At 38.9% G+C, this 125,528-nt stretch overlaps 1 protein-coding gene, 1 long non-coding RNA gene and 1 pseudogene across 4 annotated transcripts; 2 read left to right on the top strand and 1 right to left on the bottom strand.

Moving 5' to 3' along the window:
• Positions 1 to 9,508: 9,508 nt before the first annotated feature.
• Positions 9,509 to 106,616, bottom strand: LOC145507793 (uncharacterized). 3 transcript variants are annotated; one of them, XM_081495207.1, is made up of 5 exons: positions 96,518 to 96,680; positions 96,109 to 96,231; positions 65,750 to 65,792; positions 12,088 to 12,247; positions 9,509 to 9,687 (listed from the first exon to the last, which is right to left on the bottom strand). In XM_081495207.1, the coding sequence occupies exons 1-5, from the start codon at positions 96,593 to 96,595 to the stop codon at positions 9,684 to 9,686; spliced, it is 408 nt and encodes a 135-aa protein (XP_081351333.1). In that variant the 5' UTR covers positions 96,596 to 96,680; the 3' UTR covers positions 9,509 to 9,683. The 3 variants fall into 3 exon arrangements, 1 of the variants encoding a protein (XP_081351333.1); XR_014055128.1 differs by lacking the exons at positions 9,509 to 9,687; positions 12,088 to 12,247 and adding exons at positions 56,468 to 57,017; positions 59,903 to 60,007; XR_014055127.1 differs by lacking the exons at positions 9,509 to 9,687; positions 12,088 to 12,247; positions 65,750 to 65,792; positions 96,518 to 96,680 and adding exons at positions 56,468 to 57,017; positions 59,903 to 60,007; positions 103,827 to 106,616.
• Positions 73,520 to 75,255, top strand: LOC145507473 (small ribosomal subunit protein eS4-like; annotated as a pseudogene).
• Positions 75,999 to 79,557, top strand: LOC145507797 (uncharacterized). The gene is made up of 2 exons (XR_014055132.1): positions 75,999 to 76,126; positions 78,540 to 79,557. It is a non-coding gene; the product is annotated as an uncharacterized LOC145507797 (long non-coding RNA).
• Positions 106,617 to 125,528: the final 18,912 nt, after the last annotated feature.

Genomic DNA, 125,528 nt, shown 5'->3' with positions numbered 1-125,528 from the left:
CTGACTCTTCGCGAGCCCATGGACTGAAGCCTACCAGGCTCCTCCGTCCATGGGATTTTCCAGGCAAGAGTACTGGAGTGGGATGCCATTGCCTTCTCCGAAGATTAACTTAATCCTCTGTAATTTTACAGAATTTTTTTTCTAGTTTTCTATGGACTATACATCTTTTTTAAAAATGTAGAGTCAATTTCTTTATTTGTTTTACTTATTTAGTTGGCTATGTGGGCCTTAGTTGTGGCACATAGGATCTTTCCCTCACTGCAGTGTATGGACTTCTCTCTAGTTGTAGCCTGCAGGCTTAGTTGCCTGATGGTTTGTGGGATCTTATTAATAGTTCCCCAACCAGAGATCAAATCCATATTCCCTCCATTGGAATGTGGATTCTTAACCACTGGACCACCAGGGAAGTCTTGCCAATTTCAAATTTTTGAATGAGATAATATTGCCATAAAGGAAGACATCACACTTTAAAGTGAAGTGAAGTCGCTAAGTCGTGTCCGACTCTTTGCGACCCCATGGACTGTAGCCTACCAGGCTTCTCTGTCCATGGGATTTTCCAGGCAATAATACTAGAGTGGGTTGCCATTTCTTTCTCCATCACACGTTAAGGCAATCTTAAAATATATGCAAGTCAGAGATATTTTATTTTTCAAAAGCTTATTTCTAAGTTGTGTGTTTAGAAATTGGACATATAGTAACCATCTGAAATATTAAAGATAGCTTAATCCATTCAATAAGTCTATATAAGATATAGGTAATGGGCATATATTTGCCATAATAGTTGTCCTTTTTAAACAACCACAAAATATGTCAATATTTCTGTGAGAAATTTCATCTTGAGCACTAACTTAAGTGATCCCTTTACATTGAACAAATGTGTATGAAGCTCCAACTTTGTTTCAGAAATGGTTTTAGATGACTTGTTCTAATTTAATCTTCATAATAACTGTGTAAGATGTAAGTGGGATATTATTATCCTCATTTTACATATGAGAAAATGGAAGTTCAGAAAATTTAAGTAACTTTCCCACGGTTACTCAGATTATAGCAAAGCCAAGATTCAAACCAAAACCCCAGTTTTTTTCCATGATAGTTTGTGGTTTCTTTTTCCTGAAAACACACATACACACAGTCCTGGCAGTTGGACAAAGAACTTCTTTTTGCTTCAGACTCATGAATTTCTATAGAATCACATATATTCTTCTAGCTGCACCCCTTACTATGATTGTGTTTTGTGAGCCCATCTCTCCCAGTAGAGCAGGAGCACCTTCAAAGCAAATTCTATGTTTTGGTCATCTTCATGAACTCCATGGCAAACATTGACAGTCACATATACACGTTTTTCTGTTTTGATTTTTTTATTGGAGTACTATTGATTTACAATATTGTGCTAGTTTCTGCTGTACAATGAAGTGTACTATACTCTCTCTCTTGAGCCTCCCTCCCACCATCCTCCATTCCACCCACCTAGATCATTACAGAGCACCAACCTGAGCTCTCTCTGCTACAGATAGATGTTTTATAATGTTTTATAAAGGTCTACTATACTCAACTCTTAGAAAGTTTTTGTTGTTTCCTTGATAGAGTTTTTTTTAAAAGTGTGTCTCCTCGGTTTATCTTCCCTCTCTACTTTCACTTTTTGAAATCTAGTAGGGAAAGATAAAGTTCTATATTTGTTTTAGGGGGAGACTTTTAGTGTGTGAAGAATAAAGGAAGATTGAACTTAGGTTTCAAAGAAATGCATTGGGAGAAATGGGCCCAAGACCAGAGAGTGTACCTGAGAAACCAGTCTCCAGGCTGAGTGATAAGAAGAATGAGCTCATGTGCATGTTCCCTCTATTTCTTTCCATTTTTTCCACTCTACCAATGTTGTTATTGAAAATCACATCCTAGTGAACCAAGAAAGAATGTGTGTGTGTGTGTGTGATTGGAGGCAAGTCTACAAAACAAGAGTAAATAAAATAGAGAAAGAGAAAAATCTGAAGTTGGATCATCTAATAAAGCTTGTGGCAGGAGTTGTTCCCAGAAATCTTTTTTTTTTTTTGCAGGTACCATCATGATGAAGAAAAGATATGAAGGGCCAACATCTGGTTCATTAGTGTGGACAGTAATACTTAATTTCAGAAGGAACTTGAGAGTTGATTACACCAAGAAGGCTTAGACAGGTTGGGATGTGGGGGCCATGAAGGACGATACTCCCTGGCTGATCCTGATAGCCAAGCCAATATAGGATCCCCAATCCCCACTCTCATAGTAGTTCTTAAAGATGTTACTTTATAAAGAAATGGAGGAATTGCCAACATAGTAGCCAAGAGCTCAATTTCAGAGATGAGGACAGGTATTGAATGGAGAGAAAGGCGGGATGATACACTTGAGCATCCAGAGGGTCAAGAAAAAAAGGCAGGAGCAGCAGGCATGGCTCCCTCGGTTACCCTACTGCCTTCTGAAGATATGCCCACTTCCCTGATATAGTTCCAGGTAGCTCTTCCACCAGAATTAAGGCTTGAAAAGTGAAAGTGTTAGTTGCTCAGTCATGTCCAATGTTTTGTGACGCTATGCACTGTAGCCTGCCAGGCTCCTCTGTCCATGGAATTCTCCAGGCAAGAATACTTGAATGGGTAGCCATTCCCTTCTCCAGAGGATATTCCCAACCCAGGGATGGAACCCAAGTCTCCTACAATGCAGGAAGATTCTCTACCATCTGAGCTACCAATTGGTCCTAATTAACCTAGATTCCCTACAAGCATTAAACAAATTCACAGTTACAAATTCAACAGTTACAATGGTATTAAATTAACTCTGCACTTTTTTTTAACAGCCTGACAGTTAGCCGTGTACATTAACACAATGTGATATACTTAAGAATAAACACCAAAGAGTATCTTTTATTTTAAGGATAGTTCAGTTCAGTTCAGTTCAGTCGCTCAGTCGTGTCCGACTCTCTGCAACCCCATGAATTGCAGCACGCCAGGCCTCCCTGTCCATCACCAACTCCCAGAGTCTAACCAAACCCATGTTCATCGAGTCGGTGATGCCATCCAACCATCTCATCCTCTGTCGTCCCCTTCTCCTCCCGCCCCCAATCCTACCCAGGATCAGGGTCTTTTCCAATGAGTCAACCCTTCGCATGAGGTGCCCAAAGTATTGGAGTTTCAGCTTCAACATCAGACCTTCCAATGAACACCCAGGACTGATCTCTTTTAGGATGGATTGATTGGATCTCCTTGCAGTCCAAGGGACTCTCAAGAGTCTTCTCCAACACCACAGTTCAAAAGCATCAATTCTGTGGCGCTCAGCTTTCTTCACCATCCAACTCTCACATCCATACATGACTACTGGAAAAACCATAGCCTTGACTAGATGGACTTTTGTGGGCAAAGTAATGTCTCTGCTTTTAAATATGCTATCTAGGTTGGCCATAACCTTCCTTCCAAGGAGTAAGCGTCTTTTAATTTCATGGCTGCAATCACCATCAACAGTGATTTTGGAACCCCAAACAATAAAGTCTGACACTGTTTCCACTGTTTCCCCATCTATTTCCCATGGAGTGATGGGACCAGATGCCATGATCTTAGTTTTCTGAATGTTGAGCTTTAAGCCAACTTTTTCACTCTCCTCCTTCACCTTCATCAAGAGGCTCTTCAGTTCTTCTTCACTCTCTGCCATAAGGGTGATGTCATCCGCATATCTGAGGTTATTGATATTTCTCCCAGCAATCTTGACTCCAGCTTGTGTTTCTTCCAGCCCAGCATCTCTCACGATGTACTCTGCATATAAGTCATATAAGTTAAATAAGCAGGGTGACAATATACAGCCTTGATGGACTCCTTTTCCTATTTGGAACCAGTCTGTTGTTCCATGTCCAGTTCTAACTGTTGCTTCCTGACCTGCATACAGGTTTCTCAAGAGACAGGTCAGATGGTCTGGTATTCCCATCTCTTTCAGTATTTTCCACAGTTTATTGTGATCCACACAGGCAAAGGCTTTGGCATAGTCAATAAAGCAGAAATAGATGTTTTTCTGGAACTCTCTTGCTTTTTCGATGATCCAGCGGATGTTGGCAATTTGATCTCTGGTTCCTCTGGCTTTTCTAAAACCAGTTTGAACATCTGGAAGTCCACGGTTCACGTATTGCTGAAGCCTGGCTTGGAGAATTTTGAGCATTACTTTACTAGCATGTGAGATGAGTGCAATTGTGTGGTAGTTTGAGCATTCTTTGGCATTGCCTTTCTTTGGGATTGGAACAAAAACTGACCTTTTCCAGTCCTGTCGCCACTGCTGAGTTTTCCAAATTTGCTGGCATATCAAGTGCAGCACTTTCACAGTATCACCTTTGAGGATTTGAAATAGCTCAACTGGAAGTCCATCACCTCCACTAGCTTTGTTCTTAGTGATGCTTTCTAAGGCCCACTTGACTTCAGATTCCAGGATGTCTGGCTCTAGGTGAGTGATCACACCATCATGATTATCTGGGTCGTGAAGATCTTTTTTGTACCGTTCTTCTGTGTATTCTTGCCACCTCTTCTTAATATCTTCTGCTTCTGTTAGGTCCATACCATTTTTGTCCTTTATCGAGCCTATCTTTGCATGAAATGTTCCTTTGGTATCTCTAATTTTCTTGAAGAGATCTCTAGTCTTTCCCAATCTGTTGTTTTCCTCTATTTCTTTGCACTGATTGTTGAGGAAGGCTTTCTTATCTCTCCTTGCTATTCTTTGGAACTGTGCATTCAGATGGGAATATCTTTCCTTTTCTCCTTTGTTTTTCACTTCTCTTCTCTTCCCAGCTATCTGTATTATTTTAAGGATAATATGACCCTAAACATACACCACTGGAAGTCTAAATAAGTCCATTCCTAGCTTATTTCTTATACATGCACAAAAATTCAAAATAGTTGTGGGTGTATGGATATGATTATTACTTTTAGCATATCTATGGGTGTGCTTTTTAATGCTGATATATCTCACTCTCCTAAGAAATGAATTTTCCTTATAGAGTGGGGGAATATGCTCTCTTGGCAAAATATAGGCATATAAATCATTAAAGAAAATAGTGAACTTTCTAAAAATCCAATCACTCAAAATAAATGGCAAAATTAGAATCCTCAGTAATTGCTTTTATAGCTGAGGCAACAAAGTCCAAGGTGTAAATAATAATTTTATGTCAGACATCCACAAAAATGACAAGTCCTTAAACTTCATCTGCCCTCCACAACTGCACTTGCCTTTAGGTTAATATGCTGCTTTCTGAACTGCTCAAGTTTTCCTCCTAGAGTCATATGTAAGTTGTGATTTTCTAGAAAGAAAATCTATCTTCAACCTGAATGATGTAAAACTTAAGGACAGAATAGCTAGCTTGATTCAAAATGCATGGCAACCTAAATGTTCTTTGATGGATGAATGGATAAAGAAGATGTGGTATATACTAGAATGGAATACTACTCAGCCATATAAAAGAATGAAATAATTCCATTTGCAGTGACATGGAGAGACTTAAAGATTATCATACTAGCAAAATAGGTCAGAAAGAGAAAGACAAATACCATATAATATCACTTAAATGTGGAATCTAAAAAAAATGATATGAATGAACTTATTTACAAAACAGAAATAGGGTCAAAAATGCAGAAGACAAACATATGGTCACCAAGAGGGGAAGGGGGGAGAGAGAAATTGGGAAATTGTGATTGACATATAAACACTACCATATATATAAAAGAGATAATTAATAATGACCTTCTGTATATCACAGGGAACTCTACTCAATATGCTGTAATGACCTATAGGTAAAAAGAATGGATATATGTATGTGTATAACTGATCTACTTTGCTGTACAGCAGAAACTAACACAACATAGTAAATTGACTATACTCAGATAAAAATTAATTTTTATAAAAAGCATAATCATAACCTAAAACATAAAGATTCATGAGTCCATACTGGAATAAATGATTGAAACAATAAATAGGACACATAGAAAAATCTCTTATGCAAAATAATTGCAAATAATTTATATAGATACTTGGCTATCAAGGACGTGGATCATAAATCCCTATTATTTAATTGTGGGCTGCACATAGTGACTTCCTCCCAAAGAAGACAGTATGAGAAGAAGGGGAAAATAACTTTACTCAAAGAAATCTGACAAACTCTACCTCAGCTAGGTGCTCAAGCGATATCAACAGTGTTAAGTCATGTCGATAGGATGTGTTCTTGATATGATGTGATGAAACTGGAACTTTTCCTTTCCAGTTTAATCCCAGTCTAATCATGAGAAAAATATCAGACAAATCCCAGTTGGGGACATTCTACAAAACCCCTGGCCAGGACTCCTCAAAACTGTCAAGTTCATCAAAAACAACTCAGAGAAACTATCACAGCTAAGAGGAGCCTAAGGAGACATAATGACTAAAAGTAATGTTGTGCCCTGGATGGGATCCTGAAACAGCTAGAGGACACTGAGTAAAAACTAAGGAATGTTGAATCAAATATGGACTTTGGTTAAGAATAATGAAAGTGAAAGTGAAGTCGCTTAGTCACGTCTGACTGTTTGCAACCCCATGGACTTGTAGCCCACCAGGCTCCTCCATCCATGGAATTTTCTAGGCAAGAGTACTGGAGTGGGTTGCTATTTCCTTCTCCAGGGGATCTTCCCCACCTGGGGATCGAACCCGGGTCTCCCGCATTGTGGGCAGACACTTTACCATCTGAGCCACCAGTCTTTGAATCAAATATGGACTTTGGTAAAGAATAATTGGCCACTCAAAATTCATCAGCTGTGACAAATGGACCATGGTAATGTTGCTGCTGTTGTTGTTGTTGCTTAGTCACTCAGTCATGTCCAATTCTTTGAGACCCCATGGACTGTAGCACCCCAGGCATCCCTCTCCTTCATCAACTCCCGAAGCTTGCTCAAACTCACGTCCATTGAGACAGTGATGCCATCCAATCATCTCATCCTCTGTCTGTCATCCCCTTCTCTTCCTGCCTTCAATCTTCAAAAGGCCCAGCATCAGGGTCTTTTCTAATGAGTCAGTTCTTCACATCAGGTGGCCAAAGTATTGGAGTTTCAGCTTCAGCATCAGTCCTTCCAACGAATATTCAGGATTAATTTCCTTTAGGATGGACTGTTTTGATCTCCTTGCAGTCCAAGGGACTCTCAAGAGTCTTCTCCAACACCATAGTTTAAAAGCATCAGTTCTTTGGCTCTCAGACTTTTTTATGGTCCAACTCTCACATCCATACATGACTGCTGGAAAAACCATAGCTTTGACTAGACGTACATTTGTCAGCAAAGTAATGCCTTTGCTTTTTAATACACCATCTGGGTTTGTCATAGCTTTTCTTTCAAGGAGCAAGCATCTTTTAATTTCATGGCTGCAGTGATTTTTGAGCCCAAGAAAATAAAATCTGTCACTGTTTCCATTGTCTCCCCATTTATTTGCCATGAAGTGATGGGACTGGATCCCATGATCTTAGTTTTTTGAATGTTGAGTTTTAAGGCAACTTTTTCACTCTCCTCTTTCACTTTCATCAAGAGGCTCTTTAGTTCCTCTTTGCTTTCTCCCATAAGGATAGTGTCATGTGCATATCTGAGGTTATTGATATTTCTCCCAGTAATCTGGATTTCAACTTGTGCTTCTTCCAGCCCAGTATTTTGCATAATGTACTCTGCAGATAAATTAAATAAGCAGGGTGACAATATACAGCCTTGATGTACTCCTTTCCCAATTTGGAACCAGTCCGTTGTTCCATGTTCGGTTCTAACTGTTGCTTCTTGACCTGCATACAGGTTTCTCAGGAGGAAGGTAAGGTGGTCTGGTATTCCCATCTCTTGAAGAATTTTCCACAGTTTGTTCTGATCCACATAAAGGCTTTAGCATAGTCAATGAAGCAGAAGTAGATGTTTTTCTGGAATTCTCTTGCTTTTTCTATGATCCAACAGATGTTGGCAATTTGATCTCTGGTTCCTCTGCCTTTTCTAAATCCAGGTTGAACATCTGGAAGTTCTCGGCTCATGTATTGCTGAAGCCTAGCTTGGAGAATGCTAATAGTAGATTCTAGTAATAAGTGAACCTGGGTGTGTGGGCTCTATGAGAACTCTTTATATTTTCATTATTTTCTATAAATATAAAACAACTTTAAAATGAAAAAGTTAACTTAAAATATGTAGAGAATGATTAGGGGAAAATGCACAGCAACAGAATATAAATGATCCTATGAAATAATAGAAAATATATTGGCTCAATGGTAAAGAATCTGCCTGTCAATGCAGGTGATGCAGGAGATGTCAGTTCAATCCCTGGGCTGGATGGCGCTTAGCTACCAGAAAGACCAAGCCATTATTAGCAGCTTGGAACTTTCAACTCTGAACCCCAGGGCTGAGAAGAGGGCCTGGAAATGGAATTCATGATCGCTCATGCCTACGTGAGGAAGCCTCCAGCAAATGCTCACAAGCATGGAACGTGGTGTACTTGGAGGGGGTGTGGAACTCCTCACCTTTCCTATGTACCTTGCCCTGTGAATCTGATTCGTCTGTCTGTTCATCTGTATCCTTTATCATATCTTGTTTTTTTTTTAATAAATTTTTACTTGGAGTATAGTTGCTTTACAATGTTGTGTTACTTTCTGCTGCACAGCAAAACTATGATGTTATGCATATATCCCCCTCCTTTTGGATTTCCTTCTCATTTAGGTCACTACAAAGCACTGACTAGAGTTCCCTGTGCTTTACAGTTGATTCTCATTAGTTATCTGGTTTATACATAGTAAGGTATATATGTCAATCTTCATCTCCCAATTCCTCCCACACCTCCCCTCTTTCCCTCTTGGTGTTCATACATCTGTTCTTTACATCTGTGTCTAGAGACTGCCATACAGAATAAAGTAAGTCAGAAGGGGAAAATCAAATGTAGTATATTAACACATATATGTGGAATCTGGATTGAAAGAAGTGAAGGAGAGACAGAAAAAGGAAAGTTTAAGTCTATTCTGCATCCATTTCTGATCTTTGATGCTGGCTATCCATCATTTCTAGCACTGAAATAAAGGCCAGGAAGGTAGTGGCCTGATAATGCAGTATTCCCAAGTACTTATGATCCAATATTCCAGTCTAGTAATTGCCTCCTAAATGCAAAGATGGAGAATTTACACTTTGCTTTCTCCCTCAAGCAAGCTATAAGTATATTTTGTGAGCAAGTAAACATCAAAGATGGCTTTTTATTCTTATCTGTATTTTACAGTCACCTTCAGTCTCCTCTTCACACACAGCAATGGTATCACATTGCTGAATGAATGAAAGGGGATAGGTTTTATCTGGATGCTGTGAAACCACTAGTTTGTTACCTTGATAGATACCCAATTTCCTTTTTGTGTATTTTTAATTTTTTTTCACAAACAATATAATCTGCCAGATCATTAAAAAATTTCTCTTAAATCTTACATTCTGCCACCGAGACATTCTCTCCTCCTATGTGTCTTATTTTCTTATAAAAATAAACAGTAATTGAATACCTAGGTGCCCGGCTCTTTATTCCCAAATGTTCGCATCTCCTATTCACTTCTCAACCTCTGCTGATTTAGATTCCATTCCTTGAACCATTCCTTGGTTCAAGTTTCAGATTTTTAAAGAATTTCTTCTCCCTCTTTCATGTTGATTAATGTTCTTTCTTCAATTCTTTCTTCTTCAGCTTTTTTTGTTATTTTATGAAATGAAAATACATGGCATTAACTCTTAAAAAATCAAAAATTTGTAGTATTTTATCAAAATTATATTTATATATAGGTTAAGAAAAGAAAAATAGTTTTATAAGTCTCATAATGTAAAACAGTGTTTTTCTCTATCCCTCCGGTTTCTGGAAATTTACTGCTCATCAGAAGCAATCACTTATATTAAGTTTAGATGTTTCTTTTGGCATTTTTCTTTATCTTTCCAAAGTATTTGCAAAGTAGGGCTTCCCTGGTGGCTCAACTGGTAAAGAATCTGCCTGCAATGCAGGAGACCTGGGTTCCATCCCTGGGTTGGGAAGATCCCCTGGAGAAGGGAAGAGCTACCCACTCCACTATTTCAAGGGGCTTCCCTGACGGGTTTCCCTGAAGGGCTTCCCTGAGGGGCTTCCCTGATAGCTCAGTTGGTAAAGAATCCACCTGCAATGCAGGAGCCCCTGGTTTGATTCCTGGGGGGGTAGGGGAAGATCCCCTGGAGAAGGGATAGGCTACCCACTCCAGTATTCCTGGACTTCCCTTGTGGCTCAGCTGGTAAAGAATCCACCTGCAATGTGGGAGACCTGGGTTTGATCGCTGGGTTGGGAAGATCCCCTGCAGAAGGGAAAGGCTACCCACTCCAGTATTCGGGCCTGGAGAATTCCATGGACTGTATAGCCCATGAGGTAGCAAAAGAGTCAGACACAACGGAGTGACTTTCACTTCACTTTGCAAAGTATACAATATTTGTTTATATGGCCATTTAATTTAAACTTTTTGCTATCATCTGTTGGATATCCATGGTGAAAAATGAGACATTACTCTCTTACCCCATGCACACTCATATTCCCTCACTAATCTTCCTAACAATTACAAATTTTATTGACAATTTACAAAACAATGACAAATTTTATTCTATAAATACTTGTGTTTACATTGAGCACCTAAATATTATTTACAGCTGATTCAAGAGATTTATTCTAATTATATACACTTGGCAAAGTATCTTTATTTTTGGAATTAATAACTGACTCTCTTTTTTGGCTTGCTTACTCTGCTATGTTCTACTCACTAATTTAATACCAAACTTCCTGCCAGAAATTTAAATCTTCTGGTTTGTTTTCTAGGCTGACTGGGAAGGAAAGTGTTAACAGCCAGTCTATAACTTTTATTTCCCCCCTCAGGGCCACCTGAGGCAAGCCTGACCTTTGTAGAAAGACCTTGAAATAATGCCTGAAATATAAATGTAGCTAAAAGATATATGAGTGTTCTTCAAGAACCACCAGATTATCAATCTAGGAATGCTTTCACAGGATACACCTAGCATTCTTACTGTAAATAAACCTGCAATTCATTGATTAATGGGCTACAGCTGCATGGAGGAATGAAAATTAATGTAATCATGTAATCAAAATATGACTTTGTGATAAACAAGGTTTATAAACTGAGAGACCCTAAAACTTGGCAGCTTGCCTGTGTTCGCAGGATCCTTGTTACTCTAAAACCAAAATGGAAAAGGAGTATAGGAATTTGAGTCTCAAAAATCTGGGACTCCCAGATAGTGATATGATAAACCCTATGAGTCCCTTCTTGGTGTTCCTTGCCAATCATTACTAATGCTTGTTGCTAGGTAGCGTTGCCTTTCCTCTGAGTTTGATCATCCATTCAGGGTCTCTTTGATCCACATGGCTATACAGCCATTACCCTGTTAATTCTGTAAATGGGAATTCTCCTCATCTTTCTGCTGTACTGAATTCCAGCTTTCTGATTCTTCCTGCTACTTAGTCTCTCACTGCAGAAGTAGATTTCTTGGACTTGAGTCCAACTATTTTCACTTGATAGGTGTTTGATCTTGGCGATATTTCTCAGTTTCTCCAGTCTCAAATACCCTCCTCTATAAAATGGGGATAATAATATTTTCTATCATAATAGACATGTTATAAATGAATGAAATATATGAATATATATAATTCATTATTCATAAATAAATGAAATATATATAAAGCATTGAGAAAACTGTATGGAAAAATTGACCTGCACAAGATTGGTTATTGCTTATTATTATTATTGATGGAGCATATCCTCTAGCAGTTTCTTGTAACTACTTTGTGTGCTGGAGGGACTTTTTTAAAACCATCATACTGAAAACTTCTTTCTCACATCCTACTTGACATGATGGTTTAGTGGAGTAGGGAATTTCAAGCTGGAAAACATTTTCCCTCAGGTTTTGAAAGGTGTTTCTCCATGGTTTCTAATGTTTGTTGTTTTTGAGAAGACTAAACCCATCCTGATCCTAAAATTCTTAATGAAGACTTTAAAAAATTTTTCTCTAGACACATTAAAGTTTCTTTGTATACAGTGTTGATAAATTTTGCAATGGTATGTACCTTACTGTGAATTCTTTTCTTTGGTCTTTTGAGCATTTGATCAGATTTTCAAAATCTAGAACTTCAGGGACTTCTCTGGCTGTCCAGTGGTTGAGAATCCACGTTTGCTTTGCAGGCAGCATGGGTTCGATCCTTGGTCTGGGAACTAAGATCCTGCCTGCTGCAAGATATGGCCAAAATACATATACACATAAATAAACAAATCTAGTCATGTTCTTCAGTTTTAGAAAGATTTCTTGACTTATTCTTGCTTATTTTTTGAATATTTTTTAAATTTGAGTGAGTCATACCCTGGCTTTCTAAACTGAGCTCATTTTCTTCTGTCTTTCATATTTTTTATCTGTTGTTTTCCCTTCTTAGAGTTCTTTTAGTTTAATTTATAGCATTTTTTTTTACAATTTTTATTTATCCTAATATATTTTTATTTTCCAAGGGCTCCTTTTTAATTCTCCAAATGTTCCTTTTTATTGCAACCTGTTCTTGCGTCACAGTTGCACAAAAACTATATGCTTGTATGCGTGTGCGTGTGTGTGTATGTACTTAGTCACTCAGTTGTGTTGCACTCGTTGTGACCCTTTGGACTGTAGCCTGTTAGGCTCTGCTATCCAGGGGGATTTTCAGGCAAGAATACTGGAGATCCTTCTCCAGGGGATCTTCCAGATCCAGGGAGTAAACCTGTGTCTCCTGTATCTCCTGCACTGCAGGTGGATTCTTGACCTGCTAAGCCATCATATGTGCATTTGTGTATATATAAAATAACCTAAATAACATAAAAAATATAATATGTATATAAACATATATACATATAGTTTTTCAGGTTAAACGTTTTCTCAAATGTTTAATAATCTTTGGCCATCCATTTACATTTAAGAATTGGGTGTTAAAAAAACAATTGGAATTTGGAGTAATGAACCAATTGTGAAGATTATGGCAACTCTGGGAAGAGTGTAACTACAGTAGTTGGAAGAGGAAATGCAGGAGCTTCTCAGATGCTGTTAATGCTTTATTATTTTTTAAGAGGTTTTTTTTTATGTGTATTATATTTCAATATTAAAAAACAAAACAAAAAAAACTTTCTACTTGTTCTGGGTTTTGAACCCACACTTTTCCCAGACTTCCTTGATTACATTCACAATATTAGCTCCAGATTCCAGTCCTTTGGCCTTGACCTCTCCAGAATTTCTAATTTGATATTTCAACTTCCCTCGGCAGGGTTCCACATAAGTGAACCACGGGAGCTTCAAGTTCATCTTGACCAAAATAGAACCTATTATTTTACTTTTCCACTGCAAAAGATTAACAGACATTTGACTTTTTCAACTCCCACATTACTCCCAATTTTAATCCATTACCAATCCCTATTAATTTTGCTTTCATGATTTCTGGAAACTTTGACTTCTTTCTTTCCATTTCTATCATTCTTTCTTAGATCTGGGCAATCAAAATGGCCTCCTAAAGTTCCAGACTATTCTAAAAATATCTATCATGTTTTGATTACTTTGCCATTATGGGTGGAATCAAATTCAAACTTAACTTGACAAATTGAGATCCTTTAGGATTTCACCCTAGTATAATTTTCACATCTTATATTTTATGATACCTCTCTTAACTGACCCACAAGCTAGCTGCCACCACAGAATGTCTGTCTCCACTGTATTGGGTATAACATTTAATCTCTGTTTCCCTAGTTGACTTTCATTTTTCCTTCAGAGTGTACCTCAGTTGTCTTAGTCAGATGTTTCTGTTTGTGTGTTCCTGTGCTATGATTTGTTTTGGTTGTTTGTTGACACAGGTTCTCCTAGAGATGGCTATTTCCCTTCCTTGAGAATACCTGTCTTCCTGTATCTTTTTAATACTCTAATTACTCTGTCAGGGGTGAGGACTGAAGAGACTGTGTTTACTGTTAAGTTATGGTAACATTCTTCGAGCAGTATATCTTTCTTTAAAGAAATAAGATTCAATGAACAATGAGGAGATATCTTACACTTCAGATTTATAAGTATCAGGGTTTAAAAAAGAGTGATTGAAGAGAAGGCAAGTAATTAGTAAATGCTGTGATTATAAATTCCCAGCTGGTCATAGCCTTTCAAAGTCATGTGAGAAACTCAGCATCTAAATCATATGGCGATGAAATTACCATGAATGATCTTCTGACATCAAATCAAAAATACTCATACCTGAGTGGGATGAAAATTTCTGAAAGAATAATCAAAATAAGACTAGGAAATACCATACCACAAACTTGGTGTCATGTTGCCTTTACAATTCTTTATAAATATAAACCATTTAAGGTTCTTCAGTAAAAGTTCAGAAAAGGCTGAATAGCTTGCAATTTTCTTTGGCAAAAAAAAAAAAAGCCTGCTTTAAACACAGTGAAAAGGTTTGTATGAGTTCAAAAGGGGTGACAAAGACACTGTTTTTTGCTATCATTGGCCTGCTATCAACTTTTGTGTCCAAAACAAATGAATCTGTATGGAAGTAGTTAAAAGACTAAAGTGGAACTAGTCCAATTCTTTTTAAGATATTATTGCTACACTATCCTCCCCCATTTGAAATCTGTGTTGGGAGATAGAGACCACTTCAACTCAATGAGTCACTTCTCCTTCCTAGCCAGAACAATTAAACTTCTTGTATAAAACATGACCTGAAGCCTGCTCTTCACCACATCATCCCACCTCAAAAACTCCCAGGGGTCATCTCTGACATTTAACAGCTCGCAAATTCAATTTCTTAGCTGATGAGGCCAACTTCATGCTTTTTACAAATGAATATTAGGTTATTGAATGAATATTAAGAAATTTTCTTCTTTAACATTTTAGGTAATATATAAAATGTGTTGTCAATTTGACTGCCAGCCTGAATAACATTACAAATGCCTCTTTATCATGATGGAGATAGCACTTGTAAGTCAACTGCATGGAAAATGAGAAAAATCTTCCATCCTCCATGCCTCTATCTACACCCATTGACCCCCAAGAGAAGAAAGGAAAAAAGGAAGAAAGACATACCCCAGTAAGTACAGTTGTATTGTCAATCTAGCCAGTATTCCTGCACTATCCTACTAGTTGCTGAAATAGATGATGCATTTTGCAAATTTGTTGCTTCTTTATTGTTAGCAGCTGGACAGCTTTTTCCCTCCTTCTCTCAGTTATAATTGATCCTTTGCCATAGTTTGCCTATAATCCGTTAACAGAATTAGTTCATTTTTACTCCAGTTTTGCAGATTAGCTCATCTAGGTTATGTTCTTTGGTGCGTTGGTGTTGAGTGTTGAAAACATCTTAATTTTTCATTCATAAAAGCATTCTCAACCGTAACAGCTATTGAGTGAGTTTGATCTTCTTTTACATAATGTGTTTGACCTTTTTTCACATTATGTGTTTGGCCTTTATACAAGAAGGGACCCCCAGATTTTCATTTATTCATTTGTTGTTATCTATAGCAGGTGGATTTACATGGAAAAGGAGAGGGGGCTTTAGATTACTTTCTTTTATTGCTCAACTGTTTCTGAGGCCCACAGTCTTCCTGGAAAGTATAGATGACATTACTGTAATGAAGTTTCCATATCCATCCAGTTTAATATGACAATTGATATAGTAATGATGTGGCAGATATCTCTGCCACTTCATTTGAAAAGAGCTTTTCCCCTCTTTAAGACAACTCACTTCTGTTTACCCTTTATTCAAGTGCATTTTATATTTCCTACTCAGGACTCAAAAATCAATTTTAAAGACAACTTAATTTAATCAGTATTTCCTTGATTGGTAAACAATATTCAGTTGGTAAAGAATCTGCCTGTGAGGCAGGAGACCCTGGTTTGATTCCTGGGTTGGGAAGATCCCCTGGAGAAGAAATAGCCTACCCACTCCAGTATTCTTGGGCTTCCCTGGTGGTTCAGCTGGTAAACAATCTGCCTGCAATGTGGGGAGACCTGGGTTCAATCCCTGGGTTGGGAAGATCCCCTGCAGAAGGGAATGGCTACCCACTCCAGTATTCTGGTCAGGAGAATTGCATGGACTGTATAGTCCATGGGGTAGCAAAGAGTTGGACATGACTGAGTCACTTGCACTTTCACTTTCTTGCTAATTTAATCAAAGACATTAACCATAAGTTCATGAAAACATTGCAGCTTCCTACCCCCAACCCTTACCAATGTAAACAGTGTTTATGCAGTCTAATTGCAAGTTTAGTTACCACTCTTTTATCCCTCTTATCTCAATTTCAGATCTCAGAGTAAATAAAAGGTCTAGTGCTATCCTGTTTCTGAGTTTTTTCTTTTAGATACTTGAAGCATCATCACTAGATTTCTATCACTATTTCTATCCGTGTATTTGTCTTTATATCTTTATCTCCATCTGTGTCCATACCTGCATCACCATTTATTTATCTACCTGCAGTATGGGTGTACAAGTCTTTCTGGTTTACTAGCCACCTGGAAGGGACAGGGCAAAAAAGTGGAGCAGGACTCAGATTCTTCCCTCAATAAAGGTTGAGAGGAAAAGGTTGTTTAAAAAAGACACATTTCGATCAAATGGGGTAGGAGTGGGAATAAACAAAGTGATATGAGTGCTAATAAGAAAGACTGATTAGCTCTGCTTATGAACTGGGGAAGTTTTCAGAGTGGGCAAAACTTCCTGACTAATGAGTAGGAGTTTACAAAAGAGAAATGGGGGGGGGGGGGTATTAAATGAAGAAAATAATGTGCAAAGGCCCACTTAGTTAAATGTTTGGTGGGGAGTTAAATGCTTCAGCAAGGGAGCTGGGGTGGTTGGCGTTGTTTGGGTTGTGTGGGATAGAATGGCACCGGCCCAGGCTACAGGATGGAAAAGACCTATGAGCTCATAGTCCCTTTTCTCCATCTCTTCTTTCTCTATCTCAAAGCCAAAGTGTCCATGGTGTTCTCATCCACGGCTGGCCCAGGAAAATGGATTTAATCTCTTTGAACTAAAAGAAAGGAGGTCAAGAATGGAGACAGGCTAGAAGCCAGGTCACAACCTTTCTTCTCAATAGCCAAAAACACTGGTTTTACATGTGAAGGCCTGTGTGCTTTTTAAATTTGAGTTACTCAACGTTTAGGTAATGTGCTATTTTTAATCTGTTTGCTAAAGTCTGCCATTCCTCATCCTTAACTCCATTTCTCTAGATCTAAAAAAGGATAAAATGTCATTTGATGTACCTTCATGAAATTGCACTTGACTTATTATTTGAAATTCAGTTCTGGCATTAAAATGAGTGATGAAAACAAATTATTTATTGAGTCTTTCCTCTTTCCCCATGCACAGTCAAAACATTTTTCCCTCCCCAAGACCAATCAAACAAGCTCTATTATACCTCGACTAGGGGACAATTTAATTTCTTATTCCATTTTGCCCAAGCATGACTACATGCCTTTTAATTATAAAAGGTATTCCATTGCAGTGATGGCAGTGGAAATTACATAATTGTAATCCCAGATAATAGTCACTAGATTTCTTATTTAGGAAAACTCTAAAAATTGTGCTTCAAGAGATACCAAGAGTTTAGTTCATGTTACCAAGAGTCCTAGGAAATTTAAAGAGACAAACACATTTTTTCTCCATTTGTAAATACGAAGTTAATTATTAAATAGATATTATGCTTTGTGAGATATAAAAATGAATGCTAAATTACCAATAAGAATTAAGTGAAAAGCCATAGTTAGATTTCAAAAGTATGACAATAGTGTCGCCAGAATAACCTAGTAATATGTATTGAAATAAAAAATCCAATAGGAAAACTGGCTATTTGTTCCATTTTATAAACTTTTATAATGGGTAGACCAGTTGAAATGTGAAAAACCAGATCAAAATATACTAATGAGTCTTGAGTGTATAGCATTAAACAAAATTCATATTATAAAGTATATTTTGCCATATATGATAATATGTGTTGCAGAAAATTAGAAATATGAAGCAGAAAATAGTTTTTTAAGTATAAATTTTAAAGTGTTCTCCATCATCTCATATGACATGATACTGAATTTATTTTTCACATCAAGTTAAAGATACAAATCTCAAAAGTATTTTTCATGATATAAAATTGCCTATGGGGTTGCAAAGAGTCAGACATGACTGAAGCGACTGAGCAGCAGCAACACTTAAAAATATTCTAACATGCACAGTGTAATTCATCATTATTAGTGCTGATAACACTCTACTAAGGAATGATGTTTTGCTTATCCTGTGTTCATTTTCTGTTAGAGATTTTGTGTAATTACATAAAGAGAAAAAGAGGAAAAAATGAAATATAATAAACATAGATTCATTCATTGTTAGCCCGTCATAGTGTGAGGTTTAATAAACATACACATACATGTGTGTGAGTGTGTAATAATTTATGATTTATGTAACAATCATTTACTGAGTTACTACTTTGTGCCAGGCACTTTGTTAACTGTATACAATCATACATTCAATATTTATTTTCTTGGGCTCCAAAATCACTGCAGACAGTGACTGCAGCCATGAAATTAAAAGATGCTTGCTCCTTGAAAGAAAAGCTATGACAAACCTAGACAGCATTTTAAAAAGCAGAAACATTACTTTGCCGACAAAGGTCCATCTAGTCAAAGCTATGGTTTTTCCAGTAGTTATGTCTGAATGTGAGAGTTGGGCCATAAAGAAAGTTGAGCACCAAAGAATTGATGCTTTTGAACTCTGGTGTTAGAGAAGACTCTTGAGAGTCCCTTGGACTGCAAGGAGATCAAACCAGTCCATCCTAAAGGAGATCAGTCCTGAATATTCATTGGAAGGACTGATGCTGAAGCTGAAGCTCCAATAGTTTGGCCACCTGATGCGAAGAACTGACTCATTGGAAAAGACCCTGATGCTGGAAAAGATAGAAGGCGGGAGAAGAAGGGGACGACAGAGGACGAGATGGTTGGATGGCATCATCGACTCAATGGGCATGAGTTTGAGCAAACTCCAGGAGATGGTGATGGACAGGGAAGCCTGGCATGCTGCAGTCCATGGGGTCGCAAAGAGTCACACACAACTGAGCGAGTGAACAACAAACAACAGCAATACATTCAATACAAGCTTTAAAACAGCACCAGGAGACAGGGAACATTAACTCTGCTTCACAAAGAGAGGAGAAAATCAGCCACAGAAAGTTTTAAGTAATCAGCTGAAGTTCAAAGCAGGAAATCTTGAATCTAAGCATGTCTGTTAAGGCTTATTTATGCCCAAACTCTTAATCACTGCTGTGTATTACCTTGCTGCCATCAAAGGGGTTGGCACTTAATCCTTAGTTGACACACAGAGTAGTCTTCAGTTTTTTTATTTTAAAATAAAAATAGGCAATATTAAATGGGTTATCAGAAGTAGAAACCAGTGTAGTAAGAAACAGAAAAAAATCAAATTAATGGCTTAAAAATATAGCAATTTACTATTCTTAATTATTTCCTTAGATAAAGAGAAAATAATATATGGTCTTCATTGCATGTTCTAGGAAATTGCCAATCTAAAAGTTGTCTTTACCTTTATGTACCTAATCAAAGTCACTCTTGTTATCAATTTAATTAATTTAAAACAAATTTCCTTTACCCTGCATGATTTTGGGAAGGAAATCAGTAATAATTGCTATCTACTCTCTATTCTATATGGTTTCATTTTAATTCTGGGATCATTACTATTAGTTGTGAACTTCTGAGTCACAATATCATTTTTGAAAAGAAGAGATGATGAACTATAGAGATGTAAAGCTCTTCAAACCATAATATAACGATGAGGTGTTTCAGCTGGTTAGCCATCTGTTTCATACATCCAGACCGAAAAATAGTAACTATTTTGTTGAAAACCTTAAGTGGGTTACATATTTCCCCATCTTCAGAAGGATAATATTTTGAACATAATTGAATGCTTTTTTGATTTGGAGCCACTGCAATAATATTGTGATGATGTCATCAGAAATAAGACTATTTTGCTTTATCTGATAGTCCTAGATTTTTGTACTTTTAAATTTTTAATGTTTCCTTTTCACTGTGTTTCTCTATTCCTATCTTGCCATGGCCATGAACATTGTCTTGCTGTCATTGAGTATGAGATGAACTGTCCCACCCCACTTCCAAAAGCCCTGTAATCTATTTTATCTACATATGCATCAACAGATTATTAGAAAAGAAAAGAACTAACCCTCAGTAAGTACCCCAGAGGTGCTGTATACCATGATGTGTAACATATGTTATTCCATAGAAACCTAATTACCTACCTAGGAAGTCGGGGTAATAAGCACTAATTTTCAGATGAGCAGAGCCTGAAGTGTCTCAGGTTCCTCTGTCCATGGGATTCTCCAGATAAGAATACTGGAATGGGTTGCCATGCCCTCCTCCAGTGGTACTTCCCAACCCAAGAATCCAGCCTCAGTCTCATTATGAATCCAGCCTCAGTCTCCTGCACTGGTAGGTGGGTTCTTTATTCCTAAGGTAACCTGAGCCTGAAGTGTCTCAGGTTCCTCTGTCCATGGGATTCTCCAGATAAGAATACTGGAGTGGGTTGCCATGCCCTCCTCCAGTGGTTCTTCCCAACCCAAGAATCCAGCCTCAGTCTCATTATGTCTCCTGCATTGGCAGGCGGGTTCTTTATTCCTAAGGTCACCTGGGAAATACCACTAATTTTCTCAAGACCAGTATTTTGCATTCTTCATGCTTCTCCTGCTATGACCTAGATTGTTGATGTTGCTGGATGCACAAATATTTCTCCCATAAATATTGCGTAGATATTGCAGAACACACCCTCTTGTTTTACAAAACTGCTTCTTTTTGAGAGACTAGGGATGGGCAGTGAAAACCTAGGTACCTTTTGTAAAAGATTACTAACAAAACTAATAATTATATTAATAAAAATATAAGCAGAGTGTAAAAATAAGTGTTTATTAAATAAATGTCATGGAAAATACTGAACTTACAAATCGGATAAAAAAGGAGCTTGAAGGAGGGAATACTAAGAAAAAATTGTAAAGAAGAAGGGTGCTGGATTATAGAGACTGGTAAAATGCATAAAAATCAAGGGAAACCATGCAGTGAACACTTCTTAGAGAGAGCACAGCCAAACTGAGATGGGGAAAAATAAATGGGAAGACTGGACACTAAGGATCACGCTCTATTTCTTCATGCTTTGCTGCTTTCAGCTGGGTTGGTGTGCTTTGCATTCATTGCTGTGACTATATGGCATGAAATATTAACACAGTGGGGAAAACAATTGTACATGGTAAGCAAAACTTCCACAGTCTGACATCATTTCCTTACTTCGTCACACTCGGTCATGAAATTGTGTATCAGAAACATTTATTGTACTAGAGCTGAATGTGTTTCTTAAGAGAGTGACATGGTATTGCCTTCTTTACTGTCTTTTTTTTAATATCAAATATCTGGTAGTATGTCTGTGTGGCCACCAAGAATATAAAAAAGGCAATTCATTGGGAGAATAAATTGGAAAGTCCCATGATTTGACAAAATATACACAACTTTCACACAATCATATTGATATTGTTTTGCCTCAATGCTTTGATTTGTTAAAGGATTCCTGGGATGCTAAAAACAAAAATCCTTTGTATTCCCCATGCTGATTCCTTGGGCTTCTTTTTTTAATATTTATTTATTTGGTTGGTTGCATCAGGTCTTAGTTGTGGCACATGGGGTCTCTTATTTCAGACTGTCTAGCTGTGGCACCTGGGCTTAGCTGCTCTGTGGCATGTGGGATCTTAGTTCCCTGACCAGGGATCGAATCCACATGCCCTGAACTGCAGGGTGAATTCTTAATCAGTGGACCAGCAGAAAATTTCTCCCTTAAGATTTTAAGAGCGTGTAGGGATCAGTGCATGGCTGCATCTTTCGGAAGAGGATTTCATTCACTGCCTGCCATTAGTGATGAAACTCCATGTGATGCTTGCTGCATCATTTAATAAGCCTTTACTGCACATTCATTGCATTGAAGGTCTTTCTTGCTGCTACCCCATGCACTAATCATGCTGGCACCAAATTTTAGTGGCGATCAGATGCACTGAATAGAGTAGAACACATTTCTGTCCTCCATTGTGGATGATAAGAGTATGGCCAGGTTTTCCAAAACCATGTGATTTTAGGCAGGTTAATTTATATCTCTAAGCCTTATTTTCCTCAACTGCAATATGGGAACAAATAATTCCCTGTAATCTCTCACAGTTATTTCAAAGTTAATTTGTAAAAATGAAAATGAAGTGCTTATTTGAAAAAATCCACAACTACAGCTTAATAAAAGGTGATGGTGGGCCTTCCCTGGTGGTCCAGTGGTTGAGAATCTCCCTTGCTATGAGGGACATGGGTTTAATCCTTGGTCAGGGAACTAAGATCCCACATACCTCGGAGTAACTGAGCTCATGTGCTGCAGCTACTGAGACCTTATGTGCTAGAGCCTATGAGCCAAAACTGTTAATACTAAGCCTGTGTTCCACAACTATAGAGTCCATGAGTGACAGAGAAAGATCTCACAAATCACAATGAAGATTCCACTCGCCGCAACTAGGACTCAAGGCAGTGAAATAAAGACATTAATTGATTTAAGAAAAAAAACTTTGAAAAGGTGATGGTGGTGATTAGAGTTACCGATTATTGCATGGATTTTGATATGTCAGCTGTCAAATGATGTACCCTTTATCAAAGCTAACATTCCCAGCCCTACAACATCCTCTTTAGCTAAAGCAGAATTGTTCGACTGGCTTACAACTCCAAGGTCATGAACTTCAGTTCAGTTCAGTCGCTCAGTCCGGTCCGACTCTTTGTGACCCCATGGACTGCAGCACACCAGGCTACCCTGTCCATCACCAATTCCCAGAGCCTTCTCAAACTCATGTCGATTGAGTCGGTGATGCCATCCAACAATCTCATCCTCTGTCGTCCCCTTCTCTTCGTGCCTTCAATCTTTCCCAGCATCAGGGTATTTTCAAATTAATCAGTTCTTCCCATCAAGTGGCCAAAGTATTGGAGCTTCAGCTTCAGCATCAGTCCTTCCAATGAATATTCAGGACTGATTTCCTTTAGGACTGACTGGCTTGATCTCCTTGCAGTCCAAGGGACTCTCAAGAGTCTTCTCCAAAACCACAGTTCAAAAGCATCAATTCTTCGGCGCTCAGCTTACTTTATGGTCCAACTCTCACATCCAGACATGACTACTGGAAAAACCAGAGTTTGACTAGATGGCCTTTGTCGGCAAAGTAATGTCTCTGCTTTTTAATATACTATCTAGGTTCGTCATAGCTTTTCTTCCAAGGAGGAAAAGTCTTTTAATTTCATGGCTGAAGTCACCATCTTCAGTGATTTTGGAGCCCCCAAAGATAAAATCTCTCACTGTTTCCATTGTTTCCCCATCTATTTGGCATGAATTAATGGGACTGGATGTCATAAACTTATCTCAACACATTTACCGAATATCAACTAGGTGCTATACGTTTTTGCTAACTGCTACATAGAGGATGATCCAGCAGATGGATCATCGAAAAAGCAAGAGTTCCAGAAAAACATCTACATTTTCTTTATTAACTATGCGAAAGCCTTTGACTGTGTGGATCACAGCAAACTGTGGAAAATTTTTGAAGAGATGAGAATACCAGACCACCTGACCTGCCACCTGAGAAATCTGTATGCTGGTCAAGAAGCAACAGTTAAAACTGGACATGGAAAAACAGAGTGATTCCAAATCAGGAAAGGAGTACATCAAGGCTGTATATTGTCACTCTGCTTATTTAACTTATATGCAGAGTACATCATGTGAAATTCTGGGCTGGATGAAGCAGAAGCTGGAACAAAGATTGCCAGGAGAAATATCAATAACCTCAGATATGCACACAGGTCTTCCCTCATGGCTCAATCAGTAAAGACTCTGCTTGCAATGCAGGAGACCCGGGTTTGATTCCTGGGTCGGGAGGATCCCCTGGAGAAGGAAATGGCAACCCACTCCAGTATTCTTGCCTGGAGAATCCCATGGACAGAGAGACCTGGCAGGCTACAGTCCGTGGAGTCACAAGGGTCAGACAGGACTTAGCAACTACACCACCACCACAGATACACAAATGGCACTATCCTTATGGCAGAAAGTGAAGAAGAACTAAAGAGCCTCTTGATGAAGGTGAAAGAGGAGAGTGAAAAAGTCGGCGTAAAACTCAACATTCAGAAAACTAAGATCATGGCATCTGGTCTTATCACTTCATGGCAAATAGAAACAATGGAAGTAGTGAGAGACTTTATCTTTTTGGGCTCCAAAATCACTGCAGATGGTGACTGCAGCCATGAAATTAAAGACGCTTGCTCCTTGGAAGCAAAGCTATGACCAACACATACAGCATATTAAAAAGCAGAGACATTACTTTGCCAACAAAGGTCCGTCTACTCAAAGCTATGGTTTTTCGAGTAGTCATGTACGGATGTGAGAGTTGGGCCATAAAGAAAGCTGAGTGCCGAAGAATTGATGCTTTTGAATTGTGGTGTTGGAGAAGATTCTTGAGAGTCTCTTGGACTGCAAGGGACTGCAAGGAGATCCAACCAGCCCATCCTAAAAGAAATCAGCCCTGAATATTCATTGGAAGGACTGATGCTGAAGCTGAAACTCCAGTACTTTGGCCACCTGATGTGAAGAACCGACTCATTTGAAAATACCCTGATGCTGGGAAAGATTGAAGGTGGGAGGAGAACGAGATGACAGAGGATGAGATCACTGGATGGCATCACCAATGCGATGGACATGAGTATGAGCAGGCTCTGGGAGTTGGTGATGGACAGGGAAGCCTGGCATGCTGCACCCCATGGGGTCACAAAGAGTGGGACGTGACTTAGTGACTGAGCTGAACGGAACATAGGGGATAATAAACCTTGTTTTTTATTCTGAACTAACCAAGTTAAAAACACTGTGCAGAAATTCATGCTAGAGAACTCCAAAGGTGAATATGGTAGAGAAAACTTGGATTATAGAAGTTGACAAATCTGCACTCAAAAATCTGCTCTATCATTGACCCCTGAGGAAGCTGACTAAACTTTAGGCCTTGTTAGGCCTTGCTTAGGCCCTGTTACACCTCAGGTAACAGGGACCTACCTTTGGAGAATTGAGTAAAGTATCTAAAATCTAGGCACTTTAGCCAGGCCTGATATGTAGTGTCATTCAAACAATGTAACAATTCCATAAGATGAAGCAGGTCATTTTGATGGGAGGAGATTAAGAAAGGCATCTTGTGCAGAAGATGGGAGTTGAACTTGGTCTCTAGGTGAAGGACCCATTCTAGTGTCAGCTGCCTGGTATATATTAATATTTTGCTTGCTTTATTTATTTATTTTTAATTCCATGATTAGTTTTAAGTAATTTAAGATTATTTAAGAAGTTGAAAGTAAGTTCATTCAAATTCCAAACGTTCAGTGACTTCCTTGGTTGTCCAATGGCTAATGAGTTCATGCTCCTAACACAGAGGGCTCGAGTTCAATCCCTGGTCAAGAAACTAGATCCTACATGCAACTAAGAGTTCCCATGCTGCAGCTAAGACCAGAAACAGCCAAATTTATAAATAAATATATATATTTTTAATTCTTAAAAAGCAAAACAGCAACAACAAATAAATTCAAAACATTCAGATCCAAAAACTCAAAGTGGACTTCAAAAAAAAAAAGAGTCAAGTAAATCAGAGATGAATAGGGTCAAATGAGATCCTTGTAGTCCTAAATGTATTTAGGAGACCTTAGTTCCTACCTGGGGTAGCTCCTTGCTCGGTTCACTGGGAACCACATGTCTGCCCGGCTCTCTCTGGCTGTTAAGAGTACTTGGCCCTGGTCAGACCACAGCTCTGCACTCTGGGGCAGAGAGACAGCAGGACAGGAGTTACAAGATTTCTGTGATTGATTTCTCTGTCTTCTTTTTTTTTTTTCTTAAAAGGAGAAAAAAAGTGTTCTAAGAGAGACACAAGGCTCGACAAGTTGAGTTTGGGATTTATTCCCGGTATTACTTGGATTTTCAAGAATTTTTCGAAATCTTGCCTTTCGGCCACAGCGCTCCTCAGCAGTGTGCACTATTTGCCAAATTCGTTTCAAGCTCTTGAATTCACAGTTAAAAGAGAAATAAAAAAGCCTTTCATTTGTTCCTAAGCTGTTTATTTTGCTTGTAAAACCAATCATAATGTCTACCCAATAAAAAGAGAAATGCATGAAAGTTAGAACTCCAGAAAAGTTAACTGTTGAAGCCTGAAATTCCCCCCAGGCAAAGCCAGAAGTCATTTCACCAAATTTTCTCTTTGAACTTGGAAGGGCACGAGCAACAGGAGAAAATTCTCCTTTATCCTTCTTTAGACTTCTCCTCTTTAAGAAAGAGTGTGACTAAGCTTGGGATTGGAATGGCCATCTCTTAAGTCCTGAGCCACAGAAAACTGGTAGCAACCTCCTATTACTTTTTAGCACCAGGAAAAGGCTTCGAGCCTAGTGTGCTGTGATGCTCTGTGATGTGGCCCAGTCAGGGTGGTGGCTTGTGTCCTACTGTGACTGTGGGTGTGCTCTGGGTACCCCTCTACCCCCTCTCATTTCCCACGATCACCACCTCTCAGGATGGCTCATACACACACTCCTGCATGGCAGGCTGGCCAGCTATGAGTCTGGAACCACAGATACTGAAAGTGTTACAAAATGAGCTTCTTTCTCTTCCTAAATGCCCAGAGCAAGGCTGACAGACACACAGAAAAGCACAATCCTAACAAAAATGAAGTGAAACACAAAAGCCAAACCTAAAAACTGCAACATCCTTTCGTTTCAGACCTACTAAGACCAGCATTGGCCATTTGGGATCCTGTTTTGCACAAAATTTGAACACCAATCAAGGGTTTTGTTTCTTTGGGTTTAAAAACTTTTCATCACTTTTTCCTTCTAGCATGAAAATACAACACTAACTACTTTACCAGGAGAAGCAAAAGTGTTGGAAAAATAATTCCACCCCTGCCAGCGCCTGCTATTGAGATCAGTGCCCGTTCCAATTTGTTCCTGACTCTCCAAATATATACTTTTTTTCTCACTGGGAATTTTCTCCTTATGTGAATACTAAGGCAGAGCATCTGTGACAGAAACAAATCAGGAGATAAATGAACCATACACGTGGAAGCTCTGTTCTTGAGGACTGCTTTCCTTCCCTACTTTCTAGTACCCTGTTTCATTGGGGTGAGGCATTTCACTGGCAGGGATATTTCACTTTTGGGGAGCCACTCTGGAAGGGTCTGGCAGCTCAGGGTTGGCTCTCTCTACGCCCTCCCTCAGATGGGGCCCAGCCCATATGCTTGGCTTTATCATGACATAACATGCATTAAACACATGCTTTTTATCTTCAAAACACACCTTTAAGTCTTCATTCCCTATTTCTTCTTGTGGACTGGGTCACTGTTATTACTGCTCCAACCTCCCCTGCCCTCCACCACGTACCTCTTTTTACTACCCACCCTTCATTTGTCTCACCTCTCCTTTTACTGAAACTGAGGCATCAACTTGCATAAAAACAAAAACAAAACACAACAAAAACTAAGAGTCAAAAGGAAAATGCTCTTAATACTGTCAGGTTCCTCTTGACTTTCTGTGTGGTGGGGGTCTCTGGAGGCCCTCAGCTTCTTTGAATGTGATGCTCACAGTACAGCAGAGGCATCAGAATGGAAATAGGCCCCTGGAATGTGGAGGATGTATGTCTCCAGATAAGAATTTGGTGAAATATTTAAGGGAAGGACTGTGACACAAGAAGGATGGATGTCATATAACAGCAGAGTGCCTCCAAGTCCAGACCTTGGTGCTTTTCAGGACTGACTCAAGTGTGTCCTTGAGAAAGTTACTTAACTGCTCCAAGTTATAGTTTCCTTGTGCGCAAAATAAGTATAATAAACCCCGCTACTTCATGGGTTTGTTGAGAAGATTTAGGGAGATCAAAGATGTAGAATGCTGGGAACTTCCTGTCAATCCAGTGGTTGACTTCACTTTCCAATGCAAGAGTTGTGGATTCAATAACTGGTCAGGGAACTAAGATCCCACATGTCTTGTGGCCAAAAAAACCAAAACATAAGACAGAAGCAGTATTGTAACAAATTCAATCAAGAGTTTAAAAAAGATGGTCCACATTTAAAAAAAAAAAGGATGTAGATAAAAAAAAAAGGCACCATGCCTGGCACATAGATTCCAACAGACGTGAGAGCTGAAGTTGGATTATGTTGCTGAATTCACACACTGGTTGGTGTCTTTTTGCAAGATAACCCTGGGATTCTTGAAGATCTATTCACACTTTAATCCCAAGGTGGTGGGATAGAGCATGCATTTCACAGAAACTGATTTAATATCATTTCCTCATGTGTAGTAGGTCTACCTCCATGAAGCAATATAGCTTCTTTGAACTCTATCCCTCCCAGGGTTATTTGGGGACTGAATGAGTAATATAACTGAATTGTTCAGCTGAGAGTTCAGTTCAGTTCAGTCGCTCAGTCGTGTCCGACTCTTTGTGACCCCATGAATTGCAGCACGCCAGGCCTCTCTGTCCATCACCAACTCCCGGAGTCTACCCAAACCCATATCCATCGAGTCGGTGATGCCATCCAACCATCTCATCTTCTGTTGTCCCCTTCTCCTCCCACCCCCAATCCTATCCAACATTAGGGTCTTTTCCAAGGAGTCAACCCTTCGCAAGAGGTGGCCAAGTATTGGAGTTTCAGCTTCAACATCAGACCTTCCAATGAACACCCAGGATTGATCTCTTTTAGGATGGATTGATTGGATCTCCTTGCAGTCCAAGGGACTCTCAAGAGTCTTCCCCAACACCACAGTTCAAAAGCATCAATTCTGCGGTGCTCACCTTTCTTCACCGTCCAACTCTCACATCCATACATGACCACTGGAAAAACCATAGCCTTGACTAGATGGACTTTTGTTGGCAAAGTAATGTCTCTGCTTTTAAATATGCTATCTAGGTTGGCCATAACCATCCTTCCAAGGAGTAAGCGTCTTTTAATTTCATGGCTGCAATCACCATCAGCAGTGATTTTGGAGCCCAAAAAAATAAAGTCTGACACTGTTTCCACTGTTTCCCCAACTATTTCCCATGAAGCGATGGGACCAGGTGCCATGATCTTAGTTTTCTGAATGTTGAGCTTTAAGCCAACTTTTTCACTCTCCTCTTTCACCTTCATCAAGAGGCTCTTTAGTTCTTCTTCACTCTCCGCCATAAGGGTGGTGTCATCCGCATATCTGAGGTTATTGATATTTCTCCCGGCAATCTTGATTCCAACTTGTGTTTCTTCCAGCCCAGCGTTTCTCATGATGTACTCTGCATAGAAGTTAAATAAGCAGGGGGACAATATACAGCCTTGACATACTCCTTTTCCTATTTGGAACCAGTCTGTTGTTCCATGTCCAGTTCTAACTGTTGCTTCCTGACCTGCATACAGGTTTCTCAAGAGACAGGTCAGATGGTCTGGTATTCCCATCTCTTTCAGAACTTTCCACAGTTTATTATGATCCACACAGTCAAAGGCTTTGGCATAGTCAATAAAGCAGAAATAGATGTTTTTCTGGAACTCTCTTGCTTTTTCGATGATCCAGCAGATATTGGCAATTTGATCTCTGGTTCCTCTGCCTTTTCTAAAACCAGCTTACATCTGGAAGTTCACGGTTCACATATTGCTGAAGCCTGGCTTGGAGAATTTTGAGCATTACTTTACTAGCGTGTCAGATGAGTGCAATTGTGCAGTAGTTTGAGCATTCTTTGGCATTGCCTTTCTTTGGGATTGGAACGAAGACTGACATCTTCCAGTCCTGTGGCCACTGCTGAGTTTTCCAAATTTGCTGGCATATTGAGTGCAGCACTTTCACAGCATCATCTTTGAGGATTTGAAATAGCTCAACTGGAATTCCATCACCTCCACTAGCTTTGTTCGTAGTGATGCTTTCTAAGGCCCACTTGACTTCACATTCCAGGATGTCTGGCTCTAGGTGAGTGATCACACCATCGTGATTATCTGGTTGGTGAAGATCTTTTTTGTACAGTTCTTCTGTGTATTCTTGCCACCTCTTCTTAATATCTTCTGCTTCTGTTAGGTCCATACCATTTCTGTCCTTTATCAAGCCTATCTTTGCATGAAATGTTCCTTTGGTATCTCTAATTTTCTTGAAGAGATCTCTAGTCTTTCTCAATCTGTTGTTTTCCTCTATTTCTTTGCACTGATCGCTGAGGAAGGCTTTCTTATCTCTCCTTGCTATTCTCTGGAACTCTGCATTCAGATGGGAATATCTTTCCTTTTCTCCTTTGCTTTCGCTTCTCTTCTCTTCCCAGCTATCTGTAAGGCCTCCTCAGACAGCCATTTTGCTTTTTTGCATTTCTTTTCCATGGGGATTTTCTTGATCCCTGTCTCCTGTACAATGTCACGAACCTCTGTCCATAGTTCATCAGGCACTCTGTCTATCAGGTCTAGACCCTTAAATCTATTTGTGCCTCCTCAGACAGCCATTTTGCTTTTTTGCATTTCTTTTCCATGGGGATTTTCTTGATCCCTGTCTCCTGTACAATGTCACGAACCTCTGTCCATAGTTCATCAGGCACTCTGTCTATCAGGTCTAGACCCTTAAATCTATTTGTCACTTCCACGGTATACTCATAAGGGATTTGATCTAGGTCATACCTGAATGGTCTAGTGGTTTTCCCTACTTTCTTCAATTTAAGTAGGCTCTAGTAAATGTGACTTTCTATCTTACACTTTTTATTCTTGTATGCAGGGATAGTTTAGAAAATTCCATGACTGAAGAAGTTCTCTTCTGTATTTGCTTCATGTCATCTTTCTAAAATAAAAGCCTTTTAATAAACCAGAGCATCAAAGACAGAAATCAATCATTTGGTCAGTAACAGTGATGCATAAGCACTCCAGTCAATGGGATTTTCAAGGTGGGGAGGACAAGATTTACACAATCACATTATTGTGAGAACTGAATAGGATAATATGTGGCAGATGCATAGAACAGTGCTTGATACACAGTAAATCATAAGTGCTATTACTTTCATTTTTATGATTAAACTATAATATTATTAAAAATTTAAAAAACATTTTTCATCACTTTTTCAACCATAATATTCTTCTGTAATGTATTTTAGCACTTATTAGATATAGTTTCTGATACATAATTGTGTGATTTCTCTGTCTACATTTGTTTTACCATGTATGCTGTGACAATTTTATGTGTTACCTTGGCTAGGATACAGTACTCAGATGTTTGGCCAAACACTAGTCTGGATGTTGATGTGAAGGTAATTTTTAGATGTGATTAACATTCACCATCAACTGACTTTAAGCAGATTATCCCCCACAATGGGTGAGCATCATCCAATGCATTAAAGACCTTAAGAGCAAAAACTGAGGTTTCCCAGAGTAGAAGAAATTCTGCCTCAAGACCGTAGCATCACTTAACACTGGAGTTTTCAGCTTGCTGACTTGCTGTTTGAATTTTGGACTCAAGACTGAGACACTAACTATTACCTGAACCTGAACTTCCAGCTTGCCAGACAGCTAATACATATCAGATCCTATTGTCACATGAGCCAGCTTTTTAAAATCTCTCTGTATTTCTACAACTACCTCTCTGTCTTTTATTGGTTCTGCTTCTCTGGAGAACTCTGACTAATACACACACACACACACACACACACACACACACACACACACACTGTTTCCTTATTTTCTCAGTTACAGCAGGGTTGGCAAACTATGGTCCATTCGCCAAATTCTTTTTGACACCTATATTTCTACATAAGGTTTTATAGGAACAGAACCATGTCTGTTCATTTATGTATTGTCTGTGGATGATTTTGCACTATAATTCAATAGCAGAATTCAGGAGTTGCAACAAGTAATAATGACCCACAAAGCTCTGCACCTTTACAGAAAAAGTTTACTGATATCCAAATTAGAGAATAAAAGAGTAAAAACTATATGACATCAGGGGGTATGTTAACTTTTTTTGTAAGGAAAACTTCGTAGGCCTCAGATATTAGTAAGTTGCTGCTAGAACAACTAAGAAAGTTATGAGGTCTTATTTCTGGAGAGAAAATGATGAAAATGTTGATTTTTTAAAAATGCTGATCAAAATGTTTACAAAATGTTTGTGGACAAGTCAGCTAAACAAAATATTCTATTGAATAGGTAATCCTATTATTTTTCTTGTCATATATCTCCCCCATAAAACTACAGCAATATCCTGTGCTATTAAACATGTAATTTCCATTTAACCTTGTATTGTTTGCCTTCTAGGAAATAATCTTAAGACAATAAGCCTAATCTTAATATTTCCAATCAATACAGTAGGCTGAGTTGATCTAAGAATTCTCTTTTTTGAGTAAATTCATACAAAAATGTTATACAACATATAACAAAATCATGTATATCTTTAAGCTTTAAAGCCAGAAAGAAAAATCACCCAGATTTTATACACAAAAATCTTTAAAATCAGAACATTGAATGGGAGTTAAAACTGAATGACTCTCAGGATCTCAAAACCTAGGGTGAATTTCAATGTCCACTTGCAGGAAAGTGCAGCATTACATCTGTGGAACTTTGCTCCTTGAAGAACTAGAACTGAGGCTTCCTCCCTAAGGCTACGAGTATGGAATATCTCCACAGAAAAACTCTAAGAGGTATTTGAGAAGTCACCATCTACCTTTGACTATGGACTAGAAAAGAATTACCCCCCAAAGAAGTCAGAATTTTAACTTTAAAATGGGCATATGTCTCATATCCTACTAATCAAATGAGGATGGACATGGCCTGACCTGAGAAATTAACCTGAATATTCTTTATAACAGAAGAAATCTGTAGGTTCCAGGTTGAAGTAAATCTTCTCAAATACTTTTTTCAGTGATAATTTCATAAGGATTGAAGTATAAAAGTGAAAGCACTGAAATTCCGATTGCAAATCCTCTTCTCTTCTTAGGAAAGATTATTTCTCCTTCAAGGTGGTCCAATTCAAAGGTCATTCTATGACTTTCTGTCATATAAAAACCATCTCCCCACTCCCAATTTTCTTTACCTACATAAGCTTTTACTCTCACAATCCTCTGTTCATCCCTTTCGACTAGAATTTTCAATTGACACATAAAGGATTTTGTATTCTTTCATCTCTCTTCTATAAGTGCACTGTTAGAGGTCAGAAATCATGTCTTATTTACATTTGTGTCCTCTGTAGGGAACTTTAAAATATCTCTTGAAAGTAACAGAAACAATCATTTCTATTAACCTTTGTAAAGGATACAAGGAAGTAAACAACGTTGACACTGATTATTTTATGAATAGCAAAGTTTAATGAAGAACACTTAAGGTGTTTGGGTATCTAGCAAAAGAAATTAGGTTAACAACTGGTCTCTGAAAACTATGTTTGATTAATGATAGGAAAAATTAAGAGAGACTGTAAGTTCTGCAGGAGTTCAGAAAATCAGTTTAGCTAGCTCACAGTGAGGAAGTGTTAGAAGGTAAGGTCAGAAAGTTTGGATGATTGAGTGGGGCCAGATTATGAATAATTCAGGAATTTGGAGTTTAATCTGTAGCTAGTTGATGGGAAACCATGAATGTTTTCTGTGCAGTGGAAGTAACAGGATCAAAGATCTGGTTTAGGATTATTAATCAGGCAGCAATGTGTAGGATGAATTGGATATGGGAAAGCACCCCAAGGCAGAAGAACAGCTTGAAGGACTATTGCAATGATTTAGGAATGAGTGATAATAGCTTAGACTGGGCAGTGAGGTTGTAAAAAAAATGCAAGGAGGTGGGGGGACAATTACAAACTTTTAATTATTATGGGAAATCATGATAAAATATGCAAAATCTTCACAGGGCAAGAATACTATCAGAGATCAAACATATTAAGAAATTTATGGGAGATGATGAAATTATAATTTTCCTTAACACTCCACATTCTTTAATAAGTGACAAAATAGATGTGCACACAGACCAAGTCAACATTTTTCATAGATATCAATGTAACATCCATGTAACATGATTTACTTGATAATTCTTAGCCATCTTTTGTAAAATAATTATTTTAGTAGGATAAGGTTCTGAAGATGGGGAAATATGGAGGTCACATATGGTTCCATTTGATAAATTCTAGGTTATAGGAAGTTCACATATTGCAAAGCAAAGATTTAGAAGTTCTAAACAGAGCAACTAAATTGATTTGTGATGTTATTGTCATTGATGCCAGATTAGCAACTGCCATAGTTAGGCAGAACCATTATATCATTTTGAAAGAATGCAAAAATCTTGATTCTATGTAAGAAATATGACATGCACTCTGTAGAAGAAACTTGGGCTTAGCCAAATTGATGTGGTTTAAGTCAACATTTAACTTCGTTAGTTTCTTTCTTCCTTTAGTTCATTGCAAAGCTTTATCTGTATCAAATACTGTTAAAGTAATGCTCAAAATTCTCCAAGCCAGGCTTCAGCAATACGTGAACCGTGAACTTCCAGATGTTCAAGCGGGTTTTAGAAAAGGCAGAGGAACCAGAGATCAAATTGCCAACATCCGCTGGATCATCGAAAAAGCAAGAGAGTTCCAGAAAAACATCTATTTCTGCTTTATTGACTATGCCAAAGCCTTTGACTGTGTGGATCACAATAAACTGTGGAAAGTTCTGAAAGAGATGGGAATACCAGACCATCTGACCTGTCTCTTGAGAAACCTGTATGCAGGTCAGGAAGCGACAGTTAGAACTGGACATGGAACAACAGACTGGTTCCAAATAGGAAAAGGAGTCCGTCAAGGCTGTATATTGTCACCCTGCTTATTTAACTTATATGCAGAGTACATCATGAGAAACGCTGGGCTGGGAGAAACACAAGCTGGAATCAAGATTGCTGGGAGAAATATCAATAACCTCAGATATGCGGATGACACCACCCTTATGGCAGAAAGTGAAGAAGAACTAAAGAGCCTCTTGATGAAGGTGAAGGAGGAGAGTGAAAAAGTTGGCTTAAAGCTCAACGTTCAGAAAACCAAGATCATGGCATGTGATCCCATCACTCCATGGGAAATAGATGGGGAAACAGTGGAAACAGTGTCAGGCTTTACTTTTTTAGGCTCCAAAATCACTGCTGATGGTGACTGCAGCCATGAAATTAAAAGACGCTTACTCCTTGGAAGGAAGGTTATGACCAACCTAGATAGCATATTTAAAAGCAGAGACATTACTTTGCCAACAAAAGTCCGTCTAGTCAAGGCTATGGTTTTTCCAGTGGTCATGTATGGATGTGAGAGTTGGACGGTGAAGAAAGCTGAGCGCCGCAGAATTGATGCTTTTGAACTGTGGTGTTGGAGAAGACTCTTGAGAGTCCCTTGGACTGCAAGGAGATCCAATCAATCCATCCTAAAAGAGATCAATCCTGGGTGTTCATTGGAAGGTTTGATGTTGAAGCTGAAGCTCCAATACTTTGGCCACCTCATGCAAAGGGTTGACTCATTGGAAAAGACCCTAATGCTTGGTAGGATTGGGGGCGGGAGGAGAAGGGGATGACAGAGGATGAGATGGTTGGATGGCATCACCGACTCGATGAACATGGGTTTGGGTAGACTCTGGGAGTTGGTGATGGACAGAGAGGCCTGGCGTGCTGCAATTCATGGGGTCGCAGAGAGTCGGACACGACTGAGTGACTGAACTGAACTTTCTTCTTTATCAGTTGGGTAATCCACAAATACCATTCTTAGCCTTGAGTAAGTTCCCAGTCATATACAGAAGCTAGGGTTCAAAAGCTTTGGTACATTGTCATGAAAGTCTATTTTTCTTCCCCTAATATAGTATAACAATTTAAAACCTTTCTGCTCTAATCATTATCATAATAAATTAAGAGATCATATTAGTCTAGAGCAGCAGGTCATCTACTGGGGTTAGTTCTTGGCATGACGCACTCCTTAGTTAGAGTGAGAGCTATGATGATTCAGCCCATAGTTATTCTCCTCCTGGGGTATGTGGTGAAGAGAGGCCCAGGTAAAGCACAGATTTTGAAGTCAGACTGGCCAAAGTCCCAATCCAGTCTAGATTATCTATGAGTCGTGTATTATATGCATTTACTAGGGTTGTCATAACAAAGCACTATAGTTTGAGTGGCTTAAACAACAGAAATTTATTTTCTCACAGTCCCAGAGATTAGAGGTACAAGGACAAGGTGGTCAGAGATGGTTTCTCTGAGGCCTTTCTCATTGGCTTATAGATGGTCATCTTCCCGTGTCTTCACACAGTGTCCCTTTGTAACTATCTATGTTCAACTTTCTCTAACAAGGATCCCAGTCATATTGGGTCACACTCACACCTTCATTTTAATTTGGTAATCATTTTAAAGGTCTTATCTCCAAATGCAGTCACACGCTGAGGTCCTAAGAGTTAAAATTTTAACACATGAATTTAGAATAATACAATTCATCAAGGGAATTCCAGAAAAACCATCTACTTCTGCTTTATCTACTATGCTAAAGACAATGTGTAGATCAAAACAAACTGTGGAAAATTCTTAAACAGATGAGAATACCAGACCACTTTACTTGCCTCCTGAGAAACCTGTGTGCAGGTCAAGAAGTAACAATTAGAACAAGAGAAGGAGCAACGGACTGGTTGAAAATTGGGAAAGGAGTACATCAAGCCTGTATATTGTCACCCTGTTTATTCAACTTATATGCAGGGTATATCATATGAAATGCCCAGCTGGATGAATCACAAACAGGAATCAAGATTGCTGGTAGAAATATCAATAACCTCAGATATGCAGATGATGCCACCCTAATGGTAGAAAATAAAGAACTAAAGAGTCTCTAGATGAGAGTGAAAGAGGAGAGTGAAAAAGCTGGCTTAAAACCCAACAGTAAAAAAACCAAGATCATGACATCTAGTCCCATCTGCTGCTACTGCTAAGTCGCTTCAGTCGTGTCCGACTCTGTGCGACCCCATAGACAGTAGCCCACCAGGCTCCCCCGTCCCTGGGATTCTCCAGGCAAGAATACTGGAGTGGGTTGCCATTTCCTTCTCCAGTGTATAAAAGGGAAAAGTGAAAGTGAAGTCGCTCAGTCGTGTCCGACTCTTAGCGGCCCCATGGACTGCAGCCTACCAGGCTCCTCCGTCCATGGGATTCTCCAGGCAAGAGTACTGGAGTGGGGTGCCATTGCCTTCTCCTTCTAGTCCCATCACTTCATAGCAAATAGAAGAGGTTAAAGTGAAAACAGTGACAGATTTTATTTTCTTGGGCTCCAAAATCACTGTGGATGGTAACTGCAGCCGTGAAATTAAGAGACACTTGCTCCTTGGAAGAAAAGCTATGACAAACCTAGATGGTGTCTTAAAAAACAGAGACATCATGTTGTCATCAAAGGTCCATTTAGTCAAAGCTATGATTTTTCTAGTAGTCATGTATGGAGGTGAGAGCTGGACTATAAGGAAGGCTCAGTGCCAAAGAATTGATGTTTTTGAGCTGTGGTGATTAAGAAGACTCTTCAGAGTCCCTTGGACATCAAGGAGCTCAAATCAGTCAATCCTAGAGGAAATAAATCCTGAATATTCATTGGAAGGACTGATGCTGAAGCTGAAGCTCCAATACTTTGGCCACCTGATGCAAAGGGCTGATTCACTGGAAAGACCCTGATGCTGGGAAAGATTGAAGACAAAAGGAAAAGGGGATGGTAGAGATTAGATGCTTGGATGGCATTACCGACTGAATGGACATGAGTTTGAGCAAGCTCCAGGAGATGGCGAAGGACAGGGAAGCCTGACGTGTTGCAGTCTATGGGGTCACAAATAGTCGGACACGACATATAACTGAACAGAACAGAACAGTTCAGCTCATTACATATACCCTCAGGCAAATCACTTAGCGATTCATGTCCTGTTTATTTGGAATAAATTTTGGATGCAGTCAAGTCTGAAGAACTCCAGATACTGACTGTGAGGTAAAGACCACGCCTGACATACTCAAAACAGAGATCACTGTTCCAGTATATGCACATTCAGAGCAATAAATATGCTATGCTTTTCACCTTTAAGGCTAAGTTGTTGTTGTTTTAATCATGCTGGCTTATTTGACATATTGATATTCAAGGTATATGATTTTTTTTTAAATCTGTGTTTCTCAGAGGCACTGCCAAATCTAGCTTATTATGAAAAATGGGATTTTTATCTATGCTGAATTATAAGGATGTGAGATTTATTTAGAATTCATGTACTTGGAAGTTGCTGCATACCAAGATGGTACTGTGTCACATTTGTTCCTGTATAATGATATTTACGGGTTATTTCATTCCTTCATTACTCTCAACTTCCACATCAAAAAGATCACTAGATCATTTACCATCAACTTGCTAAATATCCTGGTATCCTTTCCTCTCCATCTTCATTGCATCCAACATAGTTAAGTCCCCAGCAATTTTCTGGTAGCTGGAGTATGGAGTCTGGACTGTTGCAAGAGGCTTCTCAGTGTTTTTTTGTGGTCTTTTTTTTCCTTCACCCAGTCTTACTCTGTAAAACATCTAAACACTACTGTCAAGCTACTCTTTAAAACTGCAAATGAGACTACATCTCCAATGTATTTGTAATCTATCAATTGTTTGGTACTATACATAGCAGTTTAGCAGAAATTTTTCTTAGTCTGTAACAAAAATTGAGGATATAAAGTTCAATATGTGAAGCAATAAAAATGCTATCAGAAGCTGTTTCATAACTAACATTGGCATGGTTTCTCTGTCACTCTTTGTCATCTGTGTGTGTGTTATGAATCATCTTTTTACTCATGAGAAAAATGAGGCTCAGAAAAGATAATTAATGTACCTAAGGTCACATAACTAAGTGGATGCACCAGGATTTGAACCAAGTCCCCCTGACACCCCTGAATGACACTGAATGGGGATTAAAGCCAGGAAAGGTGACATGATAAATTCATAATCTTCTTTATTTGAAGGACAGTTGATTTATAATATCATGTTAGTTTCAGGTGTACAGCACAGTGATTCAGTTTTATATATATATATATATATATATATATATATATATATATATATATATATATATATATATATTCCTTTTCATATTCTTTTCCCTTATGGCTTGTTATAAAATATTGAATAGAGTTCCCTGTGCTATACAGTAGTCCTTGTTGGTTATCTATTTTATATAGTAGTGTGTATACATTAATCCTAATCTATCACCCTCCCCACCTTTCCTCTTTGATACCCAAAAGTTTGTTTTAAGTCTGTGAGTCTATTTCTGTTTTATAAATAAATTAATCTGTATCATTTTTAGACTTAGATTCCACATATGAGCCATATCATCTGTTATTTGTCTTTCTCTGTTCGGCTTATTGCCATTCTGTCCCATTATCTCAGAGTAATACCCAAGCAGTCTAGGCCAGCACTGGCCCAGAGAGTCAAGTCCAAGATCCTTGTCAGGACCTTCAACCACAGTGAGTGAGATTCGTCCAGCCAGGCTCTGCCTGCCCTCCGATGGTTTGGAAATCTCTGGCGTTCCCCTTGTTCCCTGTTGGAATTTCCTTCCTCTACTTGTTCCTGGAAACATTCCATGAGCAGACAACTGTCTTCCTGTCTTGCCATAGCATTTCAGAAGTACCTTTCACACCATGGATCACAGCAAGCTCTAATGATATGCTTGCTGTCAGTCTCCCTCCTAGCCTAGGACTTCCTCCACGGTGTTTGCTCCACCCTTATGTCTCTAGTGCATTCAACAATGTTGAGGCGATAACCACTTCAGATGAAAAACTCAGTGAGGAAGTCAGAGATACTTTCTGTACCTAAATATTTTTCATTTTCACCCTGTTTATGGAGAGCTCCTTTTATAAAAAAAAAAAATTAGGGTTTTTTTGATGTGGACCATTTTTGAAGTCTTTGTTGAATTTTTTAGCACACTGCTTCTGTTTTATGTTTTGTGTTTTTGGCCATGGGGCATGTGGCATCTCAGCTCCCTCCCTGGTCAGGGATCAAACCTGCACCCCCTACATTGGAAGGCAAAGTCTTAACCACTTGACTGCCAGCTGTGTCCCTCTGGATAGTTTCTTGAAGGAAACAGAATAAAGAAATCAAAGGAAAAAAAACTAATTGAAAGAGAGAAAGCAAGAAACAAACTTGGCAATGGAAAGAGGAGGAGGAGGGAGGGGAGAGGAGCACTCCCTGGAAGCCTATCCCAAGTTTCACCCACTTGCCCGCCACCAGGACTGCACCTCAAAAAGCTGATGTAGGCATCTCAATTCCACTCATAATGGATTGCTGAGTTACTCTATGTTCCTCATGTCTTGTTCTATTTCAGAAAGCACCCAGCTCCAGATCTCTTCCTTTTTTCCTTCCTATTTTTGTCTTGATTCTGAACCTTGCCTAATTGAGCTCAGTCACTGAGAATCATTACCTGCTATGGCAGCTCAACCATCAATCCAGAGATGCCTTTGCTAGAAGCTCCAAGAGAGAAGTTGGAAAAGAGGGAGTGAGGGAGAGAAAAGAGAAGTGGATTACATGAAGGGAAAGGGAGTACAAAGTCAAGGAAAAAGGGGAAAAAAAGCAAGGGAAAAATGAAAAAGAAGGAGAGATGAAAAAAGGAGAAGAGGAAGAAAAAGGGGAATTAAACCATTTCATGGGTGGATTGCCAGTCCTCTTCTCTTGCAAATTATAGTATTTCATGTTCTCCTATTTCTATTTGGATTATTTGCTTAAATCTCATTCAGCATAAAAGCTGAAAAACTATTCCTTAAATGTCCCATAAGAATGGCTTTGATTCTGCACTTTTTGGAGAAATCACAACATTGTGACTCAAACGAACTTGACTAAAATTGTTCCAAACAAGAATTATTATTACAAAGCTCTTGGCTGTGAAAATGACAAAGTGAATTTAGTCCAAAGAAGGATTTGCTGGGAAAACCACACCCTTCTAATGCCTCCGAATTGAAGGAACACAGAAACTATGATGATAAGATAGGCCACACAAATTTTCATGGAACATAGTGGCCCAAAAGCTTAACAAATAAGAACTGTCTAGAACAGCCAATCACATTTGTTTTTCTCATATGCAAAAACAGAAAACAAAAAAAGATTTTAAGCACATTTTGCCAGTTCTTCAGCCCTGGGTCAGAGTATTGAGATAATCACATGGTGAATAAAGTTCATATTTTCTGGGTAAAATTCTGAAGAAGATGTCAGAAGAAATTTTTCTTAATGATCCAGACAAACATTTAGCTTCCTCAATACATCTCCCACTAAATAAAGTTATTATCCCCTCACAGCTACATTTCACATAGAATTGGCTGAGCAGGTCTTTACTTATAAGGAGAACGGTCTAACCTTAACACTCCAATAAATCAATTTTTTTTTCTATTCCAAAGATGGCTTTTTCAAAATTACAGACATAGAAAGCAGATTTATGATTACTAAAGGGGAAGGGGGAGGGGAGGGATAAATTAGGAGTTAGGGATTTGCATATAGAAATTATATAAATTAGATAAGCAATAAGGTCTTACTGTATGGCATAGGGAACTCTACTCAATATTCTGTAATAACCTATATGGGAAAAGAATCTGAAAAAGAATGAATACATATATACGTGTAGTTGAATCAGGGCTTGCCTGCTTGCTCAGCGGTAAAGAACTTGCCTGCAATGCAGGAGACCCGGGCTGGATTCCTGAATTGGGAAGATTCCTCTGGAGGAGGGCATGGCAACCCACTCTAGTACTCTTGCCTGGGGAATCCCATGGACAGAGGAGCCTGGCAGACTGTAGTCCTTAGGGTCACACAGAGTGGGACATAACTGAAGCAACTAAACAATAGCAGCAGCATAGGTGAATAATTTTGTTGCACACTTGAAACTAATACAACATTGTAAATCAATGATACTTCAGAAAAAATAAAAAAAGACAGAGATGGTTCTTTAATCCCAGTTTCAGCAAATGTGTATTAAGCACAAACCATGTAATAAACCCTATGCTAGGAAGCAGGGAGACAATCCTTTCAGAGATAAGTAGAATAAAGTTAAAGTATTGTCATTATTCCTTTCATTCCAATAGGGAATCTATCTTTTTAAGAATCTTAAGTTGTTTTAATCAAGATCAATTTTGCATGTAAGGTTGAACAAACACTCTTGAACGCTTAGAAAAATATTCCTTTTTTTTTAATTGGAGGAAAATTGCTTTACACTGTTGCATTGGTTTCCGCCATACAACAATGCAAATCAGCCATAATTATACATATATCACCTCTCTTGAGCCTCCCTCCGGTCCCTGCATCCCACCCTTCTAGGTCATCAGAGCACAAGGCTGAGCTCCCAGGGTTATATAGCAACTTCTCACCAGCAATAGAAAAACATTCTCTTTAGCCTCCTGCCAAAGTCAAACCCATGACCACCCAGTTGAAATGGACTTCCCATCTTCAGTTCTGGCAAACATTCTGCATACAACTTGATAACCATTTGAGGAGTCTACAGGTTTGCTACAGGAAGTACAAGATACTTCCAGTCACAGGTAAACACGCTTTGAGTACAGCTTGTTTTTTGCCTATTATTACAAGAGTTCTCTTAACTGAGCTCTATTTACAAACCCATCAGATTAGTGATCTTTCTCCACCCTCTTTGTAAATCATGAAGACAGATGGCCATAGTTCACAGCTCTTGGCTCTTCTGTAACATTTCTGTCTGCGCCTTTGCGTTGTATCTCACAAGTCAGTTACGCTTGCTCCCATCTATGTTTGTGCCAAATGCACTTGTTCCTGTAACTAAGTAGGGTGTAAAGCAATAAAATATGAGCCTGGAAGGAGAGTTACACTGAAAGCTACACTGAATATTTTGGACAGCTGTGGAATACTTGGAAGAGGAGGGTCACTACAAATACTTCTGTTAAATTAGGTGTGGGCAAAATGATTGTAAAAGATAAGGATAAATTATAAACATCTAGAAGGATTCTGGATTCATAATACTTTGCACATCTCCATAATTTAAGGCTCACTTTAAAGGAACCAAAACTGAGAAATCATAAATGATGCAATATGGGTGTGAGTCTATGAAGAAGACTAGGGGGAGATTTAAATCAGTTGACCATTCATAACAAAAAGGCGTGGATCTACAAGAAAAAAGCCTGGAGAAACAATATACCTTTATTAAATTCAAAAAAATAGTTGTAGGTAGTATGCATCATTTTTGTGACTCTGTCTTTATAAGGCTTCTTCAGACAACCAGCCAACTACAGATTCAACTACTTACACAGTAAAACATGGGAATGACTGAAGTAAGACTGTGGTACATGCAGCAAAAGTCACACTGGTTTCTACTCTCATCTCGGGCACTTTGAACAAGACGCTCACTCTTAAAATTTCGATTTCTTGTTTGCAAAATGAGAAAATACCTGTCTTCTTACTTTACAGGGTTTTTGTGAGAATCAAATGAAGTAGCAAATGGAAATATTTTATAAATTTTAAAATGCTAAAAAATAAGGCAAATAGATCTAATATTAATAGTAGGGGAAATGTCTTATATAACATTGTGCTCTTCAAAAACCCATAGAAAGTTAAAACAATGTCTTTAATAAAGAAAGTAAGAAATGAATGGCCCTATTCTTCTGTCACAATGCTGCAAATGGAAGCATAATCTTTGTGCCATGATATCGGGTTGGCTTGATGGGCATTTTAGAATCTGTCCTCATTCTGACCATTTGGGGCAATATCTACAGATGAAATATGTACCAGCCCTCTTGTATAGGTTTATGTGGTACTTGATAGGTGTTTATTGAACAATTTTTATTGTCTGAGTCAATTAATGAATGATGAATGAAATGGAACGTTTAGACCCTTTTTGTGAGTCTTTATTTTTTTCACAGCTTACTCTGTCAAAGCAACAGGAATTGGTGGTTGTTCAGTTAACACAGTAGGCATTCAAATTGTTTACTGAATAAATAAATAAATGTGTAAATGCAATGTAGGAACATGCAGATAAATCTCTTTTTTCCAGCTTTCTTGAGGTATACATGACATACAACATTGTCTAAATTAAAGATGCACAATGGACTGGTTTGATACACACATACTGCAATATGATTACCACCATAACATTAGCTAACACTATCATATCACATAATTGCCATTTCCTTTTTATTTTTATTTTTTGAGGTGAGAACATTTCAGTTCTACTCTCTTAGCAACTTTCAAGTATATAATAGAGTATTGTTAACTATAATCACGATGCTATGCATTAGATCCCTGGAACTTAATCTAGAACTTAATCTAGATACCTAGAACTTAATCTGCAAGTTTTTACTCTAACCAGCATCTCCCCATTTCTACCCACACTCACTCCACCACAGGAAATCATCATTTCACTCTCTATGAGTTTGGCTTCTGTAGATTCTATACATAAGTGATATATAGTATTTATATTTCTCTGTCTGATGTAGTTTACAGCATAATGCCCTCAGGGCAACCCATGTTCTGGAAAATTGGTAAGATTTTGTTCATTCTCATGGTTGAATAATATTCATATATATATGAATCTTTTCTATTCATTCATCTGTTGATGGACACTTAAGCTGTTTTCATAACTTGGTTATTATGAATAATACTGTAATGATCATGAGAGTGTAGATATGTCTTTGGCATCATGTTCTTCTTTCCTTTGGATATATACTCAGAAGTGGGATTGCTAGATCATATGGTAACTATTTTTTCTTTTTTGAGGAACCTCCATACTGTTTTTTTTATAGTAACTGCACAAATTTACATCTCTACCAACAGTGCACAAGCATTCTCTTTTCTCTGCATCCTCACTGACATTTGTTATCTTTTGCCTTTTTGATGACAGCCATTCTAACAGGTCCTATCTCACGGTGGTTTTTATTTTCATTTCCCTCATTATTAGTGATGTTGAGCACTTTTTTTCATGTGCCTATTGGTCATCTGTCTGTCTTCTCTGGAAAACTATTTGGTTCCTCCATCCATTTTTTAATTGGATTGTTTGCTGTTTTATTGTTGTTGTCAATGTTGTTATTGGGTTGTATGGATTCTTTATACATTTTTATATTAATTCCTTGTCAGATAAATGGCTTGCAAATATTTTCTCCCATTCTGTAGACTGCCTTTTCATTTCATTGATGATTTTCTTTGCTGTGAAGAAGCTTTTTGAATTTGACATAGTCCCACATATTTATTTTTGCTTTTGTTGTTTGTGCTTTTGGTTTCACAATCAAAGTTTTATTGCCAAGATCAATATAGAGGAGCTGTTCCCCTATCTTTATTACCAGGCGTTTCACAATTCCAGGTCTTCATTTAAGTCATTAATCCATTTTAATTTTTGCAAGGGGTATAATAATCACTGCATGTTAATTATTCAATTTTCCCAACACCATTTATTAAAGAGATTTTTCTTTCCCCTTTGAATATTCTTGCCTTCTTTGTTAAATGTTACTTGATCATATATATGAGAGTTTATTTCTGGGCTCTTGATTCTGTTCCGTTGGTTTATGTGTCTGTTTTTATGCTGGTACCATACTGTTTGGATTACTATAGCTTTGTAGTATATTTTGAAACCAGGAAGTATGTATCCTATGACTTTTTTTCTTCTTTTCAAGGTTTATTTGGTCATTCAAGGTCTTTTGTGATTTTATACACATTTTAGGATTCTTATTTTCTATTTCTATAAAGAATGTCGTTGGAATTTTGATAAAGATTATACTGAACCTATAGATAGCTTTGAGTAGTATGGATATTTTAGCAATGTTAATTCATCTAATCCATAAACATGGGTAATCTTCCCATTTGTCTCTTCAATTTTTTTCATCAGCATCTTTTAGTTTTCAATGTACAGATCTTTCAAAGATAAGCTTGTCTTAAATCACTAAAGGTGATGTAAAACCACTAGTTACTAGCTGTAATAGAATGCTTTTTAAAAATTTTGAGACTTGCATCATACACTTGATACAAAAAATTCAAACTGTCCAAAAATATATATACAATGAAAAGCAAGTATCCACCCCAGATGGAATCTTATACTCATATATTAGTGGAGCCTGTTAAGTCTTTCTGCATATCCTTCCAGAAATTTTATATGTACTATAGAAACATAATCATGAATCATATATATAGTGCATATAAAGACAAAGCATCTTAGAAATTATTCCTTATCAGCATGTGTTTAATTGTTTTCACATTGGTTTATATTTAGTTTCTTGTTCATTGCTATTCTGAATAATGCTGCAATAAAAACATTTGTGTACACACACACTCGTTTATATGCCTAACTGCATCTGTAAAATGAATTCCTACTCAACAAAGAAGAAATATTCATACATGAGAACACTAATGTGTATTGATAAATACACTCGATCAACAATTAATAGTATGATTTCCACTTTGATTGAATGAAAATAGTTACAAACATGTTAACAATCTGTGTTAAAACTGGTATAAAAACCAGTCTTTCTATAAGCACAGTAAGTCCTTGCTATAATTTACTTGGGAGATTTTTTTTAAAATTAATTATAAGGAATAGTTTTTAGAGGGATTAGCCTAGACTTTTGTCCACAAATAGAGAGGGAAACAAAATCAATACAGAATTTTCCCATGCAAAACTTTTGGCTGAAGAGATAAACTGTCATTTGTTTATATCAGTTGCTCTTGGCCCTGATTACATATTAAAATCAAGAGCTTTAAAAAATATGAATATTCATTTGGATCACTTAAATCAGAATCTCTGGCTGAGGGAGGGGAGTGACAGATACCTACATTTTTTAAATCATTGCTGGTGATTCTAATATGCGATCAAGTTTTAGAACTGCTAGTGACAGTAAGATGAGGAGCAAGAATTCAGAATGAAATCCTTCCTGATAAGTATAAGGACACCAAAGTGAATGTGTGAGATAGATCACCTCTCATTGAATGCTGATTTACAAAGGAAAGGACTTAAGAGTCTGTTACATTTTTCTGGAGGCTCCAACAAATTCAAGAATATAAAGATAGGACAGAGAGATATTTAAGAACATTATGGTGGCAATCTCTTTGGAGAGAGCTATGCTAGAGCCCTCATTTCCCCTCTGTAAAGGGAGCATGTTGAGTGTTCCCTTTTGTCTCAAACATAGAGAAAGGGGTTTCAGTGGTTATTCTCAGAGAACTTGAGATAAGTGTCCTGTCCTGCCATCAGGAGACACAGGACTGTTCTCTGATTCGTGCGTTATCAAGAAAGGCAAATTAGTGTCTTATAAGAAAGCCTTATCAAGCATTGATTGGAGTCTGTTTTCTACCAGCCAATTGCTCTACTGGTAGAATCAACCATGTTACAGTTACTCAAAGTTTGTTAAGGCAAGGGAGCCATTAATGCTTCCCTGCTGGAGAATGGCTGTAACATGGGAGAGAGAGCCTGCATGCTTTATAATCAACGTGGTTGACGGGAGTTGTGAGACAAACTCAGCAGAAAGAGAGTGGAAGTGGCAAGTCCAGTTCAGTTCAGTTCATTCACTCAGTCGTGTCCGACTCTTTTCGACACCATGAACTTCAGCACGCCAGGACTCCCTGTCCATTACCAACTCCCAGAGCCCACCCAAACCTATGTTCATTGAGTCGGTGATGCCATCCAACCATTTCATCCTCTGTCTTCCCCTTCTCCTCCTGCCCTCAATCTTTCCCAGCATCAGAGTCTTTTCAAATGAGTCAGCTCTTTGTATCAGGTGGCCAAAGGATTGGAGTTTCAGCTTCAACATCAGTCCTTCTAATGAATACCCAGGTCTTATCTCCTTTAGGATGGACTGGTTGGATCTCCTTGCAGTCCAAGTGACTCTCAAGAGTCTTCTCCAACACCACAGTTCAAAAGCATCAATTCTTCGGTGCTCAGTTTTCTTTATAGTCCAACTCTCACATCCATACATGACCACTGGAAAAACCATAGCCTTGACTAGACGGACCTTTGTTGGCAAAGCAATGTCTCTGCTTTTTAATATGCTGTCTAGGTTGGTCATAGCTTTTCTTGCAAGGAATAAGCGTCTTTTAATTTCATGGCTGCAATCACCATCTGCAGTGATTTTGGAGTCCAGAAAAATAAAGTCAGCCACTGTTTCACTGTTTCCCCATCTATTTGCCATGAAATGATGGGACCGCATGCCATGATCTTAGTTTTCTGAATGTTGAGCTTTAAGCCAACTTTTTTCACTCTCCTCTTTCACTTTCATCAAGAGGCTCTTTAGTTCTTCTTCACTTTCTGCCATAAGGGTGGTGTCATCTGCATATCTGATGTTATTGATATTTCTCCCAGCAATATTGATTCCAGCTTGTTCTTCCTCCAGCCCAGCGTTTCTCATGACTTACTCTGCATATAAGTTAAATAAGCAGGATGACAATATACAGCCTTGATGTACCAATACCGTTAGAACTCCCTGGGTCAGCAGAAGAGCAGAACTCTCAAAGATCCCACAAGAGCCACCTATGAGGAAAAGAGTCAGCTAAAATTATCTTCCAGGATGACATTTTAATCAGCTGGTAAAGAATCTGTCTGCAATACAGAAGTCCTGGGTTTGATCCCTGGGTCAGGAAGATCCTTTGGAAAAGGGAATAGCTACCCACTCTTGTATTCTTGCCTAGGAAATCTCATGGTCTGATGAGTCTCATGGGCTACAGTCTATGGGGTCGCAAAGAGTCAGATATGACTGAGCAACTAACACTTTCACACTTTCAAAGCAGTCCATGTCCCCTTTCCCACTGAAGGCTGACATCCTGAGGCCTGCCCAAGCTGGGAGAGAAGCGTACAGAGTTAAGGGATATTAGATTTGAATTAGCAAGCACAGTCTCCCTGTGATTCTTGAGCTTGTAAGAGCAGAGCAGAAAGTAAAGACTGAGCTTAGTCAACTGCCACTCTGATTAATGATTTTAGTCTTGACATGACAGAATCATCATTTTACCCATTAGACTCATTGTGCCCTTGAGCCCAGATGTCTTCTTCTTAATCTGTGGCTTCCCAGGTAGAGTTTCTTCATCTGTATCTTGCTTACTTGTATTTGTTCCATGTCCGGTTCTAACTATTACTCCTTGACATGCACACATATTTCTCAAGAGGCAGGTCAGGTGGTCTGGTACCCCATCTCTTTTAGAATTTTCCGGTTTGTTGTGATCCACACAGTCAAAGGCTTTGGCATAGTCAATAAAGCAGACATGATGTTTTAATAAAGTAGAAGTAGAAGCCAAAGGCAAAAGAGAAAAGAAAGATATACTCATTTGAATGAAGAGTTCCAAAGAATAGCAAGGAGAGATAAGATAGCCTTCCTCAGTGATCAGTGCAAATAAATAGAGGAAAACAATAGAATAGGAAAGACTAGAGATCTCTTCAAGAAAATTAGAGATACCAAGGGAACATTTCATGCAAAGATGGGCACAATAAAGGACAGAAATGATATGGAACTAACAAAAGCATAAGATATTAAGAAGAGGTGGCAAGAATACACAACAACAACCATACAAAAAAGATCTTCATGACTCAGATCACCACGATGGTGTGATCACTCACCTGGAGCCAGACATTCTGGAATGCAAAGTCAAGTGGGCCTTAGGGAGCATCACTATGAAAAAAGCTAGTGGAAGTGATGGAATTCCAGTTGAGCTATTTCAAATCCTAAAAGATGATGCTGTGAAAGTGCTGCACTCAATATGCCAGCAAATTTGGAAAACTCAGCAGTGGCCACAGAACTGGAAAAGGTCAGTTTTCATCCCAATCCCAAACAAAGGCAATGCCAAAGAATGCTCAAACTATCACACAGCTGCACTCATCTCGCATGCTAGCAAAGTAATGCTCAAAATTCGCCAAGCCAGGCTTCAACAGTATGTGAACCCTGAACTTCCACATGTTCAAGCTAGACTTAGAAAAGGCACAGGAACCAGAGATCAAATTGTCAACATCTGCTGGATCATCGAAAAAGCAAGAGAGTTCCAGAAAAACATCTATTTCTACTTTATTGATTATGCCAAAACCTTTCACTGTGTGGATCATAACAAACTGTGGAAAATTCTTAAAGAGATGGGAATACCAGACCACCTGACCTGCTACCTGAGAAATCTGTATGCAAGTGAAGAAGCAACAGTTAGAACCAGAAATGGAACAACAGCCTGGCTTCAAATCGGGAAAGGAGTACATCAAGACTGTACACTGTCATCTGGCTTATTTAACTTATATGCAGAGTACATCATACAAAATGCCTGGCTGGAATCAAGACTGCTGGGAGAAATATCAATAATGTCAGATATGCAGATGACACCATCCTAAAGGGAGAAAGTGTAGAAGAATTAAAGAGCCACTTGATAAAAGTAAAAGAGTGAAAAACTTGCCTTAAAACTCAACATTCAGAAAACTTAAGATTATGGCATCTGGTCCCATCACTTCATGGCAAATAGATGGGGAAACAGTGGAAACAGTGACAAACTATTTGGGGGGGGCTCCAAAATCACTGCAGATGGTGACTGCAACCAAGAAATTAAAAGACACTTGCTTCTTGAAAGAAAAGCTATGACCAACCTATCATACTAAAAAGCAGGGACAATACTTTGCCAACAAAGTTCTGTCTAGTGAAAGCTATGGTTTTTCCAGTAGTCATGTATGGATATAAGAGTTGGACTATAAAGAAAGCTGAGTGCTGAAGAACTAATGCTTTTGAACTGTGGTGTTTGAGAAGACTCTTGAGAGTCCCTTGAACTGCAAGGAGATTCAACCAGTCCATGCTGAAGGAAATCAGTCCTGAATATTCATTGGAAAGACTGATGCTGAAGCTGAAACTCCAATACTTTGGCCACCTGATATGACAAACTGACTCATTTGAAAAGACCCTGATGCTGGGAAAGATTGAGGGCCGGAGGATAAAGGGATGACAGAGGATGAGATTGTTAGATGGCATCACTGACTGGATGGACATGAATTTGAGCAAGCTCCAGGATTTTTGATGGACAGGGAAGCCTGGCGTGCTGTAGTCCATGGGGTCACAAATAGTCAGACATGACTGACCGACTAAACTGACTACTTATATTTGACATATAGTAGCTGATTTCTTCTTAACTCTCTCTTAAGAACACTAATTTCTCATTTGCTTCCCACTCTGATGAACAGCAATATTTCCCAATGACCCCCATTTATATCCAAGTCTTCACCCTGTGCACTGCCAGCCCTCACCTGCAGCGAAGCATGTTTCATCATGGAATAAAGCAAAATAGCTAATGAGTCATTTTACGTTCCAACTTGTTTTGCTAACATTTTGAAGATGTATGCAAACAATGATGTGCAATACAGTATATAAAGCTCATTAATGAGGCAAAACAGTACACCCAGTGTGGAGCTAAAGTAAACTGTTAGCTCATCCAAATTATAGAAATGCAAATTTAGTTTTATTTGCATTTGATGAATTGTATATTAGTCAGTCAGTCAGTGAGTTCAGTCGCTCAGTCAGGTCTGACTTTTTGCAACCCCATGGACTGCAGCATACCAGGCTTCCTTGTCCACCACCAACTCCCAGAGCCTACTCGGTGATGCCATCCAACCATCTTATCCTCTTCTCATCCTCTTCTCCTCCTGCCTTCAATCTTTCCCAGCATCAGGGTCTTTTCATATGAGTCAGTTCTTCACATCACGTGGCCAAAGTATTGGAGTTTCAGCTTCAGCACCAGTCCTTCCAATGAATATTCAGGACTGATTTCCTTTAGGATGGACTGGTTGGATCTCCTTGCAGTCCAAGGGACTCGCAAGAGTCTTCCCCAATACCACAGTTCAAAAGCATCAATTCTTTCAGGACGCAAGTCAGGTGGTCTGGTATTCCCATCTCTTTAAGTATTTTCCACAGTTTGTTGTGATCCACATAGTCAAAGTATTTGGCGTGGAGATGGCACTACCAGACCACTTGACCTGCCTTCTTGAGAAACCTGTATGCAGGTCAGGAAGCAACAGTTAGAACTAGACATGGAACAACAGACTGGTTCCAAATAGGGAAAGGAGTACATCAAGACTGTATATTGTCACCCTGCTTATTTAACTTATATGCAGAGTACATCATGAGAAACGCTGGGCTGGAGGAAGCACAAGCTGGAATCAAGATTGCCGGGAGAAATATCAATAACCTCAGATATGCAGATGACACCACCCTTATGGCACAAAGTGAAGAAAAAACTAAAGAGCCTCTTGATGAAAGTGAAAGAGGAGAGTGAAAAAGTTGGCTTAAAGCTCAACATTCAGAAAACTAAGATCATGGCATCCAGTCCCATCACTTCATGGCAAATAAATGGGGAAACAGTAGAAACAGTGGCTGACTTTATTTTTCTGGACTCCAAAATCACTGCAGATGGTGATTGCAGCCATGAAATTAAAAGACGCTTACTCCTTGGAAGGAAAGTTATGACCAACTTAGCATATTAAAAAGCAGAGACGTTACTTTGTCAACAAAGGTCCATCTAGTCAAGGCTATTGTTTTTCCAGTAGTGATGTATGGATGTGAAAGTTGGACTATAAAGGAAGCTGAGCGCAGAAGAATTGATGCTTTTGAACTGTGGTGTTGGAGAAAACTCTTGAGAGTCCCTTGGACTGCAAGGAGACCCAACCAGTCCATCCTAAAGGAGATCAGTCCTGGGTGTTCATTGGAAGGACTGATGTTGAAGCTAAAACTCCAATCCTTTGGCCACCTGATGCAAAGAGCTGACTCATTTGAAAAGACCCTGATGCTGGGAAAGATTGAGGGCAGAAGGTGAAGGGGACAACGGAGAATGAGATGGTTAGATGGCATCCCTGACTCAATGGACATGGGTTTGGGTAGACTCCAGGAGTTGGTGATGGACAGGGAGGCCTGGAGTGCTGCAGTTCATGGGGTTGCAAAGAGTCGGACACAACTGAGCGACTGAATTGAACTGAGATTATTTTCAGGAACTCTCTTGCTATTTTGATGATCCAAAGCATGTTGGCAATTTGGTCTCTGGTTTCTCTGCCTTTTGTAAATCCAGCTTGAACATGTGGAAGTTCAGGGTTCACATACTGTTGAGGCCTGGCTTGGAGAATTTTGAGCATTACTTTGCTAGCATGCGAGATGAGTGCAACTGTGCGATAGTTTGAGCATTCTTTGACATTGCCTTTGTTTGGGATTGGGTTGAAAACTGACCTTTTCCAGTTCTGTGGCCACTGCTGAGTTTTCCAAATTTGCTGGCATATTGAGTGCAGCACTTTCACAGCATCATCTTTTAGGATTCGAAATACCTCAACTGGAATTCCATCACCTCCACTAGCTTTTTTCATAGTGATGCTTCCTAAGGCCCACTTGACTTCACATTCCAGGATATCTGGCTCTAGGTGAGTGACTATACCACCATGATTATCTGGGTCATGAAGATCTTTTTTGTATAGTTCTGTATATTCTTGCCACCTCTTCTTGATATCTTCTGCTTCTATTAGGGCCATACCATTTCTGCCCTTTATTGTGCCCATCTTTGCATGAAATATTCCCTTGGTATCTCTAATTTTTTGAAGAGATCTCTAGTCTTTCCTATTCTATTGTTTTCCTCTATTTATTTGCATTGATCACTGAGGAAGGCTTTCTTATCTCTCCTTGCTATTCTTTGGAACTCTGTATTCAAATAGGTATATCTTTCTTTTTCTACTTTGCCTTTCACTTCTCTTCTCTTCACAGTATTTGTAAGGCCTCCTCAGACAACCATTTTGGCTTTTTGCATTTCTTTTTTTGAGGATGGTCTTGATCCCTGACTCCTCTACAATGTCACAAACCTCAGTCCATATAGTTCATCAGGCACTCTGTCTAACAGATCTAATTCCTTGAATTTATTTGTCACTTCCACTGTATAATCATAAGGGATTTGATTTAGGTCATACCTGAATGGTCTAGTGGTTTCCCCTACTTTCTTCACTTTAAGTCTGAATTTGGCAATAAGGAGTTCAAGATCTGAGCTACAGTCAGCTCCCGGTCTTGATTTTGCTGACTGTATAGAGCTTCTCCATCTTTGGCTGCAAAGAATATAATCAGTCTGATTTTGGTATTGACCATCTGGTGATGTCCATGTGTAGAGTCTTCTCTTGTGTTGTTGGAAGAGGGTGTTTGCTATGACTAGTGTGTCATCTTGGCACAACTCTATTAGTCTTTGCCCTGCTTCATTCTGTTATCCAAGGCCAAATTTGCCTGTTACTCCAAGTGTTTCTTGATCTCCTACTTTTGCATTCCAGTCCCCTATAATGAAAAAGACATCTTTTTTCGGTGTTAGTTCTAGAAGGTCTTGTAGGTCTTCATAGAACCGTTCAACTTTAGTTTCTTTAGCATTATTGGTCAGGGCATAGACTTGGATTATCATAATATTGAATGGTTTGCCTTGGAAATGAACAGAGATCATTCTGTCATTTTTGAGATTGCAACCAAGTACTGCATATTGGACTCTTTTTTGACTTTGAGCTACTCTATTTCTTCTAAGGGGTTCTTGCCCACAGTAGTAGATATAATGGTCATCTGAGTTAAATTTTAGTCCAGTTCATTTTAGTTCGCTGATTCCTAAAATGTCGACATTCACTCTTACCATCTCCTGTTTGAGCACTTCCAATTTGCCTTGATTCATAGACCTAACATTCCAGGTTCCTATGTAATATAGCTCTTTATAGCATTGGACTTTACTTTCATCATAAGTCACATCCACAACTGGGTGTTGTTTTTGCTTTGGCTCCATCTCTGCATTCTTTCTAGAGCTATTTCTCCACTGATCTCCAGTAGCATATTTGGCACCTACCGACCTTGGGAGTTCATCTTTCAGTGTCCTATCTTTTGCCTTTTCATACTGTTCATGGGGTTCTCAAGGCAAGAATACTGAAGTGGTTTGCCATTCCCTTCGCCAGTGGACCACATTTTGTTAGAACTGTCCACCATTGACCCATCTGTCTTGGGTGGCTCTACACAGCATGGCTCATAGTTTCATTGAGTTAGACAAGGCTGTGGTCCATGTGATCAGATTGGTTAGTTTCCTGTGATTATGGTTTTCAGTCTGTCTGCCCCCTGATGGAGAAGGATAAGAGGCTTATGGAAGCTTCCTGATGGGAGAGACTGACCGAGGGGGAAACTGGGTCTTGTTCTAATGGGCGGGGCCATGCTCAGTAAATCTTTAATCCAATTTTCTGTTGATGGGTGGGGCTGTGTTCCCTTCCTATTATTTACCTGGGGCCAAACTATGGTGGAGGCAATGAAGATACTCCCTATTAATACTAATGCATATTAGTAATGTACAGAAAATTGTGGGATCTAATAAGGGTGGTGCTATTTTTGTTAAAGTTACATACACATTTGGACACCTTCACTTATAGGTATTACTTTGCTTTTATATGCATTTTTATTTATTTTATTTTTTGACTGCAATGTGCGACATGTGGAAACCTTCTGAACTAGGGATCAAACCTGCTCCCCTTGCAGTGGAAGCATGGAGTCTTAACCACTGGACCCTCAGAGAAGTCTACTTTGCCTTTAAAATGGAACAAAGAGCAGGTTTAAAAATGAAAAAAAAAAAAATTCTGATCAATTTCTTGCTCAGGACTTGAATTTTGACAAAGTAGGAAAGTCAGAAAACTATTGCAAAGATGACTTTTATATCCCCCAATAATGTAATTCTTCAGTACTGGAAATTATTTTCATTTTACTTACTATGATCTTTTCCAGTCTCTCTCACAAATTACTTTCCATTGGCTTTCTGAGCCAGTCTCGTATGAAACCTCTAGGGAGGTTCAGTTGTAATATATAAAGCAGCAGTTTTGGTTCATTATTGGAATTTTCCTTCCTAAAATACAGAATTGTAATAATAGAGGCATAGGGTATCACATGTCACTATGTTAATGAGAAAATTGGTAATGGTGACATTTAGTTAATTCACACAATCATTATTAAGAATACACACAAGTTAAAGTAATGAGGTATAGACTATTCCTATTAACTGCCTTTCCATGAGGAAGATGGTTCTTGTGTTTCTGCCACTTTCATTCATTTATTATTATTATTTTTTTTGACTTTTTTTTAAAATTAATTTATTTATTTTAGTTGAGGGCCAATCACTTCACAACATTGCAGCGGTTTTTGCCATACATTGACATGAATCAGCCATGGGTTTACATATGTTTCCCATCCTGAACCCCCCTCCCACCTCCTTCCCCATCCCATCCCTCTGGGTCATCCCATTGCCCCAGCCCTGAGCATCTGTCTCATGTCTAACATTAATTGTTAATTAATTAATGTTAATTAATTAGTTAGTTAATTAATGTCTAACATTAATTGTTGAATGAAATGTTCAATAATAAATGAATGACATTCATTTATTATTGAACATTTCATTCAACAATTATTGTTAGAGATACAAATTAGAGTTAGATACAATACTGCCCCTGCTCCACAATCTTGATGTTTATTTGCAGAGAAAGGCTTAAAAGAGATAATTTCAGTAGTTAAGTGTTATAACAAGTATGCACAAGTCCAGTGATGAAACTAAAATGTTGTTCAGTTGCTAAGTCATGTCTGACTCTTTGCAACCCTGTGGACTGCAGCATGCTAGGCTTACTTGTCCTTTGCTATCTCCCGTAGTTTGCTCAAATTCATGTCCACTGGGTTGGTGATGCTATCTATCTATCTCATCCTCTGCTGCCTGCTTCTCCTTTTGCCTTCAGTCTTTCCCAGTATCAGGGTCTTTTCCAGTGAGTCAGTTCTTCACATTAGGTGGCCAAAGTATTGGAGCTTCAGCTTCAGCATCAGGATCAGTCCTTCCAGTGAATATTCATGGTTTTAGAAAACTAAAATAGGCCCAGGTAATTGATTGGGAGGGTTTGAGAGGGGAACGTTTCAGGGAGGGGGAGATCCTTGAATTTAATAACCAATTAATCCTCTTCAAAAGTCTGATCAAATTTTTCAAATTTGCAATGGAATCTTCCAGTTCTTCTCCCTAATATAAAACAGAATTCAATAGGAGACATACTGTATAATTTCAAGTAATAATTTTACATGGCTTCTCTTAAGAAGAGGGTTGGAGAAGAGTATTTCATTGAGACTTCACTTTATAAACAAGAATTTAAGTTACTGTTATGGAAGAGTAGGTAAATCTTTAAAAAGAAAATCAAAGCATGTATCCCAAACCTCCAATACGTATTTGCTTTGGGTCATTCCCTATGAGTCATGGCTTGCTTTTGCATGAGGATGAAAATTTTTTGTAGGTGTCTGATGGTTGGGAGGGTATAACTCTGCCAGAAGTTCTTCCTAAACTGCTCATGGTCAGGATAAAGAAAAGAATCAGAGCAAAACTGTTCTGATCGAGGCTGAAGGTGTTGCTGTCTACTACATCTGTACTTCTCATCACAGGGAATGAAGTTACCTGAAGTCTTGGTTAAAAGACTTATCCCTCTCACCTTCAGCCCCACCCCTGATTTTAGGACTCCAGTTGGTCTAGTTGTTGCTGTCGTTTCTCATGTTGAACAGAAAAGTGAACACTTGCTGTCACAAGTGAGGTAAGAAGAAGAATTAATCCATCAACGAGAAGGTAATTGTTGATCAAAACTTGTGTTAGATACAACAGAGGATATTCAAGATGCATAAGAAAAGGTATATCTTTGTATGGTGACAGACAACAACTAGACTTATCATGGTGACATTTTGAAAGATATAGAAATAAATTACTATGTACTGTTCCAAGAACTCACAGGATGTTGTAGGTCAATTGTACTTTATAAACAAATAAACAAACTCATAAAAAAAGATCAGGTTTGAGGTTACCAGAGGAGAGGGCGTTGGATGAAGGTACAAACTTACAGCTATAAGATAAATAAGGACTAGGGTAGAATGTACAACACAATAAAGATAACTAACACTGCTATATGTTTATGTTATAAATGAAAGTTATTGGGAGAGTAAATCCTTACAAGGAAAATTTTTCATTTCTATTTCTTCAGTGTTGCAATTATATGAGATGATGGACATTCATGAGACCATTTCATGATGTATTAAGATAAGTCTTTATGTTGTATACCTTAAACTTGCCTATGCTCAGTCGCTTCAGATGTGTCTGACTCATAGTGACCCCATAGACTGTGGCCTGCCACATGAGATTTTCTGTCCGTGAGATTTTCCTGGCAAGAACACTGGAGTGGGTTGCCATGCCCTCCTTCAGGGATATTCCCCACCCAGGGACTGAGTTCCCATCTCTTGTATTGCAGGCGGATTCTTTACCACTGAGCCAGGGGAAAGCCCTACATGGTACTGTATGTCAATTATATCTCAATAAAACTGGGGGGAAAAATGTCCACTCTCAGTGAAGCATTGTTTCACGTTAAGAGGAGATGGTTGGATGGCATCACCAACTCAACGGACATGAGTTTGAGCAAGCTCCAGGAGATGGTAAAGGACAGGGAAGCCTGGCATGCTGCAGTCCACGGGATTGCAAAGAGTCAGACATGACTGAGCAAATGAACAACAAACAACAAAAAGCAGACTTATGGCAACTCTTTTAAAGGCTTGTATTGCAGTCTAGTAATTGTCAGTCTGTCCTCTTCATTCCTGGGACTGTTCTGCACCCTTGTGAAGTGAGGAATTCATTTATTCAAGCTTAATTGAAAACACGAAAAAGAATGAAAAAAAAGGAAAAGCGAAATTAATTTTGAAGGACCTTCCATATTACAGGGGCTTCCCAAGTGACACTAATGGTAAAGAATCCACCTAACAATCAGGCAATCCTATAGACAGAGGAGACTGGCAGGCTGCAGTCCATAGGGTCACAAAGAGTAGGACATGACTGAAGCGACTTAACACACATGCAAGTATTAGAAGAATAAGGCAAAACAAGAATATTTAACAAATCTAGACATGCATGATAAGAGACAGATGAAGAAAAGATAGAGGTTTCAGGGTGAAGTGGTGTCATCATTATACACTATTTGAGAGAAGAAAGATGTAATCTAAGAGATGACATTTTACTCACAATTTTGACAGGTGACTACATTGAAATATCAAGAGTTATGTTCATATTATCTCTTGTTTTCCAATAAAAAGCCCCAAATGCCATCATTTGAAATCTCCGCATTTAATCAAGTCACAATTATTTGTGTCAAGGAAAGGAATAACTCAAAAATAATTTACTTTGGAATTGAAAGAAAATATGTACTCTTACTTGAAGTCTGTTTGTCCTTCTCCTTTCGGTTTGTCTAGGCTAATGGCAAAATAAGCTTCTATTCTCTGAGCACAGAGGGAGCAGATACATGACTTGGCACTGGATGGGGCAAGGGAAGCCACCCTAGGATTAAAAAATGGCAAACGCCCCTGAATCACTTTCATGTTGTTGTGGCCAAACACAAACAGCCTCAGAACATCTGGGATTTCCTCATTTTAACTCCAAGTTGTCATATTTTCACACATTCTTGCTTTTTAGTGCTTGGGCTGAGGCATTATTTTCTAATTTGATTTGTGTCCTCTTGCAAAACTGTCGAGAATTCCTATCAAATGGGAACCTTAGATTTTCCCACGTCAACTGTCTCTTATCATGGCAGCTGGTGTAGAAGGAGGAAAAGCAAGACTAAAGAGAAGTACAGAGAATTTCTGAGTTAAAAAACAGCAACATCAACAACAAACTAAATTGTTAAAGAAAATCTCCTCAAATCTTTTCTTTCATTTCAAAGGGATTTGTAATTTGAAAGTGAGGGACATGGTAGCATGACAGCTTCCAGACCACTTTGAACCTCCCTAGAATTTCAATCTGCCCCGCCCAACTTTCACACTTCTGTCTCTCTTCTCCTTTTGAGGTTTTCCTTCAGCACTTCATTTTCTAATGTACAATATACTTACTTATTTTTTCTTGTTTATGCTTTGTCTTCACCACTTGAAGACCCCACTGAATATTCATTCACCACTAGAATGAATATTTCCACATTTCTGCACAGTGCAGGAAATCTGAGGAAGAACACTAGTATTAACTTGGTGAAAAGATGAAAAGATACTGTATAGTGAATATATTTTAAGAGTTGTTTACCCCAGAATCACTTGTTTACACTCCAGGGTACTAAAAACTCTGGAAATTTCTCATTCCCCTCCCCAGAGATTTGATTATATTCCAGAGTGAAGGACTTTCTCTCTCTGAAGGGAGGATGGGATCTTGTGCTAGCCACATTATTTAAGCTTTGAGTCTCATAATTTCTGAGCTCCTCTCCTATGGAACAATCTTGATGAATGTTCAAGTGAACATGTGTCCTCATTGTGTTGCCCTGTGGAGGGCTGGAAAACTAATGCTAAAATGCTCTGCGGGTAATAACAATTTGTCTTCTGATCCAAAGATTTTGGTTTCCTGTCAGAATACCCCTGTCTATCTATCTATCTAGCTATCATCTATCTAGCTATCTATCATCTATCTATCTAAACCTAATAGACAAATGGACAGAATGAGGGAAGAAAGGAAGGAAAGGAAAAAGATTGGTTGAATATTAACCTGTCAGAAATTCCTTATACTCCTACATTGGATGGAAAATGCTACAGATAATAATGGAGATCTATTCAACTTTTAGATATAAATTATTCAGTAGTTTTTCAGATCACTCATGGTAATTTTAAGTGATGTTTTCAGTTCCATGCCAACAAATGAGCCAAATAAAATTCAATTTCTGATAAAAGAGTCAGAAAACTAAAGAAGATTCAAATGTTTGTTTTCAAAGTATTTACTAGAAAATGTATGAATTGCTAAAAATAAAGAATGATTAATCATTTATACCTGACAAAAGTCTTAGTGAAAAATTGTTCAAGAAAAGGAATGGTAGTTTGAGGCAAATTAGTAGAGATAATAACAAAGAACTCCTTCCTGAGATAACACATAATTCCATAAAGATGATCTCTTAAAATAATTGAAAAGGGAAGAATCATTTGGTCTAAGTTTTCTTTGGGACATGCTCAAAATATAGTGAATTCTCCTCTGAACAGAAGAAATAACAAAATCTATTAAACCAAAGATTCCAGAAACTTTTAACTTGCTATTCTGCTGACATTCTGAGTCTTAAGAAAAGCTTTAGTCAAATGAGCAACTTGTCAATTTATCTATAGGCATTTTAAAGTTTTTTTTTTCCCCCAAGTTCATTTAGGATATAAAGTGATTCATGAAAAACTTCAAAAGGATTGATTAATGCAGTCTAGTTTCTGTAGTTTCTGTTAACATGTCAGAAAGCTCTTTATTCCCCCCAAGTTTTATGGTGATTCACCTAAAAAAATCTCTCTCATTGGCAGAAACACATGTTAGCTGCATTTATACATTCAGGAGGAACACCATAGAGACCAAAATATTATGTTACTAAGTTAATGATATGCATATCTCATAGAATTTTCTGTAATCGATATCTGTGACCAAGTTGGCAACAGATCAAACAGTTCCCCAGACAAAATCCCTGGTAGGCCCCTCCTCTGAGTTCTTCACCCACTGACCACTGCAGAGCTTATTATATGGTTCACCTTCAGACAATAATTCACTGCCAGTGTATGATTATACTACAGCTGCTGCATGCATATTTGGGGATTTCTATCTTGGTGCTCAGTGTGAATTATATATAATATTTACCCATATGCTAACAAAAGCACTATGTTCCATATATCGCCTACATTAGCTGTATAGACATTCTTTTAGAAATATGCAGATATCTCATGACTTAAGCAAACATTGTGTACCCCAACTTTGAGAGAAGATGGTACAAGAAGGTCATAAAAAATGCTCAATGTAATTTTCTATATTTATCTGTCATGTCATTGAATGGTTTCAAAGCAGTTTCACTGGTATTTCATGTGATCTTCAGAACTACAAGGTGACCCACCTTCTGATTTTTAGGTCTGGCATGTGAGACTGGTTTAGGCTCATTCTAAATGATCCTAGAAAGTAGAACCAAACCAACAGATGAAATCTGTAGGGAGTCAATAAAGGAGCCTTTTCTGCTTATTAGATCTCTATGGGTACAATAGCTTGTTTTGCTGCTAATGTGTTTCTCAATGAAAATACCTAACACAGTGACAAAAAGAAGTCAAGTAGCCACTGAGTAGCTAGATGAGATGACCTTTCAAATAGCTTCTAATGTTGGTTGTTGTTCACCTGCTCAGTCACGTCTGACTCTTTGTGACCCCATGGACTGCAGCGTGCCAGGGTTCCCTGTCCTTCACCATCTCCTGGAGCTTGCTCAAACTCATGTCCATTGAGTCAATGATGCCACCTACCCAAATTATCCTTTTGTTGCCCCCTTATGCTCCTGCCCTCAATGTTGGAATCCTGGGTAAATGCTCTAGGATTCCTTTAGTTAAGGATAGGTAGTAGCTTGCCGTCCTTCAGATCGTAAAGGGAATCTACCACCCTTTCTTCCTTGTCTATATTCTTCAGTGCTACTGGACACATGCCCAGTTAAGATGAAGAACAGTTCAGCCATGGGCTGCAGCTGCTGCGTGGCTAATGGAAAAGGCAGCCAGGAATCCTCACTCTCTCTTTCTGCTCCATGCCAACAGGCTCGCCTGATTTGAACAAAAATCCAGTCAAGCTGCCTGCTTGGCACTATGCAAGTGACACATCTGGGTGCCTCACAAGGTTTCTAACTGAAGTGAGAGTCTGATTGCAAACTATGTAGACTCAATATTAAATGCTCTCTTCTCCACTGGGCTGTACCATAAGCCAGTGAAAGCTGGGAGCATGAAATGCTTGGGATCTTGGAGCAGCAAAGGATCTCAGAGATCTTCTGCCACATTTTTCAAAACGTATTCCACGGAAACATTGCCTTGTGAAAGCCTTCTAGGGAAGAAAATGATCTGATATCAAATAAATTAAGTAAATATTGTACATTTGGATCTTTCTAGAAGATTCACAGTGCACATTAATTTATTAAATGTTCTGAGAAGTCTTATTGCAAAGAAACTTCAGTAAGTGCAGAACTGACCAACACCATTTTTTCCCTTGCTTTATGGTCACTAACATTCCATAGACAATACCCTGAGATATAACAATATTTTAGTATCAAGCCTTTCTTTTTACATCTGAAGAAACTTAGGTCCAGAGAGATAAAGTGATATGTCCCAGGCTGAACAAACTGACAGTTATGACGAGAGTCAGGTTTCCCTGCTCCTAATTGTATGTTCTTTTTTCTGAAAGATTGTTCATGATCACATTCTGGACTTTCTTTTTTTTTTTTTTTTAATTAGTTTATTTTCTATTTTTTAACTTTACAATATTGTATTTGGACTTTCATACTTCATTTTATCATGCCTAGGTTTGGTGCACATCTTTAGACTGATCAGCTCTGGCTATAGGGAAAAGTCTGGGAAAAGCCTTTAGATAAGTATAAGCTTCACCAACACACTGGAGCCAAGAAGGAGTCATACTATAAAAAAAAACAAAAAACAAAAGCAATAATATGTCAGATTGAGGAGAGATGTTCTACCAGATTTGGAATTAGTCACAGCTAAAGAGTTATTCATCATTCTATGACTTCTCTAACACATGTATTTCCTCATTTTCACACAAAATTCCTAATGAACTCCTGCTTAACCTACTTTATCTGTTCCATGAACCTCAAGTCCCCTCAACCCCACTCTACTAACTGTGAAGTAGACAATTAGAAATTGCATCCTGTTAATGTTCCAGAAGTGACATGATCATCAGTTCAGAAATTCAGGATTCCTTCCCTAGAGGGCTCCATCAGATGCAAACAAGGCTCTTGAGGTACAAAAAATATATAGACTTAACATTCTCCTCTAATATAGCTCAAGGTGGCAGAGAGTGGGGTGGGAAGGGGAAGACAGCGGCAGTGAAAATTCCCATTTAAAAAATTAGAGAGGGGAACACAGCACACCTTGGACACTTACAGACGGAGGTAACAAGATGGACATTGGATGTGTGACTAACTACTTTGACAATTGAATTAGCCTCATAATTGGTCAATATTGACCCCAAGATCAGACTCTTGGAAATATTTTCACTGTCTTTCAGAATCATCCATGAAAGGGGCATTGTATAATCCTTGGGCTGTCGCAAATGAGTTGTTCAGTTTTTTGGTGGTGATTTTGGTGACTGTGAATTACTTAAGATGTTGAGAAAAACATGGTCACTTTTTTTCAGTCTTGAGAATATTTTTCATCATATAATTACCCTAAGACTATTTAAGTGGCTGCTGCGCAATATCATTATTGTAGACGCTCCTCATTAATTAACAATATAGGAAACTGTGTGGTCTAGTGTAAACTGAACTACAAACTGAAGACATTGTCCATTCTTCTAATTTCTACTTAAAGTTATCAGCTTTGGAGCATAAATAAAACACAATAGGGCTGACTCGGGCAGCTAGATATTTTTTTCCATAAATGAATTTTAGATCAGAGCTATCCTATAAAATTTCCTCCAATGATGGAAATGCTCTTATTTTGTGCCATCCATTATGGTAGACATTAGACATACATAGCCACTGAGTATTTGCTAAGTGGCTTGAGCCAAAGAAGAAGTACATTTTTCATTTTATTTAATTTTAATTAATTTAAATTTACTTGGCCACATGTGGCTAGTGGATACCATACTGGATTGCACAGCTCAAGAATGATGGAATGCTAAGGTTAATTTCCAACCAGAACTACATACTATAGCAATTATCAAAGGGTGCTTTGTGAGATAAGAGGAGTAAGAGACAATGAAATTGGTGTTTTCTGATTCATCTCCTCTTTTCCTTTATACTCATATTTCAAACCACAACCCTGTGTTATCTTTAGCATGAGAAGCAGAGTCTATTGAAAAAAAACTATACTAACATCGCAACTCAGAAAGACCAATGACAACTTGATCTTAAGCAGTTAAAGATCTTCCCTATAACAAAGTTATATACTTACCCCATTATTTTCAATTTTAGTTTTTAGCAAAGTAACCTTGAACAGGAACTCCTTGCCCCCTTGAAATACATCTATGGAGGCCATCAGAAATATTCACTAATTTCTGATCATTTAATAATTTACTTTTGTTATTGTTCAGCCCCTAAGTCATGTCCTTTCCAATTGTGGTACTGCAGAAGGCTCTTGAGAGTCCCTTGGATGGCAAGAGATCAAACCAGTCAATCCTAAAGGAAATCAACCCTAAATATTCATTGGAAGGACTGATGCTGAAGCTGAAGCTCCAATACGTTGGCCACCTGATGCAAAAAGCCAACTCATTGGAAAAGACCTTGATGCTGGGAAAGATTGAGGGCAGGAAGAAAAGAGGGTGACAGAGGATGAGATGATTGGATGGCATCACTGACTCAATGGACATGAGTTTGAGCAAACTCCTGAAGCTAGTGAAGGACAGGGAAGCCTGGTGTGCTGCAGTCTATGGAACAACAAAAAGTCATGTCTGACTCTTTGAAACCCCATGAACTGTAGCCCACCAGCCTCCTCTGTCCATTTGATTTCCCAGGCAAGAATACTGAAGTGGTTTGCCTTTCCTTCTCCAGGGGATATTCCCAACCCAGGGATTGAACTTGCATCTCCTGAATTGGCACACAGATTCTTTACCACTGAGCCACCTGGAAAGCCCAATAATTTAGTACAAAATTATTAAAACTTCAGCCTCAAAGAGCATACTATCTGATCGCAAGAGAAAAATCAGGTATCGTTACCAAAAATTAACAGTTTTTCATTCTATTTTTGGAATGGGGAAATACTCACTGCTTCCAGCCCTCATGAGTTTGTTCCATATTTTCTCCAGGTTCTATTTAAAAAAAAAAAAAAAAAACACTTGCAGGTTTAAGTATTAGTGTGCTTTTGGTTGCAAGTGACAGAAACCCATTTAAGATACAAAAATTAAGAAACTATGTATATAGGAAGGCTTCACAGAACGCAAGACAGGAATACTCAATCACATTTACAAATAAGAGCTATCTTCCAGATATTCAGTGACACCTGGTAAAATGCCTGGCATCTTATAAACCCCATCCTGAACACAGAGATATAAATTGCTTTTCTTCTGTGGATAAATTTGCAGGAAGATTCCTAAAATCTTTGTTTTCTTTTTTATATAGACTGTATGTATTTTATTTTTTCTTAGTAGTTTCCAACCAAGAGTTTAAAATTCAGTTGTGATCCATATTTGTAGTTTACCAGGACTTCTCAAGCACTGAACTTCCTCTGTCACATTTTGTTCTCACTTGAGACTCACTTTATCTCATGAATCACATGCTTTGGGTTCTTTGCTTCCTTCTCCATCAAATTACTTCTAGCTTCACTTTGTAAGACAAAATTTGCTTTTTCTGCCTGCTTTATACTCCTTCTTTTTGCCTTTTTACTTTATATTTGTTTTCCATTTCTGTTAGTATTCCCTGAAGATGCCCAGAACCAAAGGGACTGAAATAGCAAACAACATGTCAACAGCAGCCCCCAAACATTGAGCACTTGGTACAACCTGGAAAATGAGGGAGAGTAAGAGCAACATGAAGGTTAATGGGATTTAGTTTCTGCTACTAGAGACTGTCTGACAAAGACTCACAGCACAAGTGCCGAAACACGTCAGTGAAATTTCGTAAAATCTGAGGGCACACTGTGGCAATTAGAACAACAAAGCTGATGGTTCTGTTCTTGGAGAACGATTTGCCTTCAAAACAAATTGGTTTACAATAACAGATGGACATGAAACTAGGTTATCTGAAGAATGATTGAAGATATAGGAGACTTCAACCTAGCATCAGAAAGTTACACAACATAAGGGTCAAAATATTACATAACCAAAAGTCACTTCATCTAACCTTCTATACCATGTTTAAATTTCCTAACAACTATTTGCCCAACTAAAGCTTAAAATGAGGATTAGTTTCCTCATTCCTTAAATAAGCAAAGCTGCTTGTTGAATAGATATGTTTTGAAATAAGTTTTTACTGAGCGTTCACAAACATACAAACATTTCACAAATTATAAATGGATAGCTCAATGAATGTTCAAAATGTGAACTTTCTCTCCTTTTTTTGTTCCTGAGGGTCATCTATCTACTTGATTTATTTAAAAAAAAATATTGCAGTATAATTGACATATTATATTAGTTTCAGGTGTATGATATGATTCAATACTTGTGTATATTGTGAAATTATCACAACATCTAGTTACCATCCATCACCTCACAGATTTACAATTTTATTTTCTTGTGATGAGAATTTTTTAGATGTACCCTCTTAGCCACTTTCAAATTCACAATATAGTATTATTAACTATAGTTACCATTCTGTACATTACATATGCATGACATTTATTTTGTATCTGGAAGTTTGTACATTTTTATTGAAATAGAGCTGATTTACAATATTGTGTTAATTTTAGGTGTACAAAACATCTTGGAAGTTTTGTGAGCATGGGTGCATATCCCATAAGTCCACTAAATTATGAAATATTAGCAATATAACTACTGATACTAAAAGTTTGAGGACCAGTTGCCTAACAAAGGAGAATTCACTACTGGAAATGCTGCCCTAAGAGACCACTCAGTGCACGGCCAGCTGATCTTCCCTGGCAATACTGTGAATAGAGCCTGAACCAATCAAAATTTCCACAGTGAGTAGAGAGAGCTCACGCTTCCATAGTACATAACCCACAGCGCCCTGAGTTCTTGCTCACCTTTTCAGCCACCAGATATGTAGATGAGCTTCCTGTAGTGGGAATAAGATGGGCAGGTTCCCTGCAACCAGAGCACAACAGGTGCAGCAGGAAAGTAGTGAGAGTTCATGTCTTAGATTCCTTCCCCTCCTCAATCATCTGGTTTTTTCATAACTAGATTCTTTCCTTTATTTCCTTCCAGTCAGCAGGACTACCTCTATGTGCATCTATGTCATAGAAATACAACATTCTCACTGAATCCCGGATTCCTCAAACACTGAAATTACACATTTACTTAGTGTTCAATAGTCAAAAAAGACATATTCCTTTTACAGGAAAATTATTTTAAAAAATTTTTTAAAGGGCCTGAGGTAGTAACTCAAATGCTCTGAACACCAAATTTTACCGAGTATGCAATAGTGAATCAGACAGGTAGATATCTGTTGAGATCAAATCTTTAAAATGGTGACTGGCATAAATCTCTCCCCATTTTGTGATTACTCTCTAAAAATAAGGTTGCTGCAGGGAACTCTACTTAATACTCTGTAATAACCTATATAGGAAAAGAATCTTAAAAAGAGTAGATGCATGTATATGTATAACTGATTCACTTTGCTGTACACCTAAAACTAACACAATGTTGTAAATTAACTATATGCCAATGAAAATTAATTAAAAATAAAATTTTAAAAATTGGTGACTGGCTTCCTAGTTACAGGTGGTTTGTTCTAGTCAACATCACAACAGGACATGTCAACCAACAACACAGGGAGAGACCTATGACTATTTGAGCTATACACACCACATCACACATATTACATTAGCCAGTGTGACCACAATGTACACAGGATATAGAATCCTCCCTCCCTCTCTTCCTTTCATCCTTTCCTCCTTCCTCTCCTCTTTCTGTAACTATTTACTGGGTTAACTATGTGCAGGCACTTGGGTGGGACACAAAAGTGAAATAGCATGTTTCAGGTGATTTTTGAAATTTAAAATCTTATATGGTAAGTGTGAATTCATCAAGGGAAAACTCTTGTGGGAATAAACCTTTCAGACCAGCCTGGGTAGCAAGGTGAAATTAGCTTACGAGGATGGGAGGAATAGGAAAAAGTCTTACCCTCAGTTCAGTGCTAATTCACCACAGCTTGCTGGGCTGGAAGAAACATAAGCTGGAATCAAGATTGCCGGGAGAAATATCAATAACCTCAGATATGCAGATTACACCACCTTTATGGCAGAAAGTGAAGAACTAAAGAGACTCTTGATGAAGGTGAAGGAGGAGAGTGAAAAAGTTGGCTTAAAGCTCAACGTTCAGAAAACTAAGATCATGGTATCTGGTCCCATCACTTCATGGGAAATAGATGGGGAAACAGTGGAAACACCCCTTTATTTTTTGGGCTCCAGAATCACTGCTGATAGTGATTGCAGCCATGAAATTAAAAGACGCTTACTCCTTGGAAGGAAGGTTATGGCCAACCTAGATAGCATATTTAAAAGCAGAGACATTACTTTGCCAAAAGAAGTCCGTCTAGTCAAGGCTATGGTTTTTCCAGTGTTCATGTATGGATGTGAGAGTTGGACGGTGAAGAAAGCTGAGTGCTGCAGAATTGATGCTTTTGAACTGTGGTGTTGGAGAAGACTCTTGAGAGTCCCTTGGACTGCAAGGAGATCCAATCAATCCATCCTAAAGGAGATCAATCCTGGGTGTTCATTGGAAGGACTGATGTTGAAGCTGAAACTCCAATACTTTGGCCACCTCATGCGAAGAGTTGACTCATTGGAAAAGACCGTAATGCTGGGTAGGATTGGGGGCAGGAGGAGAAGGGGATGACAGAGGATGAGATAGTTGGATGGCATCACCGACTCGATGGACATGGGTTTGGGTAGACTCCGGGAGTTGGCGATGGACAGAGAGGCCTGGCGTGCTGCGATTCATGGGGTCGCAAAGAGTCGGACACGACTGAGCGACTGAATTGAACTGAACTGAACTGAACCCACACACAGCCATTATTATGAAACACTTTACTGAAAACATAAAACAACACATCATAAATGTCTACATTTTTGTGCCATGAGGATACCATATCTTTGTGACATCTTGTTTGCTGGAATATTTAGGTGAGTTACAAACGTACCAGCACATTGTCCTATGTTAACAGAGCTTCTAAGAATACACGTTTATACATGGCTCAAGAGCAAGGATATTTTACCATAAACTCCTCCTTCACCTCATTTAGCCTAGCAACTTCCTAATATATGCTGAAAACAGGCAAGTCAAATGATACCCTAGTGCTGTCAACTAAATTGAAGAAGAGTTTAAAATGAAACTGATCTCTTCTACCCTGTGAAATTTAGACCTTAGGTATTTTTCTCATTTCCAGGCACCAGGATTCCAGAGCTCTTTCTAGAACGTTAGGGACACATTATCAAGTTTACAAAAATAAGAAACACTTTTTTTCATATAGGAGAATATATAGTTTCAGTTTTAATCTCAAGTACACAGTCAATAAAATCATATGCTAACTACATTTTAAGAATAATTCTAAGGAATGGATCAAATGGTCTCTACCTTTGTTTTTGTGGCATATTTCATGGTAGAAATGTGTTATCTTAGCCCCTGACTCTGCCCATGTTACTTTACTTAGCACCCCCATTTCTGGGAAAGTCCAGCCAGCTCTACTTGTGTGGCATGGGAGAAACGAACATTCTTAAGTAGAATGAATTATGCAACTGAACGGATCAGTGATAACTGTGGTTTAAACTAAATTGAAGAGCAGCCAAAAATTAAACTGACCAAATTTAGTTCCATCTCAGCCTTACTTGAACTTATTTAAGATGTCCATGACTGTTTAACTTTCTGCCTTATAGAATAAAAATTAAAATTTTCTCTACTAGCACAGGGAACTATATTTAATATCCTGTGATAAGCCAGAATAGAAAAGAATACAGAAAAGATATAGGCGTGTGTGTGTGTATGTGTATCTGAGTCACTTTCCTATACAGCAGAAATTACCACAACATTGTAAACCAACTGTAATTCAACAAAATTTTTTTAAAAATTCTATAGTAATAAGCTAATAAGCAGGGAAGACCCAGAAAAACCAAAACACTCTCCTAGATAGAATTCAATGAATTATTGTTTACTGCAATGACTCTTCCTTCTAACTAGATTTTGATGCAGATTTGACATTTAAGGTCTGAAAGGTGCTCTAGGGTTTATATAAACATTAGCCCCAGACTCTGCCCATGTTACTTTACTTAGCACCACCATTTCTGGGAAAGTCCAGCCAGCTCTACTTGTATGTTATCATGGAGGCAAAAATTTGCAAAATTATACTCAAGTTCATCACAACAGAATACAAACACACAAAAAAACATCTGGAAAAGAAGATAAAAAAGAAAGCATGGGTGGTCATTTTCCTAATCTATACTCTCCCTAATAAATCAGAGTTTGCTTCTATACAAAAATAATACATCATCTCTCACATCTTGAAAGTTGCTAGAACTATTTCGTGGAAAAGTGACCTAATGCCGAAACCATCTCAATCAATCCTAGAGCTTCCTGAAAACACCCAGTGAATGACACCTGTTTGGAAAACATTCATTTGCTCCCTTGTATCACGCTGGCTACTTCTCGGCTTCCTATCCAATCTTTGGTGTAGCTTGTAGATGACCACAGTCCTCAACTGTTTTTCTGCACATTTTACCATTGTTCGCTTATTTGTTTCTTTTGAATCTGATTTCTGCTATTATCTTTTGGATCTTTGGTTGAAATTCTTAGAAAAATCCTCCTGGAAAGCTGTTTGTTCTTTTCACTCTCTTATTTGTGCCTTGGAGAGCAATACCAATAAGAGACTAAGAACGAAACCAGAACAAATCATTTTATCTTTGGGTTGTGTGGCTACAATCAAAACCTCATTTGCGATACATAATCATGCAATATTTTACTTTCCCTTGTCAAAGTCGGAACGTTCTCAAAACATTTGCACTGTCTGGCTTCATTCATTAGTGGTGGTAATAGCAGAGTAGGGTAGAATTGAAAAGGGGTTGAGGAAATTGAAACTCTTATCCCTCTCAAAAAAGTGAATTGTTTTGGAAGCAACAAATGAATTCAGTCAAAATATGTAAATCTAGTGGGCCTTAAAATAATCTGCATTTTTTTTCAAAAAAGAGAGAGAAAACTGATAACCACCCATAAGAAATAACTGCCTGGGGACTTCCCTGGTGGTCCAGTGGCTAAGACTCCATGCTCCCAATGCAGTGGGTCCAGGTTCAATCCCTGGTCAGGGAACCAGATCCTGAATGCCACAATTAAGACCTGGAGTAGTCAAATACATTTTTTTAAAAGAAATAACTACCTAGCTCTCTCTAGACATAGCCAATCCTTCCTAGATATAATATGCCCCACTTGGTGAATTACATTTGCAGAAAATGCTGATGTAATAACTATTTCACAGTTTTTTTCTAATTTTCCACACAGTGCTGGAAAATTCACATGATTTCATCTACTTGTGCTGTTGGGTCATTTTTGTGTGCGTGTGCCTGTGTGCATGTGTGTGTCCTTTGAAAGTGTTAGTTGCTCAGTCGTGTCTGACCCTTGATGAGTCCATAGACTATAGCCCATGAGGCTCGTCTGTCCGTGGTATTTCTTAGGCAAGAATATTGGAGTGGGCAGCCATTTCTTTCTTCAGGGATCTTCCCAACCCAGGGATTGAACCCAGGTCTTCTGCATTACTGGCAGATTCTTTACCGCATGAGGGATCAAATGGCTGCCTTGATCCCACATGTATGCAGAAGCCATGGGGAAAGTACTTCTTCCTAGGGGAATATATTGCATTTTAAAAACTGCACAAATGAAAACAACATAAAACTTCTGGTAAGCTCACTGAATGTGTGTTTGTATTCCTGGACACCCACGAGCCCCTGTGCACATGGATATGAATTAACTGCCCTTTTCAGACAACAGTAACTGCTGGCTCTTTTGTAAAGAGGATGATGTGTCTTCCATTTTGGACACACATGGAAAATGTTCTTAAATTGCTTTCTATTTCTATCGTTAAATGTGGGAATATACCTAAAAACCACAGCAAAACTATTCTTCATGTGTGGTCTGAAACATTTATCCCCTTTTTCCTATAGAAGTAAGGAAATTCTATATTTAGTCTTTTGTGGTAGAAGGTAATAAATGACTTTGAAATCTGAAAACTACTGGAAGGTTTATTCTATTAATAAACTAATAATCTTGGTGTTTAAGTTGTGCCTGCTTAGGAACTTTTTAATTAGCAATTTTGTCTTTGTACGTTTAAGAAAGCTAAAGCTAGATGCATATTAACATATTATTCTATACCTCACCATTTATGAAACTGGACTTGAAAGTTCAAGACTTTTCTTTTTATTGGAAGGAAAATAAAGTCCTTCCTCTGACAAAATATACTTTTTTATTAGAGAATAAAGCATGAGAATAATGGAGGAAACTTAAAAAGGAAGCTCAAGAGATTATAAATAAATATTGAGTGAAAGATACTTAGTGAATATTCCAGTCACACAAACTGCCATCCTGAGATTTATCAAAAATTGTATGGCTACTCAGGATCGAATATTGGTCCCTACTGGCTGGGCTTCCTCACTAACTCTTAGCCTCCTCCCTTGGCTCTCATGATAAATGCTTGATGCTCTGGACATATCAAACTAAACAAGCTCTTCTGTCCAACAAGAGAGGCTCCCATTGTCTTAAAGTCCAAAGAGAATCAAATTGCTTTAGGCTCTTTTGTGTGGAACATCAACACTTTAAAGCTTTTAAATCCACTGTCCTTTCCTCTGTGCTGACATATCATCTACTGTGTAACTTTTACTAAAATGGACCTTTTGTCTATTTTGGAAATCACTAGGTAGATCATTTCCCCTCTGATGATTTCTCCAAAGCTTGTATACAACTTCTCTTGTTCATTCTGTACCTAAGACCATAGTTTATGGTCCCAAAGGGTACTGAAGCAGGTAGCAACCCCAAGGTATTGGATGCTTGGCAAACTGACCAATGGACTTGTTCTTGTCCATCAACCAGTGGCCCCAGGCTGAGAGAATGCCTTCCCTTCAAATTTTTCTCAAGGAACAGACTTAAGTATTCTCTAACAAGAGATAAAATAACTCAGATATGCATGCAGTGGTTCAATATGATTGATGGGCCAAGTCCACTGGGTTTATACTAGAGTGGGTAGCCTATGCCTTCTCCAGGGGATCTTCCCAACTCAGGAATAGAACGGGGATCTCCTACATTGCAGGTGGAATCTTTACCAACTGAGCTATGAGGGAAGCTTCACCACCATAGTGTTGTCTTTTCCATTATCTGCTCAGGAGCAGACCCTTCTCTGGAGTGGCGGGGGGCTGGGCGGGGTGCTGTAGAGTAGGGAACGGAAGGCAGCTAAGTGAGCAAATAGCTTTCCCTTTGGGGCCTGGGGACATGAGAAAGTTTGGGAATACCCATATGAGAATCATACTTTACTAAGTATAAACCAAGTATAGACTGTCTACATGTATACATTTTTATATAATAAAGCCAAGTTAAAGTTGAAAGCTTTATTTAGATACTAAAAAGCAATAAAACTCAAATTTACCACATCGATTTAATGTGAACATTAAACTTATTTTGTTGAATCTTAGTTGACATATCACATCTGCTATCTTAGTATGTGACAGCTTTGAGTTTGTGAGATGTATATATATATACACACATATACATATATGTACGTAGAGTATGCTCAGTCATATCCAACTCTTTGCAACCCTGTGGACTGTAGAATACCAGGCTCCTCTATATGTGGGATTTTCCAGGCAAGAATACTGGAGTGGGGTGCTATTTCCTCCTCTAGGGAATCTTCCCAACCCAGGGACTGAACCCTAGTCCCTTGCATTTCCTGCACACTGGCAGGCAGATTCTTTACCAGAAGCGCCACTTGGAAAGCCCCCCCCCCCACATATATAAAATTAACCATGCTAGGAGGAAAAAGAAAGAGTAATAGGTTGATGACCAGGTCCAAATTGATATAACCTACCCTTCTGGTTTTATGAATGTTATCAGCATTGACAAGACCAGAGAGAATTTCTATCTGATCCATGCCACCAAAAGTCTCTGCTATTCATTGTATTGTGTCTGAGAAGCCACATACAAGTTGTGCAGAGTGGGCACTAAAAGAATCCCTCATCGTACGATCCATGATGCTTACACCAGCAGCTATCCGGATCCTTTCATCAAAGTAAATGACAGACACCATTCAGATTAATGCAGAGACCGGTAAGATCACCAGTTTCATCCAGTTCAACACAGGTAACCTGAGTTTGGTGATTGGTGGTGCTGACCTGGGAATAACTGATATGATCACCAACAGAGAGACATCCTGGCTCTTGAGATGTGGTTGATGTGAAAGATGTCAATGGCAGCAGTTCTGCTAACCTGGCTTCCCAACATTTTTGGTCTTGGCAAATACAACAAATTATGGATCTCTCTTAACCAAGGGAAAGATGGCCACCTCATCATTGCTGTAGACAGGAGACTGGTGGCTGCTGACAGGGATGGAAAACTCCTTGTGGCTAAGTAGAGATATTACAGCACAAAAAACAAATTCAGAAACCCTTGAGAAAAGTGGTATCTTGCCATTGGTGTGGATTCAAATTCACCCTCCTTGAATTTACGTAAACTTTTGTGATGAAAGCTTCCACCAAGCACTTTCAACAAAGACTTTAAATTCTCAAACTACCAGCCTTTTCTTCAACTAATATTAGATCTGTGACTTTGATGCTAATCTTCTAGCCAGATACAGGAAACCTGACTTTCAGCCACAATCCTTGTTTGTCTTTGGCAGAAGAATTGTTGATTTCTTAGGTCCAGCCCTTTTTCCAGGCTAAGTTATTCTTTGTTGCTCAGAATCATACCTTCTGTCAAATGATTCTTTCCATATTCCACAAATATTCCTGGTTTTCTCATCATTCCACAATAGGAAAGAAACTTTGCATTTTATTACAAGTTGATCACTAAAGTGATGTTGCCTATAAGCTTAAATTATAGATAATGACCCATCTCTGGAAACCATTCCTCCCAGGTAGTGACTGTTAAGCTAAAATACTTTTGTTGAGCTCACAGGAAACATCGTTACTAGGTCCACCTATGAATGACTACAGCAAGGAATAAATTAACACATCTCCTCTGGAGGCTGACTGGAACCAGGAAATGTCTGACCTTACTTCCTCCTCTTTTAATATAAAAGAAATCTGAACTCTAATACAGGGAAGATGGTTCTTTGGGACACTAGTCCACCGCTTTCTCAGTCTTCTGTCTTTACAGATACAGTTGCTGTTTCTTGCTCCAACAACTTGTCATTCAATTCATTGGCCTGTTGTACAGCAAGCAGGACCAGCTTGGACTCTGTAACAGTTTGTAATCACATTTAATTTCATTTCTGTTGTAGTCAGGTACTTTTTTATTTTTATTTTTTACAATTTTTTACATATTACTTACTACTATATTAATATAGTTTCTTAATATATTACCTGTATTTCTTATTATAGCATTTTTAGTATTTTTACATTATATCCAAACCAGGGGGGAGAAAAACAAAAGTCTGGAACATTTAAGCTCTCCTTTTCTTCGTCCTTTTCCACATCTTTTACCAAAATGTCTATCTTCTCCTCAAATGTCACCTCCCTCCTTTAGAAATCTTCAAAGACCTTATTGAGGTGAGAGCATTCACGGGCCACAAGAATTATACCCCAGAGCTGTTTTACCCCTAGTTTCTTCCTGAACCATGTACTCTTCTTAGCTACCACCCCCAAATTACAGTCAGTTCATCTTGTATCTTGTGCCTGTATGCAGAAGCCTCATAATGAGGAAGGCAGAATCACAATTCAAAAAGAGCTTGGATCCCTAACATTTCAAAATGGCCTTTTCAGCCTTGGTTTGCTTATTCCCAGATTATAAAAGGAGAGAGAAAAGAATTATAATACACAAGCGTCACTAAGTTTAACAAAGCTATATTAGTCACTATTTTTTGGCCCTTTGTTATAGCATCTGGAACCTATATCATAATCAATACACAAATGGAATGGGGTCTTGAAATAGAATAAAAAGGAAATTGCATCCATTTATGGAAAATAGAGCTATGATTCTTGGACTTCTTAACTTGTGGCCCAAGATTCATATCTGCTACATGTAATTTAAAATTCTGGTAATTTCTAACATGGAAAAAAGCAAGATACTGCAATAAAGGATATCAAAGGGTAGACATTTTCCTTAGATATTGCTATCAGAGAAAATCTTTCTGAAGAAGGGATGTTTAAACAGTGATTTAAAAGGTAGGAAGGAACTGGCTATGTGAGGAGCAAAGAGAAAAAATCTTCAAAGAAGGTAATCTGCATGGGTGAAGATCTTGGAAGAGATAAACATTTAGATTGCTAAGGAAACTGAAAGAATTCCAGATGACTAGACTTTGTAGGGAGTTGGAAAGTGAGATGAGGTTGGTGAGCTAGGCAAGGGCCAGAACATGCAGGATCTTGCAGGTCAAGATTAGGAGCTGAAATTTATTTTTGGTGCAATGGTTAAACTACCAAAGGGTTCTAAATAAGAGAGTGATATGGTTTAAGTTTTTTCCTAAAAAGATGAGTTTGGTTGCTGCGTAGTGAGTGGATTGAAGAGAAGAAAAATGTTAGAATGGAAGCAGCAGGAGCAGTTATAGAATCCTGATGAGAAATAAAAAGAACTTTATGTAAGATCATGGAGGTGATATAGAACAGTGGAGTGAAATGGGCAGATCTGATGTGTTTTGAGATACACTTCCAGAAGTTCGGTAAGACTTGCTGAAGCTCTGGATTTGGGGAATAAAGAAGAAAGAAAACAAGAGTTCCATTTGAATATATTAAGGATGAGATGATTATCAGCTGTTTTTATGAGTCAACTTGGGCTTCTGTAGAAAACAACCTCCCCCAATCTGTGGCTTATCAAAATGAAAGTTTATTTCTCACTCATGCAACAGACCACCATGGGTCTTCCAGGCCACATAGGTCTTCTGGGAAATTCTTCCTAGGTGGTAGCTTGGGGATCTTTTCATCTTGTGACACTGCCTTTCTCTAGGTCTTTAGGGTGTTATCCATTCAGCCTGCTAGTGAATACAGTAGGGCAAGCAGGGAGATATGTCTAAGAGAAATATACATACAGGCCTTTTCAAGCAATGGCATCATATCTACTATATTGTATTGACCAACATCAATCACACAGCTTAATGTAATTGCAAGAGATGCTGCAAAATGTAATCTAGCCATGTGCCCAGGAGGAAGGGAAACAGGTAGAACAGCCTTGACATAATATTCAGTGGGGATGTCAAATGATGTCTGGGATATAAAGTCTGGAGCTGTTTTCTCTACTGAATTAGGAGGAAGGGACAAACAAATGTCATCAAGTCCCATGTCTAATGATCTAACTTAGGCATTTCAGAGGCACAGATGAACACCTCTTTCTTACTACCCATAATGGCTGTGTAAAGTAATTGAAAAAAGAAGATATAAACCTCTGAAAAAGTTGTCAGTGTAAACAATGGAAGATTGTCAGAGAGCAGCAAATATTACTAAATAAAAGATGTAGACAAGGTCTATCACATAGTCAGGGAAGGGAAATTTATCACAGGCTAGAGTGATGTAGGGAATTTTCCTAAGTGAGGAAGAATTTGATCATGAGGAATATTAAGAATTTAAAATAATTGAATTTTTGTAATAATTGGCATTCTTTTTGAAACAATAGATTGAAATAAGTCAAATAACTAGCAATCAGCTACTAAATAACTTTATTCAAAATTATGTTTATATGCCTTCATGTAATTTTTCTCTTTCCAAACAGGCCTTAACTGCTCAACCAAACATGGGCTCATCGATATCCTCAGTTTGAACCTATGACTAACGGTCCTCGATCTCAGTCCCCTGATCTACACAGTGGGATGAGATCTCAGGGCTCCCAGGGCATCCAGGTTAGGTTGCTAAGGAGAGTTTCTACATTGACATGATTGCGTGAGACTCAGGAGAGAGCCTGAGCAACTAGCAGCTGAAACAGAGTCAAGGAAGTAGAAGCAGGGGATGGTTTGTCTTTTCAGAGGCAGACGACTTTTTTCAGTTGCTCTATTTCTAATTGCTTACAATTAGGGTCAGACTCTCAGATCAAGCAGTCAAGCTTAGAAGATGGAGCCAGGTCTGAAAACAATCACCATGATTCACCTCTTGGAAACTGCTCTTGGCTACATGTGAAATAGATGGATGATGACGGCAATAACGCTAATAATAATAATAATTTGCATTTACTTAGTCGCTTCAATGCTACATTTTCAAAGATGTTATAAACATTAATTAATTAAGCCCTACCACAGCCCCTAGGGTAGCTATTACCTGTATTGTGCAAATAATTAACTAAAGCAAAGAAAGGTTAAGTGGGCAGCCTGAAGTTATATAGAAATCAAAGCTAGGGAAACAGAGACGGATTTCTAGCAGCAAAGATGGCTCTTGGCTGTTGTTTCCTTGGGAAAGGAAGTAAACAGTTTGTAGAGCACATTACAGGGGGAAAAGAGCTGAGATCTGAGGTTCAGGGGTATCCATGATGGCTCTGTCAGAATTTTTCAGAAAGTCAGTAATCTAATACTGATGTGGACTTGAAGCACTGATGCTCCTGAACCTTGCCAGGATTGCCTTTCCGGGGCGTAGGTGTCTACAGGCACCTCACCGCGATGATCTGATTACACGCCTGGCTTTACCAGAATGCAGGAGAATTATATGTGGCAATGAAGATATTTACTTTGATTCCACAACATGTAACACAGCGCCTGGCATATCATGCATATGATGTAATAAACATGTTTTGAGTAAATAAATGTTTATATGAAAATTATTTTTGCAAACTTAGCCCGAGGTACATAAAAAACACTGTAAAGTAAAATTCCAAAAAACAATAAAATTACTGACTGAATTGAAAGGAAAGGAACCCTAATGTAGAAACCTATGGCCTTAATACTGATAGCAAACCCTGAGCTTGAAAGACATGCCTGAATTTGCTCTAACAGTTGACCCTCTGTCATCTTCAGTTGGCTTCCCTGGTGGCTCAGCTGGTAAAGAATCCACCTGCAACGCAGGAGACTTGGGTTTGATCCCTGGGTTGGGAAGATCCCCTGGAGAAGGGAACGGCTGGCTACCCACTCCAGTATTCTGGCCTGGAGAATTCCATGACTGTATGGTCCATGGAGTCGCAAGGGGTCAGACAGGACTGAGAGACATTCACTTTCATCTTCAGTTGGGTTTCCCTCATAGCTCAGTAGGTAAGAACCTGCTTGCAACGCAGGAGACCTCAGTTCGATCCCTGGGTGGGGAAGATCCCTGGAGAAGAAAATGGCAACCCACTCCAGTGTTCTTGCCTGGAGAATCCCATGGACAGGGGAGCCTGGCAGGCTACAGTCCATGAGGTCACAAGATTCAAACAAGACTTAGCAACTAAACCATCACCACCATCTTCAGTTTATTTATCTGCAAAAAGTAGCAATACTATCAGCCTCAGAGAATTGCAACAAGGGTCAAATGACATAGTATATGAATATCTCCAATCTCTAGACCACTCTAAGTCCACAATAAATATTCATGTTCTTTCCTCCTTTCAATAAATAGAAGTAAGGTTAAGTCCCCTACATACAAACATTCAAGCTGCAGACTTTCAAAGATGCGAACGTATGTCTGCATGTCCAACCACATAAGTTAGTTCACATGCCTGGTCCTTTGCGTGCATCCTCTAAAAGTAGTTGTGCTTTTGTAAGCTTTACTGTACAGTACTGTACAGGGTACCGTAGCACATTATTTCCAGCCCAGGATGTCTGGAAGCGAGTGTAAAAGCAGCAGTGATGTAGCTGGTAGAGTGTAGCCAACTGTTAGTTGGGTACCTAGGCTAACTTTGTGGACTTACAAACAAATTGGACTTACAAACGTGCTCTCATAATGGAACTTGTTTGTTTGTAGGGATTGTTATTGTTGTTCAGCCTCTAAGTCATGTCTGACCCTTTGCGACCCCATGGATTACAGCATGCCAGGCCTTCTTATCCCTCATTATCTCCCAGAGTTTGCCAGGGAGGATTACTGTAGGGGGCTTACTGTGTTACTAAACCTTCACACTTGTAAACATTAAGTAATTTTCTTGCCTCTAGGTAGAAAAAAACTATTTTCACAGGGAAAACCCTTTATCAGCAGGGCAATAAGAAGGATATACTAAAATATTTCACTCCTCAATGCTATATGAGAAAGTAAAGACTGAAGCACAACAGGAATTCTATTTAAGTGGCACACTATGAGGATCATCTGTGTAAATGAGAAATTTGGGAATTAGCTAATTTGCCTGATACTGTCCCAAATTAATTTCAGGACCTCACCTATCTAGTATGTGTGTTCGTGTGTGCTCAGTCACTTCAGTCACGTTCTTCTCTTTGCGAACCTAAGGACCACACCACACCAGGCTCCTCTGTCCATGGGATTCTCCAGGCAAGAATACTGGAGTGGGTTGCCATGCCCTCGTCCAGGGGAACTTTCCAACCCAGGGATTGAACCCGCGTCTCCTGCATTGCAGGATGGTTTAAGCCCCACACCTATCTAGCATAAATAGTGATTATCTATGCTAACTCAATTAAATGCAAGATTACAAAATCAATTTCTTCGAATCCTGTAGAGTCAATGTTTTAGGACTTGACAACAAAGTAAAAAGAAATGCATTGGATGAAGGGGTGGGGTAGGAAGAAGGAGGGGAAAGAGGAGAAGCAAGGTCAGGGGCAGTGATGAGTGTAGGGGTAGGTGGTCAGGGAGTGCAGGAATGGAAGGTGAAGGAATGAAAGAATAAGAGGAAACATATGTGTATAAACACACACACTCACACGCCACTCTTCAATCACTTGTTTAATTTGTAGACACCTTTGGCCAGAGTTAAGCCTATAGAAGGTGAGAAGTAGGTTTTATTCATATCCTCTTTTGACTTGCTTCATATGAATAAAGTTCATTTCCTGTGTTATTCCCAACCATCTTGAAGATAAGCCTATTCAAAATGGAAAGGACAGCGGAAGCTTAAAGTTTCTGAAAAATTCCACTTGTGATAATAGCTTTTACCTTTAATTTATATGGGACTGGATGGTCTTAGCTTCCTCTCCTCAGCTGTTATGAGCTTAAACTTAGTGGGGGTTCAGAATAAACGATGAGGACACCCTGGAAAGCTAAGCTGAGGAATTTAGGAGATAGATTTTTATGCAAGCTGATAGTGCCAGCTCTTCAAAAAATAGGAAAACAAAACATAATCAGGATCACACCTTACATTACTACAAGATAAAATAATTATCTTTATTAGTTGTTGATTGACATTGAAATCTATCTTTGGGTTTAATACAAATACAATGTGAGATCACTCCTGAAAGCTTAGCCCAGCACTATGGATTAGTATGTTTGGCTCTTTTCAATACTTTGGAAAGAAGCAATAAAAATTTAGGTTTGAGTGGCAGACAATTTTATCATCTGTCTTTGGCACTGAGACACATCAACATGGAATTGAGGGAGATAAATGTTAAAACAGAATGATATTTTTGATATATCTTTCAATGCAGCAACTATTTTTAAACTGTTTTATTTTTTCTTGGTTGAAGTGGAAGTATCTGACTAGTAAGATGACGCATAAAATGTGGATTGTGCATTGTCAAATATAAATAAGATAAAGATGGTTTGGGCCACAAAACCAAGAAAATGTGGTCTTTTCTTGAAGCCAAATTTTTCTACACGCCCACATGCTTCATTAGCTCCTTTGGTTAGCATGATTCAAATTCCGTTTTTAAAATCTTGAGTTGAAACTTAACTAAGACTTGTAACTATCCCCATTACCCCTGTGCAATGAAAGGGTGTATCTGAAGTTTGCATCAACCAATTCAAAATATTGGCCCCCTCTGACCTTTGCATGATTGTATTTATCACTAAGGATCAGGTGCAAGAATAAACCCTTCACAAATATACTTTGGTGTCACAAATATAAAATGAACTTAATTTAGAACTTTAAAGTCAATAACAGTTATTTTAGAAAGTATATGATTTATTTTTAAATAACTATAAAAAAGTGAATTTAAGAAAAATACATGAGAAATAGGATGGGCTCAATAATTACAGTTAAGCTTTTTTTAATCAATAAAAGCATCTTTTAAAAGTAACCTACCTAGCTCTTTTGTAATGCTGTCCCCATTGACACAGCTGTATAATAATTCTTACTCAAATTCTTATTTAAAAATAACATAATTGTTCATGATTTAAGGCTGTATTAAGGGGACTAAACTCATTCAGCACTAACCAAAGTATCAACACATTTGAAAACAAGTTTGCTAGAAAAGATGTTAAGTCATCTAGATGGTGAATAAAATAATATCCATAATAGATGTAATAGATATTAAGTTTTTGAGAACTTTGTTTTGATGATTTTGAGCATTTTTTTTACCTAAATGTCCTATGTTATTAGTTTATTAATAAAGTTTATCAATAGATTATTAATAGATGTTGTCAATAGATTATTAATAGAGATTATTAATGCCCCTGAATAATTTCTGTCCTCATCAGGTAATCTGCAACTGTGACAATGTCTAGTGAGCCATTGGTCTGTGCACAGGTTGTGTGTGCAAATCCTAAATTGAGTGTCTTACATTATTTCAAAGGTGACACGTGGTTGCATTTTGCTGGTGATCTTGCTTTGCTGTTTCTGTTATATGAGGGTTGCAGATATCCTTTATAAAATTGTTCAGAATGCTAACATGTGTCAACTGTGTGAGCCACAATAAGTATTAAAAACAGTTACTTCTCTGGAATTGGTGCCAAAGGTTGTTTGTTGAAATAGGCTCTCTAGGAAGTTGAACATTTTGTACTGACTATATAGGGCCTTCTTGTCTAAAGACACCGGGAGGCACTAAGTGAATTGTCCAGTTTTCTTCTGATTCTATGAATTTCCAAAACAATGACCTCAACATTTTTTTCTTCCAATTTTCTTTTTTTGTTGTTGTTTTTTCTATGACAACATTTTTTAAATTTAATTCTTATTTTATATTGGAGTATAGTTGATTTATAATGTTATATTAGTATCAGGTGTACAACCAAGTGATTCAGTTATACATATACATATATCCATTCTTTTCCAGACTTTTTCCCCATATAGGTTATTACACAATATTGAATAGAGGTCCTGTGAGGTTGGTCCTTGTTGATTATATTATATATAGAAATGTGCATATGTTAATCTCAAACTCCTAATTTATGCCAGCCCCAACTCTTCTAATTTTTATATTGCTTGTAGCATTTGTTTTTTCCAGATTGCTCGATAGCTGATGATATTCAATGATATTCAACATCTAGGGCTGCCCAGGTAACTCAGTGGTAAAGAATCTGCTTGCCAATGCAGGAGATGTGGAGTAGTTGATCCATGGATCAGGAAGATTCCCTGGAGAAGGAAATGGCAACCCACTCCAGTATCATTGTCTGGGAATTCCCATGGACAGAGGAGCCTGTTGGGCTACAGTTCATGGAGTCACAAAAGAGTTAGACAGAACTTAGTGACTAAAGGACAACAACAAGGGGTAGGTCTACTTTGAAACACTTTGCAATATTTTTAAACTTTCTCTGGATTCTACTAAATGTAACTACATGTGGTTTGAATGCCAAATGTATAAATTTGTTTCAAGAGAAAAATATCTTAGGTGGAATATGGTTAGAGAATAGCAAGAGATCTTTTCTAACTTCCTTGCTAAAATTGATGTGCTGGATTCAATTAATTCAGTTTTGATGGATCAGTACAAAAACACCGAAGGTCCACAAATAATGAAACAGAGTTTGTGTTGACCACAGAAAGTATAACGAAATTCAGTGTTTCACCTGGGAAAAAATATGTAAGAATAATGATGGTTTCACTGATCTGAAACCTTAGTTGATTATATTACTCCTCTTATGAGGGATTTATCCCTAGGTGGAAAAATGAACACACAGGTCAGACAGTCAAGATCTAAAAAGACAAGATGACCCAGCATTTCCTGGGGTAACACACTTGATTTTCAGGGCCTTTGTTAGTGACCTCATATGTGAAAGATTTTCCTATTACTATACAGTCTCCAAATATCCTTCCGGCTTGGAATACTATGATTCCAAATGGCCTATTTGGAAAATAAAGAAATTTGAGTTCTATTAGGGTTTGGGATTTTTTTTATATGAATGACCAAGTTGACAAAAATAGCTTTTCAAGGAAAAGGAACTAAGCAATCAATAATGAGACAGAGGTTAGAATGACGTTGATACAAACTATTTAACTGTCATAAAAATCTTTCTGAAACCCGTGTTGGGAGCTTGTGATTTCTGTGATCATGTCGACTTTTTCCAGCATTTCCTGGAAGAATCGATTTATACTAATTAGCCCCTTGATGTTCAGGTAGAGGTGGCAAAGTGACATAACCCCCATGGATTTTCTTCTTGCTGAAATACTGTGGGTGAGGGCAATCGGAAATGAGAGAAATGAACCATACTGCCTCTCCAGAAGGCTCACTATCCGCTGTCCCTGGTCCGTTGGTCTTATGGTTCTACTATCTCTACCAAGCACCTCAGTCACTATTCAAGGGTCTGGGGCAGGGGCCCTTGAAGTGATGTAGGTAAATGATCACACTCCTTTCTCAAGAACTTCTCTATCTTGCTGGTTTTTTTCTCTTTTGGACACAAAGCAGTGCTTTTACTGATAGAGTAGCCATATCTCAAAACCAGCACCAAGTAACATGAAGAGAGATTTCAACTTTATATTAATTGTTCTCTAAATGGCAACCCACTCCAGTATTCTTGCCTGGAGAATCCCAGGGACGGGGGAGCCTGGTGGGCTGCCGTCTATGGGGTCACACAGAGTCGGGCACGACTGAAGTGACTCAGCAGCAGCAGCAGTAACATACAGAGAAAGAAGCCTTGGAAACGTAGCCTTCACAAAGATTGACTCCAAAGGGAAGTTCCGAAAGGATGTGTCCCAGTTTCCAGGTGTCTCTCTCTACTTTCTCATCCCTTCATTTTCCCAAAGACCCAGGAAAGCTTCGAGTCTGGCATCAACCCCTCCTCATCCCTTTAGCAAATTCCGGACAATTTTTCTCTTGTTCTTTTTTGAATTCTGCCAACTGTAGCACCATGGCTTTTGCCAAAATATTGCTGAAAACACTCTTTGGCCTGAACATTGCTTCACTTCTGATGGTGAGGGGAGGATTCTAGTCCTATGGGCAATAGTGATGGTGAACACTCGGATGACAGTTCAGTCTCTCCATCATGGAGAGCTGTGGCTGTTTTCCTTCTAGTTACCAAAGAAGCAACATGGGCATTTGCCAAGGTGAGTATCACTTTTTTTTTGTCTTGGTGGTTAGCATTCTAAGCTCATTGGAGAAAAGGATTGCCTAATATGACTTTGGCCTTGTATCTTTGCCAAAAAAAAAAAAAAAAAAGAACCTTGATACTATTGTGCTAGTGAATATTTTGTCTCCCTAGCTCAGGGTCTCTCCTAGTATTGACATCTAGGGTCAGATATTTCTTTGTTTTAAGGGGCTGTCCTGTGTATTGTATGAAGTCTAGCAGCATCCTTTGCCTCTACCAACTAGACACCAATAACAGACCTGAGCTGCAATAATCAGAATGTTTCCATACATTGGGAGAAGTCCCCAGTGAGGACAAATCTCCCACATTGAGAACTACCATCCTAGACATATCTTACAAGAATCTTCACAATAGTCATAAATGGCTTCCTCTTATCTATGCCAGGTATCAACATTAACTAGATTTATTTTTGTTCCAAGTTGTTCCACATTCCCAAAAAAGTGTGGGACACTCTGTGAATTTGACAGATGTAAATGCATCACACTAACAATTAAAAAACCCAAAATCTGATAGTGAATTGGTTAAGTAAAGCCTATAAAAGTGCCCTATTGTTACCATCTTTTTTTTTCCCCCTTGAGGATATCCAAAACTCCAGTTTACTTTAGCCTGATGGGAGGTTAACATTTAATTGCTCAGCTGTTTGACATTCTCTTTTAGAGCTTGGGCTTGTTTAGGACTTCCCTGATGGCTCAGATGGTAACGTGTCTGCCTACAGTGCGGGAGACCTGAGTTCGATCCCTGGGTCGGGAAGATCCCCTCTGGAGAAGGAAATGGCAACCCATTCTAGTACTCTTGCCTGGAAAATCCCATGGACAGAGGAGCCTGGTAGACTACAGTCCATGAGGTCTCAAAGAGTCAGACACAACTGAGCGACTTCACTTTTCTTTTCTTTGTTCAGGTAACTGAGTTGCTCACAGAAAAGATCCAGTGAGGTATCTGTGGCCCCCTCAGCTCTTCCTCTGTCCTGACCCAAACTCTCTGTCAGGTTCATGTTCTCAGTGCTGAGGAGCCCAGGAGAAGTGAGTTTCTACTGGTGATATAAAATAGTTACTGAACCACGTATATAGCGTTCTATGAATGGATATATTGTTGTCATTGTTGTTTAGTCGCTAAGTCCTGTACAGCTCTTTTTCAACCCCATGGACTGCAGCCTGCCAGGCTCCTCTGTCCATGACACTCCCCAGCCAAGAAAACTAGAGTGGGTTGCCATTTCTCTCGCCAGGGGACTTTCTCAGCCCAAGAATGGAACCTGTGTCTCCTGTTTGGCAGGTGGATTTTTTACCATTAAGTCACCTGGGAAGCCCGAATGGATATATACATATTCTTTTAAAAACATATTCAGGGATTTATATTTAAAAACTCGGACAAAGGCAAACTTTAATTGCCTTTGTCCCTCCTGCCCATCTCTGTTGGTTTCTAAGATTAATTTGAATATCATCCACTTAGGTCTTTTCTTGGAAAGTAGGTATTTAAAAAAATTCAGCTTTCAAATTGCCCCTTTAAATTTCATGTAGCTCAATGCCCTCAGGTTTCTCATAGAAGAAAATATTTATTACTTTTTGTTGGTGACAGTCAAGGTGGAGAAAATGTTTTGGTCCTTTTAAGGGAGAAAAGTCTTCTGGAAAAACGCTAGCAAGTGTTTAAAAGATTATGATCACCCACACATAAAATTAAGGATTCTTAGAAATGCATCATGGTGCTTATTTTTTTTCACCATAGGGTAAATAAGGAACAGATTTTTCATTTTTCATTTTTTTAAGTTTTATTGGGGACATTTTATAAATCACTGCACAGTGAACGTCACCACATGAGTTGTGCTGGACACCTGCCACCACTCAGCTCCATAAAAGCACTAGCTCTCCTTTGAATTCAGAGAACGACTCTTGGCCCACGAGAACATCTGGGGCTCAAAGTTTTGGAAAGAAACCCTTCAGGTCCCTTTAGAAAGGCTCTTTCTGCAGCAGGAACAGGAGTGTACACACACTTAAAAATTATCCATTGACCAGAGTACCCACTTTGCAGTGCCCATCGACCAGAGGCACCAGCTTAGAGCTTCATGTCTCAGAGAGATCAATGTGAGGCTCAAAAAATCCCACAAGAGTACTCATGAAATCATTCAGTGGGACTCATGGGATCAGAATATGCTTTGTATCTCTTTTCTGTTCTCTTTCTCTGTTTTTTTTTTTTTTTGAAGTGCAAACGAGCGTCCAGTAGATTCTGGATCCTGGTAGCCGAAACTAGTGATGAGGGAAGGGGGGCTGGAAAAGGCAGGGGCTGAGGATGCTTAGACAGGAGCCAAGGCAAATCTGGTTCCCACATCAAGTGCTGCCTGTGAAGTTTTTACAGTGATTTTAAAGGCACAGAGTGGAGAGGTTCACAGGTGAATAGGCTTTTCTAACAGTCCTGTGAGGGGAAGCCATCTCATAAACACAGAATAGTGGCTATCTAATCTACCAGACAAGGGCCCCCTTCACTGCCTCTCTGTCTGCCCACCCAGGGGGCTCTGACTCACCCACATCCAATAATGGAATCTCTTGTTCCCTGGAGGGGCAGGAGACAAAGGGAGAGGTGGGTGGAGAGGGAGGTGTGCCCAACCATAGGCATAAGTATATTTATCTCCTGCAAGAATATTTCCTTTCTGACTCATTCAGGATGCATTGAGATGAAGAGATACATTATTCATTCAACATAATTACCTGAATGATTTTAATTGCAAATCATTAAGGAGAGATAACCTTGTATTTTCTCAGAAAAGGAAGCACTTAAGAAATCAAGTTGCTCCTTTCTCTGATCTCTTGGCTTTATGGACGCATGTTAGGCGTGTCCTTTGGATGAAGCGGTGGAAGCTCTGAGATAGAAAGTTAAATTATAGAACCAACAAAATCAGATTTCTTTGGCTCACACATATTCTCTGTTTTGAGACCAAAAGGCCTCTGCCAAGCTCCCCAAGCCATTATTTCCAAGAGCCTCATGTGGCTTCAGTCATCACCCCATTCACTGTCCACTATCTTTGCTGTCTGATTGTTTTGTGATTCCATAGCTACCATGCTGCCTCAAGGCAACCTTCTCAATACTATTGCTACTGTGGTCTGACTCCTGTCTCAGGAGCTCAGAAAATGTCCCAACTCAGACTCTAGGCTAACTCTCAGGACTCCAAACAGATCAAGGTGATTGGATTAGGGTTCAAAAGTCTGTGCCCCACTTCCATATGTATTTGTTGTACACTGAACCTATTTTAATTCATTTTATTTGCAAAACAGAACCAAGCAAAGCCATGGGACTATAATCTACATATGCAAAATACGTATAACTTATAATAAGAGAACTGGAAGAGCCAAAATTGACAGTCACTTAACACCCCAATTTTATTTTGCTTTGATCTGATTTTTGTTTCTAGCTGATATTAACTAAAGTATGTATTCTCTGTTAATCCATATTAATTAATAACATAATGTTTTGTTTCCAGTCAAATAACATACCATTTTAATTAAAAATGTATTGCATATAGTTGATTTACAATATTATATTAGTGGCAGGTATACAACATAGTGATTCAATATTTTTATAGATTATATTCCATTTAAAGCTATTTTAAAATACTGGCTATATTCCCTGTGCTGTACAATATATCCTTGTAGCTTATTTGTTTTATATTTTGTACTTCTTAATCCTCTACCCTTATCTTGTCCTTCCTTCTTTACCTCTCCCTTCTGCTAACTATGTGTTTGTTCTCTATATCTGTGAATCTGTTTTGTTATATTCACATTTGTTTCGATTCCACATATGACTGATAACATACAATATTAGTCTTTCTCTGACTTATTTCATTAAACATAATACCCTCCAGGTCTATCTATGTTGTTGCAAATGGCAAAGTTTCACTCTTTTTTATGGCTGACTACTATTGTATTTAATATGTAAACCACATCTTCTTTATCCATTCACCTGTTGATGGACACTTAGGTTGCTGCCATACCTTGGCAATTGTAAATAATGCTGTTATGAGTATTGGGGTACATATATCTTTTTGAGTTAGTGTTTTTGTTTTCTGTGGAAATATACCTAGCAGTGGAATTTCTGGGTCATATGATGGATCTATTTTTAGCTTTTTGAGGAATATCCATACTGTCTTCCAGAGTGGCCGAACCAATTTACATTTTCACCAATAGTGTATCAGGGCTCTTTTTCTCCACATCCTTACCAACATTCGTTACTTGTGTTCTTTTGATGATAGCCAATCTGACAGGTGTTGAGGTGAGATAGCATTATGGTTTTGATCTATATTTTTTTGATGATTAGCAATGTTGAGTATCTTGTCAAGTGCCTGTGGGTCATCTGTATATATTATTTGGAAAAATGTCTATTCGTCTTCTGCACATTTTTTAATTGGGGTTTTGTTATATTGAGTTGAATGAGCTGTTTTATGTATTTTAGATATTAATCTCATCAATCATATCATTTACAAATAGCTTCTTCCATTCAGTAGGTTGTCTTTTGTTTGGTTAATGGTTTCCTTTGCTGTGCAAAACTTTTAATTATGTTCCATTTATTTTTACTTTTATTTTCTTTGCCTTAGGAGACAGATCCAAAAAATATTGCTTCAATTTAGTCAAAGAGCATTCTATGATTTCTCCTAGGAGTTTTATGGTTTCCAATGTTACATTTAGATCTTTAATACATTGTCTATTTATTTTTGAATATGCTGTTAGGGACTGTTCTAATTTTACCCTTTTACATGTAGTTGTCCAGTTTTCCCAGCACCACTTATTGAAGAGACTGTCTTTTCTTTATTGTATATTCTTGCTTCATTTGTCACAGATTAATTGACCATAAGTGCATGGGCTTATTTCCAGGCTCTCTATTCTGTTCCGTTGAGCTATGTGTCTGTTTTTGTGCCAGTATCATACTATTTTGATTACTGTAGCTTTATAGTAGTCTGAAGTTAGGGCATGTGATAGCTTCAGCTTTGTTTTTTGTTTTTGTTTTCTTTTCCACAAGATTGCTTTGAGAAAATAAGAAGTAATCAGGGTCTTATGTGGTTCCATATGAATTTAAAGATAATTTGTTCTAGTTCTGTGAAAAATGCCATGGGTATTTTGATAGAGATTGCATTAAATCTGTGGGTTGCTTCAGACATTATGGACATTTTACAGACATTAATTCTTCCAACCCATGAATATGGGAAATTTTTCCATTTTTTTGTATCTTCAATTTTCTTCATCAGTGTTTTACAGTTTCAATCTTCCAACTTCTTGGTTTATTCCGAAGTATTTTATTCTTTTTGGTGGGATTTTAAATGGGATTGTTTTCTTGCTTTCTCTTTCTAATAACTTATTAAGAGTGTACAGAAAAGGAGTATGCGTGTGTATGCGTGCTCAGTTGCTCTTTGTGACTCTTTGGACTGTAGCCCACCAGGCTCTTCTGTCCATGGGATTTTTTAGGCAAGAATACTGGAGTGGTTTGCCATTTTCTTCTCCAGGGGATCTTCTCAACCAGGGATCAAACCCATGGCTCCTGAATTGGCAGGCAGATTCTTTACCACTGAGCCACCTGGAGAGCCCAGAAAAGTAAAAGATTTATGTATATTAAACTCATATTATGCAACTTCAGTGAATTCATTTATTAGTTCTAATTAGTCTTTTAGTGGCAACTTTAGAGTTTTCTACATATAGTATCATGTCATCTGTAAATAGTGACAGTCTTACTTCTTCCTTTCCACTATTATTAGTGGTTAAGTTGGTGAGTTTGAAATTTCTAGTTAACAAACTAGAAATGCATTTTTTTCTTTCAAATTGGCTTATGTGAGTCATCAAAGACCAAGTAATTTCAAAACTTCATCGGTATTTCGGAATACTGTTTCCAATACATACCTAGAAGTACAGATTTCAATATTATAGCAAATGTTGGGTTATCTGGCATTCTATCATATAGAGAACAACTACTCCTGCCTATCAATAGAGTATAAGATGAATGAAATGTAAAATGAAAGTACTTTAACCTTTAGTAATTTCTAATTCAGTAGCTTCAGATCTTTCAGTACCTTCTGAATCATCAGTGAGTGAGTCAGGTTTAACTGAGTTTAGTGTATTTTTTGTGTACTTTGCTACCTTGTGTGCATGTGTTCTAGGTCGCTTCAGTCATGTCCAGCTCTTGGTGACCCTACTGACTCTAACTTGCCAGGCGCCTCTGTCCGTGGGATTCTCCAGGCAAGAATAGTGGAGTGGGTTGCCATGTTTTCCTCCAGGGGATCTTCCTGACCCGGGGATCAAACCCTCTTGCGTCTCCTGCATTGGCAGGCAGATTCTTTACCACTAGCACCACGTGGGAAGCCCAGAAATTGACAATGTATGTATATTACACACTATAACTGGGTATTAAATGACCTATTTGAATAACATAGTCACTATCCATAAAACACAACATAGGCTTTTCTGTGGTCTACTTACCTGATCTCAAACGTGTTTTTGAACTGATTATGGGTATACTATGAATAAGAAGATCTCTTTACTGACCCTTGCTTTCCACTTAGAAGTCAGTTTACGAAATCCAGGCTGTCAGTAACAGTAACCAGAGGCTCCTGGACAAGTAGAAAACTAAAATGCTCGCCTGCCAAAGCGGTTACGGAGCAACTTAAGATTGACTTGTTTGGAGTCGTCAATGACAGTTCTGATCTTTTTACCTCCTGGGAATAACAACAGTAACAGGAGGATGCTCTTACCTCCCACTCTCCTGCAACTCTCTCTCTCTCTCTCTGACACACACACACACACACACACACACACACACACACACACACACACACACCCTCAAAAGCCCTCCCAGTCTTGTGGAAATCGGAGAAGAGACTTCAAATTATGACAGTCATCATACTTTTGTGTTCATAATATTTAGGCCTATTTTAAAAGCCAAAACCTGAGAGCATTATTTATGTCTATGGTGCCATTCACAGAAGGAGAGTGGGAGGATCACCCTGGCCTCTGTGCTAATAGCTGTGGGCCCTGAATAGAGGGCAGTGGGAGAGACTTTCCGTACAATGCTACTACAGGAAGTCAATATGCTAATAGGATACATTGGAATTAAACTCTTATAGAGAAACAACCCAACTAACAAATGAAGGAAACTAGTATGAATAAATAAGACTAACATAAACAATGGTGACAGGGCATCTGTGAGCTGTGTGGCTCGCCTGGCATCAAGAGACACACTTGTCTCCACTTCTTTGCCAGCATTCATTCCTGATGTTCTTGGAAATGTGTGTTTTGCTGAATAAGACAGTTCACTATATGATCACTCCATAAGGTCAGAACTAAAGATTTTCTGATCTGACTAAACTATAAGCCCCACAAGAGCAGGGACCTTTGTTTCTTTTATGTGTTGGTATATCTCCAGTGGGTTTCCCTGGTGGCTCAGTGGTAAAGAACCTGCCTGCCAATGCAGGAGATGCAGGTCCAATCACTGGATCAGGAAGATCCCTGGAGAAGGGAATGGAAATCCACTCAAGTATTCTTGCCCTGGAAATCCCATGGACAGAGGAGCCTGGCAGGCTGCAGTCCATGAGGCTGCAAAGACTTGGACACAACTTAGTGACTAAACAACAACAACTCCAAATAACTAACCAAAACTCAAAAACTGCTTTGTAACTTTTAAAGGAATTTTGTTCTTGGGCAAAATACCTGAGATAAATTGCCAACACCATGAGCTTTTGTCCTTTACTTTTCAATATTTAAAGGGAGAGTGGATTATTTATTGTTACATTTTGTAATCAGAAAAATGCTTTGGGGGAAAAAAGTCTGCAAGCTCTTGGTCAGCATGACATCCTGAAAATGAAGCAGTTAACCTCATTTTCCTCTCTTGATTGTTAGTGGAACAAGTTAGACCTTAATCAATGTGCTTGTCAAATGCAACTGTTTTTCATGAAACATGGGGTTACAAAGTTCTCATTCTCTAAATTAAACCAAGCTGAAAAGAAGTTTTTGGGTCAGTGAACACATGCTTCTTATCATGGCATGAACACATCATGGCATTCTGTTGAGGAAAAGAGGAGTTATTAAGAAAAGGGATTTGGCCATTTAATATTATGGCTCAAATGTCCTAAAATTTACAATACAGCCAGCTGAAGGACTATTTTGACTTTGTTCCTTTGCCCCTGCTATGGGTGTGAAAAGAAAGGATTCTGGAAACACCTGAAACACCTGCACCCTTTCTCCTGTATTAGAAACACTTATTGATTCCAAAGGGAATGTGTGAGGAAGGATCCTGCGGATTCCCCAATCTTACCATATACAGGCTTCTAGTGTTTTCTATGGGCTCAAAGTGTACCAGTCCAACCAGGTTGTAAGGGAGGGTGCGTGTCCTCAACACTTGCTCCCTACATTGCAACCTGTATTCAGAAGTTTCTTTTAAAACTCTTTGCAAGTGTGAATGTTGCCACCATGAGTGTTGGGCTACTGGACAGTCCTGGGAAAACGTGTATTATGATTTATGTAAACACAACACCCATAGATATACGGCAGGAGGAACAGTAATGATAAATAATTATTTCAAGTGGAAAGGAGGTTATTTTCTTTATAGCAGAAAATCAAGATTTATTTCACTAACACTTGTACCTATGCTACATCAAATGAAATTAGGCTCAACAAATTTTGTCTGCTGCTTCATGAGTTACACAGAGATTCATCATGATGTCAGTAGTGTTATCCCAGACTGATTGGTGAGTAAAGCTCAGAGACATCACCCTAAGATCTGAAACACTTTTGCACTCTAGTCTGAAAATCTCCAGACTATCTCAGAACAGTATAGAGATTCCTTAAAAAAAAAAAACAAAAAAACTAAACACAGAGTTACCATACGACCCTGCAATCCCACTCCTTGCCATATCCAGAGGAAAACATTATCCAAGGGATATATGAACCCTAATATTCATTGCAGCTCTGTTTACAATAGCCAAGACATGGAAGTAACTTAAATGTCCATCAACAGATGAATGGATAAAGAAGATGTGGTATATATATATGAATATTACTCAGCCATTAAAAAGAATGAAATAATGCCATTTGCAGCAACATGGATGGAGCTGAAGTGTGTCACAATGAGTGAAGTCAGATAAGGAGAAATATCGTAAGACACCCCTTTACATGTGGAATCTAAAAATAAATGATACGAATGAATTTACTTACAAAACAGAAGCAGACTCTCAGACTTAGAGAAAGAGCTTATGGTTGCCAGGGGAAAGGATGGGAGCAAGGGGTAGTTAGGGAGTTTGGGATGGACATGTATACATTGCTAGATTTAAAATGAATAACCAAAAGGTCCTACTGTACAGCACAGGGAACTCTGCTCAATATCACGTGGTAGTCTGGATGGAAGGGGAGTTTGGGAGAATGGATATGTGTATACGTACGGCTGAGTCCCTGTGCTTTTCAACCTGAAACTATCAGCTCTACTCCTATACAAAATAAGAAGTTTAGAATAAAAAAAATCTCCAGAATATCTGAAAATGCACTTTGAAGCCCAAAAAATAATTTTAGAAAGAACTGGAAAATTTGGTCCAAAGTCAGAACAGCTCTGGGAAGGTTGTTAACCCATTTGACTTTTTAAGTTAATGGAAGATGTCGGGTATGTATTACGTATGTGTTACTGTATAAATATAAGTCGACACCACACAAACATCAGGGCCTGAAGCATCCTGGCTCCTAGGGTGGCTTCATGTGAACTGGCAACTCTATGCCAGAACTGCTTTTCTCTTTGAAGGTGATACTGCTCAGGACTAAAACCACTGCATAAACAAACTGACGGGTTGAAAAGAAACACCCCAGTTTTCATTCCATTTGGAGCTAAGTTTAGATCCTAATTCATCTTGCAACAGAATTAAATTTTTTAAAAAGATGTTTCTGATTTAAGCATTAGTGTTTCTGTATACAACAGAGGCAGCCCAACCTATGTCAAGTTCAAGTACTTTCTTCTACAGCAGAGAGTGAAAGCTGTCACTTACTTACCCATACAAACAACAGAGTCCAGGAAGGTTGAAGAGTTCTGGTGGGGAGGGTCCTTTTGCTATCTTCTTTTCTATCACAGTTAGATGCAGAGGTGTTGGAGGTTTGGGGGATTATCTTCAACTCCTGTCGAAGCAAACAGCCCCCAATTAGAAGAAGACATCCCTTCACCCTTGTTGACGTGTTTCTTAGATGCCCAGCAATGAAAGTATTCAAAAATCAAACAAATGTTTCGTATGTAGACTGCTTCTCAAACTTCAAAGCACACCGAGACTGCCTGGTCTTAGTAAAGATTCTGACTTGTAGATCTGGAACAGCGTCTGAGATCCTATGTTTCTAAGAAACTCTTGGGCAATGCTGCTGGTGCTCAGGCCATACTTTGAGATGCAAAGATCCAGCACATCTATTTTACCTTGGCTGCCTGGAATGCGACATCGAAAAAGGAGAGTCTGAGGCTAAATCCTGGCTTTTGGAGAAAGAGTGACACCATCTATGAGGGAGCTTTGGCCGTGGTTGCTACAATAATGTCAGTGTTTTACCAACCCTAGGCAATCAAAACAAAATCTCACCACTCTATTTTTGGGGACACCAAGTCCTAGAATTTATGTATTCCTTTACTTCCAAAAGAACTTAGAATTCCTACATACTGATGAGATAATAAGGTGGTATAATTATGCAGAATTTTTTACAGATGGAGGAAGTTCCAATAGAAAGGTTAAGTATGGTAGGGAAGGTCAAGTAGAAAATCAAGAATACACCTTAGCTTTTCCGTCTCCTAAAATATTTCTATGATTACACTAGCCTGCAACTCGTTTTGGATATCAAATATATGTGAAATTGAAGCAGAAAATAAGTTGAGTTACATTCTTTAAAATCTAATATAAAAGTTCATACTTGGTTGCAAAAGATAAATTAGGGAGAAATGATTCACATTTAAAAAGCAATGTTCATAGTAATTTCAGTAAATATATTTTAGAATAAATTAGTCCTGTAAAATCATATGCATATTTTTATGGAGCATATTATTCTATGTATATCCACTGGGGTATACCTAATGATAATGTTGCTGAAAACTGGATAGATATGTTATTTGAATGGAGGGAACACTGGAATGGAACTTGATTTGTGTTCCTGCACTACCATTATATAATTGCATGAACTTAGGCAAGATATTCTGTGTGTGTGCATGTGTGTGTGCACATGCACATGTGTGTACCTGCATGCATGCACATCCATGCATGTGAAGAATAATATTATTTTTGCTGTATATATTACGGGGTTATAGTGAGAATAAAATAAGATGAGGCAAAAGGCTCTATAAACTCAAAATACCTGTACAAATATTGTCATTATTTTGCAATTACAACCTTCTCATACATTCACCCATGTACTATAGCATGAAATACTTAACAACTTATTTTGTGTGATTTGGTGGTGGGAGCACTTAAGATCATTAACACAGTAGTACTGTCAGGTTCTGGGTTTGTTGACAATCGGTCATTAATTTCACAATGTGTGTGTGTTTATGTGTGTATGTGAGAGAGAGAGAAAAAGAGAGAGTAAGCGGAAGAGAATGAGAGAGGCTGAGAGAGAAGCATTACTGAGAGATATTCTTTTGACAAAAGTGAAGTTCATGGCACTGTCCAATGCTTGTTAATCAATAAAAACCAAAGCAGAAACAAGAGGAAATAAAAGTCAGTTAGCCACTAGGTTGAGACTATCCAAAGAAACACAGTAAATAAATAGGCAATTGGCATCAATGTGACCAGTCAAACAGGAAATACTATTAGAAAGCCAAACAATTAGTGGAAAAATTCCTAGTGTTTTAACTAATAAACATCACAAGTTGACAAGCAAATTAAAAATACCAATGTTATACCTCAGAAATTAATTTCTAAAGTTAATCCAAATGCATCTCAAGCTCAGTTCAGTTCAGTTCAGTTGCTCAGTCGTGTCTGACTCTTCGCGACCCCATGAACTGCAGCACGCCAGGCCTCTCTGTCCATCACCAACTCCCAGAGTCTACCCAAACCCATGTCCATCGAGTCGGTGATGCCATCCAACCATCTCGTCCTCTGTCGTCCTCTTCTCCTCCTGCCCCCAATCCTACCCAGCATTAGGGTCTTTTCCAATGAGTCAACCCTTCGCATGAGGTGGCCAAAGTATTGGAGTTTCAGCTTCAACATCAGACCTTCCAGTGAACACCCAGGATTGATCTCTTTTAGGATGGATTGATTGGATCTCCTTGCAGTTCAAGGGACACTCAAGAGTCTTCTCCAACACCACAGTTCAAAAGCATCAATTCTTCGGCGCTCAGCTTTCTTCACCGTCCAACACTCACATCCATACATGACCACTGGAAAAACCATAGCCTTGACTAGACGGACCTTTATTGGCAAAGTAATGTCTCTGCTTTTAAATATGCTATCTAGGTTGGCCATAACCTTCCTTCCAAGGAGTAAGTGTCTTTTAATTTCATGGCTGCAATCACCATCTGCAGTGATTTTGGAGCCCCAAACAATAAAGTCTGACACTGGTTCCACTGTTTCCCCAACTATTTCCCATGAAGTGATGGGACCAGATGCCATGATCTTAGTTTTCTGAACGTTGAGCTTTAGGCCAACTTTTTCACTCTCCTCTTTCACCTTCATCAAGAAGCTCTTTAGTTCTTCTTCACTTTCTGCCATAAGGGTGGTGTCATCTGCATATCTGAGGTTATTGATATTTCTCCCGGCAATCTTGATTCCAGCTTGTGTTTCTTCCAGCCCAGAGTTTCTCATGATGTACTCTGCATATAAGTTAAATAAGCAGGGTGACAATATACAGCCTTGACGGACTCCTTTTCCTATTTGGAACCAGTCTGTTGTTCCATGTCCAGTTCTAACTGTTGCTTCCTGACCTGCATACAGGTTTCTCAAGAGACAGGTCAGATGGTCTGGTATTCCCATCTCTTTCAGAACTTTCCACAGTTTATTGTGATCCACACAGTCAAAGGCTTTGGCATAGTCAATAAAGCAGAAATAGATGGTTTTCTGGAACTCTCTTGCTTTTTCGATGACCCAGCGGATATTGGCAATTTGATCTCTGGTTCCTCTGTCTTTTCTAAAACCAGCTTGAACATCTGGAAGTTCACGGTTCACGTATTGCTGAAGCCTGGCTTGGAGAATTTTGAGCATTACTTTACTAGCATGTGAGATGAGTGCAATTGGGCGGTAGTTTGAGCATTCTTTGGCATTGCCTTTCTTTGGGATTGGAACGAAGACTGACCTCTTCCAGTCCTGTGGCCACTGCTGAGTTTTCCAGATTTGCTGGCATATCGAGTGCAGCACTTTCACAGCATCATCTTTGAGGATTTGAAATAGCTCAACTGGAATTCCATCACCTCCACTAGCTTTGTCCGTAGTGATGCTTTCTAAGGCCCACTTGACTTCACATTCCAGGATGTCTGGCTCTAGGTGAGTGATCACACCATCGTGATTATCTGGGTCGTGAAGATCTTTTTTGTACAGTTCTTCTGTGTATTCTTGCCACCTCTTCTTAATATCTTCTGCTTCTGTTAGGTCCATACCATTTTTGTCCTTTATCAAGCCTATCTTTGCATGAAATGTTCCTTTGGTATCTCTAATTTTCTTGAAGAGATCTCTAGTCTTTCCCAATCTGTTGTTTTCCTCTATTTCTTTGCACTGATTGTTGAGGAAGGCTTTCTTATCTCTCCTTGCTATTCTTTGGAACTCTGCATTCAGATGGGAATATCTTTCCTTTTCTCCTTTGCTTTTCGCTTCTCTTCTCTTCCAAGCTATCTGTAAGGCCTCCTCAGACAGCCATTTTGCTTTTTTGCATTTCTTTTCCATGGGGATTTTCTTGATCCCTGTCTCCTGTACAATGTCATGAACCTCTGTCCATAGTTCATCAGGCACTCTGTCTATCAGGTCTAGACCCTTAAATCTATTTGTCACTTCCACGGTATACTCATAAGGGATTTGATCTAGGTCATACCTGAATGGTCTAGTGGTTTTCCCTACTTTCTTCAATTCAAGTCTGAATTTGGCAATAAGCAGTTCATGATCTGAGCCACAGTCTGCTCCCGGTCTTGTTTTTGCTGACTGTATAGAGCTTCTCCATCTTTGGCTGCAAAGAATATAATCAATCTGATTTCAGTGTTGACCATCTGGTGATGTCCACGTGTAGAGTCTTCTCTTGTGTTGTTGGAATAGGGTGTTTGCTATTACCAGTGCGTTCTCATGGCAAAACTCTATTAGCCTTTGCCCTGCTTCATTCTGTACTCCAAGGCCAAACTTGCCTGTTACCCCAGGTGTTTCTTGACTTCCTACTTTTGCATTCCAGTCCCCTATAATGAAAAGGACATCTTTTTTGGGTGTTAGTTCTAAAAGATCTTGTAGGTCTTCATAGAATTGTTCAACTTCAGCTTCTTCGGCATTACTGGTTGGGGCATAGACTTGGATTACGTGATATTGAATGGTTTGCCTTGGAAACGAACAGAGATCATTCTGTCGTTTTTGAGGTTGCATCCAAGTACTGCATTTCGGACTCTTTTGTTGACCATGATGGCTACTCCATTTCTTCTAAGGGATTCCTGCCCACAGTAGTAGATACAATGGTCATCTGAGTTAAATTCACCTATTCCAGTCCATCTTAGTTCGCTGATTCCTAGAATGTCGATGTTCACTCTTGCCATCTCCTGTTTGACCACTTCCAATTTGCCTTGATTCATGGACCTAACATTCCAGGTTCCTATGCAATATTGCTCTTTACAGCATCGGACTTTGCGTCTGTCACCAGTCACATCCACAGTTGGGTATCGTTTTTGCTTTGGCTCCATCCCGTCATTCTTTCTGGAGTTATTTCTCCACTGATCTCCATTAGTATATTGGGTACCTACTGACCTGGGGAGTTCATCTTTCAGTGTCCTATATTTTTGCCTTGTCATACTGTTCATGGGGTTCTCAAGGGAAGAATACTGAAGTGGTTTGCCATGCCCTTCTCCAGTGGACCACAATCTGTCAGACCTCTCCACCATGACCCATCCGTCTTGGGTGGCCCCACACGGCATGGCTTAGTTTCATTGAGATAGACAAGGCTGTGGTCAGTGTGATCAGATTAGCTAGTTTTCCCTGTCAGCAGCCACCCCCGGCCCCCGGGCCCCGGTCTGGCCTAGGCCCTGTAGGCCGCCGCTCCCGGCCCCCGGCGCCTGGCCCGGCCTAGCCCCTGTAGGCCGCCGCCCCCGGCCCCCGGCCCGGTCTAGGCTCTGCCAGTCGCCGCCCCCGGCCCCCGGCCCCCGGCCCGGCCTAGCCCCTGTCGGCCGCCGCCCCCTAGTTTAGTGCAATCCTATGGCTCTGTGTCAGCGGATGGACGAGAGGGGCCAGGCCAGGCCGGGCTGGGGGCCGGGGGGCGGCGGCCGACAGGGCCTAGGCCGGGCCGGGACCCGGGGGCCGGGGGCGGCGGCCGAGAGGGGCTAAGCCGGGCCGGGGGCCGGGGGCCGGGGGCCGGCGGCGACGGCCGAGAGGGCCTAGGCCGGGCCGGGGGCCGAGGGCCGGGGGCGGCCGACAGGGGCATGCATCTCAAGAGTATCATTAAATGGAATCAACTGACCTATAGTTTTTTTTTTTTTTTTTTCACTTTATTCTTTGTTGGGATATAATTGCTTTACAATGTTGTGTTTGTTTCTGCTGGGAAATGGATAGTTAGCAGGAAGCTCCTATATAGCACAGGGAGCTCAGTTCAGTGCTTTGTGATCTACAGATTTTTAATAAAACAATAAATTCACTGATCTATAGATTTAAAGGACTTCCCAGTGGCTCAGCAGTAAAGAATCCACCTGCAATACAAGAGCTGCAGGAGGCATGAGTTCGACCCCTGGGTTAGGAAGAGCCCCTGGAGAAGGAAATGACAACTCATTCCAGTATTTTTGCCTGGGAAATCTCGTAGACAGAGGAGCCTGGTGGGTTCCAGTCCATGGGATCACAAAAGAGTTGGACATGATTGAAGACACTTATCTCACACACACATAGATTTAAAACAAAAATAGTTGCAAACTACTTCCCATTGCCATGATCATGGTAAGGACTACAAAGCAGTTTTTTGCACAATTTATGAATTTAGGAATTTATGAATCCCTGAAAGTCTTCTCCCTTCAACCACTACCGTGTGTAGATTCAGAAACGCCCTGGAGCCTGGTGAGTTACAGTTCATGGGGGCCACAAAGAGGTGGACACTGCAGAGTGACTGAGCACAGTGTGTGCACACCACACACACACACACACTCACACACACAACCACTTCCAAATTATCACTGCACCTGAAACCAAATCTCTGCGAGGTTTCAAAGTAGGCTATGCTTGTTGTCAGTTGTCAACTTCTCCTTTTTAAACATCTTTCTATCTCTCCACACATCCCAGGTGTTAAATCTACTGTACTTAAACTTTCCTGGTTATCAGATCAAAATGCATATGCTACCCCAAAGTGTCGCATATCTCATAGAATTTTGAGTAGTCACTTTTCCCAAGAGTATCTGTGCTTTAGTAAGAAGCAAGTGAACCCCCCCACAAACAGCACTGACATAGCTTCCCATGTTTGTGTTTCTGGCACAGGGCAGGAGATGAATAGCGCTGATGACCAAAGGCTGATCTGAAAGCAGGGATAAAGCACTGAGGTTTGAGAAAGACTCAGTTTTCTTCCCCCAAATTAATTCTCTCTGGAGGTCCACATTTTTCACTTTTTTTGTCTCTATATCTGAAATTCTATGCAGTACAGATATATTGATGTTAACAAGTATGCTCTTCTAAAAGGCAAACATTACAACAAAAGTTGTGTCTCATTCACTTAAGCATGTATTGTTACAACTGGATGTTTTCCTCCTTATTTTGACTATCCCAAAATGTATGATGAATTTTGAATAAGGAGTTTGAGGCCTGGAGGAGTTTGAGGGTAAAGCAAAGGAGGCTGGATATAAAAGGATACACAACCACAGCAAGCCTCAGAAACTAATAGGCAAGATGGATACAGATGTCTGGACCTAAGTAGGTATAGACTAGGGGTCTGTATCTCCAGTATAAAGGTGCATCCATAAATCTAATGTCAGAGCAGTGTTAGATGTCAGAATTAGGTGAGAACACACGAATGAGTTCTGTATCGAGAGTGCATTTGTTAAGTCCATTTTGTTTATTAGTTCAACAAAGTTAGCCTAGGTACACAACTAACAGTCAGCTGTACAGTACTATACTGTAATAGGTGTATAATACTTTTCACACACACAAACACAACAAATCAACACTTTTAATCTTACAGCACAGTACCTTGAAAAGTCCAGTAGTACAATACCATAGCCGGCATACAGGGGCTGGCATCAAATGAAGAGGCAAGAAGAGCTACTGACTGGAGGAGAGAGTGGGGGTGGGAGATGGTAGAGCTGCAGGATCATCAGCAATAGGAGACAGAGGGCAAGCTGCGGTTTCACTCACTCCTGATGTTGATGGCACAGGTTCTGGTTCCTTGCTGGATTCAGTTCTATCTACCCTCTTGAAATGGAGAAGGAAATGGCAACCCACTCCAGTATTCTTGCCTGGAGAATCCCAGGGGCAAAGGAGCCTGGTGGGCTACAGTCCATGGCATCACAAAGAGTCGGACATGACTGAGTGACTAACACACACACACACACCCTCTTGAAAATGATCCAATGGTGTCTGAGAAGTAGCTCTTTTTACCTCATGATAGATGACACAAGAGCACAGTAGCATCCTGAACAGCGGCTGCAACCTTCATGTCCCATTCCACGTTTCGGTCCTGTGCCTAAAAACACTAACAGTGCCTCCTCAAACAGATAAAACCCCCTTGCTAGTTCCCACACCGTGAACCTCTTCAGTTTTTCAATTACTTCTTCTTCCTCTTCCGTCTCTTTGTCCTTTCTCTGGGAATGTTCACATCTTTGAATCTTCTCAAGTTGCAAGTTCGTACGTAGATGACTTACTCCATAGGTAAGATTCACAGGAGTAGGAAGTGTCTGGTGGATACTAGGTTGAAATTCTCTGTGTGATAGCATTTTGTGAAGGACAAAGTCAACTAAGATTATAGTAAGTGGTAACTATGCCATTCTGGGAGTTTGGACATTATAAATTTAGAGATCAGGCAACAGAGAATTGAAACTTAGAGAGTTTAGGCCATATGAGAAAAAAAAAACTTTTTTAAAAGCTTCAAAAAAGAAAGCCCCTTATCTGAGTAAATATTCTCTATTACCTATAATTTGCCTTAACTATTTTCACAGCCAAACAGAAGCTTTCCAGAGATATCCCACGGCTGGGATCCCATGGCAAAGCCAAGGGCATACCTAGAGTTCTCCCCAGTAAAACTTGTCATGGTTCCAGTTCACTGAGTCACAAGTGGAAAGAATCAAGTCAGAAATTCTGTTTTTTTTTAAATACATCTTTTTTTTCTGATATGGATCATTTTTAGTCTTTATTGAATTTGTTACAGTATTGCTTCTGTTTTATGTTTCAGTTATTGGCCGTAAAGCATATGGTATTTTAGCTCTCTGAACAGGGATTGAACCCATACTCCCTGCATTGTAAGGCAAAGTCTTAACCACTGGACAGCCCAGGAAGTCCCATGGTCAGAAATTCTGATATATGTAGGGGAAGCATGTAAATTTCTGGTGGAGATAATAACTATCAACTTATCTGGGGGAAAATGCTCCTCAGTTTTTCAGTTGTTCTTAGAGGAGAAACAATCAGCATGGACTTAACTGTGTTTAAATAAGAATCAATCACTAGAGCTTTCATTTAATAAACAGAAGGGTGGTGTGGTGGTTTAGTCGCTAAGTCATGTCTGACACTTGTGATCCTATGGACTGTAGCCCGCCAGGCTCCTCTGTCCATGGGATTTTCTGGGCAAGAATACTGGAGTGGGTTGCCATTCCTTTTTCCAGAGGATCTTCCCAATGGGATTCTCTTTTCAACTGCCTCTGCCATTAGTAACTAGCAACACCAATAACTTGAAGTATTCCCAAAGTTAATGACTTTATAAGAATTAAGTTATAGCTTTGAGCCTGCCTGTTTCTTCTTAGGCAAAACCCAAAGGAAAATAGTGTTTGAAACATCCCAAACTCTTCTTTGACATTCTTCATGATCTTGGTTAAATCACTGAACAGTTTTAGATTCCAACCTTCCTTCCTAGAGAAATGATCCTCAGCTCTCTCTTTGTGTAAACTCTAGTGGTTTGTGAGAAGCCATCTCAGTTGCTTTAGTTTGAAAATATGGTACTAATGAGTGAAAGGCCACATAGTTAATCTCTGGGTGGGCTATTTTACTTTGCTCAGTTACATGACCACACACTTTATCTTAACCAAGGACTTGGACCTAATAAAATATCAATTTGATTCAAGTTTATTTCAGAAACTATTCTGAAGCTCTAGCTTAATTCTGGTTCAGTGGCTTTCAAAAATATAGGGTTGGTTTCTGTTCAGAAGTTCTCACTGGATTTTAAAACAAAACAAAACAAAAATGTTGGCATTATTTCTCTGTGAGGATGCTCAGCTCAGCTTGGGGTTCATTTAAGCACAAGTTCATTCTAACTTTGTGTATAAATTGAGTTTATAGTTGGAAATGGTTCAGTTCTCAGCTTTTAATCTTCAATCAGATATCTTCCAAATAATCACTTCCAGAGGAACAAGGTAGGTGAGACTGGAAAGATGTCAATGCTTTTCTTTAACCTGTGCTGTAAAGATAAATCCTACTGAAAGTGGAAAAATCACATCATGCTATACAATCAGGACACCTGAGGACTCAGTCATAAAAGTTCAGTCACACTGTTTCCCACCATATCTTTAAATGGTTTCAGTGGGAATATGCCTTCCCCTCACTTAGCATAAAAACTTGAGCAGCCTCATGGTTTCCTGGTCACTCTTAGGAAATAAGAAAAAGGTAAAAACACAGTCTCCATTCAGTAGTTAGTTGTGTCTAGTGACAATCCCTGTAATAATCAAAACTTCAAATTTGATTTAAATCTAAATTTTCTACCTGCCCGCACCCCAGCTGGTCCTACTGTGGGCGAGCTCCTTGTGCAGAAGTCTGTCCCTTCTGCTCGCTCCCTGCTTCTCTTCATCCTGCATTTGTCCCCTTCAGTGCAGAAGTGGAGACTATAGGTTTGATGTTACTAACAGGGACTGTACAAGATAGTCACCCACTCTTAGCATCTGGTACATTTTGAAAGCTGACTTTCTCACAGAAATTTTTATGAGCTTCAGAGATCAGGGACCTCTTCAGTTTTGGTGCATTTCTCTGAGTTTCTCATACATAATACAAGTGGTGAAACTCACAAAATACTGTGATAGAGTAATACAGGCATAAACATATATAACTGAATGCATCCATGTGTATAGAGGTAGAGAGATGGAGTGAAAAAAGGGGATAATTTGACAAAGGCTTTGGAGATAATCAGCCTTGGGCAGCATTTTAGTTGCTAGAGGATGAGAAAGGTCATTCCAGGCAATGAGAACACCATTAAATAGCCCGAGAGGGAAAGAGATATGACAGATATGTGAAAATGGTTGAGTGACTTTCCTAATGAGGGTAAATCAATGTTTAGCAGGAAATCAGAACCTGAGAGGTAATATTCATTATGGATAATGAGAAGATTTTAACTTGATTCAAGATGGAATTGTAACCCCCCATAAGAACTTAAGAAAGAAAATAATTCGATGATTAAAATATTGAAGGAGATAATTTTGAAAATGGGGGAGGAGGGGATCGGAGAAGAGGGTGTTGCTTGCAACACAGCTGAACAACCAGGTCTGGTTAAATTAGAATAGTCTTGTGAAATCTAGATGGTCTCATATTTTCCAGCTCAAAGAGATAAACAACATTTCCCTCTGTATTTTTTTCATAATTTTTTATTTCTTCCTGTTCTCCCATATTCTGTGAATAGACCCTTTCCTAGTAATTGCTGAAGTCAAAAAGGGTGAGGTGTTTGACAGTTTCAATGTATAGTCACATTATTTTTTCAAACAATGCATGAGCAAAATGTGACTTTATACCAAAAAAAAGTCACATTTGAGTAATATAATTTTTAAAGTCCCAGTAGGAAGTGTTCATTCATATTCTATAGAAATGAAGAGAGCGTTTCTTTTCACCTTGGGCGATGGCCCCCCTTCCCCTCTCATGAAGAGTGTGATGAGCATGAACATGTGGACATTTCATGGAGGCTTTAAAAGCACTACAGGTAGCCCCTGCTCGCCAGTTGTGGTTTACATGAGTCCATCCATCCTGCGAGGTATGACTTCCAATTGTCCAAAGGGACCAACTCAAGTGCAGAGAGAACAAGTGACTTTCCCAAGTCATACACAAATAAACCAGTGGAAATGCAGGGATTCAAATCCAGATCATCCGACTCGACGTTCCAGGCTCTTTTTCTCAACACCAAACAGTTGGCATAAACAGCTATTCATGTGTTAGTCATTAATCTCATGCTGTCTGCTTTATTTTATTAAATCATTACCCCACGTCCTGGGGACAATGCGTGACTACACCATTAAGGCAAATTTGTTAATACAGACATGCCATGTTAAGTCGTGAGGAGGCTAACTCAATTACCCTTCCTTTGATTGATTTTTGGTAGGCACACAGTGGACTTTTCCTTGTGGTTAGCCTCATGATATGCTGTAAACATTAGCATGCACTATATTAACTGTCTAAAAAGGGCTGTAGTCTTTTAAATGCATATTAAAGTAAGAAAATATTAAGCTACATTAATATTAATAGTTTAATTCTTATAGTCTCAATCGGGACAAGCACTAAATAGCTCTTTGAAGGACTCAGGAACTTGGGAAAGAAAGATATAACTAGACAAGGAAATATAATAGGTAGAATATAGGCTAGGCCACTAAAACTTTTGCTTATGGTCGGTCTTAGCAATTCAAAGTAAACCAAGATAAGACAACATTCTATTAAGAAGTGTCACTTATCTGATTTTTCTCCTTCTAGGTATCAGAATCTTGATAAAGATTATTTAAGGAGAGTGAAACTAACAGATTAAATACTATCTATTCTTTACCTTGTGATCATATAAATATTATAAATCAGTTACTGATCCTGAAGAGCACATGCATTTTATGAGGCACTGTTGCATACAATTCAAGTGACATAAAAATTCACTTACATTACTCTGAGCTATGCAAATAAAACTTAATTTCTGTAATTTTCTCTAACTCTGATCTTCCTCAGGGACCTCTATGTTATTGTCAATAGGGAAAAATAACTGCTATCCAGTCTCATAAAAATGCTCTATCAATAATTTAATTTCAATTACCAATATTCTAATTTAATTTCATCTGAAACATGTCCTCTTCCCTCCTCTGCTCCTCTTGGGGGATGATGTTTGGTATCAGTGGGGAAGCTTCATGGCACCCTGTACCCTGGCTGTGGAAAAGGATAGGAAGGCCATAGATTTTGGATTCTCTCACTTTCTGAATGGGGACTTCCAGGTGGCTCAGTAGCAAAGAATCTGCCTGTCAGTGCTGAGATGCAGGAGATGTGGGTTCGATCCCTGGGTCGGGAAGATTCTCTGGAGGAGGAAATGGCAACCCACTTCAGTATTCTTGCCTGGAAAATCCCATGGACAGAGGAGCCTGGCGGGCTACAGTCCACGGGGTCGCAGAGTCGGACAAAATGAGTGACTGAGCAGGACGACGACAACTTCCTGAGTGACACAGCTATATTCTGGTTGGTTCTCTGGGCCAGTGATGGCTGAAGTAAAACTGATCCTGCTCAACATGTTGGCACCCATCCCAGCAGGCTGTGGTCCCAGCCACTGAGTGCCCAACAGACGGCGGTCTCTTTTATCCAGCCCTAGGCTCCTGCTTGTCCTGTGTGCCTCTCAGCACTCTGCTCTCCTTCACAGGAGCAAATGGGGATTTCTAAATTTCTTACAGGGTACACATTCCATGAGGAGCCAGGATACTATGTGGGGTTCATCGATATAAATACTATCATCTACCAGTTGTGCTATTTTTCCCATTGTGAGGAGATAGCTCCACAGCTTGAAGCCTTCACTTATTTCCCTCCTCTCTCTTCTTGATTTCCTCTTTATTAATTTCAGCATATCTATGGGCTTCCTGGTGGCTCAGCAGTAAAGAACCCACCTGCAATGCAGGAGCCACAGGAGACTTGGGTTCCATCCCTGGGTAGGGAAGAACCCCTGAAGGAGAGCATGGCAACCCATTCCAGTATTCTTACCTGGAGAATCCCTTGGACAGAGGAGCCTGGCAGGTTGCAGTACATAGGGTGGTAAAGAGTCCGACATGACTGAAGTGACTTAGCACTCACTCACCATGGCCACACTTGAGAAAGAGAAAGAAAAGGCAAAGGTATAAGAATGCTTCACATTCTACTTTTAACTCCTATCTTCCCACAAATCACTTGGGTAGGAAGAGCTGGGCTTTTCACTTTTTTTCTTTGGCACAGATTTCTCTAACATAAAATTTTCTGATTAAATCAGCCAGGCTTTTGATATAAAAGAATCAGAAGATATTTAAAAATCGTCTTCTCTCCTTCCAAGACATCCGGCATGCCGAAGGTCAACCCTGATACCCAAAGGCTAGTGACGATGCTGTCTTTGTTATAGGTGGCAAGGGCTGTGAGGTAACATGGTTTTATAGGGAAATGAAATAAGTTGATTTAAATCCCCCTAAATCTCATCAAGCCTCAAACTATAAACACTTTAATGTGAGGTTTTCATAGAGACTTCTAGATTCTTCTCATCAAAGTTCTTGTGAAAATTATTGGGTCATAGAATCCAGATGATTGCCATCTTCTGTTCTGGTGTGGCCTTCTGTTTCCTTAATTCTGATGATACTTTCCTGTGTTTCATGCAGTTTTTGTTTGTTGCCAGTCTGCACCAATCTAAAATCTCTGCCTTTCTCCTTATCTCCCTTTTTAATCTTTTGGTGTTTATCTTTCTTCACTAATTTTCATTCAAATGATATTTTATCTCTATTTATAAAATAATTCATGCCACTCATGGGATATTCTTCAGTACAGAATGATACAAAATAAACAAAAATATTCTAACTGCTAATGTACAGTCTCCTTGTAAGCTGTGTTCTCTTCACCCAACAAGTAAAATCTAAACTGTTTTAAATCTTTTTAGTGAGAGGCATAAGCCAAATGCAAATGGATTCCACACATTGGGAAGCAACAGATTTCTGACATTTCCCAGAAAACAGAGTTAATGCATCAGCAGCTCACTAAATGTTCCTGTTAATCCATTTCATGCTATCTGGTACACATGTGAAAACTTGCAAGACAGATTATAATACTGAGAACTAGAAACAATTTTATTAAAATGTTCTTATCAAACAAACACACATTCATATGTTTTAGCAAAAACTTATTCTCATAACCTTGCACTGATTTATCTTTCTTCACTGGTCTGATGTACTTATGTGTATTGTTTTATCTATGTAGTTCTTCAATCCCTAGGCAAACAACTCTCACAGAGGTATTGAAAATTGAAGAGGGGCTTCCCTGGTGGCTCAGTGGTAAAGAATCCACCTGCCAATGCAGGAGATGCGGGTTCGATCCCTTATATAGGAAGATTCCACATGCCGCAGAGCAACAAAACCCATGTTCCACAACTACTGAGCCTGTGCTCTAGAGCCCGGGAGCTGCAACTTCTGAAGCCTGAACACCCTAGAATCTTGCACCACAACGAAGAGTAGCCCCTACTTGCCTCAACTAGAGAAAAACCTGTGCTGCAATGAAGACAGCACAGCCAAAAATGAATGAATAAATAGAATTATACATATATATTAAAAAATTGAAAATAAGATGAGAGTTAAAGAAAACAAACAAACAGAAAAAGTAAAGAGGCATCAAAGTGAATGCTAAGTTGCCATGGAGCTGATAACTGCAGAAAGCAGCCCCCCATACCCCTTCCCTGAAGAAGAAGTCCAGTGGAGCTGTATTCATACCTCTGAGCAGGGGGTGTTGCCCAGCTGATACTGATGTGTCTAAAGAGGCATAATGAGGCTGATTCTGTCAGTGCCGAAAATGCTGCAAGCTAGAATCAGTTCCTGCAACTTGAATGAGCTGCTGATTTCAGTATGAAGAAACATTGCTAGAGTAACACTGATTAGGAAAAGGAAGCAAAATCAGAAGCAGGAAGTAAACTAGAAGCTATGTCCTCTCTTCCTTCTCCAGTCTTAGATGCTTCGTCTAGCACCCCTAACAGCAGAGCCTACCAGCGAGCAGCCGGCAAAGTAGAAATGTGGTTTACAGAGTTCCAGCTTTTGCCTCAAAGAGTGAGTATAGGAGAGAGGGTTGAAACAGAGAGACAATAAATACCTTAATAATTGGCTCACTCAGCTAGGCTATGAATTTCTACAGAGCAAGAACAATCTTACATGTATAATAAATGAATAATCTCCAGGATAGCATGTATAATAATATTAATGGAGACAGAGAGTGTTTAATTCTTAAAAGATTAATGTCAAATATCCATTTTATTTCACACCATGCTTATACATTAATTTTGTTCCAAGATTTGCTAAAAACTTGTGTTGATTTATTCATTTGTTAATATATCATTCATCTAATTCTAAAAATTTAGCAATATTATACAATAAGCTGTGGTCTGAAGGACTATAACCTAAGTGATAGCCTAAGAAAAGTACACTTATTAAAGAAAGCTTTGCTATGCAAAGCCATATAATACACTGGAAGTCTAATATAAACAGTGTTAGAGTTTGTCATATTTTTTTTTTTTCTGATGCTATACTCAATTTTATCCCTCCTGTTCAACCGCCAGTCCCTACAAAGAGGTAAATGGGTAAAATTTACTGAATAGTCAATGAAATGTCATGTGAAAGATGTGGCTAGGAAATTATTCATAATCTAAGGCCAATATTTCATTCAACGGGAACAAGATATATAACTTTTTCAACTTATTTAACTTTCTAGAATCTCAAATGAGGAAGCCTAATAATCTCTTCCATTCATTTTCCTTCTGAGGCCATATTCTTAATCAGTTCAATAGTAGAATAGGGACCATATACAATCACATCATCAAAGGGTTAACACAACTTTATTCTCTTGTCCACATATTGCTGATTTTCAGGCTATCAAGTTCATTCCCATCTCAACATTTCTTAACATGTTCTTGTTGTGCCTGAAATGTTCATTTCCACACTTGTGGTAAGTTTCTGTTCAATCATTACCTCTCAGAAAGACCTTTCAGTTCCACTCGACCTAAATCTCATCACCATCTCTCTCTGCCTGCTTTATTCTTCTCCAGAACACTTAACAGTATCTGAAGCTTGATTTAGTTATTTGTGTTTCCTTGTTGGTTGGGCATCACTCCACTGGAAAGTGTGCTTACACAACAACAGGAATTTTATCTGTTCATGGTGCTTCTGAATTACCAGAGGAGTGAGTGACACAAAGTAGGTGCTCAATATTATATGTGTTATGTCTTTTCCTCATTCTTTTATATTAATTCTTATGTTATTTAAGCAATTTTGATTGAATTAGTATATATGCTTGGAACTATTCTAGAAAGTAACAATAAAATGATTATGATTTTGCCTCCTAAGATTTATAATCTAGACACTAGATATATCAATTTGTCATTAGAATAGCTTCCATTTCATACTCCAAAAAGAGTCAAAAATAAGATCTGAAAGGGTATAGAGGTGTCCTAGAACTCTACTAGTTAAAAGAGACAGATACCAAACTCAAACTTGCTAAAGCAAGTTTATTTGGTGATATAACTGAAAAGCTTACTCTACCAAGTGGATATGAATGCCCAGCTGGTGTCATCAACAGTATTTATTCTATTCTTGTCTATGCCTTTCTGTGTGCATTCTTTAGAAGGTTTTCCCCAAGAGGTAGCAAAGAGACCACAGGTTTTCTGAGCTTATATTCTATTGGCAACAACAGAGTGTTTTTTCCTCCCAACAATTCCAGAAAGACACTCATTGGCAGAACTTAAATCATAAGTTAAGCCTATCCCTGAAGCCATTATATTAGCCAAATTGGTCAAGTTCAGGTTTTGTGTTTTACCACTGGCATGGGTTCATGGTCTGAGACTTGGCAACCATCGATTCCATGGGAAATCAATGTTATTTTTTTTTTACTAAATAAAGATGTTCTAAGGGACACAGAGTGCAGATCTCCACTACATGCTCTGTATTTACACCACAAGCTCTATATACTATGTATCACTTTTCCTTCATTTTATTAGTAGCATCTCAGAGTAGCCGTTAAAGAGAGAGCAATGCCACCTATGTGGCAGAAGAGGAATGAAAGATTATTCCATCCATTATGATTTATAGAAGAGTAGAAAATTCTATAAAGCAGTTTGCATGAGGAATAAAACATGGTTATCCAGCTAATAAAAAGTTAGGGTAAAAAAAATAATGAATTTAGTAAAGAAGAATGAGATTGCTAATATAGATACAAGGAAGTAATCAACTATTGCAGAAACGTGGAGGCAATGCATTTTCTGATGGGATGGACAAATTTAATGTGTTGATATGATGCTCAGTTATGTCCCATTTATCTTGCTATTTCATCTCCCTAAAATATACCCTTTTTACCATTCAAAACGATACTAATGGCCAGACACATCACACACAAATAATATTAAAAGTTAAAATAAACTGATAATAGCTAAAGTATGTACTACTGGAAATACTTTACATGTATTAAACCATTTAATCTTCACAACAACGTCAGAAGCAGATACTATTATGGCCCCATTTTATCTGTAAGAAGGCTAAAACCAGAAAGGTTAAGTAACTTGTCCAAGGTTACACAACAGCAAGTGCAAGAACCAGAATTTAAACCCCCATCACCATTACCAAGAAACAGCTTACATCTGTATCAAGAGGAAAATATCTCTGATTTTTCCAGTCCACTTTTATTACTTCATTCTCTACCTCATGTTATATTTGTTGCGTAACACAATTAACATTTTACAATGTGTTATCCTTAACCTGCAAAGTTATACTTTGCTATACCTAATTTTCTTTTCTGATAGTTTAATGTTTGCCTACTCTATTCAACTCTAGTGCTAAGGTAAGTAAAGAAAGCAAACACATGAGTTTTTAATTTATTCCTCCTTTTCAAGCAACTAACATATTCTTAGGTATAAAATAGCTACTCAATATACACACAGTAATTAACTTTGCTATCACAATGTTTTTTTATTCTTAACCATAAAGATACAGCTTTGGTATTTTCAGAAATATAATGCATTCTTATTTTCCGTGTGTTAAGAGTATCATCTTGTTGATGATCCATGGTTTCTGAAGCTATGGAAAAAAGAGGGATTAAAGTCATCTAAAGCAGTAAGCGTGGTTTATGTGCCACAAGTATGAGCAGATATGTACAGTGGTATAGTGTTTTAAAGGTAGGCCTTTGTGAGAGTGGATATATGGACTACAGATTATATGCCCAAAGAGGGCTGAGAGCGTGTTTTCACTGTCAATGTCTAGTGCTGTCTCTTCTGCATAGCAAGCACTCAATGTATATTTTGGGAAAATAAATGAATAAAAAAATAATTACCTCCCTTGGAGAGAGGTGGTGTGCTGTGGCAATTGTGTGGTATCTTAAAAGATGTTTGTGTGCTTCCATGTAAACAAATACACATACATATCAGGGTGTGTGTGTGTGTGTGAGTGTGTTGCATGCGTGCATGGTAAGTCACTTCAGTTGTACCCGACTCTCTGTGACACTAAGGACTGTAGCCCCTGGTTCCTCTGTCCATGGGATTGTCCAGGCAAGAATACTGGAGTGGGTTGTCATGCCCTCCTCCAGGGGATCTTCCCAACCCAGAGATCAAACCTGCGTCTCCTGCATTGGCAGGTGGGTTCTTTACCACAGGCATCACCTGGAAAGCTGCTTGGTTACAAAAAAGAAAACAAAAAATAAAACAGAATCCATTCTGGCTACTTTTAACAGAAAATAAATGTAGCTAGTGATATGGAATAGCTTAAAGAATGTCCAGGATTGTCAGAGGATTGGGTTTGGAGGCTGGACAACCAGGAATATACTCGTGACACAAGAGGGCAATGCTGCCACTATTAGGGTTGGAACTACATTTTTCCAAGTAGATGATGGGCCTGAGACATTCCTTTAGGCCTTTTGCCACTACTGTCAGAAAAATCCATTTCGGGGAGCATCTCCTTCACATTATTATCTTACAAATTAAACTGTTGCATGTTTATATTTGAGTGGAGGAGCCTACACCCCAGCTGCAAGAAAGGCTGGAAGACTGAATGTGCTTTTCCTTTAGTGAAGTGGGATTCAAACACAGAAGATTTCCCACATCTGACTGAGAAAGCCTTCCAAAAGTTCAATTCGGTTCAGTTCAGTCACTCAGCCATGTCTGACTCTTTGCGACCCCATGAATCACAGCACGCCAGGCCTCCCTGTCCATCACCAACTTCCAGAGTTTACCTAAACCCATGTCCATCGAGTCGGTGATGCCATCCAACCATCTCATCCTCTGTCGTCCCCTTCTTCTCCTGCCCCCAATCCTTCCCAGCATCAGGGTCTTTTCCAGTGAGTCAACTCTTCGCATGAGGTGGCCAAAGTATTGGAGCTTCAGCTTCAACATCAGTACTTCCAATGAACACCAGGACTGATCTCTTTTAGGATGGACTGGTTGGATCTCCTTGCAGTCCAAGGGACTCTCAAGAGTCTTTTCCAACACCACAGTTCAAAAGCATCAATTCTGCGGCGCTCAGCTTTCTTCACTGTCCAACTCTCACATCCATACATGACCACTGGAAAAACCATAGCCTTGACTAGACGGACCTTTGTTGGCAAAATAATGTCTCTGCTTTTAAATATGCTATCTAGGTTGGTCACAACTTTCCTTTCAAAGAGTAAGCATCTTTTAATTTCATGGCTGCAATCACCATCAACAGTGATTTTGGAACCCCAAACAATAAAGTCTGACACTGTTTCCACTGTTTCCCCATCTATTTCCCATGAAGTGATGGGACCAGATGCCATGATCTTAGTTTTCTGAACGTTGAGCTTTAAGCCAACTTTTCCACTCTCCTCTTTCACTTTCATCAAGAGGCTCTTTAGTTCTTCTTCGCTTTCTGCCATAAGGGTGGTGTCATCTGCATATCTGAGGTTATTGATATTTCTCCCGGCAATCTTGATTCCAGCTTGTGTTTCTTCCAGTTCAGCATTTCTCATGATGTACTCTGCATATAAGTTAAATAAGCAGGGTGACAATATATAGCCTTGACGTACTCCTTTTCCTATTTGGAACCAAAAGTTACTTATTTCTAAATTATGAGGGACTTTTTTTTTTTTCACTCTTCATAGAATTTTTAGAAAATAAAGAATGACTAAAGGAGAATACATCTTCATCTATGCTTGAGGTAGTAAGACTTTTCAGTGAACATTTATGACCTTTCAGAACTGACAAATGTCTTGAGAGTGTAGCCTGAAATATACGCAGTTCAAGCTGTGGAGGTGACTTTATCCAAAGGTTGAATTCTGACTCTGAGTAGGGGTTTACAAAATAAAGCCAGACCAAACCAAACACAAATGAAAAACAAACCTGACATTCCCTCAAAGTATATATAATGGTGATGATGATAATGATATCCTCTACTTAAAATCATGATAAAAATAATAACTTCTGACTCTTGCAACATTTTGTAAAGAAAGAAAAGTGTCTTAATAGTTTGCTTGACAAGTTTGAGGCTGCAGTCAGAGATTTGCTTTTTAATATGGTGAGTTTTACATGCCAGGATCTGTCACCCAAAGGTAACAAAGAAATGTGGTTGAACACCAATTACACATATCTGTCAACACACCATAGCTTTGGAAGAAATAACTCGTGTATAATTGACTATATTTTGCCCTCTAAGAATATGAAATAAAAGGGGGGAAAAGCAAACAAAAAACAAAACTTGGCTCAACCTAATTGCTCCAGTTCTCAAACAGTTCAAGTTTAATACATACACAAACTTTTCTTTGTAGAATAAATTGCTAAAGATTTTCATCAATTTTTCAGGGGTTCTAGAACCACTATCCTGACTACTTGGAAACAAAAGTGAACACACAGAAAATCTGCCTTTACTCATCTTTTAGGAATTAAAATGAAAAAATCACAGTATATTAAACATGATTTCTGTGCCTATTGGAGACTTTATTTAGAAGTGTGTTTTTATCACTAAAAATATCGATTATGTTTAATTAGGTCTCATCTGTCTATTTTTGCTTGTGTTTCCATTACTGCAGGAAACAAATCCAAAAAAATATTGCTACAATTTCTGTCAGAGAATTCCACCTTTGTTTTCCTCCAGGGGTTTAACAGTACATGGTCTTACCTTTAGTTTTTTAATCCATTTTGAATTTACTTTTATATATGCTATTAGAAAATGTTCTAACCTCAATCTTTTACATGTAGCTGTCAAGTTTTCCCAGTACCACTTAGTGGAGACTGTCTTTTCTCTATTGTGTATTCTTATCTCCTTTGTCATAGATTAATTAACCATAAATCCTTGGGTTTATTGATGGGCCCTCCATTCTGTTTCACTGATCTATGAATTCTTCGATGGCCTGTTCTTAAAATGAAGAATCCAAGACTTGTCTCTACCGTATATTGTTCATTAGAATTAGACCTCTAATCTTTGGGACCTGACTGCCCGGAGCCTCCAGACAATTACACATTCAGTATAATCTCCATCCTGCTGCCAGAATTATATTTCTAAAACCAGATCCTCAACACTTTGACATCAAAATTTCAATGACTTCCCCTTGTCTCTAAGATGAAATTTAACATTTTAAAAGACTTTGAATATGCCTCAAGTTTCAGATTACAGCTCCATTTCCTGACACTGTCAGACACGCACTTAATAGGCCAGTAAACCTAACAATTTTCTGGCCTCTGGAGCTACTATGTTCTTTGGTAGCAAATTTCCTTGGCATATGGCATTTTCTCTGGCTGGCATGCTATTAATAATTATGATAATAATAATAAGAGTGACAAACATTAACTGAGCATAGTTCTACCCAGTACTAACTGCTAAGCAGTTCATATAGATCATCGCCTTTGATTTCATATTCCCTATGAATATCCCTACTTCACAGATATGAAAAGAGTCCTGCAGAGAATAAGTGAATAAATGGTTGGAAGGTATTTTTTCATATAAATGAACAAAATAATCTGTCATTTGGAGAGTACGCTTAAAAATCAGAAGCCAAAGAACAAGATTTTAAAGTATTACTAAGGCATATGCTTTTTGGTCTTGGAGCAGTTATGGGATTTGACCTCTGTTATTTTTCCACCTGTAAAATTAAATAACCCTACTGTGGATCTTTGACTCGGACTCCCTGATACCTGAGGGCTCACCAGGTGGCTCTAGTGGTAAAGAATCTGCCTGCCAATGCAGGAGACACAAGAGACGTGAGTTTGATCCCTGGGCCAGGAAGATCCCTTGGAGTGGTAAATGGCAACCTGTTCCAGTATTCTTGCCTGCACCTCTTCCATGGACAGAGGAGCCTGGCAGGCTACAGTCCATGGGACTGCAGAAGAGTTGGACACACTCTTGTGTGTAAGCTTACACACTCGTGTGTGTAAGCACATCTACACACACCCTAATACCCACTTACTAGGTAAAACTGGCTGACTACTGCGACAATGAGTTTACAGCAGATTTCACATACAAGTGTGATGCAAAGACATGCAAAATAATGCGTGTGTCTATTTCACTTTACAAATCCAACCATTCCACACTGAAGTGAGTGAGGGTAGAGAGAGGTTAAGTGTATTATTAATACGTTAGCAAAGATTCCACCATATAGAGAACGGACTTCTGGTTACTGGGGAGAAGGGTGAGGGGAAGCAATAGATTGGGAGTTTGGGACTCACATGTATACACTGCTGTATTTAAAATAAATAACCAACAAAGGCCTACTCCGTAGCACAGAGAACTCTGCTCAATATTCTGTAATAACCACAATGGGAAAATAGTTTGAAAAAGAATAGATACCTGTATAACTGAAATATCTTGCTATACATGTGAAACTGACACAACATTGCTTATCAACTGTGAACGTGGAAAGTGAAAGTGTTAGTCACTCAGTCGTGTCTGACTCTTTGCGATCTCATAGACAGTAGCCTGCCAGGCTTCTCTGTCAGCCATTCTCTCCTCCAGGGAATCTTTCCTACCCAGGGATCAAATCCAGGTCTCTTGCATTGCAGGCAGATTCTTTACCATCGGAACCACTAGGGAAGCCCCTAATCAACTACACTCCAACGATACAACATAAAAATTTTAAAAGCAAATAAAGTTGTTATTCATGCTTGGAAAAATTTTTAGAAAAAGATTACATCATATGGAAGGAGTGGGAAAAACTACCCCTCCTAAACCTTTTTAGCTCCTGAAATGCAGGGTTCTTTTCCAGCACTTGTAAATGCCATCTAGCCATAAGGAGCAGAAGCTGTGGAGAAGAAAAGAAATACAGTTTTAATCAATTGCATGGTGCTGGGAAATTTTTTCCCATGACCTCTTGCGGTATTCTATGGGAATCCATTAGAATTTCTCTGTTTTGCTATAGGAACACCCTATGGTAATCTGAAACTTTCACGTGACCATATTTTTAGTGAAAGAAGATACCTTCTGTGAAAGAGATCTGTGAGTTACAGACATTGTATTAGAATTGTCAAACAACAATGACAATAACATTGGGCAGTTGGCTCCAAGTTTTCCTCTTCAAAATGGAAGAAGATTAAGTGATGTAAGTTGGGCAAAGTGATCTCTTCAGACTCTCTAACTACATAAAAAAGTCTATCTGGAAGATTTGTTTTTCCTGAAAGCCCAGAAATCAAGCAATCATTAGCACAGAAGTGCCTTATTGTCTTCCTATTAATCTGTTTAAGCATTAAACACTGGTTGTTTTGTTGAAATTTCCTATTGACTTATTTTTCAGTGAATGGGATCATCTTAGTAAGTCCTGGTTCTATAGGAAATTGTATGAAGTGAAATTCCTCAAAGAGAGTCGAATCATGTCATTGTTATCGCATACAGTGACACTATTATTGGGCATTTGAAATTAAACATTAAACTGAAGAAATCTGTTTTATTTTCTCAACAGAGAAATCCCTGTATTCCAAACAGAATTTGGCATATAATAGACTCTAGTGGAAAAGAGTGAAAGACTAATTAGAATAATTAAGAGTTAAACATGCAATCTAAAATCCACTAGTTTCTCTACTCTAACCCAGTAGAAAATATTGAAATTTGCATTTATAACTATAATGATCAAGTGTTCACACAGCAAACAAGTATAATTTTTATGAGGACCATAATTTAACTTGTTTAAATGCTGCTTACTACATGCTTCTCATGAAACATTTATCTTAATCAAAATGAGAATACTATCCACCACAGTTAAATGTTAACAAGAATAAACAAGAAAACCAAGTTCATTCAATACAAAGTATTTAAAAATAATTTCACATAGCCATGTCATAAAAAGTCATTGCCCTAACTTTCAAATTTTTTTCTTTAATGTGACTAAAAATAATAAGTTCAGACTTAGAACATCATTCACTATACTGCTATATAAGATTTGAATAATCCCCATGAAAAAATGTGTTCATGTGAATTATCTGTTTCAGATTCTTGCATTTGTTTCTAGACAGTAAAAAATATATATGTAAATATTATAGTGATGGTCTATCTTGGTTTAAAAGTCAAAGTCTAACTGTTTTATAAGGCAGCCTATTATATGTTCTAATAGTCAACAAACATTAAGTATCTACCGTATCAAAGGAGTTAGGCATTGGAGTACAGTGGTGAAAATAAAATATGGCCTGTTGTCCTGATGTGGATTTTGTTTGTTTTTATGCGATATTATAGTCAGGTACACAGATGTCTGCAAGAGGTGTTAAATGTGACTTAGTGATCATGTGAAGTGCTGAAGACTATCCCTCTATCTAAATACCCAGATAAAACACATAATAATAGTTTTCACACTGACTTTCTCAAAGTCTACTCCCTGATTAGAATTCATAATTTTTTCACATGATGTTTTGTCTAAAAGAGAATTCTGCAAAACTAAAATGAAACATAAAAGAAAATAGATTATGCAGCAATGTCATATTTTTAATTAAGGTATAAGAAACTTAGTTGTACCAGTAGATGAAGTGTTTAGCTCAACCACTGAGCACCATCACCTTCTATTATGGATCTTTTGGTTTCCTGTGTCATTTGAAACTATATCCTAGTAGGCAGAACATGAGATTTCTGGCCACTGAGAACTGGATGCAAGTTCTAACTTATTCACTTTCTAGATGTGAAGTGAAGTAAAAGTCATTCAGTCATTTCCAACTCTTTGCTACCCTATGGACTGTAGCCTACCAGGCTCTTTTGTCCGTGGAATTCTCCAGACAAGAATACTGGAGTGGGTTGCCGTACCCTTCTCCACGGGATCTTTCCAACTCAAGGATTAAACCCAGGTCTCCCACACTGCAGGCAGATTCTTTAATGTCTGAGCCACCAGGGATATGAGATCATGGTTAAATTGCTTTACTTTGAAATTTAGCTCTCTGCTATGTACAAGTAAGGCTAATTATACAACCATAATAGAGTCATGATAAAAAGAGAACAAAATAACTTATTTTAAAATACTTCATAAAACATATGGTATCGTATTAGCTGATCCATATTTTTATCTGAATGTGAATCTAAAGCATATGACAGAGACAAGTTTCACTTATTTTACTTAACAGATGTGTTGGTTATCTATTGCTATGCAACAAATAAGCTTAAAACATAAGAATTAAAGAATAGCTTAGCTGGATGGATGTGGTTCAGGGTCTTTCAAAAGGATTCAGTCAAGAAATTGGCCAGGGTCAAGGCATATGAAGAGTTCACCTCCAAGATAGCTCACTCACATGACTGGCAATGCAACACTGGCTATTAGCAGGAGGCCTCAACCTCTTGTCACATGGACCTCAATACAGGGCTGTCTGTGTGTCCTCAAAACATGGCAGCTTGCTTTCTCCAAAACTGGCTATTCAGAGACTGGAAGGCAGAAACCATAATGGAATGACTTATGACCTTCCTTTGGAAGACATTCTCCATCACACTCCTCAATATTATTTTGGTTACTCAGATCAGTACGTTTTAATGTGGCATGGAACTACGCAAGGGAATAAACAGGAAGAGAAAACATCAATGGAGGCCATCTCGGAGGATAATTATCATAGTAGACTTCAGGGATTCAATAGCAAATGTCTCAATATCAGGAGAACCTGTACTATTAGGTACTGCCATCATATGGAAACTTCTAAGGTCTTCAAGGACAGCTTTCTGGTCACTTAGGGAATTTTTAGGTGAGGGTTTCTGAGACTCTTGAAGAACACTGTAATTAAATTTTACTGCTTCTAGAGATGCATATTTCTACAAGATGCAAACATTTCTTCCTGAGCTAGCTTTCTTTCACCAGCACGTACTCACCGTATTTCCAAGTTTGGCCTCAATGCTCAATAGACCTGACTCAGTAGTTTCTTATAGGTTTGCAGAACCTTGACCTATTGTTCCAAGAAGCTTTACCTGCTCATTTAGAGCAACCCAAATGCTCTCTAAATGTACAACATCTTTGTAACCAGCAGGAATCAGCAGGCCAGCCAATGTGTCTTTACTGACCTTAATGGATTATATAAATGAAGAATCTGGGACTCTACTCTCAGAAATCAGATTAATACAGAATTACTGAGGGTCTCCACCAAGCAAGGTCACAATAATGTGATATAGTGAATTAACCACAAACTCTGAGAGCTAGTAGCCACTAATCTAGTTGAAGAGACAGATGACTTCAATATCATATGGCAATGTTCATTACAAAGTGGGGAACAGGATGCTAAGGAGGCATCAGTGAAGTACATGTAGCCCTCCAAAATGACTTTCTATATGAGATAGTGTCCGAGACAAGTCATGAGATTTAGGTTGTCTAGACGTTATCTAGATGTCTAGGTAAAAGAATATAGTCAGGCAAAGGAAAAAAAATGAGGGCACTATGAGGGAATATGATCTGTCCAGGGAATTATAAACAGGTTAATGTCACTAGGAATCTTGGGTCTGGTTTCCTGGGAAACAGACTCTGAGACAGAGGTTTGTAAGCAGGAGGTTCACTGAGCTCGCTCTGGAATATTACCTGGAAGAGAGTGAGGGAGCATGGTTGGGTAGAGACGGATGCTCAGTTGAGAAGCAGTGATGCCACAGAGAACTTGGCCAATCTTAAGGGAACTCTACAGCTGCGATGGTCCTTGAGAGTAATCCTAAATTGATTCAAGTGGTCCAGGCCTTTCTACCACTGCATCTACCAGTCAGTGGATGTGGGCTGACCCAGGACAGGAAAGGCAGCACTCTATGACTGAGGGATTTCTAGAGAAGAATATATCTGATCCATCAGCTGCCAGTACTCCAAATAGCTGGGAAACTGCATGTTCAGTCTTTAAGGGTAGCTTCTACAGCCTCCAGAGCATCCACTGCTGCTGCTCCTGCTGCTAAGTCGCTTCAGTCGTGTCCGACTCTGTGCGACCCCATAGAGGGCAGCCCACCAGGCTCCGCCGTTCCTGGGACTCTCCAGGCAAGAACACTGGAGTGGGTTGCCATTTCCTTCTCCAATGCATGAAAGTGAAAAGTGAAAGTGAAGTAGCTCAGTCGTGTCCAACTCTTCGCGACCCCACTAGAAGAGGGTAAAAGATAAGCCGGGTATGTCAGGAAAAATGGGAGAGACAGCCAGGATCCGGGTCCAAAAAGCCTTGGAGGCCATTCTAGAATGATGAAGGCCAAGTAGGAGAGTGAGCACCATGGATTGTGAACAGTTTGGAAGGACTGCTGTATTGAATGGAGATTTCACCCATGTGCCCAGAAGTTTCTTCCAAAACTAAAACTCTGGTATCATCTCATGTGTATGCGTGGCTGCTGGGGCTTCCTTGGTGGCTCAGTAGTAAAGAATCCTCCTGCCAATGCAGGAGATGTGGGTTCTATCCCTGGGTTGAGAGGATCCCCTGGGGAAGGAAATGGCAATCCACTCTAGTATTCTTGCCTGGGAAATGCTATGGACAGAGGAGGCTGGCGGGCTACAGTCCATGGGGTTGCAAAAGAGTCAGACACGACTTAAGAGACTGAACAACAACAACAATGTGGGCTGCAGTTAGCTGAACATGAGTTTTGAGCGGATTTCTCAGTGGCAGAGGTGGGCTTAAACTATCTTTCTCCTAATAGTCCCTTATATTTTTCTCCCAACAGTTCCCTCATATTGTTAAGTTTATTGCCATGAAATGCATAGGGAAGCTGGCCCATACAGAAAACCAAATCATCCCAGGCTACCCCAGCACTCTACTCTGACTGAAGCCACTTTCCATATGGTCACACACAACCACCTTTGGTGTTTTCACTTTCCAATTAATGATTTGGGTGGTCCCTGAAGACAGAGCCTCATGATTCTGTTACTTTGCTACCTTTAGGTGTTGGTGATATTCTGGTGCAGTGATCTGTAAACTTTTTATAGATCTTTTTGGCAGACCAATGAAAGGTATGGCCCCCTTCCTAGGAAAATTCATGCCCATATATACACATATAATTTTCCATATAATTCCAAAACTCAACCAGAGACTTCCTTCTGGGATTAACATATCATAGTTCTAGAACCATTTGACTGGCAGGGCTTTGACTTGGAAATTAAGCAGACGACCCATCCACCGAATCCTCAGACTGTAAAGGAAACCAGGGGCCCACCCAAACACTCAACACTGTCTCCAGCATAAACTTAAATTTCCAGGGAAATGGTCAAAGTCAGGTTACAAGTGGGTCACTGTTCCTAAAAGAAGAATGACCAGAGTTCACTCCCACCAGAGCTATCCGTACAACTTTTGCCTTTTTAAAAAAACAAGTGAGCACATAAGTGGGAATAATTGTACACCTATTTTGATTTATGGCTCCTAGAATTGATACTCTGCATTTTTCTTTCCAGGATATTGATAACTAGCCAGACCCAATTCCCTTGAACCAGATTGATTTTCATTGCCTTCATTCACTTTTTCTTCTCCACTTTGATGTTCTAAATGCTAAATCACAGGTATGCATGTGCACACATAAGTGGCTTCTAGACAGGAGGCTTTAATGACCACTGTGTGCCCAGATAAGTTGGCCTCATGATCAAAATCAGACATTTAAAAAGTTATTTCCGACCTGAGGCCATGTGCTTGCGGTCCACGCCTCCTCATCAGCACAGAGCCACGGTTTGCAAAAGATCTTATTTCTTTGATTTTATTTTGTGGTTTCAAAGGTAGGAAAGAATTCCACCTAGTTTGAAATTCCAGCTCACTGCAGGTAAAGAATGTTACTGTGTGTGCCTTGGTCCACGAGAGCC

Source organism: Giraffa tippelskirchi, chromosome 5 (genome assembly GCF_054371585.1).
Source record: "Giraffa tippelskirchi isolate mGirTip1 chromosome 5, T2T-mGirTip1v1.2.pri, whole genome shotgun sequence".
NCBI classification, from domain to species: Eukaryota; Metazoa; Chordata; class Mammalia; order Artiodactyla; family Giraffidae; genus Giraffa; species Giraffa tippelskirchi.
Note: the sequence above shows the minus strand (reverse complement) of the source record. Positions and strands in the feature narration are given on the sequence as shown.

Excerpts from the sequence above, each read along its gene's own strand:
- LOC145507793 (XM_081495207.1), bottom strand. The coding sequence starts at position 96,595 with ATGGTGTCACTCTTTCTCCAAAAGCCAGGATTTAGCCTCAGACTCTCC. Across the intron at positions 65,793-96,108 it reads GGACTCTGTTGTTTGTATGG|AACCTGGAGAAAATATGGAA; the intron begins GTAAGTAAGTGA and ends TTTTTTAAATAG. Across the intron at positions 12,248-65,749 it reads ACTCATGAGGGCTGGAAGCA|CAGGCAGGATCTTAGTTCCC; the intron begins GTGAGTATTTCC and ends CATATCTTGCAG.